Raw genomic sequence first — 144,179 nt, 5'->3', positions numbered from 1 at the left:
GGGTGCAGTCATTCTGTGTCTGTCCCACTCTTTCTGACTCATTTCGCTTAGCACAGCACAATACTCTCCATGTTGAACCACTTATATGCAAATTTCATGGTTGCATCTTTTCTAACAGCTGCATAGTATTCCATTGTGTAGATATACCAAAATTTCTTTAACCAGTCATCTACTCTCAGGCACTCGGGTTGTTTCCAGATTCTGGCTATTGTAAATAGTGTTGCAATAAACATACAAGTGCAGATGTCATTTCTACTGTACTTTTTTGCATCTCTGAATTATATTGCCAGTAGTGGTATTGCTAGGTCAAATAGGAGCTCAATTTCTACTTTTTTGAGAAATGTCCATATTTTTTTCCAAAAAGGCTGGACCAGTTGGCATTCCCACCAGCAGTGAAGGAGAGTCCCTTTCTCCCCACATTCATGCCAAAATTGGTTGCTTTTTTTCTTTTGGATATATGCTACTCTCTGTGGTATGAGATGATATCTCATTGTTGTTTTTATCTGCAACTCTCTGATGATTAATGATGAAGAGCATTTTTTCATGTGCCTTTTGGTCATTTGGATTTCTTCTTTAATAAAGTTTCTGTTCATTTTATTGCCCATTTTCTGATGGAATTGGATGTTTTCTTCTTGTAGAATTCAAATGGAAATACATCCCCTGTTCATGGATTTGGAGAATTAACATTGTCAAAATGGCAATACTGCTCAAAGCATTATACAGATTCAATGTGACCCCTATGGGGGTACCCATGACATTCTTCAAAGAAATTGATCAATAACTCCTGAAATTCATATGGAACAACAAGCCTGAAGAACAGAACAGCCAAAGCAATTCTTGGGGGAAATAAAGATTGGGTGCATCACCTTCCCCAACTTCAAATTGTACTACAAAGTGGTGGTAATTAAAACATCATGGTATTGGAACAAAAGCAGATCCACAGATCAGTGGAGTAGGGTTGAATATCTTAACACACACCCTCAAATATATGATCATACAATCTGTGATAAGGGATCTAGAAATGTGAAATGGAGCAAGCAAAACTCTTTAACAAATGGTGCTGGCAAACCTGGACAGCTACATGCAAAATATGGGCTCAGACCTCTACCCAACACCATGCACAAAAGTCAGATCAAAGTGGACTAAATACTTCAACATCAGATCAGAATCCATAAAGCACATCGAAGAAAAAGTCGACAAAGCCCTCTATGACATTGAAGCTAAAGGCCTCTTCAATGACAAAACGCCATGGACCAAGCAAGTGGAAACAGAGATAAAAAAAAGGTACTATCTTAAACTAAGAAGCTTTTGCACCTCAGAAGAAACAGTGAACAATATACAAAGACAGTCTACAGAATGGGAAAGTATATTCACCCAATACCCCTCCAATGTGGAGTTAATATCAAGGATATACAAGGCACTGGTTGAACTCATAGACTTTCTTAAAGAAGACTTTTTTTGAACTTTTTTCATGTTCTTAGACCTAGTTTTAAATAGCATCTGGATAGTTATCAAAACCAGTAGGCAATTCTGACATAAACAGAGTATCTAAGAATTCAACCCAATTTTGTCACTATCTACCTGCAATAAGAATCAGATTTCCTAGGTTAGAGCTCAGTCTCCCAAGCCCATGATTCACTTTATGATTTTTATGAAATTTATGTATGACCAGGCTGTAGAACATTTTTTATGAGTGAATCACTGTGAGGTACAGTTACAGGCTTACAAACTTTCGTGCTTGCATTTCAATCATGCAGTGATCGAGTGATCGAGTACCCATCTCTCCACCAGTGCCCATTTCCCAGCACCATTGGTCCCAGCATCCCTCCCACGACCCCCACCCTGTCCCCTCCACCCTACCCTGCCTCTGTGGCAGGGCATTCCCTCTTGCTCTCTCTCTTCCTGGGTGTTGTGGTTTGCAATAGAGGTATTAAGTAAACATTATGGACACTTAATACCATGATTCATTTTAGATGTCAGCCACCAGCTAAGACTGTTCCATGTGCCTCTGGCTAGCCATCTATATAAATATTTGGTTCCCCTTTGTATGATATTGGTCATATGTGTTATAGAAAGAAATTTGCACTTCACTGTAGCACTGTCCTCCCATTGTTCATCTATTTTGCTCAAGCAGGCACCAGTAAGGTCTCCATTGTGAAACTTGTTTTTACTGTTTTTGGCATATCAAATACATCACGGGTAGCTTGCCAGGCTTTTCGATGTGGGCGCGATGCTCTCGGTAGCTTGCCAGGCTCTCCAAGAGGGATGAGGAATTGAATCCGGGTCAGCCATGTTCAAAGCAAATGCCCTACCCGCTGTGCTATTGCTCGAGCCCAGAAAGAAACTAAACAGACAAAATTAAACTTTTAAGAACAAATAGTGTTTGTCAGAAGAAGAGGGTCAGAGGAATCAACTTTGTATGAAGCATATAATTGAATTTACAGTGGTGAACTTAGTATAGTATATACAGATACTTATTTTGCAAGACTCAGGGTCCTCCTCAGCCATACTTCCGGGCCTAGGAATCACTTGAAGTGATTCTTGGCCCAGCTATGTAAACTTAATAGTTTCATGCTGAACAAAGGCCACTTCTGGCACTCATATAGCTATGTGGTACTGGGGATCAAACTCTTCATGATTATGTGTTCAAGCCCTTTGAGCCATCCCTCTGGCCCCTACAGATGTTGATTTATTTAAAGTCAAAATTGACTTGTACAACTAAAACATATATAGTATAATGCAGTGCTACTTAAATTTTGAGGGTGGAACCCCATCTGACTATGCTTAAGGCTTACTCCTGTATCTGTGCTCAGTGATCACTCCTGGAAGTATTCTAGGGACTGGAAATCCTTGCTGGGGATTTAACTCGAGCTGGTCCAGTGCAGGGCAAATGCCTTGCCTGCTTTACTATCTCTCTGGCCGATGTTACTTCAATTTTAAACATCACTGATTTCTAGTGGGGAAAAGTGGAATAGCCATACAATGGAATAATATTTGACAAAAAGGAAGGCCCACATAGGATATCACTGTACCACTGTCCTCCCATTTTTCATCCATTTGCTCGAGCGGGCACCAGTAACGTCTCCACTGCAAGACTTGTTGTTACTGTTTTTGGCATACCAAATATGCCATGGGGAGCTTGCCAGGCTCTGCCATGCAGGCGGGATACTCTCGGTAGCTTGCCATGCTTTCTGAGAGGGACGGAGGAATCAAACCCTTGTCGGCAGCATGCAAGGCAAACACCCTACCTGCTGTGCTATCACTATAACTATAAGTCATTCTTTATTATACTAATAGAGACTAATAATTATTATACTTTGTAACAAGCACAAGAGTGCTTACTTGCAGCATGTATTAACCACAATAAAGAATTTCTCTAACGAAAGATCAGAACTTTGACTTGACAAGCTGTACTGATGACTCAATAGTTCACAGTCCAGAGATTTTAAAAAATACAATCTTTACAAAAGATAAACCTATGGCACAGCGGGTAGGGCGTTCACCTTACAAGCGGCCAACATGGCCGACCCGAGTTCGATTCCTCCGCCCCTCTCGGAGAGCCCGGAAAGCTACCGAGAGTATTCGATATGCCAGACACAGTAACAACAAAGTCTCCAATGGAGACGTTACTGGGCCCACTCGAGCAAATGGCTCCTAATACCATGAAATAGCTGGGGGACTTTATATAAACAAAAGAACCTCTCTTTTAATTGCAAAATAGGTTCAACCTGTTCTAAGGAAAGAGGAGTAGAGATAGTAAAGTTTGGCAACAATTATGTATCTAGCAGGTAAAAGCCTGATATACACATTACTGTAAGTTTCCTCTTTCAGTTTAGGAAAACGTGATTAGATGTATACATCACTTTTCGGGCATTTGACCTCACATGGTAGTTAAACTGATGTTAATATAATTTTTAAAACTCATTAAATTGTTGCACTGAACTGTAGCACTGTACTCCCGTTGTTCATCGATTTGCTCGAGCGGGTATCAGTAACAAATTGTGAGAATTATTGTTACTGTTTTTGGCATATCAAATATGTCACGGGTAGCTTGCCAGGCTTTGCCGTGCGGGCAAGATACTCTCAGTAGCTTGCTGGGCTGTCCAAGATGAGCAGAAGAATCTAACCCAGGTTGGCCATGTGCAAGGCAAATGCCCTATCTGCTGGGCTATTGCTCCAGCCCTATTAAATTGAATGTATTTATATATAAGCTATGTTCCCAAAAAACATCTGTGGTCCGTAACGTTTTATTAAAATTAAATGAAGCCATATATATACTCAATTCAGAGAAAAAAAGTCATAATGTTAACAAATTAAATTTCCTCAATTTTAAGATTGTCCACAATAACGTTTCCTCAAGTCTTTGTTGCCTACTACTAGTCTGCTAGGAGAAAAAAGGTTTGAAAACTATGAAATATGATTAAGTGAAACTAAAAAATCATTTGATCAGTTCAATACAATACAGTGTACAGAACTATGTTTATAGTTTGCTCTTAGACTTAAGTGCACTTTTTTATAGTAAATTTGTTCATATTATAGCATTCAATGTAAACATTTTAATGTACACAAAGGAGCACTGTGTTTTCAACACATTGTCCCTAAATATGTTTTAGAAATACTACACCAATGTCTTGCTCTGAAACTGTCTTGGGGGTCCCTGCCAAAGTAATGCTTTTAGATATATCATTAAGTATAGGACTCTAAGATAAATATTATTAAATTCTATTCTAAAATAAAAATAAAAACTATGGCAAGATTCCTGTATAGATATGATCAATGCTTCCATTTTCTTCAATAATTAGCATATGGTTTAAGTATATTGGTATTAAGGATTATTTATACATGTCAACTTTATTACAATTTGGGAAAATTCTGCAATATACTTTCAGGCAGGTAGCATTAAAATAATGAAAACCCAGCTCTTAGCACAAACAGCCCTGAGAACAATGCACTCAAATTACATCTCAACTAGAAATAACCTAATTGAGAAAATTTGAAATACAAAAACAAATTCTGGAAAAGTTGTAAATAAAAATGTTACCAACATTTGAGGCATTACCAGACTACAGTACTTTTAAGAGTTGGAAGGACTTTTTAAAAAGAACACAGGATAATAAAGATATAAGTGAAAGAAGCCAGTCACAAACACCACATTTTTAAATTACATTTACATGAAATGTCTAGAATAGCTAAATTCATAGAGTAAGAAAGCCATTTTTTGGTTTCTAAGAGAGGAGGCTTCTAAGCTATTTGATGATGAAAACTGAGAGGAAAAATGTCCTTTTAGGAAAACAAAAATGCTCCAAAATTAATTGTAGTGATGGATGCATACTTTATAAACTGTAAGTTGTTGAGTGTTCAAGTTAAACTGAATGTATCACATAGTATGTACATTTTATCTCAACAAGTCTTCATTTTAAAAATTGATAAAGCTATATCTAGAACCAGACTTGTTTCCTGATGAGCTCTTCCAAATATATACAGATTAAATCTTAGTTAACCAACATAAATAGTACCCGACACCAGAAATGGAGGGAACACTTTCAAACTACTGTCATGAAGTCAAAACTTGATAAAATCTGTCAAAGCATAAAAAGAAAAATAAAGGAAAATCACAAGCATGTCTCTTTTCTGACCACACACAAAATTTTGAAATAAAATTAATTCATTAATTCAAGAAGTGTGATGCAAACATACATATCAAATATAAAATGTTCATATATAAAAATTATGTTTTGATGCATAGATCTCTATAATACTCAAACATTGAAGCAACCTCTCATTATAGGGGAAAATAATATGGTTGTAATACATTATGTTATAACTCCATATATGTACCTATATTTTCTTTATATATACTTTAATTTTTAAAACTCAATTTAATTTTCTTATTAACAGTCGATGAAAACGTTGTATGTCTAACGGATGCAGAAAAAATAGGTTATGCAATTGTATGCTTATTTATAGTAATAAATCTCCTAGCCAAATAAAACTAATAGGAAACTTCCTCAAAATGAAAAGTCGAATCTAAGATAATGGAAATGATAAAATTTTAAATTAAAATTAGTTGTACAAAATGGAGAACTTTTTCCTTCATTGAAGATGTATTGTACCATTTCTGGGAATATATCCCGAGGATACAAAAAAGCACAGTAGAAATGACATCTGTACCTATATGTTCATTGCACCACTGTTCACAATAGCCAAAATCTGGAAGCAACCCAAGTGCCCTTGAACAGAAGACTGGTTAAAGAAACTTTGGTATATCTACACAGTGGATTACTATGCAGCTGTCAGGAAAGATGAAGTCATGAACTTTGCTTATAAATGGATAAGCAAATGGATAACAACATAACATGAGGCTGACTCCTAAGGACAATAGATACACGGGACAGATAGAATGTTCCATAGCTGGAAGCCTGCCTCATGAGTAAAGGGGAGAAGGCAGCTGGAGTAGAGAAGGGATCTCTAAGAAAATGATGGCTGGAGGAATCAGTCAGGATAGGAGATGTGTGCAGAAGGTAGATAAAGGACCAAACATGATAACCTCTCAGTGTCTGTATTGAAAATCATAATGCCCAGAAGTAGAGAGAGATTATGGGGAATCATGTCTTCAATGGAGGTAGAGGGAAGGTGGGAAAGGGCAGTTATACAGGGGGTATTGGTGGTGGTGAGGAATGTACACTGGTGGAGGGATGGGTGTTTGATCATTGTGTGATTGTAACCCAAACATGAAAGCTTGTAACTATCTCACAGTGATTCAACAAAATTAAAAACAAAAACAAACAAAAAAATTAAACTTAAAGAAAAACTGAAATATAAATCGAAAAAAAAACAAGAAAATGTATTGCAAGTTTTCCTTCTGAAATAAAGGAAAAAACAAAAAATCAAAACATTAAAATGAATTTATTAATAAATACACATAAAGCTACACTTGTCATATAATATTTTCTAATGTAAAATCAACATTCCCTTGCTTTCGATAAAGCAACTTTTATAATTTTGTAGGCTAATATTTCCCCATAACGTGTTCCTATAATTCTTCACTCTTACTAAATTTTACATTAAAGAAATATGTAGATTTTTTTAAAAAATCCTTAATTTATCAACTTAACTTTGATTTAAAGTTTTGTTGAATTTCAGGAGATAGCTTATTCATCTATATGTATGAAAGTGTTACCACCCCATTAAAAAAGAATTGTTTACTATAGGACTTTAGTTTTGAAGTGTCTCTCTGGCACCAATATTTGGTATCTTTAAATAACAATGCTTACTTGTAAACATTTACCTATGACTATGATTATTTCTCTAAAACAAATTGCAAGCAGTAGGCATCGTTGCTACTAACTGTCAGGCATCTAGGGTGACCTGCTAATTGTCTGGGATCTATGGTGAGGTTTATAAAAAGCAGTAATGAGATTATGATTCTATAGGAATCCCATACTGATAATTAATTTTAGAGGAATTTCCCTGAGATTCTGACTTAATGTGTTTGTAAGAGTGCATGTATATAAAGAAATGCATGTCAGAATTTCATAATTTTAAATAAGTACCCATACGATTATAAAGAGCTGCTTTTTTGGAGGGAATTATAATGCTAGATTTTTTTAGACATAAATTGAGTAATAATCCCTTTTTAGTTGCCTTTTAAGAAATAAGTCATAGTTTTAGAGAGGTTTGATTACTAATAATGTTGCACAATCAGAAGTAAAATTATGTCAAGAATTGTAATTAAATAAACATTTGCTAAGTATCCATTATATGTAAGTCATGGTACTAATAAACAGCAGTTAAATTAAGCTAAATTAAGTTAAATTAAAGCCTAGACTTTACTTTGAGACAAAAGTTGAGTCATCAACTAATGCTTAAGTGAATAAAATCACACACACACACACACACACATATATGGACAGAGATATGATGTAGGAAGTAAGGCACTTGCCTTTCATACATCTGACCCTGGTTCAAATCTCAAGTACCACATATAATCCCCTGAATATTGTGATATTGTGTGTATACATAACTGGTGCATTACATGCTATATAAGACATATAAACATATTCTATGTTTCCTATTCTATATAATGTTGTATATATTAACCTCACAAGGCGTTTTTATATACATTTCATTATGGGAAGGGATAGGGGAATGGAGGGAAGATAATAACCTGTTAGATCTATTTCCCCAGGCCATGTTGTGCAATTCCAACACATGGCCAAAAGTCTCCTGAACCAATAATGCAGGTGTACCTGCAGTCCTCTCCACCCCTCTCAAAGAGCCTGGCAAGTTACCGAGAGTATTCCACCCTCTCAGCAAAGCCTAGCAAGCTACCCGTGATGTATTTGATATGCCAAACACAGTAACAAGTCTCACAATGGAGATGTTACTGGGCCCGCTTGAGCAAATCGATGAACAATGGGAGGACAGTGCTACAGTGCTACCCACAGTCCTCAAGGAGAGATCATTTCTTAAGTGGGAAGAAAGGGGCCAGAGTCATAGCAGAGAGGGTAAGGTGTTTGCCTTGCTTGCACTGAACAGAGTTCAATACCTGGCACCCAATATGGTACCCCATATGGTACTCTTTACCACATGGCTTTAGTTTTTGGACTTTCTCTCTGGTCCCAATATTCAGTATCTTTAAATAACAATGTACCCTTATGGTACCTTGAGAACCACCGGGAGTAATCACAAAGCCAGGAGTAAGCCCTGAGCCCCACCGGGTGTGCCCCCTCCCCCAAAAAAAGACAGAGAAGGAAGAAGAGAAACTATTTCTTCAGAGCAGCAATTCTTACTGCAACTTGTTTTTCACTCAAACTTGTATCTTGATCCAACATCCAAAATAAACTCATCTTGTCCAACTCCTACCGAGTGAATGTGTGTGTAAGTTTGCAGCGGGGGTTAGGGGTTAGCACCTGTGGTTGAACACAGGCTGTTTTGTTGATATCTCTTTATGACATTATGGCCCAAGCAACCCTGAAGCAGACTTACCTATATTAAGTGTGACTAAACAGAACAAAAAAGTTTGAGAAGGTGGGAATTCAACCGAGGAGACTCAAGGAAACTGGTTTTTGGCACTCAGGGACTACAATGCACCTGGGACTGTGAGATAGGGGTTGGGGTGGGGATTAGCCTGTAGGACAGGACCCAGCAGAACAGGTAGCAATGCCCAACAGGCATAAAGAAACTCAGAAGACAAAGGAATGGGGCCCACCAGATGACTGGCTCATGGAAGTCCCCACTTCCCTCCCTCTGTGCTGATTCCTGTTGAATCATGCCAGACTTCTCAAATAATTGCTCTTCAATAGTTTAGAGTTCGGTTTGCATGGATGGGAACAGATCTCATCAAGCACATCTCAGAATCAGTTCTTCCCCTAAATAAGCCCTGAAACAGTATTTTCACCCAAAAAAAGGATCAAGCTGAAGCAAGTGTATCAGTAATAACTGCCAGTTTTATTCCTCTGCCTAAGAGGTCTAGAGGTATTTCAAAGCTTACATTTCTTTTCAGTATTTCTGTTATTAAGAGCATCTTTTTTATTGTTTCACTGATCTTCAAAGGTGAGAGATTGACAAGTTCCTTTACTGTGTCTGTTTTTTTTCTTATTATGTAATACAAGCAATACACATACACAAATACATATTCTATATTTTTTGGAAAATGAGATGCAGAGACAAAAAGTGAAACAAAGATCATGCAGAGAGATTCACTGATAAACTTTTGGTGTATAATAATTCAGACATTTTCCCTTGTATTTGTCATACATTATATGTATATATAAAATAGAATGAATATCTTCCCATAAAAATGAATGAACCTCCCTGTTAAATAATGAAACTGAGTCTAAATATGAGATGCTTGGTAGTAAGTCAAATTTGAATCAAAAGAACTTTGAGAGATTGGAGTAAAAGGATAGCAAATATTTGGCAAGAACACACAAACAAAAGAAATCAGAGATGGAAGTATTAATAACAGAAATAGTCAAATTGAGAGAAGAAATGCATTTAAATGGGATAAGGGCGGTCCCGAGAATGCCTGTGGTTAGAATGTAGAGCCCTAAATTTTTTTCTTAGGCCTCTTATCTCTTCTAAACATCTTTCCATCTCATCTCCCTCTCTTGTCATTTCTTCATCCTTTAAATGCCTATAGTCTATGTCCTCTTTAAATTCTTCGAGAGACTGGAGCAGCCTTTGCCTAAAATTCCCTTCTGTTTGCAGGCGTTCAAATTCTCCATAGGGGCGCTCTTCCTCTCTCTTTGGCACGCTGCTCTTGGGCTTTCCTTCATTTTCTTTGCAGGGTTTTTGCATGATGCTGTTATTTCCAGCATAAGAACAGGGAGAAAACAAAGAGTGAGATTGATTCCTACCTCTTAAATCACTATTTTTAGTTTCTCTTTGAGAAATTAGGTATTCACCTAATCTCCCATTCTGGTTTTACAGATCCAGCCCTCAGAAGTCCAAGAACCTGACCCTTCCTCCCTACCCCTCCTTTAGAACTCCTTTCCTTGCTTCTTCTGAAACCCACTATTTCTCCAACAGACAGATTTGCCAATGGGTGAGAGAAAGATAATAGTTCTGGAGCAGGACTGTGAAGTTGCCAATTTTACCTAAACTCTAACTCTTTCTAACAGCCACACTCTCAGAGACCCTGGCTTACATGCATGCTTCCTACTTACCTGTGAGGATTTTAGACTGTTTCCTCCTCTTTTTCTTTGTCTGAAATGTCTATCTACAGACCTTAGGACCTGCAGAAAGAAAGGAAGGGGGAAGGGAAGAGGCAATTATCTGTGAATTTATCAACTCCAGAGACAAAACATGGGCTGGGCTACTCTGTTATTATCTTAAATCAGGAATCCTCATTACTTCATGTCATTCCAAATTAGCTATCCCTTTGTTCCCCTCCCAGCCTTATCTCTTCCTCCAGAATCTCTGACCTCAGCTTCCACCCCTTACTCTCAGGCCTAGTTCTTACAAGACTATTATCCCTTCCCTCCCAGCTCCCCACACTCCTTGCAGGCAGGCATTGGATGAGAGAAGATATTTTCAAATTATATGTAAAATCTCTGTCTGATTCCCAGGATTTTAGCTGTTCTCCTCTCAGCAGCCCACATATTCCCTCCAAAGGAACTGGAGAAAGAGAAAGAAAGGGATAAAGAGAAAGTTTACAGAAAGCTCATTCTTTTTAAACTCACTAAATCTCTGGATTTTTCTCTTGAGTTTTTTCTTTACTCTGGCCCCATCCCATTTCATACATACAATTATTTTAATAATGCACATTAAAACCACATAAAATAGATTTAAAATGCAGTCATCTTGCAGAAATTTTGAGATAGCTACTCGGCCTATTCAGGTCTCTACAACCACAAGAAAACCAGGGGACCCCTCATACCAACCTGCTGGGATTTAAGGAATTTACCTCCTTCTTTTAGCCACAATCACAAACGCCTGCAGGGCAGTAAGGAGCTGGTACCCTGAGGAGAAAGAAACCCGGGAATATAAGGACTTCAAGTCAGCTCCTGGTCACGTGAGGATTATGTCATCTTCCAAGTCTGGTCCCTGCTTTCTCCTCCCACCAGCTGTGCTGCAGAAGTGGAAAGGCTCACTAACCTCCCACCCCCCACTGCACCAGGCCCTGTCACTCATTTCCGTCATTGCTAGTTCCAAAGGTCAAGAGTGGCCCCTTCTTGCTGTGGTTGGAATTTGCCTTTCTCTATTTACCCGAGAAGGGCTGCTTTTCCCTAAAGTCCCTTTAACAACCATTGTTATTTTCTTAGCAATTGTGTTCAAAGAGATGACTTATTCCTTCAAAATAGAAGCACAGAAAGGTAGCAGTCTTTTTTCCTCTTCCCATCTTTCCTAGTCACTAATTGCTATTGTTTCCATTGCTGATCAATTATTGAAACTAAATTGGAGAAGCGGTGGTAAATTAAGCAAATAGGTAATAACTCAGATTTTAATTTTTGTTCCCATAACTTCTCACTCTTCTTTCTTGTCTAAACATTAAATACTTTAAACAATCAGAAATATAACAATATGTATGTTTGGAAAAAGATTCATGTTAGGAGAATAAAAAGATTCAGCCACCTGTTTTTGCTGTTTAGTCATAAGATAATTTTAGATCTTCCAAGCAGACTCATTTTTGGAAGTTTCAAATGTGCAGGGCAGCTGGTGGCTACCATTCTGAGGCCCTCCTGGGCATGTGAGGACCTTTTATTAGCTGAGCTACAGGGACCATAATCCCATGGCACTGCTCTTAGATCTTCAGATCTCAAAAAGACAGTTCAAATTTTACTAGTTCCATCACAGTATCATGTCCTCTCCCTCCCAATTTTTATCATGCCCTTATGTTTTCTTCACTACATACCTAAAAGATCTCTCTGTTCACAACACTTTTATTTACAATTGAATATTTTTTTATTTCTCCCAGACAGCTCTATTCTATTTATATTTCCTAGACCTTATTCAGTCATTCAGGAGAATTAGAAGCTACTTGTAGCACAAATAAGCTCATCACATCTAGTTGCATATCATTCTGGAATCTTGGTTGCTAAGGATTTTAACAAAAAGCAAAGTGGGTTGTTTATTTCTTACATTAATGCAACAAAAAAGGGATGCATTCTAAAGAAACATTTTTAGTCTTGCTCTTCAAGCACGTGCTCACCTTTGAACAGTTGTCTTCCTTGCTTTTCTCTGTTTTTTGCTTGCTTATTTACACTGTAGAAAATCCTGTGCTCTCTATCAAACATGTAATTCTCACTCTCTCCTCACATCTCTCTAAATGAGTTTTAATAAATCCTACCTCCTATCACCAAATAAAAGAAAGAAACATTTTCAGTACGACAGTTGCTCTTAGTAAATTTCATGTTGCCGCTAACCAGTTTGAGGTAAATAATTCTAGAAAATGCTTAAGTGAAGAAATATAAAGGCCCTCCCGTTGATCGTCGATTTGCTCGAGTGGGCCCAGTAACGTCTCCATTGGAGACTTTGTTGTTACTGTGTTTGGCATATCAAATACTCTCAGTAGCTTGCCGGGCTCTCCGAGAGGGGCGGAGGAATCGAACTTGGGTTGGCCATGTTGGCCGCTTGTAAGGTGAACGCCCTACCGCTGTGCTATCGCTCCTATAAGTGGTCTTTAAAATAACTGAACAGAGGTCACGATTTGCCCCCCATGAGTGGCTCTCCAGCATGGCCATGGTTCCAGAGGCAAAAGGCTTAATCTGCTTGAGGCAGAAAAGTGAATGGACCATACTTTAAACTACGCCATGCCTCCCCAGGAGGGAAAGGGTGTTGCTCCCTTCTGCCTTCCCACCCACCCCCAGCAGCAAGGTGGCCGCTGCCTCAGAGCTTATTGGAAAGCCAGGTATGAGCCAGCTGTGACAGGGCAACTGCTGTCTCATGGGAAGGGAGGGCGGTACCGGCTCATCCTTCACACCCAACTGAGGTCACAAGTTGCCCCCCACGAGCGGCTCTCCAGCACAGCCATAACACCAGACGCACAGAAACCAATCTCATAATTATCTGACTCTTTGAAGAAATCCCTCCAGACCTAATTAGTAAAATACCAGGAATCCAAAATCAACATCATATAATTTCATAACCAGCTATAGAGAACAAAGTATTTTACAATGCCTTTTCAGTAGTTCTGATTGTTGGGGGGGAAATTCTAAACAATAATGGTGCATATTTTGTTGAAATAATGAATGTAATCAAAGTAGAGAGAGTTAAGTAGAAATCATCTGCCTCACAGGCATTGGGAGGGGTGGGAGGGGGTATATTGGGCTTATTGGTGGTGAAAAATGAGTACTGGTGAAGGGAAACGTGTTTGATCATTGTATGACCAAGACTTAAACCTGAAAGCTTTGTAAGTTTTCCCACAATGATTCAATAAATAAATATAAGAAAATATAAAATAAACTGAACATTGCTGTCATATTTATAAAGGAATGTTTTGTTATAATAGAAGCAGATAATTTGTTAGCAAAAATCCTGAAATTTCTGTGAAGAGCTTTTCACCCAGATGGTTACACTCAAAAATTTCCAAATGACTGGAAGGATGCAGTTTCTGAAGATTTTGGCATTGAGACAGGAAGCATGGATGTGAACATGGACTTGAATTAACTGCATTTACTTGCCTTACTAAAACTTGGATATTAAAATTTTCCTGTGTCAGGAATGTAGCTCAGTGGTAGAAAGCATGTAGAAGATCTGATTTTAAAAAGTTTTTTAATTGAATCACCACAAGAGTATTACAAAAATTTTCATGATTGGGCTTCAGTCATATATTGTTCGAACATCCTTACCTCCACCAGTGTACATGTCCCAGCACCAATGTTCCCCAGTATCCATTCCACCATCCCAGACTCTCCCACCTACAAGCTGCCACCTCACCTCTAAAAATACCTGTGCCTCTCCTATAAAATAGTTCTTAGGTTTTCCAATAGTGGGCAGGATAAAATGAAATGGTTTAGGTAAAGCATTGGTGCATAAGTGACAAATAATCTGTGTTTCAAAAAAATGACAATCTTCAATGATTATTTTCTAATGATATTGGGAATCCTTCCAGTTCCCCTTCTGGTTCCACTGAAACTTCTTTAATTCAGACATCCACAAACTCCTGAATCACTATAACATTTACTTAATCTATCACTTTCTAATGAAAGTGATAAAAAACAGAAGATAACAAACAGTTGATATGACCATATAACTGCTCTGCATTGTATAATTTCACCCTCCAACAATTCTCCTAGTGACATCATTAGTTGATCTCCCAAAATACACCTTAATTTAGAGGCAAGAGTTGCTGTACACATGGAAGCGAAGTGAGATCAGATCAGATTCCCCATCTTCCAGTAGCTAGACAGGTGCACCCACCAACTGCCCCCGGTACCGTGTAATCTCATCAATGGCCAAGATCCAGAGACTATAAAACAAAGCTACTGAAAGCGCAATGCTGCATTCACGGCTGGGCGACCTCTTATTGTCTAGTTCTCGCTCTCGGAAAACCCGGCAGGCTACTGAGAGTATCCTGCACGCACGGCAGAGTCTGGCAAGATCTCCGTGCCGTATTTGATATGCTAAAACCCAGTAACAATGATCTGTCTCATTCCCCTGACCCTGAAAGAGCCTTCAATGTGGCACCTACTAAAATCTCAGGGCTAGGACGAATGGAGACATTACTGGTGCCTGCTCAAGGAAATCGATGAACGGTATGACAGTGATACAGTGATACAGTGGTTTGATTCATTTCCCAAGTATTGGCAAATGGGAGGCATGGATAGGTCCAAAAAGATATTTTTTACAAGAAAATAAAGTCCATGGGGTTGGAGCAATAGCACAGCGGGTATGGCATTTGCCTTGCATGCGGCCAACTCAGGTTCGATTCCCAGCATCCCATATGTTCCCCTGAGCACTGCCAGGGGTAATTCCTGAGTGCAGAGCCAGGAGTAACCCTTGTGCATCGCCAGGTGTTACCCAAAAAGCCAAAAAGAAAAAAGAAAGAAAAGACAATACAGCAGTTGTGACCAGATACATTCATAAGAGTTTACTGAAAAGGAGCACACATGTCAGCTCAATTATCCACAACACACATCCCAGCCTTGGCTCCTCCAAATCAGTGGAAAGAGACAGATAAGAGGTGAAGAATTATTTTTTTAAATTGTATTTTATTTTGTCTCTATGAAATTACAAAGTTATTCATGACTGGGTTTCAGGCAGGAATCACACTTTATACTCACTTTATACTCAAAGGTACAAATAAATTAAAAGTGAAATGATGGAAGGACTGGGAGATGGTACAGTTGTTAAGGAAAATGCCTGGCATTGTACTGGACAAGGTTCAATTCTTGCACCCCACCTACCACCTCCAGCATTGCCTAGTGCAGCCCCAAGGCCCCTGAGAATTGCTGGATATAGCCCTGGAAGTCCCCAGCACTGCTGGATTAACTGAGGTATCCTGGGCACTGCAGTATCTTAGTAGCATCACAACTCTGGGCTCAGGTTCTGAACCAGTGGCCTGGTTGGCTAGAATCACTGGTCTGAGCCTCTTTCTTCTCTCTTCTGCCTGTGACCTCCTGAACAAAGCTCCTCCTCAAACATCAACAGAATAGAAAATGATAAATGATGCAAACCATTTCTGCAAAAATAGTTTCATATCTATATTTATCTTAGAGAAAAAATCTTCAAAGCAATACATTTCCAAAGACAAAGACATTTTATAATGATAGAAGGATTAACCCCCCAGATATATACACTAATTTTATTACACATATACAGTTTATTAGAGACCACCCAAATATTTTAATTAAAAGCTGACAAAATAGGCGTGTTGGGGAGAGGGACAATTGTCAGTAATTTTAACATACCATTTTAATAACAATGTGAAAAATAAGGAGAAAGAACCAACCCCCTAGGCCTAACTATATATATTCTGTGTGATAAGTAAAAAAATACCCCAATAACTCAAAAAAAGATTGACAGTGTACAATGTATTTTTTTTAACAATTGAGTAAAATTTAAAATTAATGATAGAATTTTCAGCAGTTGAAAATGTGTAAAATTTAAATAACAGTTTGAAATAGTTAACATAAAAGATCAGAAGGAAATTAGAGATACTTTTACAGAAATAAAAATACACAACTTAAAAGTATCACACATACCACAATTTATAAGAGTTTTCAACATCAGTTGTTAAAATGAAACTTATATTAGTAGCCAGAGATTCACTCAGTGGTAGGGCACTTGCTTAACATGTGTGGGGCCTTGGGTTTGATTCCTGGCATCATGCGCACAGAAAAAAATTACATCGATGGACATATAAGTTTAAAAGAAATATCTAAAAACAAAATGTTTACTTTTTAAAATGAGGGGGGGAAAAGCATACTAAACCCAAACAACCAAAAGGAGGGAGCTAATAAACATAGAGCAGAAATAAATGAAATAGACAAGAGAAATATGTGGAGGAATATAACAAAACCAAAAATTACTTTGAAAAGATCTAGAAAATTGGAATACTTATTTAGATTTATTAAGAAGAAAAGAAAAATGATTACTAAAATAAAGAATAAAAGAGTAGTTAGTAATATTACCCTTATAGAAAGTGTTAAGGATTGTAAAGAATAATATGAATTACTGTATGCCAACTAAGTAAATTGATGAAATAATAAAATTTATGGAAAAACATGAACTATCAAAACAAATCCAAGAAGAAATAGAGAAACCTAAATACATCAATAACAAGTACGGTCACGGTCCTCCCGTTGTTCATCGATTTGCTCGAGCGGGCCCAGTAACGTCTCCATCATGAGACTTGTTGTTACTGTGTATGGCATATCGAGTACATCATGGGTAGCTTGCCAGGCTCTGCCAGGCAGGTTAGATACTCTCGGTAGCTTGCTGGGCTCTCCGAGAGGGGCGTAAGAATCGAACTCAGGTTGGCTGTGTTGGCAGCATGCTGGGCGAACACCCTACACAGTGTTCTGTCTCTCCAGTCCTTGAAAATAAATAATACAAATAATTGTTTTAAACCTCAGGAGTAGCAATAGAGGGAAGTCAGTTAACTCCCATGTTACAAAAGCAAAGCATTTACTGTCTTCCTGTGTCTATACAAAATGTACATTGCTCTAAAATAAACTATGCAAAAACATAAAGGAAAGAGAAAAGCAATATTTCACTTGCATATATAAAACCCAGAGCCATTAGAAGGTTTGACTTTACAAGTATCATAACTCATTTGTAGATATTTGTTACTAACAAGGGAAGAAAAGAACAAAGGAAAGGTTAAAGATAAACACAGAGGATTGGGAGTGCACTGATGGAACTTGGTGTGCCTTGGGAGCACTGTGGTAGGTTTAATTCAATTAACCTAAGCTCCCTGCAGGAGGATAAAGGATAGCCCAATGTTAAATCTAAAATGTTTGGAACTGTAGCCGAACAAATGAGATTAAAATGTTAATTAATATTGTTAAAAAGTAATATTTGGAGCATTTCCAGAGTTTTAAAAAATTATAAACTCACAAAGCCAAGAAGTATAATGAACCTCCAAGAAGGTAAATAAAAAGAATGTCAAGAATATTTAGAACAAAAAAAAAAAGAAAACTCATAGATACAGAAAATCAACTGGTGGTCACCAGTGGTGGAAGATGGGTGGAATGAAAGTGGTGATAAGTATAAATTTCAGTTATACTAAATAAATCATAGGGATATAATGTGCAATATGGTGACTATATCAATAGTACTGTGATGTATATTGAAAGTTTCTAATAGAATTAATCTTAAAAGTTAACACTAGAAAAAATGTCAGAATTGTGTGGTGATAGAGGTAAACTAGACTGGGAACATGTTATAATATAAACAAATATTAAGTATACATTGGACTACTGGGACTAATATAATTCAATGTCAGTTTTATCTTAGTTTTTTAAAAAAATGCTACAACAATGTGAATCTTAATCAAGTTCCTCAAAAGCCATTATTAAGAGAAAATCTGAAGAGCAGTCATAGATAGGGGTCTGTGTATGAAAAGGTGCACACACAGCATCAAAATTTGTAACAGAAGATATGAAAATGTCACTTTAAAAGGCTAAAATTTAAAAATGCTAACTGAAAATTCTGATTAAAATACCTCCGAAAATCAAGATAGATCAAGATTTCCCCCCATTAAGACATATATACGAGTGGCAAAAGAGATATTACAGGGTTTAAAATGCATACCTTGTGTGGTAGACCCCAGTTTTATCCTAGGCACCACATAGTCCCTAGGTGCAGCCCTGAAGGCCTTTCAAGCACTACCATGGTAGCTCAGAGAATCCCAGGCACATCAAGCATGCCATTGTATAAACCTTGCTTGAATTGGTATATTATTATCTGACAATGGACAGTAATTAACGTATACTGTAAACTCCAGATTTAAAACTCAAAATAAGGACAATGGTTGTAGCAAATAAGCCGACATAAGCAATAAAAGAGTAAAATGTCATCCATAAAAGAGTAAAATGTCGTCCACCCTTTTTTAAACATATAAAGGTTTAAAAAACGAATAATGAAATGATGGAATATAACAGCAAAAAGAGACAGCTCAAATCCAGTAAGACTGATAATTTTATCAAATATAAATTGTCTAAGTGTTTCAAGTAATAATGAGAGATTGGCAAATTTAATAAATTTGCTAACAACTTATGTCATTTCTCTAAGAAACACATTCTAAATATAAAGAAATCAGGGGCAGTAATTGGAAAAAATGGGAAAATCAATAGTATGGAATCACTATTACTATATGGTGAGCACACGTAAGATAGCTGAGGTGACTAGGTTAATATTAATATAATAGATTTCAGAACACTAAATATACACCCACCAATGAAAGAATGATAAAAATTTAGCATATACATAAAATGAAATACTCCGCCTCTCTCGGAGAGCCCGGCAAGCTACCGAGAGTATTCGATATGCCAGACACAGTAACAACAAAGTCTCCAATGGAGACGTTACTGGGCCCGCTCGAGCAAATCGACGATCAATGGGAGGGCCTTTACCTTTACCTTTACCTTTACCTTTACCTTTACCTAAAAAGAAATGAAATTTTGAAAAATGATACAAAATAGAAGAAATTCAAAGACACTATGCTAAGTTAAACAAGCCAAGCAAAATAAAAAACACAACAAATGTTGTGAATCTATGCATAGTAAATAAAGCAGGCAAATTCATATAGAAAGGAAAGTAGACTAGTGATTTCTAGAGATTGGGAAAAGGAAGAATGATGTTATTGTTTAATGGATAGAGAGTTTCAGTTTGGAACAGTATAAGTTCTGGAGATGACTACTAATCAATGGGGTTATATCTAATGCTATTGAATTGTACACTTAAAAAAAAGAAAACAGTAAATTTTAGTGATTTATACAAATATATTTTTAAAATAACTGGGAAACCACTGAATTAAGAAATTTAAGAGACATATTAATTACATCTAATACAAGTAAAATACAAACAGCATTTATGGGGCAAATGAAAACTTGAATAAATATTAAAGAAATGTTTTTAGTTATACTAGTGATATTCAGATCAACTTTTTACAGTTCTTTGAGATAACTGCTGAGATGTCAGAGTTATTTTTCTATTTTAAGCGATTTATAAGTACTGTAAAACATTATAGAATTTCAGAGATCTATCTGAAGACCTCACAGCACCTGCTGGTGCTACCACTTGTATCACTTGTCATCCCGTTGATCATTGATTTGCTCGAGTAGGCGCCAGTAACATCTCCATTTGTCCCTGTCACATGCTAGTGTAGCCCAATGGCATCTTCTCGCTCCAGGAACATGAAGAGCCTTAAACCGATTGTTCACGGTTTTGATGAAGAAGTCTGACCATCTCCTAGGTGAGCGGCCACACGTTCTTTTGACGTCCTGTGGAATCCAGTTGGTAACAGCTCTAGTCCAGTGGTGGTCTCTAAATCGCATTATGTGTCCAGCCCATCTGATTTTTGACGCCTTGGCAAACGAGACAGCTCCCCTGATTCTGGATCGATCATTGATGTAGGTTGAAACTCCGGATTCCTTCTCTCACTTGAGTGAAGTGTGATACTCCAACCATAGCTCTTTCGATTCCTCTTTGGGAGACCTGAATAGCATTCTCATCCTGTTTTCGTAGGGCCCAGGTCTCTGAGGCGTATGTTAGTGCAGAAAGAATGGTGAAGTCGAAAAGATGTGCCCAGAGCTGAAGGTTCTTCATCCTCTTAACCACTTCTTCGACACTCTTGAAGGCGTTCAAGGCCGCTCTCTTCATCCTGTGCAGTTCAGGTGCCAGGTCACTTGTCATGTTGAGTTCTCTACCTAGGTATGCATAACTGCTCCATTCAGAGATATTCGTTCCATTGAGAACAAATGGAACGTCGGGAACAAGTTCATTTCTCATGAACATTGTCTTCATGAGATTCAGCTGAAGTCCGACCTTTCCAAACTCACGGTTGAAGTCGGCCAGCATTTGTGCTGCTTTGCTGATATTTGGTGTTATTAGAATAATGTTTACAGCTGGTGCCATACCACTCCCAAAAGACCCCTCTAACTATTTTTTCCATAGCCTTTTCCCTCCAGTGGGCTGGAGTGATAGCACAGTGGGTAGAGCATTTGCCTTGCACGCGGCTGACCGGGCCGACCCAAGTTTGATTCCTCCACCTTCTATTCCTCCACCCCTCTCGGAGATCCCGACAAACTACCAAGAGTATCTCACCTGCACGGCAAAGCCTGGCAAGCTACCCATGACGTATTCGATATGCCAAAAACAGTAGCAGCAAGTCTTACAATGGAGACGTTACTGGTACCCGCTTGAGTAAGTCGAACAAGGGGTGGACAGTGCTACAAAGGGAGGACAGTGTTACAGTATTTCCCCTCCCCCTCTTGCTGCACAAAACCATATGATAAAAAGACCTTCTCTGAAAGACTTGGCTACTTTGTAATAAATTAGATATCTATGTAAGTGTGGGTATATTCCTTGACTCTGTATTCTATTCTGTTGCTCTGTGTGCCTATTTTTGTTCAATATGACACTGTTTTAATTACTATTGCTTTGTAATATAATTTGATGTAAGAGTGTGTGATGTTTACAATTTTCTTTTATCTAAGTTGCTTTACCTCTCTTTTGAGATTCCATGCAAATTTTAGAATAGCTTGGTCTTTTGAGATTTTGAGATTGTCTTTTGAGATTCCATGCAAATTTTAAAATAGCTTGTTCTCTTTCCTTGAAAAATGCCACTGGTATGACATATATTGTATTAAGTCTATAAATTGATTTATGTGGGATAGGTATTTTGATCATGCTAGTTCTTTCATTCTGTGATCATAGAATATATTTTTCATTATCCGTTTTTTGTGTCTTCTTATATTATTTTTGGAAAGGTTTTTTAATTTTCAGTGATTAGTTATCTGATCTTTGTTCGGTTTATGCTCAGGTATTTTAACTTTTTTGATGAAGTTGTAAATGGTATTGTTTTCTAAATTTTAATTTCATATGAATCATTGTTTTCATATGGAAATGCAACAAGTTTATATGTATTGACTTTGCCCATGCTATTCTACTTAGCACATTATTTCTAGTAGTTTTCCTTTTTGTGTGTAGCGTCTCTAGGAATTCTGTATGCATATAATTAGGTCATTCACAAATTGTGATAGCGTTACTTTCCAATTTGGATTTTCTCTCTCTCATATCTCCCTTCCTTCCTTCCTTCCTTCCTTCCTTCCTTCCTTCCTTCCTTCCTTCCCTCCTTCCTTCCTTTTCCTAACTGCTCTGTCCAGGACTTCAAATGCTCTCTAAGAAAGCAGAAGTAAAGTTGACATCCTTATCTTGTTGTCAGATATTAGGTGGAATGTTTTTGTTTTTCAGCACTGGGTCTAATGTTAACTGTAGGAATTGTTATATGTGTTATTGTTATTCTGAGTTATGACACTCCTATTCCAGTTTTATTGAAAGTATTTGTTATAAAAAGATGTTGAATTTGATTACTTTTCAGCATTCATTGCTATGTCTATATGTTTTTATCTTTTTATTGACGTGTATTATATCAATTGGGCTGGAGTGATAGCACAGTGGGTAGGTCGTTTCCCTTGCAAGCGGCCAACATGGCTGACCCGAGTTCGATTCCTCCACTCTCTCGGAGAGCCTGGGAAGCTACCAAGAGTATCTCGCCCATACAGCAAAGCCTGGCAAACTATCCGTGACATATTTGATATGCCAAACACAGTAACAATTGTCACAATGGAGACATTACTGGGCCTGCCAGAGAAAATCGATGAACAACGGGAGGACAGTGACAGTGACAGTGATTATATTAATAGATTTGTATATGATGAACCATACTTGTATACCTGGGATAAATCCTACTGAGTGGCAATGAATGATTATTTTTCTCTGTTGTTAAATTTTATTCTTCAATATTTTTATTAATCATAAATATCAATCTCTGCTTTTCTTTCTTGTGTTGTCCTCTAGTTGGAGTATTAGAGTGACATTGGCTTCACAGACAAATTTTAAATTGTCATTCTGTTTACAATTATCAGAATATTTTGATCAGGATGAGTATTGCTTCTCTGAAAATTTTGTAGAATTCAATGGTTGTTTAAGCCATCTTGTACTGGGCTTTTGTTCTCAGTGAGATTTTTGATTACTGCTTCAATTTTTGTATTTATTATATCTTATTCCAGCAAATATTTTTCTGAGTTGATTCTGAAGAATTTATAATTCTAAAAATTTGTCCATTTCTTCTTGGTTGCCCAATTTGTTTACATACAAATGTTCACAATAGCCTCTTTTGATCATGTGTACTTCTATATTATCTATACATTACAACTCTTTAACTTCTGATTTTTATAAGCATTCTTTTTTCCTTTATCATATGGATATGTCCCATACTATAAGTTACTCTAATGTTTGACAGATGATCATGACTTTGATGTCTTACTCTTTTTGGCCAAGGCTACCAATTGTCCCCAGTGACAACTTTCCTATATTCCTCTATGTAGTAGTATTTCCCACCTAATGTTTTAGCAGACCTTTCAGCAGACCGCTATCCCTCAACGTCTCATAATAATATGCTCAAGTTCTTTGTCATGGAATGTGAGCAGGTGTGAAGCATGAAATTTCTGCATCAGTTTTTTAAAGGGTTATTGTTTGCTTTATTCAGTCTCTTCCATTTTTACTGTGCCTTAGAACTCAGACCAAGTGCAACACAGAGTGGAAAAAAACCACAAAGCACCTTATACCAAACAGAAGACAAATTCACGTACCTTAAATTTTCTATCTCTTGGTTATTTTGTATGAGAAAATACACCTCACTCTTCTTTGAGGTATTGTATTTGTAAAGACTCTCTACCATAGTGTCTTATCCTCTGCCTTAAATATACTGATGAAGGAAGTAATAGATTTTTCCGTCACTTTTTTTTCTGATTTGGATCACTAAGATTAAAATGAAGTCAATGTATGCTGTGCATGTTTCCTAGTTTATTTAATATTTTTTAAATTTCTTGTCACCTTTCTAAACTAGACTTTCTTTTTACTAAACCCTAGACTTAGTGAAAACTATGACAGTTACCAAAGGGAAAGTGCAGGTGAAAGTAATGTGTACAGGTGCGTTTTTGGTGGTTGAGTGGCACTGGAGCATTGGTGGTAGGTGCAATGAATACTATATAAATATATGTGTGTCAAGATAAAACCCTGAAATTATATAGTATTGTAAACCAATGACATAAAATGAGAGAAACTATTTTAATAGTGATTATATTAGTATATTAACAAGTAAGGATTGATAATGTTAATCTATTACAGACTGTGTTTATATGAATATTTACAGAGAGAAATATATTAGTATCTCATTGAGCATATGGTTTATTTTTGGAGGGATGTTGGAGTCCACATCAGGTGCATGCAAAGGTTAATCTCTATCCATCCTCTGGGCTCAACCCAAAAGTTCTCTGGGGACCATGTGGTGCCAGGGGTAGAACACAGGACTCTTGATGCAAAGCATGTGCTCAGCACTTAGAACCATCTCCCTGATCCAAGTGTACTGAAAAGACAGGCCCCAGGTTTTGGACAATCTTGTGGGTAAAGTAAGTTTAGTAATGACTATGTAAAATGCAAATATCCATCAGAGTTGCAGATGTGCAGCCAAACAGGAAACGTCCTGCATGGGGTATTTCAGGCTTAGACAGGCTTACAAGACTTACAGACTTACACAGACAGCCTGGCAGGGATAGTCCTGCCAAGAAAAGCAGAGCACTACCATAGTTTCAAGGTTGTTGCTTATCCCGTCTATGTCCCCATGCCCACAGAACATTTTATCCATTGTTCTATGTATTAACTCATATCTAATGGTATACATGGCAGGAAGGAGGGGGAAATGGAGGCTGTATTTAATAAAAGGCAATGCTGCCCTTTATTCAGTCTAAAATTTCTCATTACTTATAATGCATATCATCAAAGATTTTGTTTACCTTCCACAACATTTTTTATTGTGTACAGAAACAAGTTATGTGGATTGAAATAATTTCTTTACTCTATATTTATATATTTTGGGTTTTTCTTCTTCAGTAGATGCTCAGGGGTCACTCCTGGCTCTGCCCTCAGGAATCACTTCTGGTGGTACTCAGAGGACCATATGGGATGCCAGGGATTGAACCTGGGTAGGTCACATGCAAGGCTAATGCTTTACCCACTATACTATCAATCCAGTCCCCGTTTTGTTTTTTCTCATTGTTTCGCCTGTTTCTTTAATCTCAATGAGTAGTATCTTTATGCATAAATCTTTGCACAAAGTTGTGATGTTTTCTGTAAGTTAGGATATAACATATCATACAATTATATATGATAGTATGAATATTTTTAGAAATTTCAGTAATTGGTTTCAAATAGCCTTTAGAAAAATTGAAATAGCATGCCTACAAATAGCATATTTCTTTTTGGAGGGAGTCACATTTAGCTTTGCTCAGAGCTTACTCCTGGCTCTGCACTCAGGAATCACTCCCGGCTAGGTTCAGGGAACCATATGGGATACTGGAGATTAAATCTGGGTCAGCCATGTGCCAGGCAAGCACCTTACCTGCTGTACTACTTCTCCAACCCCCTATTTTTAACTTAAAGATTTATTACTATAAAATGATGTCAGCTTTTCTGCATTAAGTTTTAAATATTTTACTTTTTCTTTTAAAATTGTTATTGATTGATATTTTGTGGTTTACAATACAATAATTGTTTCTGACATAATTCCAACACTATACCTGTCACCAGTGTACCCACTTCCCTTCCCCATGAACCCCACATTTCTCCCTTTTAACCAACCACAACACTGAGTTGTATGGTTCAGTTCTTCCACTGTGTTGTTTTTGACCCATTGTTGCTCTCTTACTATGTCTTTCAATCTCATATATGAGAGTGATAATTTTGAATCTCTTTCCAACTGGCTTCACTCGGAATGATATCCTCTAGTTATATCCATGTTACTGCAGATTTCATGACTTTGTTCTTTCTTAGAGTTTCATAGTACTTCATTAGGTATATATGACATAACTTCTTCAGCAGAACTATCTAGAACTATCTTCAACAAGATGACCACAATGGCATAGACAACAAAACCAAAAATATACTAATGAGACTTCATCAGGGCCTCTCTACCAGTTCTGGAGCGCCTCCAAAGTTATACACACTTGTGTATTCAAAAAACAAACACGAAATCCACAGAGGCTCTGGCCCTCTCTCACTGCCTGTGTTTTGTGGTCTCATACTGCTTCCCCCACCCTGGGGCAGTTAATGGCAATGGGCGGACAAAGGAGGAAATGAGGGCCAGACCTGATGGTGTAAGTTACAAAACTGTTCCAATCTCGTCTTCATTCCTCTTCCTGATTCCCCCTGCCCACTCTCATAGTTTTAATTATATCCCAAATCATGAGTGGTTCGGGTAACAATTAAATTTAGGTGTGGTCATACAATCAACAGAGGTCAAATCCTTCCCTCAGGGGAAGCTCCTTCTAAGACAAATTCTCATTCACAAGATGACCTGCCTTATGACTTGTAGGATGAATTTCCTGGGGCATCTCACTATAGATCTCAGACTACAGTGCTCAGGACAGATTATTCTTTCCTAACCCTAGCAGGGTCCTTATCTAGTTGTTACTTTTTGGATATTGACAGAATTTGTCCATGATCATTCTCTTAACTTATAGTTAAGTAACATGGCACTTTGGCTTGGCCCATTTCAATGCCAGGGTAGCTCCCAGTTTGCCCTGGGTCCATCCAGTCCCTCGTCGGGATGCTGCTTTTGGGGTTATAGAAAGAAAGGGCAGCTGAGGTTTAAATCTAGAAAACAGAGGCCCAGGAGTGAATATTATTCAGAGTCAATGAATTCCCAAGTTACAAAAGTATAGCATTAATTGTCTTCCTGTGTCTTTACAAAAAGAATATTGCTCTGAAGTGAAAAGGACATAAGGAGAAGAGAAAGACAATATTTCACTTATGAATACAAGTCCAGTGTTCTTAGAAGAATCTGACCTTACAAGTTAACAGAGTCTGATTAGGGGATACAGGTGATTGACTGGTTGGTTCACAGAGCACAAAGAAAATGGTTACAGATAAATAAAGGAATGGGAGTGTCTCTGGAGCACGGTGATGGGTGTAACCCAATACACCTAAGTTCCCTGCGGCAAGGGATAAAGGACAACCAATGTTAAGCCTAAAATGTTTAGAACTATATTCCAACACCCACTGATGCCCACGAAGACATTTGGTGGTGGGGAACCAATATGAGTTGGGTGCTCATATGCCCTAACACCTGTACATCCCAGCCCCTATGGAACTTTGAAAGGTATAAAGTATACATGTGTACATGCTCAAATTATGTTTATAACTCAAAAAGTTTTACGATCTAAAACCATTTAACAAACACTCAAAACAAAGTAGAACCCAGACATAATAGAGTTTCTAACAAGACTATAGAAACTCTATTATGGTTGTTATACAAGGCTTCTATTATGTAGACCACTAATATTATAGTTTTGTCTACATTTAAACTTATATAAATAATGTAAATCGCTTTTCCCAATTCTGATCCCTTTTTTCATAGGGGGCATTTCCAGTAATTCTCAGAAGCCACCAGGTTCAAGCCCAGTGGTGCTAGAAGAGGATGTGTGGTGCTGGGGATGAAACCCAGGTTCTCACACTTGTTAGGTATATACTCTACTACTTGAAATATCACCAAGGTCCTGACACTATGTTTTCTTTATCTCCACATTAATATTTGTGAGATGCATCCATATTATGTGTAGTTTAATTTCCACTTTTTATTGCTGTGTATTATCGCAGAGTAAAAATATAAATTTTTCTAATACATTTTCCTAATGAATATAATATTCTAGTCATTAATATTTTCTAAATGCTGGCAATTTAAAAGCTAGCATAAACATATGTATAAATGCGATTTGGTAAATTAATACACATTTTTATTACAGTTTTATCTAAAGCGAGATTTTTCGGTTGTAGAGAACACATATGTTTGCCTTTATATATTCTGGCAAATTGTTTACACAAAATGGTAGTAACAGTATTAGTTGTGCCGTATCCTCAGAAAACACATTGTTTTCTGACTATTTTAGGCATTCTTGTGGAGTGAGTGGTTGCTGGTATTACATTTTAATTCTAATTTGCATTTCTTTGCAGAATAATGAAGTTAAGTGTATTCTCATAACTTTATTAGATTGTGTACGCCATCTTTTAAAATACTATTTTAAATGTTTCCCAGTTTTATATTGTATTTCCTTTTTACTCATTGGCAAGAGTTCTTTATGCAGTATAGATATGAATAATTTGGTGGATGTATATACTGCAAGCATCATCCTTATTTTTAATGGCGTTTTTAATAAAAAGAGGTTTCTATTATTAATAAAGTGAAAAATGTGTAATCCTTTTATCCTTAAGTCCCTTTAAAAACACTGTCAGTTGAAAAACCCAAGTATGCAGGTTTTGTGACTTAAATCTTCAGGGTTTCACAGAGTCAGGACTGGAAGACCTCCCCTCATCCCGCTCTTCTGGTAGCCTGGCAGTCACACCCATGAACTGCCTCTGGCTCCATATAAACTCATTAACCAGCCATGATCCAGAGATTCATAAATAATCTCAAAGAGATCAACAAGTCTTGGTGTGTTAGTATTTTCTTAATCGGGATTGGTTGCCTTCTGCTTTACATCCTATCCATTGTAGTGTGCTACTCTTGGTATATCAGTGGTGCAAAGTTTAAGATGTTGCTCCAGGAATTCTAAAATTTTGAATGGGGTGATACTACTGTACTATTTCTCCAGCACCCCCACATATATAATTTCATGTTCATCTGTATTATTTTTATTGTTGGATTTTTTTATTACTTAGTATACTGATATATAAAAAACATCATAATTTATCACTCGGTGAACATTTTGATTATATCCACTTTGTGTCTATCATACACAAGAATTCCTTAGAAATGGCTATGTGTAAATCCTGAGGAAATACATTTTGAATTCTATTTTATTTGATTGTAGGACATTTATAAGCATTACATTTCCGTACAAATGGCTAGTATAATCTTTTTAAAAAGCTGTTAAAATTGTTCCATATAAATTTCAGGAGTGTTTGCTCAATTTCTTTGAAGAATATCATGGGTATCCTTATAGGGATCACATTGAATTTGTACAGTGCTTTGGGAAGTATTGCCATTTTGACAATGTTAATTCTCCCGATCCATGAACAGGGGATATTTTTCCATTTCCTCATGTTCTCCTTTATTTCCTAAAGCAGTGTTTTGTAGTTTTCTTTGTACAGGTCCTTTACTTCCTTAGTTAAACTAATTCCTAGGTAGTTGATTTTCTGGGGTACAATTGTGAACGGGATTGTTTTATTCATGTCATTTTCTTCTCTCTCACTATTTGCGAATAGGAAAGCCATGGACTTTTGGGTATTGATTTTATAGCCTGCAACTTTACTATACAAGTCTACCGTTTCTAGGCATTTCTTGTAGAGGTTTTAGGATTCTCTAAGTATAGTATCATATCATCTGCGAATAGTGAGAGCTTGATTTCTTCCTTTCCTATTTGGATGCCCTTAATATCTTTTTCTTGCCTAATCACTATTGCAAGTACTTCCAGTACTATATTGAACAGCAGTGGAGAGAGTGGGCATCCTTGTCTCGTCCCTGATCTTAGGGGGAAGGCTCTCAGTTTTTCCCAATTGAGGATGATGCTTGCTGTAGGCTTGTGATAGATGGCTTTAACTATATTGAGGAAATCCCCCTCTGTCCCCAATTTGGCAAGGGTTTTCATCATAAACGGGTGCTGGATCTTGTCAAATGCTTTCTCTGCATCTATTGATATGATCATATGATTTTTATCTTTTCTTCTGTTGATATGATGAATTATGTTGATTGATTTTCGAATGTTAAACCACCTTTGCATCCCCAGGATGAATCCCACTTGGTAATGGTGTATGATCTTTTTGATGAGTTGTTGAATTCTATTTGCTAGTATTTTGTTGAGAATCTTTGCATCCGTGTTCATCAGGGATATCGGCCTGCAGTTTTCTTTTTTGTGGTGTCTTTGTTTCTTTTTGGTATTAGAGAAATATGGGCTTCATAGAAACTATTTGGGAGAGTTTCTGTTTTTTTAATTTCCTGGAAAAACTTGAGAAGAACTGGCAATACGTCCTCTTTAAATGTTTGGAAAAATTCGCCAGTGAATCCATCTGGACCTGGGCTTTTGTTTTTGGGAAGACTTTTGATTACAGTTTCCATTTCCTTGATGTGATTGGGTCTATTCAGGTACTCTATATCTTCTTGACTCAGCTTTGGGAGATTATAGTAATCCAGGAATTTATCCATTTCTTTTAGGTTCTCTTGTTTCGTAGCATATAGACTTTCAAAGTAGTCTCTGATGATCTTTTGAATTTCTTTGGTTTCTGTTGTGTTATATCCATTCTTATTTCTGATTCGGTTTATTAGGGTTCTCTGGTTTTTTGTGAGTCTTGCTAGTGGTTTATCTATCTTGTTTATTTTCTTGAAAACCAGCTCTTGGTTTCATTGATCTTTCGGATTGTTTCTTTGGTTTCCATGCCATTGATTTCTGCTCTAAGTTTTATGATCTCTTTTCTTCTGCCCGATTTGGGCTTCTTCTGTTGATCCTTTTCTAAGATCTTGAGCTGTAAAGTCAAGTTGTTTATGTGCATCCTTTCTTCCATCCTGAGGTATGCTTGCAGGGCTATAAATTTTCCTCTTAATACAGCTTTCGCTGCATCCCATAAGTTCTGGTAGCTTGTGTCTTCATTCTCATTTGTTTTCAGGTACCTTTTGATTTCGTCCTTGACTTCCTTCCTGATCCACTCGTTTTTCAGCAGTGAGTTCTTTAGTTCCCAGGTGTTTGATTTGGTTCTCCGTGTCTGTGTGTGATTCACTTCTATTCTCAGTGCATCATGGTCTGAAAAGATTGTTGATACTATTTCTATCTTCCTGATTCTATTGAGGTATGTTTTGTGGCCTACCTAAAGCAATTCTTGGGAAAAAGAAAATGGGAGGAATTAACCTCCTGAACCTCAAACTCTACTACAAAGCAGTAATAATTAAAACAGCATGGTAGTGGAACAAATGCAGAGCTGCAGACCTATGGAACAGGGTTGAATATACTGACATCTCCCCTCAAACATATGATCATCTAATCTTTGATAAAGGAGCAAGAAATGTGAAGTGGAGTAAGGAACGCCTTTTTAACAAATGGTGCTGGCAAAGCTGGACGGCTACATGCAAAAACTGGGCTCAGATCTCTGTCTAACACCGTGTACAAAAGTAAGATCAAAATGGATCAAAGACCTCAACATCAGACTGGAATCCATAAGGTACATTGAGGAAAAAGTTGGCAAAACCCTCCATGACATAGAAGCTAATGGTATCTTCAAAGATGTCACGCCATTGGCCAAGCAAGTGAAAACAGAGATAGACAAATGGACTATCGTAAACTAAGAAGCTTCTGCACATCCAAAGAAACAGTGACCAAAATACAAAGACAGTCTACAGAATGTGAAAGGATATTCGTTGAATACACATCCGACAAGGGGTTGATATCAAGGATATACAAAGTACTCGTTGAACTTCACAAGAAGAAAACATCCAACCCCATCAAAAAGTGGGGCAACGAAATGAATAGAAACTTTCTCAAAGAGGAAATCCAAATGGCTAAAAGACACATGAGAAAATGCTCTACACCATTAATCACCAGGGAGATTCAGATCAAAACAACAATGAGATATCATTTCACACCACAGAGACTGGCCCACATCCAAAAGAAGAAAAGCAACTGGTGTTGGCGTGGATGTGGCAAGAAAGGGACCCTCCTTCACTGCTGGTAGGAATGCTGACTGGTTCAAACCTTTTGGAAAACAGTATGGACAATTCAAAAAATTAGAAATTGAGCTCCCATTTGACCCAGCAATACCACTCCTGGGAATATATCCCGAAGAAGCAAAAAAGTATAGTCGAAGAGACATCTGCACTTGTTTGTTCATTGCAGCACTGTTTACAATAGCTAGAATATGTAAAAAACCTGAGTGCCCGAGAACAGATGACTGCTTAAAGAAATTTTGGTACATCTACAGAATGGAGTACTATGTAGCTGTTAGAAAAAAAATGAAGTCATGAAATTTACATACAAGTGGTACTACATGGAAAATATCATGCTAAGCGAAATGAGCCAGAAAGAGAGGGATAGACATTTGGGTAACATAAAGTAACAAAATAAGAGACTAACATCCAAGAACAGCTGTTATTAATACCAGGATGTTCACTCCATGGCTTTAAGGCCAGCCACACACTCTAGGGGTAAAGAGAGCTTAGATGGAGAAGGGAGCACCAAATATAGGGTGCTGGGAAGATCTGCCCAGGACTGGAGATGCATGCTGAAAGTAGACTCTAAACCAAACATGATTGCCATCCAATGCCTCTTCTGCAAACCACAGCACCCAAAAGGAGAGAACAAAAGGGAGTGCCCTGCCACAGAGGCAGGGTAGAATGGGGGACGGGGGGGGGGGGGGTGGGAGGGATACTGGGACTGGTAGGGGTGGAGAATGGGCACTGGTGGTAGGATGGGTACTTGATCACTGTATAACTGAAACCCAAGCACAGAAACTTTTAAGTCTACAACTGTATCTCATGGTGTTTCATTAAAAAAAAAGTTGTTAAAATTTTTCAAAGTGATTAAAACTCTCACTAGCAATGAGAGAAGAGCTCTAGTTGTTGCATATTGTCAAAAATACTTAGGATGGTCACATTCCTTTGATGAGGTTGTAGTGGTATTCCATTTTGATTTTATTGACATTTCCCAAATGAATAATGAGTTTGAGAATCTTCCCATAACCTATTTATCAATTTATACATGCATTTTGGGGGAATGCTTACTTAAATTTCCGTTTTTAAAAAATGCAGTTTTATTTCTCATTTTGAATTTTAGGAGTTCTTATATATTATACAAATACAAACCCTTTGTCAGTTACTTATATTGCAAACATATTCTTTCAGCTTCCCAATTACTTTTCTTATCCATGTGTTTTAAAGAGGAGAACTTTTGAATTGGATAAGTCTGATTTTTCATTTATTCTTTTGTTATCATTTTTGTGCATACCCTAAGAGATCTTTATCTTTCCCAATTCTGCAAAGCTTATCTCTTCATTCTAGAAGTTTCATAACTAGATTTCTTTATTTAAAATAAACTGTTTATAGTTTAAGGTAAAAGACAAGGTTCTTCCCCCGCACCTCCATGGTGATTTTCAGTTTCTCAGTACTATTTGTTAAATGTACTATGCAGATATACTGAATTACTACTTTGACAACTTTATTAAAAATTAATAAACAGTATAAGTATGGATATGCTTAAGTCTTTACTCTGTTCTATTTATCTCCATATCTATGTATATAATTAGACCTTATGTATTGAAATCAATTCATGAAATTCTCCAGATGGGGAAGAGTTCAAAATTATTTTATCTATTCTATACCTTTGTGTTTACACCAAAATTTACTTATAAGACTGTAAGACTGTCACATGATATGAACATGTTACATGCCATCAATTCCAATGCTGGAAATTTTATTTTGGCTGGATTAAAATGATACGTCAATTGAGAGAGAACTGATATCTTAACAGCCTAAAATTTATAGATCCATTTCCATATTTTATCTTTTCATTTATTTTCACCTTTAGTTTTTTTCAGCAATACTTTGTAGCTTTCTACATGTTTTATTAAACTTACTCCTAAGTATTTTTGGATGTTTTAATAATTATACCCACAACACAATTTCAGTTTCCAATTGTTCATTACTAGTACTTAGGGATAGCAAAAATATTTTTGTGTATAGTAACACAGTTGGATTTTTATCTATAAAAATTTAGCCTTCTAAATTAAGGTCTTAGTACCATAGTAAATATACTGTATATACCTTAAAATTATCTAAATATGTGATTGTGTAATTTGCAATACAAGAAATTGTAATCGCCTTTTGAAACAGAAAAGTGTGAAGGAGCTTTTGCTGTTGTTGCAGTTTTGAAAATTCAACACAGTCCTGATGCATTAAATACTCACTGGCTCACCTCACAGAAGGGGTTCATGTATCGAGGGGCCCCTCACAAGAGAGGCCATCAGCTGCTCCATCCTGTTCCAAGTTCTAAAAATGCAGCTGCCTGTAGTCTATATTTATATAATGATTTGGCTGAAGAGGCAGGTGGTTGAATATTCCCCACCAACTTTAACCCTGTTTAACAAATAAAAATAACTTCATTTTTTTCTTTAAAAAACAGTATGCTGGTTTTTGCTGTTGTTGTTGTTTCTTAATATAAAAGAGACAAAACAGAAAGCAGTAATTAAAAAACAAATCCAGTTTAGGATTTAGCCTAGCAGTAGAGCACTGCACTTGCTTTGTACGTTTAAGGCCCATGATTTCAATCTTTCTACATAGAAAAACTATTTCTAACCCACTCTCCCAGCCTCTTTCCTCAATTTATTTTGTCTGTACAGATAGTGGAGATAAATGGAGAGCACAGAGCACTTTAGCAGAAAGGACTTCAGGGGCAATGAAGCACATCCTAAGAGCGGAATGGGGAAAAAGCAGGTCCCTGGAGAAACTGGAATAAGCAACAGCCAGCCTCCCACGCTTAAGAAAATGGCATTTCTTCCCAGGTAGGCAAAGAAACTTAACCGTTAAGTACACAAAGAATGGACTATCTATCCTGGCCTAGGTGGGTGTTGTTCAAAGGATCTCAGCTAGACAAGCTGGGGGCGGGGGGCGGGTCGGTGGGCGGGCTTGTCTGACTCCGCCCCGGAGGCGGGGCCTCGAGATGGAGGCGGAGCCACTCGTGAGGACGTAGCGTCACGTGACTGGCCGACGCTAACTCTCGCGCACCTTCCTCTAGCGTCAGACGTTGCTATACCTCGCTCGCGGGCAGGTGTCCCTTACCCGGGGCCCTGAAGTCGCGGGGGCCGGGGCGGCTCCGAGAAAGCAGCAGGCGCAGGGGCCGAAGGTGAGGGAGCGGGAAGCGCGGCGGGCGCGGGTTCGTGCGCGGTTGCGGACGTGGCGCGAGGCTCCAACCCGGGGTCGAGGGCTGGTGGCTCCCGAGCCGTTTGGCACCCGCAGCCCCTCTGAGCCCGCGGCGACTCCGCGCCGGGTGGCCGCCAGGGGTAAGCCTGCGCTGAGGAGGGATGCGCGGCCCCGGGCCAGGGAGGATCCCGGGCGGACGCCTGCCCGTCTGAGCCCGGCGCCGGCGATCCCGACACCCTGCCCCGCCCCCGTCCTCCGTGGTGCAGAAAATGGTGGTCAGCGCGGCCGCGGGGGGCGGCGGGGGCGGGAGGCCTGGGGTGGGCGGGTCGAGCTGAGCGCCGCAGCTGTCTCTGCTCCCACCCGCAGGTCTGAGGGTCCAAGTGTCTCCGAGGAGCACTTGCAGCGACAATCGGACGAAGGCGGAGACAGCAAGGATAGGCCCAGGTTGGTGCGGGCCACGGGGCGGGGGCGCCAATCCAGCGCCCACTTGAAAACCCCTGCGATCCACCCTTCCCCGCCTTCCCCCCAAACCCCCTCTTCCCTGAACCCCAGTTCCCTGTCCTCCATCTTGGTGCCCACAGAGGCCTGGGAATGGATCTGCAGGGGAAATGGTGGGTCGGGGGAGGGAGGGGAGAGAAGCGACTGAGAAGAGAGGGAAGGCCAGACTGGGGGCCCCCTAGAGGGCGTAGGATGCCTCTTAGGTGGGAAAAATGAAGTTTTTAAAAGCTTTTGAAATCCAGGAGTCAGAATTTTGAAAGGTGCTTAGTAGGGCCTCTGTCCTCGGTGCTGATCAGTCCACTGGAGAAGATAGCTCTTTATCTGGTCTTTTGTCTCCTAGGAGCAATGGCATCCAAAGAGAAACAAGAGCTGAACAACCTGACCATGGAAAATGCCAATCCGGAAAAGGAAAAGAAGGATGTAAAGGAGCAAGATGCTAATAAAGGAGAGTCTCAGTCCCCCTCTTTGGAAACTGCTGAATATTGTGTGCCCAGAGGAAATCGTAGGCGGTTCCGTGTTAGGCAGCCCATCCTGCAGTATAGATGGGACATGATTCAGAGGCTTGGAGAGCCACAGGCTAAGATGAGAGAAGAGAATGTGGGAAATATTGGGGCGGAGATGAGGGAGCTGAGGGAAAAGCTGAAGGAAAAGCAGTCCAGTCATACACTGCGGGCAGTTAGTACTGACCCCCCTCACCATGACCATCATGATGAATTTTGCCTTATGCCTTGAATACTCTTTTCCCTGAAGTTAATAGGGGGACACGCCTGCTTCCTAAACTTACATGTTCGTGATGTACTTTTGTTGTAAACATTTTGCTGTTGTTTATTGTGGGTCTCCTATTACCAGCTTCTAATTGAATGTTGTGTTTTTGACCCAGTCTGTAAGTTTCTGTTAGCAGGGGAGTTTTACCTATTGCATGGAAAGATGCCCATATATTGTGAAGTTAATAAACTGTTTTAAAAAGCATTCTTTTATTTCACATCTATATTTTATAAATGAATCCAAGGCATGAAAAGTAAAAGTGCTCATCTCCTTGAGTGGGGAGGCCCCCAAGTAATTTTCTAGAAGACCCTTCTGGTGATACTAGCTGATTCCCGGTAAGGTCAATAAGAGTTAAGGAGAAGGGAGGTGCTGCTGAGGTCGTGCTCCTTCACTCCAGAAGTGTTCAGGGGCTTCAAGGCTGTGTGCTTGGAGGTAATCCGGACCATGTGGGGATGATCCAGTGGAGGTAGGCAGTTTGTCATGTCCATAATTCCAGTACTATCTGGCCCCGAAGTGGGCATCTCAATAGAATTACGTATACTTAGAATTCTCTGATAAGAGAGAGAGAGAGAGAGAGCGATAGCACAGCGTAGGTAGGGCGTTCGCCTTACAAGCGGCCAACATGGCCAACCCGAGTTCCATTCCTCCGCCCCTCTCGGAGAGCCCGGCAAGCTACCGAGAGTATTCGATATGCCAAACACAGTAACAACAAAGTCTCCAATGGAGACCTTACTGGGCCCGCTTGAGCAAATCAACGATCAACGGGAGGGAAAAAAAAAAGAATTCTCTGATTGGTCCTAGAATTAAACATTTAGTGAAAGATCTTGACCACCTGATAGAAAGCAGTGTGAGTACTTACAAAATACTGACAGAACCTTACATTTTGGGTTTTATTTAAAAGTATAAATCTAATAAAAGTTGCGTGTCTTATGAAAAATCAGTAAGATGAAACTAACACCCAGGTATGTGTTTCCGATGTGGCAATAAGTTTGTGAGTGTTCTCCAAACTCGGTTTGCCACTGGCAAACGCAAGACCAAACCTTTAGATATTCTTTCCACATATTTGGGCCCATTTCCAAAGTCAGATCTCTATACTCACAAGCAAGTTAAATGAGCTACCAGTAAAAAAAAAAGTCCCATTGATTTTTCTGGAATTCATAATAAATTGAAATTTTAAAATTTAAAAATGTCATTTTGTACATGGATAAATTTCTTGAACCTGTTAAGCTTAATGCTTAACCTTTTATGCTTCATTCTCTTTTTCCTTAAATGTAATTGTTTATGTTCAGTGAGCTACCAGGTAATTGTCCCATTGATTTTTCTGGAATTCCCAATTTAAATTTAAAACATTTAAAAATGTCATTTTGAATGTGGATCAATTTCTAAACCCATTAAGCTTAATGCTTAAACTTGCATGCTTAGTTCTCTTACTCCTTAAATATGTTTTTCCCTCATGAAACCATCAGAAGGCTGAGGGAACACTGCTCATTTTCAGTATGACACAACTCACACCCATATTCCTTAAACCTATGAATGCAAAGAATTACCCTATATGGAAGTGGATGCCAGGGAGTGTGTCAGCGAATTTAGTGGAGACCCAAATGAGATATGCAAGTGTGATACCAGGGATGAAACCTAGGAGACCAGAATTTTAAGTCACACACTTTAGTGCCTGGGAAGCAAAATTGAATTGGAGTATACTAAATAAATGAAACACAAATTATGAAGACAGATTTGTGGACATAATAAGGATTTTACAATTGAAGTTGGCAAAGCGTACCCAAATACTCCAATTTAGTTAGTTCACTGTTTACTTGGGCCAATGAATCTAAGGATAAATTTTACCTTTTTATTTCTTGAGAAGAATCAAGGTTCTGTGATATGTATAAATGACATGAAATTTAGGGCCAGAGCAATAGCACAGCGAATAGGGTGTTTGCCTTGCACGCGGCTGACCCGGGTTCGATCCCCGACATCCCATATGGTCCCCCAAGCACCGCCAGGAGGAGTTCCTGAGTGCAAAGCCAGGAGTAATCCCTGAGCATTGCTGGGTGTGACCCAAAAAAGAAAAAAAAATAAAATAAATTGGCTTCTAAAAAAATGACAAAGTTAAATACTGGTGTTCATAAAGTTTTACTGGAATATAGCTCTAATTAATAATTTACATGCTGTGTGTCTCATCTGTGTTACAGTGGAGTAGGTATAACTTGCACAGAAGAAAAGACTTCATAGTAACTCTCTGACTGTAACAAAAAAAATCTTCAAACCCTGACTTAGAATATAACCTCAAAGTAGTACATAAGAAACCAAAGGAAAAATTAGTTAGCTGGCTGAAAACATCATAAGTGGCAAACCCCATATATCATGAATCAAAAGCTAAAGCAATTACAGAGCTCTTCTTTGGGTGCTTAGAACATGGTATCTTAATGCAAGATAACAATTTATAAAGAGAAAGTCTAGACTACAAAGGGAAGGTAAAAAAACTAAAACTCTTCTTAAATGATTAAAGATATTTTCCTCATGATTACCAATGTTAGTATCAAATTTTATGGAAAAGAGATGCCTTTGGAGCTAAAGAGCTAGTACAATGGGTAAGGCACTAGGCTTGTAAGCAGTCAGCCAGGTTTCAAACCCCAGCATCCCATATGCTTCCATGAGCAACTCTCCAGGAGTAACTCCTGAGTCTGGAGCCAGAATAATCCCTGAGCAAAGAACAGGCACTGAGAGAGGAAGTATACTTGATTCTAAAAAAGTGAACATTCAAGAAAGAAGTTGAAACAGACATGGATTGGACCATTGGAATTTTCTGTGCTAGTTGTAGGTATTTACTACAATAATTTATTGACCTTAAATAAATTAAGGTATTTTATTTTTAAATTTTTAAGTTATTTTTAATTATTTATATATTTATAGTATTTCTATTTTATTTATTTATATTTATTTGTTATTAATATAATATAAATTACAATATAACTTACTTGTAGGTATTTGCTATATTAACTGAATGAGATAAATACATGTAGTAGTAGTTATAAAATTTGGTGATACAAATGTAAATTTGGGGTTCCTTACATATTAATACAATTTGAGATAAAATGCAGATTATCTGACTTTTGAATAAAAAGTTTCAGTTTCCTTAGAAATTCAGTTCTAGGGTCAGTGGGTATAGCTCAATAAATGGCAGAGCAATTGTCTTTCTCTGGGTTGGTCCTGTGTGAAGTTCTGGGTTCCAAGCCCAGAACTGAATGAAAAATCAAGTTTCTTGATGGAAATTCAAAAAATAAAACTATGGGCCACCTTGTGACCAAAGATAGCAGTACAGTATGAGCTTACTAGGCAGAGCATGCACAGACACTGAAGTTTTTCAGGAAGTCCAGGTAGTATAGGAAATATACTTTGATTAGAAGTGAAATAAAACCTTTAAAACTAAATGTCACCAAAATTAAAGTAGTGTGTTTGCTTCAATTAAAAATGAAGTAAAAGTGAGTGGTTTTTCTTTCTAACTGAAATAACTAAAACCAGAACCAAACAAACAATAGTTTTTTATTATTATTATTTAAGGTCATATATTTATTAGAAGGAAAATTTCCCCAGGATGGGGGAAAATAACATGAGCCTTATGACTTCCTTCAGTGTATTATGTAATCTTTAGCGCTGGGCTGTGTAAATACCTTTTAGCTCGATGACCCTGTGAGTGCTCACACATTAACAGATGTTCACGGGCTCTCTGGGTGGCTCTCTTTCACCACCCGAGTTTGGTGTTCTCGAACCACTACCACACCCAGAACGGCCATTGCCTCAGGCCTCCCAAGGAGAACCGAGGGCCAAGCTGGTTGGTGATCAGTTGCCGTTTATTTTATCTATTGTCTCTCCCAAACTCTCTCCACAACTCTCACAACTCTCTCCTACTACTCTTTCTATATTACCCTCTGCAGCTCTCTCCAACTCTATGCCCACAGCTCTCCTTCTAACTCTCACTTTCTTCTCAATTCTGCCACCAACTCGCAACTCTGGCTGCCACACCCACCTCAGCCACCTCTTCTCTCCTCTCTCACCAGGTCTCCCCAAGCCACGCCTCCCCTGGAAGTGCAATCAACATGTTTTTCAAGCCTTACTGACAACCTGCAGCCCACACTGGCAAAAGAGCACTTAAAGTGTGTTCTCCTCTCCTTAGGCCAGTAACTTAATAAGCATCGTAATTCTACTTCCTAATATTTGCCATTCTGTATGGACACAGTAATAGACACATTTAGGCTTGTAGGGAACATTTCACCACAGACTCAGACTACAGTGCTCAGGCTGGATTAATTATTCCTAACCCTAGCAGGGATCGAATCTAGTTATTACTTTTTGGATTATGACAGAATTTGTCCATGGCCATGATCTTAACATATAGTTAAGTATGATGGCACTTTGGCCTGTTCCATTTCGATGCCAGGGTAGCCCACAGATTGCCCTGGGTCCATCCAGCCCCTTGTCGGGACCGTGCTTTGGGGATCTAGGAAGTAAGAGAGAGCAGATGTTCAGGAGGTAATATTATCTGGAGTCAATTATCTCCCAAGTAACAGGCTTGTCGTTTTAACTGTCTTCCTGTGTCCATACAAAAAGTAATTGCTCTGAAGTAACTAACCATGCAAAGAATATTAAGTAGAAGAGAAAAACAATATTTACAAGTCAGCAGAGTCTAATCAGGAGGCAAAGGTAATTGACAGGTAGGGGGAGCAATCAACAAACCCAAGCTCCCTGCGGCCTGGGAGAAAGGGCAAACCAATGTTATCCTACAATTTATAACATGTATGAAAGTAAAATGTCAACAATAGCACAAATGCTTGAAGAGAGGGAATAGAAGTAAACAACTTTCAAGTTCTCAATATATTACTAACTTGAGCTTAGATTCTGAAATGGGAGAAATTTTTCTGATGAACCTTAAAACAACCACAAAAACTAAAACTAATAATCTAACACCTAAGTTCACGATCACGGTCATGGTCCTCCCGTTGTTCATCGATTTGCTCGAGCGGCCCAGTAACATCTCCATCATGAGACTTGTTGTTACTGTGTTTGGCATATCGAGTAGTCAGGGGTACCTTGCCAGGCTCTCCAAGAGGGGCGGAGGAATCGAACTCGAGTCGGCCATGTTGGCTGTGTGCAAGGCAAATGCCCTACCGCTGTGCTATTGCTCCAGCCCAACATCTAAGTTAGAGTGAAATATTAAAAATAATGAGAATAATGTGTTAGAGAAGGAAAAGAGAACGAAGAAATATGGAAAAATTAGAAACAAATAGAATAGCTGGTTTAATTCCAACCATATCAATATTGTCCACTGTAGCACTGTCCTCTCATTGTTCATCGATTTGCTCAAGCAGGCACCAGTATAACATCTCCATTGTGAGACTTGTTACTATTTTTGGCATATTGAACATGTCACAGGGAGCTTGTCAGGCTCTGCCTGGCTGATGGGATACTCTTGGTAGCTTTCCAGGCTCTCTGAGAAGGACAGAGGAATCGAACCCAGGTCAGCTGCGTGCAAGGCAAACACCCTACTCGCTGTGCTGTAACTCCAGCCCAATATTAATCAATATTAATAATATTAATTAATGTAAATCATAAAAGCTTCAATTATAAATCAGCGATGATCAGAATGTAGGACAAATATATAAGAACCCTATTTTAAATTTAAATGTGCTCATTTATTATAGTTAGTGAAAAAAATGTGAGCAATCTTAACACTAAAGGTCAGACAAAATGGCTATAACAAATTTTAGAGTATCTAGTAGTACTAAGGATAGAAACTATTACATAATTTCAGGAGCGATAGCACAGCGGTAGGGTGTTTACCTTGTGCGCAGCCAGTCTGGCTGAGCTGGGTTCGATTCCTCCGCCCCTCTCAGAGAGCCCAGCAAGCTACCGAGAGTATCTCGCATGCACGGCAAAGCCTGGCAAGCTTCCTGTGACATATTTAATATGCCAAACACAGTAACAACAAGTCTCATGATGGAGACATTACTGGGCCCGCTCGAGCAAATCGATGAATAACGAGAGGATCGTGACCGTGATCGTGAGTTTGTGAAGGGGATATAACAAACATACTCATGTTAGAGTACTTCAGTATATAAATCAGCAAAAATAAAAATGTGTAAGGAGGAAGTCCAATTCACAATTACAGGCACATAAATACCTTTAAAAATTAGTGGAATAAGTAGACAGAAAATAAGCAAGTCTTATATATATGATGACAACAATATAAACTGATTTGGGCTAATTGACAAGTGCAAACTTGCCATAGAATACCATTAAATGTGTACTGGAGCCTGGAGATGGAACATTTTCCAAGACAGTTCATATTTGGAGCTATATAATAAACTCCAATAATTTTTTCTGAATTGGAGATTTTATTTAAAATAATAGTAAGTAGGGGGAAAGGACAGGAAACCTCCCATAGTATAAGAGGGGTTCGCCTAAGAAGATTCCCAGATCCTAATATTTTAGCATAATTCAAGTAATAAAGTAAATGTTGTTTTATTACAGTGAAATTAAATGAAAAACTAATAATCTGAATATACACTGGTGAAGAGATCGGTGTTGGAATATTGTTTGACTGAGAAACCCCATCATGTACTACTTTGTAATTGTGTATGTCAGTTATTCAATAATAAAAAATAAATAATACGAATGGCTTTTATTATTATTATTTTTAGCTTTGGGGGCCACACTTGGCGGTGCTCAGGGTTTACTCCTGGCTCTGAGCTTAGGTATCACTAGAGGCAGTGCTCAGGGGACCATATGGGGTGCTGGCTATTGAACCCAGGTCTGTCATGTGGAAGGCAAACATTCTACTTGCTCTACGATTACTCTGATCCTGGGCTTTATTATTTTATTAAAAAAATTTCTTCCAGTGTGGAACTGAAACCCTAAAGCACATACAGCTTTGAGGCTGGACAGGCAGCTCAAAGGGCTAAAGTATATGCTTTACATGCGGGAACACCAGGTTCCATCCCAAGCACAACATGATCCCTTGGAGCACCACCAAGTGGGGCCTATCAAAATTGTGGCACGTGGGGGTGGGGTGGCAGAGAGAAGGACGGAGCATAGGAGCACTGGTATAGGGAAGTTGAAACTGGTGGTGGGGTTGGTGTTGGAATATTATATGCCTTAGACTCAACTATCAATAACTTTATATATAACATCATTAAATTAAATTTTTAAAAATTGGGTTAATGTTTTTCAAGACTACATATTTGAAAATAATTTGTAATTCACCAAATTAAAAAAGATAATTAAAAGATTATTTCACTAGAGAATGAATTAACATTTGCTAAATTTTAAAAAATCTGTTCCTTGGGAAGAGAGATATTATGGTGGATACTGCTTTTCCCTTACATTTTGCTAACATGCCAAAAAAATCTATTGCTGACTAAGATACTCAGTAGTTGGTAAAGAGAACTTCATAAGTTTCTCAAGATGTTAAAAATAGCTACCTCATTATTGAGTTATTTATATTGTACCTAAATATTTTTCAGAAAGTACATATTTAAATATGACAAACATTATTTTATTTACTTTCAGTTTTTTTCTATATGAATGAAGTATTGATTCATTACCATGAATGTATAAAATCTCTTAGCAAGCTAGGAGTAAACAAACATTTCTTGATCTAGTAGAGAGAAATCATAAACACTATGAGTGAATGCCATAATCAGTGCCAATGGTGAGAAGATTGTCTTGAAATTTAAAGAAACTTCGGGGGTATGGTGCCACCAGCAGGTCAATCTGTACCTGTGAGGCGAGTGCATCAGCAGCCTGATGGCACCGTCAGACTTTCAGATGCCCCAAAATTGCTGCTGTGCCTTTGGCCAGACCCCAAAAACGTGGGGCAAAGTTTACCAAGAAAGTAAACCGCCAAAAGTTAGGTATGTGGGAGACACACCCACAAACCACCTCCGGCTCAGCTATATAATTGGAGGCATGGCCTTTGTAGTTCCTGATCGAACTTCTTAATGGCCATGATCCCAGAGACTCAGAAACGAATGTCGGAACCCAAAGGCTTTTGGCAGAAATGCGTCCTATTCCTACAGTAGGTTACTGGGGCTGGGCCACTCCAGGTGAGAATAGGTTTCATGCCTTGGCCTGTTCCCCCTGGTGGCCCGGTGACCGCCATCCTCCAGAGGCCACTGGACAGTCAGGTTTGGGCCTGCAGTGATGAGACACGTGGGGACTCACCCAATGGGGGTGGAACCGGCCCTTTCCTCCCCATCCCAGCAAGACTCTGAGTCGCCGACTACAAACGGCCTCTCTGGCTCCTGATTAAGCTAATTAAGGGCCATGAACCCAGAGACTCAGAAACAAATCTCAAAACCCAGTGTCTTTTGGCCGAAATGGATCTGGACCGCAGACAAGGAGGCCGCCGCCTCAGAGCTTATTGGAAAGCCAGGTATGAGCCAGCGGTGACAGGGCAACTGCAATCTCACGGGGCAGTACCGGCTCGTCCTTCACGCCCTACCGAGGACACGAGTTGCCTCCCACAAGTGGACCTCTGGCACGGCCATGGCTCCAGAGGCAAATGACCTAATCCAGAGCCTGGCAGCTTGCAGCAGAAAAGTGAATGGACCATGTATTAAATTACAGCGCCATGCCTCCCCAGGAGGGAAAGGGTGTTGCTCCCTTCTGCCTTTCTACCCCTCCAGCAGCAAGGTGGCCGCCGCCTCAGAGCTCATTGAAAAACCAGGTATGAGCCGGCGGTGACACTACCTCCACTACCCAGCCACCGCCACACTCCAGGACGCTTTCCGGACCTGCGCGGCCCCTCTGGCCGAGACTCACGCATGACTGAAACCCCACAGAACTAGATAAGCGGAACTCTGATACCTTGGACTCCAGGCTCAACAGACCCAGGGACAGAGATTCTCTGCTTGCTCCCACCAACCACAGGTGACGAAGGGACTAAAATCAGGAGCCTCACCCTACCCTGCCCTGTCTGCTTCCACCAACCACCAGAAACCCAGGGATTGGATTGCGCACAGAAGATCCATCCTACCCCTACTGGGACCAGATAAATACCTCACTGGCAGACCTCCACTACCTCCACTACATCCACTACCCAGCCTCCGCCACACTCCAGGACGCTTTCCGGACCCGCGCGGCCGTGATAAAACATTAAATACCCATCTTCCGGAATTGCCGTACTATATTTGATAGGGTTCAAATATGATAACAACTACAAGGGCGGTTAGAGGTCGCCCCAAAAGCCTCTATCACTCTCGGAAAGCCTGGCAAGCTACCGAGAGTATTCTGCCCACACTGCAGAGCCTCACAAGCTATCCGTTGTGTATTCGATATGCCAAAACCAGTAACTACAATGGGTCTCATTCCCCTGACCCTGAATGATTCACCAATATGGCAGCATTGAGAAGGATGAGAAAGGAGAGGCTGATAAAATCTCAAGGCCGAACTAGGCTGACACAATGAAGGAATACAAAAATGATCATCTGTACTTTCAATGCACATATGCTAGCATCAGATGCATCCATCGAGGGCCTGATGGTACAAGCGCGAAAGATCAAGTATGACATCATTGGTCTGACCAAGACAAGAAGGCACGAATCTCATCATGCCGTTCTTGACACTGGAGAAGAATTTTTTCTCAGAACATGCGATAAAAAGGTGTCGGAGGTGTCGGTGTCCTTATCAAAACGAACTTGGCCATGAGCATTGATTCATTCAAATGCCTAACAACCCGAATTGGACGTTTACATTTGACTAGATGTGGCTCACTGCCGGCAGTTTCTATCTTCGTTGTCTACGCACCAACATCTAATTATGATGAAGGAGAAATTGAGAAGTTCTACATGGAGCTGGAGAAGTTCTATAAAGAAGACCACACCTTCTACAAGATCATTGTCAGTGATTTTAATGCCAAGATAGGACCGAGAAAATCAGCCGAAGAAATCGGGACCCCTGGCCCATAATGGAACGAACAGGGTGAGAGACTGTCCGAGTTCATCATGTCGACCAAGACCATTCATGGTAACTCACAGTTCCAGAAGGCCGAATTTAAACGTTGGACATGGGATTCTCCCAGTGGACGATTCCACAATGAAATAGACCACATCATATTCAATCCACGGTTTTGCCTGACCGATGCCGCTGTTGTGTCAAAATTCCAAACAGGATCAGACCACCATCTCCTTCATGCAAAATTCTACTTCACAAAGCGGGGAGAAAGGGCTGCAAAGTTTAAAAAGAGAACTCCCAGAACGACCACCAACTGGGAACTCTTTGGCACTATTGCGGCAAAATGGCAAGATGCCATTGTTGACAACATTGACGAGGAATACAATCGACTGGTTCAGCACCTCCATGATTGTGTGAGGAACGCCAAGAGAGAGATAGCCACAAAAAATGCCTGTCATCGAAGAAAACTCTTGAGCTAATTCGCCAGCGTAGTTTGGCGCATGCCTCAGGCAACAGCAAGCTAACATCCGAGCTCGCAAAGCAGTGCAGAGATGCGATCAAGGAAGACCTCAAAGAGAAAAGAGCAGAAGTGCCGGTAGATGCGGCAGAAGCCAGGAAAAGTATTCGTAACACCCGCCTATCCTTCGCCAACTACAAGACCAAGAGGACTGCCCTCCGACGTGCTGATGGATCTATCACATCTTCCAGAAGGGCAATGGAGAAGATTATCCATGACTTCTACTCAGATCTCTTCAATAGCCATGTCCACCTGCCCACATACCAAATTCCACAGGATGGATATGTCATTCCCAGTGTTCTCCCTTCTGAAATCTGACATGCCATTTCATCAATAAAGAAACGAACAGCACCCGACCCAGACAAAGTCAGACCGGAACACCTGAAAAATCTTCCATCAGTACTCATCAATACTCTGGCTCAGCTCTTCACATGCTACCTGTCTGAATGCAAGGTTCCGTCCCAATGGAAAATCAGCAGGACTGTACTACTGTACAAGAAGGGAGACATCCATGACATTGGCAACTATCGCCCGATCTGCCTATTGTCTGTCATCTACAAGTTGTTCACTCAAGTCATCCTAAATAGGATTGGCAGAACACTAGATGAAGGACAACCATGCGAGCAAGCCGGGTTCTGCAAAGGATTCAGCACCATCGACCATATCCACACGATAACCAAGCTCATTGAGGTTTCTCGGGAGTTCAAGATGCCGCTCTGTCTAACATTCATTGATTTAAAGAAGGCCTTTGATTCTGTTGAGACGGAAGTGGTCATTGAAGCCCTAGCCAGTCAGGGCATTCAAGCTCAATACATTAAGATCCTCCGTGAGCTGTATTACGGATTCACTACCAGGATCTCACCATTCTACAAAGAAGTGATCGTTGATGTCAAGAGAGGGGTTCGTCAGGGTGATTCCATTTCACTGAAACTCTTCAGTGCCACCCTCAAGAACATCATGCGACGACTGGAATGGGAAGGAATGGGAGTGAAGATAGATGGTCAGCAACTACACCACCTCCGCTTTGCTGATGACATTGTTTTAATAACACCAAACATTAGCTAAGCGGCACAAATGCTGGCCGACTTCGACCGTGAGTGTGGAAAGGCCGGACTACAGCTGAATCTTACGAAGACAATGTTTATGAGAAACAGCCTCGTTCCTGAAGCTCCATTTGCTCTCAATGGAACGACCATCTCCGAATGCAACAGCTACGTGTTCCTAGGTCAAGAAGTCAACATGACAAATGACCTGGCACCCGAGCTGAGCAGGAGGAAGAGAGCAGCTTGGAACGCCTTCAAGAGCGTCAAAGAAATAGCTACGAGGACGAAGAACCTCTGGCTCCGGGCACATCTCTTTGATTCCACTGTTCTTCCTGCATTAACATACGCCTCAGAGACCTGGGCCCTACACAAGCAGGATGATAACGCTATTCGGGTCTCCCAAAGAGGAATTGAAAGAGCTATGCTTGGAATATCACGTCTCACTCAAATGAGAGAAAGAATCCGGATTTCCGACCTCTGTCAACGATCAAGAATCAGGGACACTGTCTCGTTTGCCAAGGTGTCAAAAATCAGATGGGCTGGTCACGTAATTAGATTTAAAGACGACCGCTGGACTAGAGCTGTTACCGACTGGATTCCACGGGATGTCAAAAGACTCTGTGGCTGCCCACCTACAAGATAGTCAGACTTCTTCAAGATCATGAATGATTGGTTTGAGGCTCTTCGTGTTCCTAGAGTGAACAGACGCCATTGGGCTACACTAGCATGCGACAGGGACAAATGTAGACATTACTGGCGCCCACTCGAGCAAATCAACGATTAACGGGAAGTCAAGTGATCAAGTGATCAAGTGAGCCGGCGATGACAGGGTAACTGCAGTCTTATGGGAAGGCAGATGGCACCAGCTGGTCCTTCACGCCTTACCGAGTTGGCCCTCATGAGCAGCTCTCCAGCACGGCCACGGCTCCAGAGTCAAAAGACTTAATCCAGAGCCCGGCAGCTTGCAGCAGAAAAGTGAATGGATTATGCGTTAAACTACAGAGCCATGCCTCCCCAGGAGGGAAAGGCTATTGCTACCTTCCGCCATTTTCCCCCCTGGCAGCAAGGTGGCCGCCGCCTCTGAGCTTATAGGAAAGCCAGGTATGAGCCAGTGGTGACGGGGCAACTGCAGTCTCATGGGAAGGGGGACAGTACTGGCTCGTCCTTCACTTCCTACCGAGGTCACGAGTTGCCCCCCACGAGCGGCTCTCCGGCACATAACACCAGATGTACAGAATACAATCTTGTAATTATCTGGCTCTTTGCAGAAATCCAAAATCATTATATGATTCTCATAACCAGCTATAGAAAACAAAGTATTTCACAATGTCTTTTCAGCAATTCTGATTGTTGGGGGGGGGGGAATTCTATACAATAATCGTGCATCTTTTGTCGAAATAATGAATGTAGTCCATGTAGAGAAGAGTTAAGTGTAAATCATCTGCCTCACAGGCATTGGGAGGGTTGGGAGGGGGGTATATTGGGGTTCTTGGTGGTGAAAAATGAATACTGGTGAAGGGAGAGGTGTTTGATCATTGTATGACCGAGACTTAAACCTGAAAGCTCAGTAAGTTTTCCCACAGTGATTCAATAAATAAATATAAGAAGAAAAATAAGTTAATTACACTATTAAAAAAATAAGGTGGAGTTCATGCCCAAATCAATCAGCTAATCAGTGACTGAATGAATAGAAGTACTCCTACATAAAAAAAGAAATTTAAAGAAACTTCTTTAATGGTTCTTGCAAGATTGGGTTCAAGGCTGTGAATTCCCTAAGCTGTTGCTTGTTCCTAAAGCTCTGCTTCATTCCTCTAAATAAGAATGATAATAGAGCTGGATATAGTATTTTTGGTGAGTTGTTAATTTCATTAAATTTTTGTACTATATCCGCCCATATTCTTTCGGCTCAGAGTATCAGTTGATAGATCCACTATAAAACTTAGGAACTTTCCTTTTTATGTAAGTTCATTTTTTGATCTTGAAGTTTTCAATATTCAGTCTCTACCTTTGGATTTTGTCGATTTGAATATATTGTGTCTTGGAGTTTTCATATTTTTGGTGGGATCCCTTTGGCACCTTGTATTTTGGTGCTTGTGTCCCTCTACTGTAGGAAATTCTTTTTTTCCTTTTTTTCTTTTTGGGCCACATCTGGCAATGCACAGGGGTTATTCCTGGCTCTGCACTCAGGAATTGCTCCTGGCGGTGTTCAGGGTACCATATGGGATGCTGTGAATCGAACCCGCGTCGGCTGCGTGCAAGGCAAATGCCCTACCTGCTATGCTATCGCTCCAGCCTCTCAACTGTAGGAAATTCTTACCTATGATAAGTATTAATTCTTCATTCAATTCTTTCTCCAGGGCTCTTATTATTCTTATATTGTTACTCTTAAATTCACCCCATTGTTCTCTGGTATGCTGTTCATTTCTTTTCAGACTTTTCCCCATCTTCCATTGATTCCTAGAGGTTTCCTCAATTTCCTCTTGGAGACAATTATGTTAGTCCTCAGATGCTGTTACTCTGCTGCTCAGAGCTTCTACTTAGTTTTTTATAACACCTAGCATACTTTCATTTCTGTTATTTCTGCCTGTAGGCTTCTAACTTTGGATCTCATAATTTCTTGTGCTTTACTGACTACCTGTGCCATCATTTCTGTGAGCTCATTTAAATATCCACACAATAGTGTCATGAAAGTCTCTGAGGATTTACTGAGCTATCTGGTGATGGTTGAGCTATCTGTGTTATTGATTTCACTCACTGAACTTGCTGGGCTTCTGTGCATCTTCGCTATTGGATTAGCTGTGCTAAATGTGAATTTTTGTAGTTAGTTCTCCCTGGGACTCTGAGGAATCAGGTTAGGAACTGTTATTTTTCTTCCCTGCCATTTTTCACCCAGTGATAGGAAGTATAATACTGAGCAATTTGAAATTTGTTATCTAGCTGTGCTATATAGGAGATATGGAATTGCGGTGGAGGTCTGATTTGGAGGCTGCAAGGGGTCTACACATAAGAGTGCGGCATCTGCCTCTGTTTCTGAAAAAGCCTCAGAGTTGTGACCTGGGAGATTAATCACACCTGGAAGGGTGGTATAGCGAAGGGTTTTAGGAGATGTGAATTTTGGTTCATTGAAATGGCAGTGGTCCACTGTGGAGACTGTCAGGGCCTCTCCAGTCGAATGGGCCATCCACTTCCAGTTCCGAAGGGGGGGGGAATATTTTAAAAGAATACAGAGATGAAGAGCACCTGTCATAGAGTCAGGCAGAGGGCGGGGGGTGGGGGGTGATGGGAGAGAACCTGAGGACACTAGTGCTAGGAAATGTACACTGATGGAGAGATGGGTGTTAGAATACTGTATGACTGAAATCCAATCATGAACAGCTTTGTAAGGGTCTATCTCACAGTGATTCAGTAATAAAGTTTAAAAAATAATATGTGTACACCTGAATTTTTTCAGCCATGACAGAGCCTGGCAAGCTCCCAGTGGCATATTCAAAATGCCAAAAAAGAGCAACAATAATGCGTCTCATTCCCCTGACCCTGAAAGAGCCTCCAATAAGCACCATTGGGAAGGATGAGTAAAGAGAGGTTGCTAAAATCTCAGGACTGGTATGAATGGAGACGTTACTGGTGCCCGCTCGAGCAAATCTTTGAACAATGGGATGACAGTGATACAGTGATACAGTGAAATTTATTCAGCACTATTTACAAGTCAAGATATAGGAACAACTGAAGTGCTCAGTGACTGATAAAAGGATAAAGATGTGGTACACATATATATATAAATAATACATTCTAAAATATAACTGTAACATAATATATATTAGACTACTACTCAGCTATAGGGAGTAATGGAACGCTGCCATTTGTGATGACATGGGTAAGTTAGAAAGTGTACTGGTAAGCAAAATAAATAGAGAGACAATCAGATATTTTCACTTGTACATAGTCTACGGTGAAACAAAGAAAGGGAACAGAAAAAACCAATTGTTGGATTCAGACTGCAGAATTGACTTCAGAACTGAGGTTGCCAGAACAGGAGAGCAAATGGGCGCAAGGGTGAGAGAGGTCAAATTAACTATAGTGGAGGGATTTTAAAACTTTGGAGGTACATGTAATGTGATAACTTAACTTTGAAGAGTTGCATAAAAGCACTTGTGCAACATACAGTGATAAAAAACAATTTTAACTAAAACAATTTTTATTTTTTTTCAAAATAAAAATTCTGAACACAGTGCCATGAGCAAGCCTAAACACAACCAAGTGTGGCACAAAAAAATTCCGTCCCCCCAAATGAATTAAGAAAGAGACCATCTTTAATATAAGCAGGCACCTTTATTAAAAATTTACAAAATGTGACTGGAAAATGGCTCAAAGTGCTAGGGCAACTGCTTTGAATGCAGGAGACCTGGGTTCAATCCGTGGCACTGCATGTTACCCAAAGGGAACCAAGACTAGAAACGAAGATTTGACAAGTGTAGCCCCCAAATCAAAATAGACATAATGAGTTGGATCTAAAGACTCAATGTTTTCCCAGTAAAATGAGATAATAATCAAAAGTTATTTTTTCTCAAATTAGATTTGATACTTTATTACAGGTTTTACCCAATTCAGTAAAATAATAAAAAGAAAAGCTATATTAGTTACAAAGAACTATATGACAATTGCTATTTGTAGAAATCACATTCATCTATGTAGAAACTAACATATAAAAACTACTATTTTCAATAAGTGAATTTTAAGAGGCTTCAGCAGAAAATATCAACATACAACTTTGATTTTTACTTCAATATAACTACCAATATGTTAATTTCAGGAAGCTGTAGTAACAAATGATCATACATTTGTCATTAAACAATAGAAATCTCTTCCTTAGTAGTTCTATATTCCAGAACTTCCTTGTCTTATGTAAGCATAATATCATTATATTTTAATATATAGGAAGCATATCCAGTGGTACAGAGCTGATGATGCTTGAGGGAAGGTGGTTCTCAGAGGCCAGCAGGGCCACACCTATTGCCAGTGAGCAGCATGCTTTTTTGTCCTCAGAACATAATAAACTATATCCTTGGAGATAGCAGTTCAGTGTTTTTTTTAATTTTAATTAGTGAGACATCATGAGGTACAGTTGTAGACTTACAAATTTTTGTGCTTGGGTTATACAATTATACAATGATCAAATACCCATCCCTCTACCAGCGCCCATTTCCCACCACCACGGATCCCAGTATCCCTCCCACATGGAAAGTATCATGTTAAGCGAAATGACTCAGAAAGAAAGGGATAGACATAGAAAGATTGCATTCATCTGGGAACATAAAGTAACAAAATAGGAGATTAACACCCAAGAATGGCCGAGATTAGTACCAGGAATTTTACTCCATGGCTTGGAGGCCAACCACATATGCTAGGGGAAAAAGGAGCTCAGATAGAGAAGGGAACACCAAATAAAGTACTTCAGTGTTTTATCCAAATGGAGTCTCTGGGATGAGGAAACCAACATTTTCTGCCTACACACACATCAAAAACACATCCAGATCATATCAAGTTGTTTAAATAATGCCAGAATTCTAACCTGTGTCCTTAGACCTTAATAAGTACCAGAGCACGTCAACCTGTGAAAACACTGCTTTGCTGTATATTTCTCAGTTTAAACCATAATCCTTGATAAATGGACTAGGAAGCCATGTAAAGAGAGGAGTTGACTTCAAGGTAGTTCAGTAGGCCCCTCCTACTGTAATTCTTGGAAAGACATACTATTAGTTAATAGTTGCAAAAATAAAAATAATGGCTTTTGATGACTGAAAGTCTAAAATTAAAGGAGCAAAGAATAAAAAGAAAAGAAGGCTAAGGATATAGTTCAAAATGCCAGGGTGTATGCCTTATGTGCTGGAGACATGGTTTAATCCTTGGCACCTCATAGTTCATCAGCAAATGCTAGGAGTGACCCCTGAGCACCATGTCAGGTGCTAGTAGCTCCTATGTACTGCTATATTGGTCTAACTGTGACCACCCCCACCTTCCACACACACAAAGGAAAGAAATAAATACAGGAGAAGGAACATGTATATATATATATATATATATATATATATATATATATATATATTTAGGACATTGAATGTTTAAGTTTCCTCAAATTTATGTTGAAACCTAATTTCCAATGATGGGATCATTAAGTCCATGACAAAGCTTCATGTTCAACAGCAACAATATACAATAAAAATGGCAAAATACATAAATAGAACTCTATCTAAAGAACACAAGGTGCTGGGAGATAGTAATGGGGTTATTTTATGGCTTGCATGTGCCAGATCTAAGTTTTATCTCAGGCTCTTGTATATTCATCTGAACACTGTAAAATGTGACTTCTGAGTGCAGAGCCAGGAGTATCCCCTGAGCACCACCGGGTGTGGCACAAAAATAAAATCAGAAAACCAAAGTAAACATACAGATGGCTCACAGACAGATTTAAAAAATACTCAGCATCACTTGTTATTAAGGAAATCCAAATCAAAACTATGATGAGATATCACCTCAACCCTATAAGATTAGCTTATATAAAATACTGGAACCAACAAGTGTTGACAAAGATGTAGAGAATTCAAAAAGAACTCTTGTAAATTGTTGAATAAAATCTAAATTTGTGCAGCCTCTATGGGAAATCATGTGGAGAATCCTTAGATGACTAAAAATAGAAATATGATCCAGTGATACTATTTCCAGGCATTAATTCAAAGGATTTAAAAGCACTACAATAAAATGATATTTTAGCCCCATGTTTCTAATAACAGTATTCAAAAATAGTAAAAATATGGAAACAACCTAAATCCTCATTGACCCAGCAGCGGGTATATGTGCATATATATGGTGTTTTATATATATATATACATATATATAGTGTTATATGTGTATATATAACACCCTCATCCCAATACTACTCTGCCATTAAAGATGATGAAACCTTGCATTTTGCTACAACATGAATAAAATATTATCATGAATACTGAAAAATGCAAATCACAACCATTTCTTAAACACAAAAATCTCATCTTACTAATATCAAAATGGAAACTATTATTAAGAGAATGTTGAGATATTTGAAACCTAGCATAATTATGGTATAAATGAAAAAAATGTTACAGCTGCTGTTAAACAGAGTTTGGCAGGTCTTCAGAATGTTAAAATATTATCATATGATCCATCAATTCCATTCCTAGGTATATACTCAAGATAAATAAAAGAAAACATACACACAAAAACGTACACACAGATGTTTAAGGCAGCCCTATTAGCTAGAGTCAAAAATTGGAAATAATATAAATACCCATCAATATTTAAAATGAATAAGCTAAACTTTATGACTATAGGCATACGATAAAATATTATTTGTCATTAAAAGGAATGGCATATTATACTGGTAAAAGCTATAACTTGAAAACATACCAAGTGAAATAAATAAGACACAAAATGTCACATGTTATATTATTGCATTTATATGAAATATGAATAGAGATAATTCCACAGAGACAGAAAACAAATTGGGTATTGCTAGGGACTGGGGAAAGGGAAAAATGCAATGCTTAATGGATGTAGGGTCTCCTCTGCAGTTACTGCAGATGTTATGGAACTAGATAAAGATGATAGATGGCTTCACAACACTGTACTATATGCAATTTAAGTTGTGTACTGGTTAATTGGTTAATTGTTAAATGGTTAATTTTATGTTATATCAATTTTCCTAAAGATATAGTCCTATGTGAAAAAAAAGTCTATAAAGATATATTCTCTTTGCTAGTTGGCCTTTATATTTTATTAGATACACTTTTGAGTATTTAAAGAGAGTAATAAGAGCCTAGTTCCTATACTGTGCAAATGTACACACCCAACAAAAAGTCTATATCATATCACACCCTAGCCACATGTATATATGCATATATTTTTTAACATAGTTAGTTCCAAGGGATACCTATGCTTCTCTATTTAAGAAAGCCAAGAAACAGGTGTTCTTCCTTTACCATTGCTCAGCTGCTATTTGTTTTTGCCCTTTTCCAATTTGCTCATCTTTAGGGTTTCTCAGGTTCCTGGTATATGTATCTTCTTTCTATGAGTATATATATCCCATTTCCTCCCAAATATCTGCAATCCTGCATATCATTTCAGGTGGCCCTCTATTGAGAATAACTGGTAAAGGTGAATCTGTATTGTCAGAGTGTCAGTGTTTCTTAGACACTTGCCTCATTCTACTCAAGAGGGCACTAGGGTAGATGTGAACTGTCAGACTGTAACCTTAAGACATGACAAGTTTCCTCTAAGACACCACAGAGGGGAGAATATTGGAGTTGAGAGATTCAACAAACTGTATCTCCTAAATCAGGCGATAGGCAGCAGGCAGAATTTAAAGAAACTTCCACTGGGACACAGTAAGTAAAGGCAGAGAACATTGTGTGTAAAGTTTCTTCCTCAGCAATAATTTATCCAGGCTTTGTGGAAGTCCTCTGCTCAAGGGACTAGAATGGATCTGATGTGGTTTTCAATGGTCCTATTGCCAATTCCTTATTTCCCCCCAGGAATTAAGGGTGAATTGAGTTATTTTTGTGGGTATTTGAGAGAAGGAAGGAAGGAGAAGCATTTACATTTACTTAGGAAAGCACTTTAGTCACCTCTCCAAGTACATTTTTTGAGTGACCAACAACCTGAATGTAAAGGTTGAAAGATACTGTATATGCTGGAAGATGTGAAGGAGGCAGCACAGGAGACGACATACCTTCTACTTCGTGATAGGGCAGAGAAAATCAGTCCATGTATCCACCCTCACCTTTTCATCTACTTTATTTATAGTTAAACTTTTGAAGAAAATAACTGTTTTCAAGGCCAATATTGTTTTAAATTTTCAAGACTGATATTGTTTTAGCCATAAAATTCTGAAAAGGTTACTTATCTCTCAGTAATGGAGAGCTCTAGATACATGTAAAAAACATGAGAGCATTAGATACATGTATTTCTGGGGATGGGCAATAAAATATAACAGAACCAGCTACTTATAAAAATGTATAAGCCAATCAAATTTGTTTTTATATAGTAAAAAATTAATAGTCAGATCTTAATCTGGAAGTAAAGATCTTTGAAGTTTTTTTTTTCTTTTTGGGTCACACTCGGTGTTGCACAGGGGTTTCTCCTGGCGCATGCACTCAGGAATTACTCCTGGCGGTGCTGGGGGGACCAAATGGGACCAAATGCTGGGAATCGAACTCGGTAAGGTAAATGCCTGATCCGCTGTGCTATCACTCCAGCCCCAGGTCTTTGAAGTTTTTAATGTTACTGTTTTTCTCCTTTATCTCAAGCATTTCTTTCCCCAAATTTAATTAACCTTACATTTTTGCTCATAAAAGTAACACGTGGTAAAGGAAACAATAAAACTGAAAAAAACTGAAGGAGAAAATTAATCCTTATTTCAACTACCTGTCTACATACTTAAAAATCCACCCAGAACTTATTATGTGAAGGTCCAGCGGACAGGAGGAATGAACATCAACGACTGAGTAATTAGAGTTAGATTAAGTTAGATTAACAGAAGAACTGATTAGATACATGAAGAAAAGGAAAAAGAAAAACAATTTCCCAGAGTTGCACTCATGGTAGCCTGAAGTCCTAGGAGAAGTTGCATTCTTTCCATCACTCTATCCCTCGCCGCTCCCTCGCGTAATAAAAAAGGTATAGTACAGCGGGAAGTAAAGGTATTTGACTGCTGGTTTAAGAACCTCTGATAAAGGGGCCTTAGAGATAGTATAGCAGGTAGGGTGCTTGCCCTGCACACGGTCGACCCTCGACCCGGGTTTGATCTCTGGCAACCCATTTGGTCCCTAGAGGCAGCCAGGAGTGATTCCTTAGTGCAGAGCCAGGAATAGTCCCTGAGCATCACGGAGTGTGGCCCCCAAAACGAAACAAACAAACAAAAAAACCAATCCTCTCTGGTAAAGACGTAAATGAGTGACAGGGTCTCAAATGCCGGGAAGGGTGAGGGAGGGAGGCAGAGGCCAGGCTGGGGAGGGGCCGGTAGTGTTTATTAAGGAGAGGAAGGTGTGGTCTGGCTCCGGAATCACTTTCTGCCGGCTGGAGGGAAGTAGGGATCCCGAGCCCACCAGTGACGTGTCCCTCACGTGATCAGGAGCTGACGTGTGCAGCCATCCCTGTCCTGCAGGTTTCAGCTCCTTGTGTCCGTGAAGGAAGACAGATTTTAGTCGAAGGGACAGAGGAGCAACTACCCTATAACCCTGCAGGTATGTATAAACCGTGGTGGGGCTGGGGGAATCCTTGGATTAGAAAGTGGGGTAGGGGTTACAGAAGAGCCGGTTTGCTATTCATTTTCCACCCTTTTCTACCCCCATTTATTTTGGCGCAGAAAATTGTGTGCTGAGGAAACGGTCTTTTATTCCTTGGATAAATGTGGATTTATGGGAAAAGGATGTTGTTGATGGCTACAAATTCACTGCAGTCTGCAGGCTCTGGAGTGGGCTGTCAAATGGCAAAGACCAGGGCGGGTTTAGGGCTGAATTCTCTCAGTCACTCGCGGATGCCCATTCCTTCAGCACTAGAAATGGAGGGGAGTGATTGAGAACCAATAGGGATTGAGAATGAATCGGAATCTCCCAGAAGGTGGGCGATCCTGCGATGTCCGGAAGTGAAGAACCCGAGTAGAGAAGTGCGATTGGTCCCTCTGGCGCTGTGGAAGGAGGGTACAGCCTGTGAGTGATGGGGGAGTGCAGAGCTAGCAAAGGGACAAGGCCTGCTTTCTGCGTTATCTTTTCACCTTACGTCCATTTTGGAGCAGGAAATGGTGGTCTGTAAGGGCGGGGGCAGAGGAGGTGCTGCAGAGCCCTGGGGTACAGACTGATCTGGAGATGAGCTTCCTGTAGCTAGAGAGTGATTTCTGAATTAGGGAGGATTGAGAGCAGATAACAAGGACCAGAAATTTTACTGAGCTTGGGAATAATCTGTATCTTGCATTGCAGGAAAATGTGATCTTTCTGGGCCTGTGCAGAGTGAAGAGTACACAGGTGTGCGTGCTCTGGGCATTTTTGCCTTGCACCTAACTCTACCATCATCATTTTCAAAGAAGTGATGGACTTTATGCCATTTGGGTACCATGAGGTGTGTGGGTGAGGATGGCAGAGACTTAAACGCAGCAGGATCTGCTAAGTATCACTGTCCAGGACCTTGATCATTTTGCAGGAAAAAATAGAAATAAATTTGGGATGAGAGTTTAGTAACACAGAGACATTGTGGAAATAATATTTCTTTTCCATTACCTAGTCACAGACAAGCCAGAGGCTGTTAGGGAATGGCTGCAGTTAATTTGTGGCATCAGATAAATACTGGGGAATTTACCTGGGAATTTCCACTGAAAGTGGAAGATGTTGGGAAATTTTTGACATTTTATGTCTTAAAAGAGCCAGTTTTCACTTCCTATTCACTTTTCAATCTGTTACCCATTCACCTATCTCCTATCTCTCTGCAGGTCTTCGGGTCTGTGGTTGTAAACACCAACCCAGACAAGAAAAGGAAAGACCTGCAGGATCAGTAAAGGTCAGTTGGAGAAGGCAACTACCCTAGAACCTGCAGGAGTGACTTAAATCTGAGCAGAAGATGTACAGGTCACTATCACACCATCTCCAAGCCTCCCATATTACAATCGCAGAATAATAGCCTCTGTCAAAACCTAAGAGAACTTAATGTTTTAAGGCTAATGAAGATACATGGGAGAATAAAATAGCAAGAGAGAGAGGTGTGGCCTCTGCAAAGCCCCCTGAGATAGAGTAGCGCTGAAATCAGAACTAGTTATTAATGTGTTGTATCTGCAGTTATGTATGTCCGTAATTGCAGAGAAGGGGAAACAGAAGAAATGAGCAGGATTCCTTCAGGTCAGTGTAAGTTGGCACCAGTCAGTTAAAATGAGCATAACCATGCCAGTGCAAAATTTATAGAAGCAAATCTTTTATACATCTCTCTGCACACTTCCACTTAAATGTAGAGAGAAATGTCTGTAGGCTTTTCTACACTAATGGTTTCTGTAAACATGTATGGATTAGAAAGAAAAGGGAGGGGCAGGTATGGGTGGGAGTATACCTGGAAGTTGGGATAGGGCCAAGAAAACTCATAGGCAAGTACTAGCATTTGTATTCTATTATCTCTATCGTCATTCTCCTTTGTCTCTTCTTTGTCTCCTAAGACAGGAAAAGGAGGGAAAGTCTCAACATGGAAAAGATCTACAAAGAAAATGAAGGAAAGCCAGAAAATGAAGGAAACCTAGAAAATGAGGGAAAGCCAGAAATTGAAGTAGAGCCTGAAGATGAAGGAAAGTCAGTGGATGATGAAATGCCGCACATAAAGTGGAATCCAGGACACAGAAAGCGTCAGGTTGAGGGACAGGCAGTTGGTGAGGGACAGTCAGATGAGGGCAAGCAAGGAAAGCAGGGCAAGTTCAAGGAAGAGGGAAAAAGACACAGTGAGGGTGAGCCAGACTTCCAGGGAAAGCCAGGGAGCGAGCCATGGGCAGCAGAAAAACACCCAGCTGAAGATCGTGTGTCCCGGAAAGCGAAAAGAAAATCGGACCGGGGGATGGAGGATTTCTCCAGAGACTTTCAGGAGAACTTACAGGAGAGGCATTTGGACAGTGAGGAGATGCAAGAGTGTGGAGAATTGTCAAGGGCTCAGGAAGACCTAAGGAAAAAGCAGAAAGTGGGTGGTTTTCATTGGATGCAAAGAGATATGCAGGATTCATTTGCCTCAAGGGGCCAACCGAGTGTCAGGGGAGTGAGGGGCGGAGGTAAGGGTCAGACTTAGAAGATCTTCCATATGCTTAATGCCTTTGGCCTTGAATTCTGATCTCTCTGATGAGAATATTGTAGACCCTGCTTACCCTGGCAAGCATTTGCCAGACTATGTGCTTTACCTTATGCTGATACTTTGCTTTAGGTGTCACTCTTGTTACCAGCAGTCTTTTGATCCAGCTAGAATGCATGGAAGAGATGTTTGTGATACTTTGTAAAATATTAATTTAAAAAAACAGTTCTTAGAACTGCATATGCAGCATTGGCCCGGTTTTGGGACAAAACTAAATTTAGTTGCACAACACATCCATGCATATGGAAAATTATGGAACTGGGTAGACCAAAAGAAATAATGGTCTTCTTTGAATGGTTGAAGTGAAAGAAATTGCTCTTTCTCCAATTTGTACTTTTTTCTTTAAAAAATTATTGGGCAGAGAGATTGCTCAAAGAGCTGGACCCATTGCTTTGCATATTGGAACCCCAGGCTAAAATCTAGCACCTTTTGGTCCTATGAGCACCAAAGCTTGTGGCCTGCAAACTAAAACTAAACATACAAATAAATAATAAAACATCAAAACGGTAAAATGCATAGCATAAGTCAATCAAATAACTGTTCAATGAATTAATGAAGGCAGTGGAATCACTTAGAATTCATTTGTCAGGTCTTGAAATGTTAAGTAAAACACATTTTCTTTAGGACTCAAAGTTGGAGGAATCAACCCGGAAGTTATCACAGATCCATTGCAATAAGGGACAATCTGTTCTGTGAGATAAGCATGAAACTTGCCTTCTATGATGTAAAGAAGATCAGGTGAGGTATTGAGTGTTTGAGTTGGGTTGGGCTGGCTCCTGTCCTCTCTCCTGTACCACCAGGACCAGTGCCTTGTCAGATGTTTGGAGGAGAGCTGAGGGAGGTCTCACCCGTGCTCAGGAATAAGTCCAGAGAGCTGAGAGGTAGGTGCCACTCTCCCCTGGGTAATGTCATATCTGATGGGCTCTGTTCCATTTCTCATTGATCCTTTACTTTCCTTAGCCTTTCCACTCTTCCCCACCCCCCATCCCCTGCTTTTGCTGATGGACTAGAGTCCTCAAAAGTAAGAAAGATCTTTTATTTTTCTGGTAAATTAAATTCTACTATGTTCCTATGGAATTATGGAGAAGATTACTTTTCTCATCTTATAATTTTGTCACTATGGACATGAAATGTGGAAACTTGCTTTGCAAAATCTTAATGTATTTTTTAAGGAATAATAATTATCCCATTAGATCTGCCTATTTCAAAGCAAACAATTTACCTTACTTGTTTTGATAGCCATGACACATAGTAGAAACTTAAATGAGTACGTTAATTATTAAGTCTGAAGGCCTCAATTCTTGTTATAGTTCTTTCCCTGATTAAACACATAACCTTGAACATGTACTTTCATATTTTAGCGAGTGAAGCTTGTCTCTCCAAAGGGGATATGGCAGGAGAGGAGTTAAACTACAATCTATTGCCAAATATTTTGACATTGGATATACTAGTGTTTCTCAAAGTTTGCCAGTCATTAGCAGACCACCTGGATCAAAATCACCTAACTATTCTGTTTAAAGTACAGAATCCTTACTCCCAGTTCAAATGTAATGTATCAGAATCTCTTTTGATTTGTTTTCACGATGTGTATGTGTTTGCACAAACATGCCTGCATGTCCTTTGCTTTTAGTTATTTTTGTCAAATGATAATATACAAACTTTAAAATCCAATAGTGCAGAAGATTTTATTAAAACTTCAGTCAGCCTTGCATTCCATACTCTTATTCTTTTGGGACAACTATCATAAATGTTTTTTTTCTTCTGATATTAACCTTCATATTTCTGAATAATATGTTTACATTGTTGTTTCTTTTAACACTTATTGAAATGTAATTTAATATTGTAGAAAGTTCACAATTTAAAGTGTACCGTTTATAGGTTTTAGTAACATTGAGTTTTGAAATTATCACTATCTCATTTCAAGACATTTTCATAACCCTAAAAAAAAGTTCACATTCACTAGCACACAGGATTTCCTGTTCTCTCTCCCAGCACCTGAAAAATACTAATCTTTCAATCTCTTTGGATTTGCCTATTTTGGACATTTCATATAAATGCAGTCTTATAATATATGGTCTCTTGTGTCTTCTTTCATTTAGCACAGTATTTCAATGTTCACTCATAGTGTAGTATGTATCAGTACTGAATATTTATGTGCATATTTTTGCATGTAATTTTTTCAGGTTTCTTGGGTATGTACTTAAAACCGAAACTGTTGTATTCCATGGTAAATCTGTGTTTGCGTTTTTGAGAAAGTGCCAAACTTTTTCAAAGTAGCTGTGATTGAAGATCCCATCAGCAGTGATCAAAAGTTGCAATTTTTTCATATCCTTGTTAACAATTGTCATTGCCTATATATTTATTATAACCATCTTTCTAGGTATGAAGTGGAATCCCAGAGGAATTTAATTTATTTTTCTTGAATGGATGGTGATGTTAAACATCTTTTCTTGTGTTTATTGTCCATTTGTGATATATTTGGGAAAATGCGTGCAGCAGTGCCCCATTATTTGTGAGAGATACTAACCAAGACCCCCAAAGGATGTCTTGAAGTCTTGGATAGTACCAAAATCTATTATTCTGTTTCACTTATACATTTATATCTGTGATTAAGTTTAATTTATAAATTAAGAACATTAGGAGGTGAACAACAATGATAATAAAATAGAGCATTTATAGCAATGTGGTGGCTGTCAAAATACCTTATTGTACATGGTTTTCTACAGGGAACTGAAATTGTGAATAGAGGAACAGTAGATAAGAAGGTACTACTGTATTCAAATCACTTATTCATTTTTAAAATGTAGCTGGTTGTCTTTATTGTTGATTTGTAATGACTTCTTGTTTATTCCAGATCAAGTCAGTTAGATATGGGACTTGCAACTGACATTTTTGACTCCTTAACTTTAATCATTATTTATTGACCTTGTGATATAATAATTGAGCACCCCAATAAACTGTCAAGTTTGGTAATGTTAGTATAACCACGAATGATCTTAATCTTAAGGAGTGTCACTAAGTATTGCCCTATAGAAATAGTAATTGTGTACTTCTCTCTATTATTCCTATTATTACCTTTCCTCAATATAGTTTTATCACATGTGGTGCATATTTTTACAAGCTTATCAAATATTCTGTTGCTTAAGTTTGAGGATCATTTTTGTATTTGTCAGGATAGGTTAAGTTTATGTTTGTGTAGCTAAAAACTCTAAAATATCAGCAACGTACCACTATAAAGGTTTACATTTGAAACTTTATGAGACATGGGGATAGAGAGGCTATGCCACAAGCTTCTCAGAAATTTGGATTAGTCATCACATTGCTGCATCAAAAATAAAAGAATATTTGGAGAGCTCATGTTCTTTTATTTTTTTAGGTTTTGAGTCAATACAATGGTTCTTAGGGTTTACTCCTGGCTTTGTGGAGAGGGATCACTCTTGGGTGATTAAGAGTCATCAAAGTGGTACTTGGGAGGCCATATCTGGTGCTGGGGATTGAAATAAAGTTGGCTTCATGCAAGACAGGCACCTTAAACTCTGTACACTCTCTCACATCATATTACTTTTTTATACTGGTCTAGAGGTGATAGAAAGCATCATTTTTTCATATGTTTAATTTCTTTAATTCTGATACACAATTCTGAGGGAAGGATTATGCCCTCTAGATAGGTGACTAAATTAAGACTAAAAGAATTTATACAAGATTACATACTGGTAAGAGAAAAATTTTACCTCTAAGGTAATAAGTTTTACTGAGAGTAGTTAAGGCTTATTATAAACCCAAAGATTTTAATTGTTATTTCACTTTATTGCATAATCAGTTCTTTAGAATGTCCTAATAGTGGTATTGTTTCTACAGATGGCGCACATAAAGAGCAAAGCTCACAATGGCATCTTCTTCTACCATCAATACCTGAAGCAGACATTTCAAATGCTAGGGAGATAGCACAGAGCTCAGAGGTGCATGCTTTGCACGTGTGAGCCAGAGAGATTGTACAGTGGGTAGGGTGCTTGCTTTACATGTGAGCAACTCAGGTTTGATCCCTGGCACTCTATGTGGTCTCATGAATCCACCAAAAATGATCCTTAAGCACAGAACCAAGAGTAAGCACTGATCACAGCACTGATCTCAAAACAAAAACAAACAAAGCAAAAGCAGATCAACTCAGAGATTCCTATTTATGTGACCAATATATACAGTATGGGAACAGTTGAAATGACAAATTATGATAACAAATTATCTAATCTGAGTAGCCATTCAGATCAGTTGTTGAATACTTGAAATGTATCCATGCCCAATTTCCAAATACTGGGAATATGTATTAACAGGAAAGATGTTAGAAGAGTTTGCTATTTGGAATAGATACAATCTTAGTGGAAAGTAATACAGGTTCTTTATGCATTATTCATATTAAAACATGAGTGATTTCTGTTCAGTGGAACAAAGTGGTGCACTGTGTTGGAAAAGCTCACACTCTGAAGGGTCAAATAAGATGGTCCCACTTGAGTCCATGCTATACAGACAAACCTTTGACTCTGGGTCAGATTTTGCCAAGTTGGGAGGTATAGGTTCAACACATAAAGCATGTGAGAGAAATAATGGAAAAGAGTAGTCATCTCAAGCTTTTCTATAGAATGAGCTTTGCTACAACAATGAAGAATATGCTGGAGAAATTGCTGAATGTAGACTCTTGAAATAAAAATAATACAAAAGTAACTTGTAAAGGTAAAATAGAAAAAATATTTAGATAGAAAGTCATGTATAAAAGCTTCAGTGGTAAAATGCTACCTACCTTCCTCTTCCACTTCTCCCTATCCCCTCAGACACATAGAAAAGGAGAGAAGTACAAGGTAACCTTTGCAAAATGCAACAAGTAGGGATACTAATTATAAAAATGACAGAGGAGAGAGAAAACACTTTCAACTTGAGGGGTTTCAGAGGAGAAGTGATGAAGACTGGACTTGTAAGAGAACCTAGGAATAAGAGGAAGACAATCAGGAGAAAGAAAATTACATGCAAAGATAAAGGGAAAGTAACACTTGGGGTGTATTGTATGAAAGTTTCTTTTGGATGGGGCAGAGAAGTGAATGAATCTATATGTATGCGCTGTGAGACTCACTTTTGATGAAACTTCTCAGGATGAGAAGAGTAGGACTTACTTTGAGGATGGTAGAATTGTCATCCAGGGCTTTCAACAAAATGAGTGACAAGTTTAAAACATTGTAGACTCACATGTAATTTATTGGTAATGTTGGTATATTGAAGAAAAAGGCACTGAAGTCTGCTCTAGGTCAGAGAAGGGTTTACTCTAACACAGAGAAGGATTTACTCTTAACAGTTCAAGAAGCAAAAACCCCCTAAATCTATAAACATGTTTGTATCACCCTTTTAATAATTATTCAAACAGGGAACAAGCCAGATGCCAGTTAAAGGGCATGCAGATAAATAAACTGAAACATTCATATAATAGAATACTATTCAGCAAAAAAGAACAGAATAAAATATTGATATTTGAAACAACTTAAACAAATTTCCAGGGCATTATGCTCAGAAGTCTGTCTCTAAATATGACATATAATAGATTTTATTTCTATAATATTCTGTAAAAGGTCAAACTATAGTAATTAGGAATAGACGAGTGGTTGCCAGAGTTTAGAGAAGGGAAAAAAAAACTATAAAGGAGTAGCATAAATTTGGGTACAGTGGTTAATATATATATAATATATGTTTGTGTATATTTTTCTTAATTAATTTTGTGATAATATTGGTTTATGAGGTTGTATATTTTTAGGTATAGTTTCAAGTTTTCAAATGTTTTGTTGCCACATCGTAACAGTAACAAAGTACTAATATTCATCTTCCGCATTTCATTGAACTCCCTGTACCCCTTCAACCTAAGTCTATACATTTTTAAACTTCATAATGAAGATCTGTACATCAAAAGGGTCTAGTTTTCCATATCCTGAATTTAAAAATTATCACAGTTGTCCCCACTATGAAAAGGAAATACAATAGTTAATAATTACACTAATCTGGCGAATATATTTATATTAAACTTTTTCGAGTCCTTCCTATAGTGGTCTCTATTGTTGACTGACACATTCCCCTTTCTGATTATTCTGATTTTCCAGCTTGCTCCACTGCCCAGATTGTTATTTGAGGCACTATTAGTATGCCTCAGTGTTTTAGGTTTCAGGTATATCAGTTTCATTTAAGATACTACTTTTACAGGAAATTTATATTTTTACAAAAATTCTCTCTGATCATTAACAGTTATCCATATTTGGTTGTTCACTTTTTTAATGAAATAAAGTGAATGATACTAGTGTATCTTAAAAATACTATGAGTGAACGAAAATTCTTCCTGCTAAAAAGCCTTTCCTGATGGTAATTACAGGGAACTCTCATTTATGCGTGTTTCATCAGTGTATGAAAATTATTTCCTAACATGTTTCTTTGAGTTCCAATCTGAAGTTTACTCAGAGACAACAGGCTTTTTGTTTTGCTGGACTCATCTGATTAACAAGGCAGGAATCCTGCAGAAGAAAGGTGAGATCGATCTAAAGCTTTCATTGAAAACGAAGTGAAAGGTATCAAAAAATAGTGGATTGTTTACATACAATTACTAGCAAGAGAAAACTGGGTCTCTTTTCATAGATTAATTTGAGAATCAACTTTTAAATGCGCTGTTTTAGAAAGATTAAAGAATAGTTGCTACATCCTTTGTTGTGAAAACTGTCGTTTCCTGTGTAGCCATTTGAAAACTTTTCCAAAATAGATGTAACTTGGTCTCCATTTGTGTCAAACATTGCTTACATGGCATATCGGGTTTAGTATCATTTTTAGAATAGATTGTCTGAAATACTGAACACAAAAGAGGGAGAAAAGACCCACCTCTTCATTCCTGGATTCTTTTCTAACCCCTCCCTCCACCCTCACCCACCCACCTCTTTTGCCCGCCAGTTTGAATGCTTGCAAGCTAGGAATCCTGGGGAAATAGTGCGTTTGTTGGGTTTCTGGGGAGGAAGCGGGGAAGGACAACTTAGAGTAAGATTTCGCAAAAGAAGAAATCATAGATTAACTGACCCTTTTCTTGGTAATCTAGGAAAAACAAATAAAAACTGCACAGAAACGATAATCACTTTTATTGTTTCTGATTGGCAAATAAGAAAGAAGATCGATAGTATCAAGTGGAGGGAATGTAGGTAGCGGGCTGCAGTGTTAAATGGGAGGGGTATTTGAGGACGCGAGCTCATTGATGACGCTACCCTCACGTGACCAGGAGTCGACGTGTGCAGAAGTCCTTAGAGTCCAGGGCCTGTTTCCCTGAAGCAGCTCCCTATTGCCGGAGGGAAAAAGTGTCTCGGATCCTTTCAGGTCAGTATAAAAGTTAGCTCTGCCTTAGGGCTCTGAGAATAAGGAGTCAGAGAACAGAAATCTAGCAAGGTGACTGCTGCTTTCTAAATACTATCCTATCGCCAAACTCTTATTTTTGTGCAGGAAATTTTAGGATGTTTGTGTGTAAGGGGGTTGGAAGAGAGGTGGAGAGGGAGAGAATGCTAGCCAATCGCCCGTCCCGGGAGAGTGAAATAATTCAGAAATAACTTGCATGGTTTCCCACTCTGGTTTCAGGGAACCGGTGAGTACAGGGGAGGGAAGGCGGGATTAGTTTAAAAGCAGGATGAGGATGAAGAAGTGGACAAACTCTCTCCAAACAAGGCTTTGACTCCTGAAGGGGACTTGTGATTCAGGTACTATCTTGCTCACCCAAGCACTCCTGTTGGTCGGTCTGCAGGACTTTTGGTTCTTTGGGAGCGACACAAATCGAGTAAGGGAAGAGGGAGGAAAATCCTCCGGATCCTTTCAGGTCAGTGTAAGGGTGTAACTGCATCAGTTCCCTTGGGGTGGGGGCGGGAGTGTGGAAAACACCAAAGCACTCTCTCTCCCTGGTCACTGCAGCTTCTCCCTATCCGGAGAGCCAGAGCCAGAGCGCTCAGAGACCTGTGCAGAGACAGAAGCGGAAATGGGTGGGGGTGGGAGTTTGGGGAGACTTGGGAGGGAGATGGGGACGCCAGAGACTGGACCAGTTGGTCTCAGGTGAGAGGCTGTAGTTTGTGAAAACTTGGGAAAGTCGAAAAGGGCGGGAGTGTTGGAGACAAGAGGCGAGGGAAGAGTTAATTGTTCCACACTGCTCCCTTTTCTGGGCTACGAGAGGCTGGTAGCAGGGCCTGATGGGAAATGGTGGGCTGGAGCTAGAAAAGATGGAGCTGGAAAGAGGGGGCAGGGAATGGAGGTGGGGGGAGGGAAGGGAGGTGGAGGAAGGGGTGGAGTCAGGAGAGTTAGCAGCCGGAGAATCCAGCTTTCTTTACTTGGAAAACTTGGACAAGGAACGAGAAAAGTCCAGTCTCTATGGGAACTTCTGCTGGGTTTTTGCCTGGCATCAAGTCTTATTGTTTCCTTGGTTTTTCTTAGGATTAATTCATTCAAAAAGGAAATAAGAACAACACTCAGAATGCAAACGTCTTGTGAAGAAAATGAAGGAAAATCACAGAACATGCAAAACGCTGAAGAAGACCATCCTTCAGTTGATGTACCACAGGTGGTGGAAGAAAATCCTCAACCTTCCCAAGAAGGTGTAAGCCAGGATGCAGAAAGAAGCCTTAGAGGAGGGCTGACCCAACCAGACCAGGAATTTAAAGATAACACCCCAGTTAGGCATTTGGACCCTGAAGAAATAATAAGAGGGGTAGATGAGTTGGAAAGGCTTAGGGAAGAGATAAGAAGAGTGAGGAACAAGTTTGTGATGATGCATTGGAAGCAAAGACACTCACGCAACCGTCCTTATCCTGTGTGCTTTAGGCCTTGAATCCTTTTTTTGTATGATACTAAAATTTGGCCCCTGATTTCTTTCTATTAGCATTTTCTGCTGTACTTTTCACCTACCTTTTACTTTTAATCATCTTGTAGAATTTTGTTTAAGGCAGTTTTCTTATTACCAACATCTCATTGAAGTTTGTGTTTTAAATCATTGTTTGTGTCTAGTTTTCAGTTAGGAAGTTTCACACAGATGCATGAAAATATGTTCATTTCATGTCATAAAATAGAATAGCAGGTTATAAAGCAGCATATTTAGCATCAGCTTACATATAGTATAAAATTCCTAATTGCGTGTGTATGTGTGCACATGTGTGGATGTGTATACATGCATATGTATATAAAAAAAGCTTAACTTTTTTTCTGAGTGGTGTATTTTTTCTCTTTGCCTATTTGTATTTTTAATGATCACGTCACACCACTATGACTTAAGGACTTTTTAATAAATTAGAATCAAGTAATGTGCAACCAGCTTATAAGGGCAACGGGGCCACCTAAACTCTTGGTTAAAAAACAGTTCAAATATAAACTTCATATTACCTCTTGATTGCTTAATTAGGGGAATATAACTGGCAATTATTACTGATACATCTGTTTTAAGACTTGATTATTCATGGGGGAAATACTGTCTCAAGGCCACTGAAAATTATGAGCTGTGCTTTACGAGTTCTTGTTTCCATCTGTGCAAACAGTACATTCAATATCTACAGAGCAATTTTTTGATGGAGGGTCCTGGCATGATTGAACCTTCACTGAGGTAATAAGTAGTCAGGGAGGAAGATGGGGCTTTCCATATGCCAGTCCTCTGTTGGGCTCCATCCCTCTCTCGCCTGGGGAACATAATGCCTGCTAAGCACTGCTGCCTCTTCTGCTGGATCTTTGGCTCCAGGCTGACCCCCACTGCCATAAGAGCACTGTAGTCCCTGAGTGCCAAATGCCAGTTTCCTGGGGTCCAGTGGGTTGCATTCTTCTTTCTGCTTTCTAGTGAATCAACACAGGTAGAACATAGGATAGTTTGGGTAACATTGGTTTGCATGATTCAGAAATAGAGCCTTATAATAGCATTTATTTTTTATATATTTTTAAGATTCCATTTTATTTTATTAGCTTTTTGGGTCACACCCGGCAATGCATAGGGGTTACTCCTGGCTCTGCACTCAGGAATTACCCCTGGTGGTGCTCAGGGGACCATATGGGATGCTGGCAATTGAACCAGGGTCAGCCTTGTGCAAGGCAAATGTCCTATCTGCTGTGCCATTGATCCAACCCCTATCAATTATTTTTTAAGTGAACTTTTAAAGGAAAAATACAGTTTTGACAAGATATAAAAGATGACATAGAAAAGATAAAAAGTCAAGGGAGAGAATGTAAAATAAAATGCAGTTTTTTTCTTCACCACATACGTACTATAAATTGCATTTTTTCCTGAACATGTTTGGCTATACATTCACTTTTTCCAATATGAGTAAAATACATTTAACTTCTCTATTTTTTGATCAGCTGAAAATTTGTCTCACACCTGTGGCCTTCAACTTTGTTTTAATTTTTCACTGAATAATAATATTTGGGAAATCCTCATGTTTTCTGGCCATTCTGCAAGGTTATATTCCAGCATGAAGCTGGGCAGATTCCAGCAGGAATGAGATGTGGGTGCCAGTTTCATGAGGCAGATTAATCCATTCTCCTGTTGTTCTGAGAGATAGCTCTCAGCATGTAGAAAGCCTTTTTCCAGCCCCACTCCTCTCCACTGTGGTCTTAATTTTTTTTGGCCCCAGAATGCAGCAAGCATCTGGAGACATCTCTAGAAGATGATAGTTACCCACATTTCAGGTCACAGCTTTGTCCTTTCCCTTACTCTCTTGGGGTGGGAATATTTTATAAGGCAGGAGATAAAGTCCAAAGCTTGGTTGGGAGAGTCTGATCAAGAAGATAACTGACTTGGGCCTGACTGGGGGATCTTGTAGCTGGAGCAGAAGGGATGGTTCTTCTCTCAAAGTTCAATGAAGTGTTCTTTTCACTCCCAACTGGGGTTAAACTGGAGACATGATCTCACCCATAGTTCTCCTACCCACCTTGTACAGACTCCCACATGGGTCCAGCAAGTCTCCTTCCCATGGCCTGTTTTGATAGTTTTCTGGCAATTTTAGATTTTTACGTCTAGTGAAGTGCTTCTGATCTCTGTGTCAGCCTAGGACAACAGACACAAAAGATTCCAGATGGAGAAGCTTTCATAGGCACATGGTCCTACATTTCAGAATAAAATAGGTTTTGCTTCTTATTTGAATAACTCCACGCACTGCAGCCCCAGCCTATGATTTGAAGTCCAGTGCAATTTAGGTGTGAAGATAATTTTGAATACATTAGTGTTAGAGGAATCAGTGCCTTTGCAACACTGCACTGTTTAGGCCTGTCATTAAGAATAATTGCCACTTTTTTGACATCCTAAAGGATTAGTTGGATAATTAGGATAAGATGAAATAAAATCATTGAGTTTGGGAGAGCAAAATGGTTAAGGGGATGGACTTCCATGGCCAGATAAGTCCAATAAGTCCAGATAAACTTGAGTTCCAACCTTAATTATTTTTATAGTATATGTGTCTGTGCAGAAACCACTTATCTTCTTTCTTGGAGGACACCTGTCATCTTAATGACCAGACATCCATGGTCACCAATCAAAACTCTTAAGATCAAAGAGAATTTTTTTCTACCACTGCCATTGTATTCATCATCATCATCATCATCATTATTATCATCATAGGGAGTATTGAGAGAATGCTTAATAGATTTTGGTTGGGTACAGATCACATACTGTGAACGTTTGTAACAATCAGTGAGAAAAATTCATATTACTAATTTGATAATTCTAGGTCTGAAGGTCTGAAAACCCATTACTAAAAATATTAGACAGTATAAGGGAAATCTTGGCCAGAATTTAATTTCTGTCTTATAAGTATATAAGGCCAAATTGTTTCATTCATCTGAAAAATAAAACTATATAATCTTTAAAACTTGTGCAAAGTAAGTGGTTCTTTCCAATAACTGTGGATCTCATGGTGATTCAATAAAAAGAAGAAAATTGACAAAAGTTCACAAGGCCTAAAATGGTTTATGATAAAAGTACATACCACAGAGTTTTATGCCATTATGCACATAAATATTTGTGAGGAAAAATCATGTTCTGTATTTCACTTAAGTTCTTATGAAAAAATTTAGAATTTTTCAATTACCCATTCCTCCACCAGTGCCCATTTTCCATCATTGTATAACTGAAACTCAAGCACAAAAATTTGTAAGTCTGCAACTGTACCTCATGGTGTTTCACTAATAAAAATTAAAAAAAAAAAAAGAAAAAGAAAAATTCTAAAAAAGTGAAAAAAAATTTAGAATTTTCCCCCAAAAGGAATATAATCTGAAAAACAACATTCAATGTTATCTTTAGCACACACTGCTCTTTGTGAATGGTGTGAATAAAATGTGATTGGAGACTTATGTTAAAATTCTTATAAATTTACAAATCTAGTAAATACATGGGCTGGAACGATAGTAAATACATTAGTTAGATTAACAGTCAAAAATTGTACAAAGTAAATGATGAAAGCTATATGAAATTCATGGCACACCACAGATATTCAGAGAATGGTAGATCTTTGAACATCCTTATCACTGGTGTTATTACAATCATTATTGGAATCATCACCATCATGTAATGTTGTGATGATACCCAAATGGGTGCTAAAAATATCTGTGTTTCCTTGGCCCAACATCACCTTTCTAAAGCAAAACTTTGTTCCTTTTATAAATTTCTTCATATAAAATAGGTAAATTGTATATAATAAAGCATTGCCATTCATTTGAAATTATTTAAAGAAGTTGAATTCTATATATTTACCTCATTTAATACTTAGCTGTTGTTTCAGTATTGTAGTATGAGAAAAATAATTTCCTCCTCATTTCCATTTTTTATTAGTGAGACCATGAGGTACAGTTGTAGACTTACAAATTTTGTGCTTGTGTTTCAATTATACAATGATCAAATACTCATTTCCATTTTTTAACCTACCAAAATATTTGAAATCATAAAACTATCTTACTGTCATAAATTTCAAATTTTGTTGTAGAAATATAAGGAAAGCTGCTCCTGACATACTACTTTATGAAAAAAAAGCAACAAACATTTGAGGTGACTATTTCTACATGGTATTAGAGAAAATGTTTACTTTCTTTGTCCTAACATGCATTTCTAGTTTAGACTTTTCAATGAGAAATTGAAAGGCTTAATTATAAATCATTAAAAAGGTGAAAATAGTATAATTCTGTTCCTATTTTGTCTTTAGCAAAGATAGGGGCTATTGGCTCTTCCTTGTTTGCATTATGTTTCATCTTACTTCTGAGAAGAACCTAATCTAAGTGTTAAAATTCTGTGGGTCCTGGAGGAGACACCCTTTCTCTTTAGCCACTTCAAATTTATGTTGTATTTCTGCCTTTGGTCACAAGGTGGCATTTCATAACTGCTTTCTAAATAGTATCTCACAAATTGATTAATTTTTCAAAAATAAAATATGAATAAACATAGCTTTCAAAGAATATTGTAAGTGGATCTCCCAATTCTTCTTAAAAGTAAATAGTTACATAAAAGTACTGAAAGGGTATGGCTTAAGATGCATTTACTAGAGATTTTCCAATTTGCATTTAATTTATTTACTCATTCAACAGATTATTTGTAAATGTTGACTCAATGTCAGACTGTGCTCACCAAAATCAACTATCCATAGGATATTATTCTCCTGAGATTCTATATTCAACTGCTTATATTGATCACTTGAACTAAGAGAAGTGTTATCCAACTAAATGGTCATAACTTTGCATGAACACTTAATCACATTAAGCTGATCTATCCCTTAATCCTCCACCATCCTTAAACTGAAATTGGTATGAAAAAATAGAAAAATCAGAAAGTTTAGAGTCAGAGGAAGTTTTGTTGGGTCATCTTATTTCAGACCTCTTGGAATTGATTGGGTGGGTTTTGTTTTTTTGTTTATTTGTTTTTTGCAACCTAGGAATTGACTTAAAAATATCAGGCTTCAAATACAAACCATTCCTAGGGTATCTAGGGCTGAGAATCAAAATCTCTGTTATATATTTGATGACCAATGATAAAAATTATTTCCAACGTCTACTATTTTTTATGACCACATCTGTTCTTTCTGAGCTCCTGCTTAATGCTCTGGCCTTGGGTAGGTTCTGGACAGCTTTGAAGAAAAGAAAGCTCCTATTTTCCTAGTGCTTCTACTCTAATTTACACGTTTAAAATACTGACACTGAAACTAACACACAGTGAAATGTGTTGCTTTTAAGTGTGTACAATAAAATGAGTATAAATTAAATTACTTCCATCCTCCAAAAAGGTTCCTGTCCTCTTCCTAACCACTGTCTTTGCATTCATTCCCAAGTTTATTTCTATCAATTAATATTACTTTTATTTGTAATAGCATTTCAGATAAATGTAATCATACAGAATGTATTTTTGTGTCTGACATATTTTACTAATTTTACTCAATATACTGTTTTTAAGATTAATTGTTGTAGTTTTATATATTGGTGGCTTATTTGTTTTAAATTATTGCTGTGTAGTGTCACATAATGCAAACAAATGGAAATTTATATACTAAAATGTTTTTGATATATTTTGTTTCCATTTTTTAAACTAGAGTAAGCAGAGCTGCTATGAAGTAATTAGTTGCATTTTTGCACATATGTTCTTATTTCTCCTTGGTGAATGTTTAGGCGTAAAAAGCATCAGTTTAATTTATTTAAAAAATTTTGAGAACAGCCTGTCCAGAAAGATAGTTCAGGGATTAAAGGCACATGCTTTGCTTTTGTTGGACCTCAGTTCCATCCCTGGCAGTGCATGGACCCCTGAGCATTTCTGGGTGTAGACTTGGAGTCCCTACAGGATCTCCTGTTGTATCACTAGAGGCCCCAGAGAGCCGTCAATGTGGTCTTGGCAGTCTCTGGCACCTCAAGGCTTGGAACACCATTGCGAGTCTGGGGTTATGTACTGAACTATTTGGCCCGGTTGCTCAATAATCAGAAAGGATGCGCCCCCTCTCCCCATCTCGTCTGCTGAGTTCTGCTTGGGACATCCTCCACCCAAGATCGAAAACACATTTGTGGGGTTTTTTTTGGTTGTTGTTGTTGTTGTTGTTAATTAAAATAATACTGGAGTATTGGATTATTTTGCCCAACACTTCCACTTGTTGATGAAAGTTAACTTTTTTTAAGCAGGTGCTCAAAAATGGGCTTTGATTCTATTGCATCACAGCAATATAAAATGTTTTCTTTACTGAGGTTAGTGGTCAAAAATAGTGATACCTGGGGCTGGAGCGATAGCACAGCAGGTAGGGCGTTTGCCTTGCAAGTGGCCAACCGGGGTTCCATTCCCAGCATCCCATCTGTTCCCTTGAGCACCTCCAGGAGTGATTCCTGAGTGCATGAGCCAGGAGTGATCCCTATGCATCGGCCAGGTGTGACCCCCACCCAAAAAAAACAAACAAAACATAGTGATACCTAACACTGATGTTCCCTTGGAGGCTCATCCCAGGCATTAGTTCCCTGGAGGCTGTAGACCAGCACGATTGCAGTACAAAGGCGCAGGTATCGAGTTTCCTAGAACCGCTACGAGCCACTCAAGAAGGTTCTGTGGTGGCTCCGCCAAGCAGGTCACCTGCAGCGGCGTCCTGACGGCGTGCCAGCGTATCTTGGAGCTGGTAGCTAGGTGGCTCTGGTGATGCCTCGAGAACCGCGACCTCCCAGGGTTTTGGCTTCCGAGGCAGCTTGGACGCTGTGGGTTTGCTCCTGGCTCTTCTCCAGGTCCCAGGAGCTCCGGCTTCTGCTGGACCAGCTACAGGAACTGCGCCAGCGTCTCTGAGGCAGGAGCTGACTCTCTGGGCACGTCCGTTCCATGCTGCAGAGGTCGCGGTTGGAAATCTTTGAAGTACATGATTAGCATTAAATTTTTTTTCCTTCTGGGCTTTTCATGTTTTCTTACGTTTGGGGTTTGGGGTTTATCTATTTTGTTACCTTTGTATATGGAGTAATTCCATTTATTTTCCCAATTTTTACATATATTAAAGCAATTGTTTTCTATGGATTTTACACATAGCTAACATGCTGAATTATTTTAAATTTATAATAGCTTCTTTTATAATGATACATATTACTTCATTGTTTAACTCAAAGTTATCTTTAAAACTGAGCACAGAGAAAGAAAGTCTAGAAACAAATTGGCTGGTTGTTCACAGAAATAAAAACATCCTGTGGTATGTGCTACTAGAACTACTCTTAAGGTAAAAGTAAAAGTAAAGTAAAGGCCCTCCCGTTGATCGTCGATTTGCTTGAGCGGGCCCAGTAACGGCTCCATTGGAGACTTTGTTGTTACTGTGTCTGGCATATCAAGTACTCTTGGTAGCTTGCCGGGCTCTCGGAGAGGGGCGGAGGAATCAAACTCGGGTCGGCCATGTTGGCCGCGTGCAAGGGAGACGCCCTACCCGCTGTGCTATCGCTCCAGCCACTCTTAAGGTAATTACTAATAATTGGTATCACGAAATTATTTCATGGGACAACTGCTTAATTTCTTTAGTTTGCGAACAATTTTCCAGATTGCTTGGGCCTTTCTATTCTCACACCAGCAGTATAAAAACTTTTGGTTGATCTAGATCATCACCAAAATGTCAGCGTCGTGAAATCACGGTCACAGTCCTCCTGTTGTTCATCGATTTGCTCGAGCGGGCCCAGTAACTTCTCCATCATGAGACTTGTTGTTATTGTGTTTGGCATATCGAATGGGTAGCTTGCCAGGCTCTGCCGTGCGGGCGAGATAGTGTCATGAAATAAGGCTGGAAAACTGTTTTAAATTATATGATATTTAAAGACCTTTCAACTAAATTAAATATCTGGGAAAGAACTGTAGATTGTATCAGAGTATTCTAATATTGTTTAATTTACTAAATGTTATCATTGTATTATGGTTACTTAGCAGACTGTTATGAATGTTAGGAAATAAAATTTTAAGAGTTAGAAAACTTACAATCGAATTTTAAATAGTTCATCAATGGAAAAAGAAAAAAAAATAACAGTAAAGAGAAAGCACTGTCCTCCCATTGTTTATTGATTTGCTCTAGAGGGCCCAGTAATGTCTCCATTGTGAGACTTGTTGTTACTGTGTTTGGCATATCGAATACGTCAAGAGAAAGCAATTGGCAAAATTAACTGGTGAATCTAATATAAACAAAGGGATCAGGCATATATGGGTATTAACCTTATAATCCTTAAAAATTTTTAATTGTTTTTCAACATTGAATATTGAGATGGGAGATAGGGGGAGATATTTGATCAGAATGTCAGAAAAAAAGGTGTCTAAATTAAAAGGTAGAATTTATTGCAGAAGTAATAAGAAACAAATATTTTTTTTAAAAAAGTGGCTATTGGGGGAGAGCGATAGTACAGTGGGTAATGTGCTTGCCTGCACATAGCAAACCCAGGCTTGATCCCTGGCATCCCATACTGCCCCACGATTGCCAGGAGTGATTTCTGAGTGCAGAGCAAGGATTAAACCCTGTGTATCGCTGGGTGTGTTCCTGAAAACAACAACAACAACAGCAACAACAACAACAACAACAAGAGAATAAATCTTTTTTTAAAAGGAAACCTTCAGAGGACTGGAGTGCATAATTTGCATGCAGGAACTTTGGTCCTATCGCAGGTACTACACAGACCACCTTTCCAAGCATCACAGGGAGTGATCCCCAACCACTGGCATTACCAATTTGGATACAAAACAAAACAAAACAAAAAAAACTAAAAGGCTTATAAAAGAACCATAATGGTTCTAATATTTCAAAGTGCTACAATATAGTTTATTGGTGATGACCAGTATTGACAGTTCCAAATAAATCTGGATTCAAATTCAGTTACAAACTTACCTTTGACACAAATGATTTTGGGAAATTAATATCAGCTGTATGCCTTATGTTCTCTATCCCTAAAATTGGAATGATAGCAGAACTTACTTCAAAGTAGTTTTCATGACAATTAAAAGAAAATAATTAGTTTACTTGGTACATAACACGTATTTAATGAATGATAGGTTAGGAGATCCATGTGTGTAAGCATCATTTATGGTTTTTATTGTATATATTTTTAATGTGAAAATGAGCCAATAGTGCTGTTTTTTTTTAATTTCTGGGCCACACATGGCTGAGCTCAGGGGTCAATTTTGGTGTCACTCTGGGGACCATATAGTGGCAGGAATCAAACCCAAGTTGGCTGTGGGCAAGACAAAGAGCTTATCTGCTGTACTATCTCTCAAGTTATATATGAGCACCTGTATTGGGTTGTCCAGCTCAGTTCAGCAATATACAACAATATACCAAGATTTGGTGCCAAAGCTAACTCTGTTTAAACAATGCATGATATTAATTTAATGTCTACAATAATTTAATGCAATATACCATATCAACAAAAGGAAAGATGAAATTGCATAATAAGATTTTGAAGAAGTATTTGACAAGATTGAGCACATATTTATAATAAAACTCTTAATAAAACTGGGAATAAAATAAATACAGCTCAATATGTTAAAATTTATGTATAACAACTATAAACATAGTCAGTGGTGAGGAACTGAAAACATTAATTCTAAGATAAGTAACAAAATCAGGATATTCTTTCTCTCCACTACTGTTTAGTAATTTTTGGAAATAATAGCGATAGCAATTATATGTAAAAGAAAAACATAAAATGAATTCAAATTGAAAGATGTGAGAAAAAAGTCATTGTTTGTAGATATATAAAAACAAAAATCCTAAATACTCAATCCACTAAAGATTAAAAGAAATAATAAATTTATAATAAAATGGCAGGATACAAAGTCCACATAAAACTATTGTTTCGATATGCAATCAATTAATTTGAAGAAAGAGAAATGAAGAAAATTATCTCACTTAGCAGTAAATATCAAAGGAGCAAAAACCTATACCCTAAATACTAAAATTTATTAAATTAAACAGAAGCAAACAGAAGCACAAAAATGGAAAAACCTTTTTTATGATTTATAATAGTTTACCTTGGCAAAATTGTCATCTTACTTAGAGCAATCTCAGATTTAATGCAATTCCTATCAAAATCCCAATGGAATTCATCAAGGAAATAGAACAAATGATGCTAAAACTTTAAAAAAAATTTTTATTATTGAAGCACCATGAGGTACACTTGTAGACACACAAATTTTTGTGCTTGGGTTTCAATTATACAATGATCAAATACCCATCCCTCCACCGGTGCCCATTTTCCACCACCATGGATCCCAATATCCCTCCCACACCCATCCCCCCCATCCCACCCTGCCTCTGTGGCAGGGCATTCCCTTTTGTTCTCTCTCTCCTTTTGGGTGCTGCGGTTTGCAAAAGAGACTTTGAGTGGCAATCATGTTCAGTCTATAGTCTACTTTCCAAATGCATCTCCCATCCTAGGAGGATCCTCCCAACACCCTTTGTTTGGTGCTCCCTTCTCTATCTGAGCTGCACTTTCCCCTAGCGTGTGATGCTAAAACTTTTATGGACCCTGAAAAGACAAAAAAGCCTGGGAAAAAAGAAGGAAAACAGGGACATTACACTTTACCCAAATTTACTCTACAATGACAATAATCAACACATTGTAGTGCTGGAATAAAAACAGACACAAATTAATGGTGCAGAATTAGAAGCCCAGAAATAAAGTTAATGTATATTAAGAGTTAATTTATGACAGAGGAGCAAAGAGATTGCAATTACCAAAGAAAATATTGTCAAGATATGATGCTGGAAAAAATTTACAGTGACAAGCAACAAACAAATCACTAATCACTAATGCTATATAAAAATTAATTCAAAATTTATTAAAGACTTTCATGTAAAGGTTGAAACCCTAAGATACATGGGAGAGAAGAATATATAAGAGATAATGTCCTTTGGGGCTGGAGCGATAGCACAGCAAGTAAGGCGTTTGCCTTGCACGCAGCCAACATGGCTGACACAGGTCCGATTCCCACCATCCCATATGGTTCCCCGGACACCACCAGGAGCAATTCCTGAGTGCATGAGCCAGGAGTAACCCCTGAGCATCGCCGGGTGTGACCCAAAAAGCAAAAGGAAAAAGAGATAATGTCCTTTTTATAGAGTTGTCATTGAGGACACAACTCTTACTGCAAAGAGAATAAGCAAAAATGAACAATGGAATTACATCAAATTAAAAAGCTTTTTTATAGCAAAAGAAACCATACAAAAATGAAAATACAACCTATTGATTGGGTGAAGTTGTTTACACATCATTGTCCAGAAATGAGTTAATATCTAAAAATATTTTTAGAAACTCATAAAATTCAACAGCAACAAAATTTAAAAATCAAATTTAAATGAGCAGAAGAGGGGGCACTAAAAGGGGAAAAGAAGTGGATTTGTGGGCAAGTGATATTGGCACATTTGTGGAGATTATGGTGTGACAATATATTTCAAAAAGGTATGAAATATGCATCCCTAAAACATGTGCGATCATGTAAACTAATGTTACCTCAATAAATTAGGAAATAAAATATTTTGGATTAAAAGGGAAAATAAGATCGCTGTTGAAAATGAGCACATGGTTTTAATAGACACTTATCTAAAGTAGACATATACATGGACCACCAATATGATCTTTTGGCATCGCTTTTAAAAAAAGCATACTCTAGGGAATACACGTCAAAATCACAATGACAGCTGGGGCTATAGTACAGCACGCAAGGTATTTGCCTTGCATGCAGCTGACCCAGGTTTGATTCCTGGCATCCCATTTGGTTGATCCCCTGTGCAGAGCCAGAAGTAGTAAGTGCTGAGTATTGTCAGGTGTGACCAAAAAAATTACAATGAAATATCACCTCACACCTGTGAGAATGGCAGGAATCCAAAAGAATGGAAACAACAGATAGGGAGACAGTATAGCAGTTTGATTTCTGACATCACAAGGTTCCATGATCATCACTGGGCACAGCTCTGGGTGTCCTAGAGCATCACCAGGATGGCCCAGTTAGTCCCTGGAGGCAATGCAAGGCTCATGCAGCACTGTATCCATAGGTCCTTGCATTGAACTGCTAGCCCATTTGGTCAGTAATTACCAGTAGGCCCCAGGGCCTCCTGAGTACCATTTGGGAGTCTCCCCTACTCAAAAGAGAATGGAAGAAGTGTTAATGAGGTGGTGAGGATGTGGAGGAAAGTATCTCTTGTTACATTGTGGGTGGGAATGTAAGTTGGTCTAACCTCTGTGGAAATCAATATGAAGATATCTTTAAAAATTCAAAACTGAAATGCCATATGAACCAGTAGTTCAACAATTCCATTTCTTGGCATTTCATTTTTCATTTCATCATCCTGTTAATCGTCGATTGCCTCGAGCAGGCCCCAGTAACGTCTCTTTCATCCTAGCCCTGAGATTATATTCACGGCTCTTTAGGAGAATGAGACCCATCATTGTTACTGGTATTTGGCATATTTGGTACGCCACCGGGAGTTTGCCAGACTCTGCCCTGTGGGCAGGCTACATTCGATAGCCTGCAAGTTTGTCCAAAGTAGGAATGAGATAATAAGATGTCATAATAAAAAATTCTGATAAGATGTCGTGTGGCCGCAAATGTGGCCGCGCGGTTCCAGGATCTGGATTTTATAGTCTCTGAGTCTTGGCCGCTGATGGGATTACACGGCGCCAGGGGGCCAGGTGGTGGGTGTGACCCCCGCCTGCTGGAATTTGGAGGATCTGGATGGAAGATGCTCAACTCCAATCCGAGTAGGCTTGGAGGTCTCCGCCCCGGAACCCGCGTGGCTTTGTCCCTCTGCCAGTACCTTCATGTGTGCGGAGAGTGGTCTCAGCATGGTGGTGGCTGGTCCTGGAGGTCTTCAGCTGCCGGAGCCCCGGTTGGGGCGGGGAGGAAAGCTCAACCCGCTCTCCTCCAAGGGGTCCTGGCGAGGGACACCCAGGCGCGGGGGCAAAAGACTGCACTGTTCTCATCCGGGATCTGGATCTTGGCATTTACCTACAGAATATAAAAACACTAATCCAAAAGATATATTTGCTCAGTGTCTGTTGCCCCAAGTAGCCAAAGTAGCCAAATTTGGAATAACCTAAATGTTCATCAACAGATTACTGGCTAAAGAAGTTGTGGTATTATATACTGAACGAAATACTACCTAGCAATTAAAAGATGAAATCTTGCCTCTTTTGTGACATTGCGAATGGAACTTAAGTCTATTATCTGAAGCAAAATAAATGAGAAAGTGAATGACATACAGCTGATGCTTTCACTCATATGTGGAATATAAGGAAACAAATGGACTAGTAAAACAATAAAAACAATTCATAGACTCTGAGAACAATAGGCAGGTTATCAGAAAAAAAGGGAAATGGGGAGGAGAAATGAGTAGAGTATACATTTTATACCAGTAAAATATACTAGAATTTTGATGTTGGGTGTGATGCAGTATATATGTATGTGTATATATGGTCACGATCCTCCCCTTGTTCATTGATTTGCTCGAGCGGGCCCAGTAATGTCTCCTTCGTGAGGCTTGTTGTTACTGTGTTTGGCATATTGAATACATCACGGGTAGCTTGCCAAGCTCTGCCGTGCAGGCGAGATACTCTTGGTAGCTTGTCAGGCTCTCCGAGAGGGGTGGAGGAATCGAACTCGGGTTGGTCATGTTGGCTGCGTGCAAGGCAAACGCCCTACCCACTGTGCTATCGCTCCAGCCCTATGTGTATATATATATACATATATAAATGTATATATACATATATGTGTGTGAGTATGCTTATACATATGTATGTACTATATATATACACATGTATCATATATTTTCAAGGTGTGAAGCTATACTACTGAAGCTTATGTGGTATTGTAAAGCTATGCTAAATCATTAAAAATTAAATATAGCTATTTTGGAAAAATGTATCCATCTGGACTGCTTTGTGTTTGTGTGTGTTTTGCAAGTGTACTTCTGGATTAAACAGGTAAAGAATGCATCTTGAATGGGTATTAGATGGTAGCATAGTTTTCTACTTTATTATTTTTCTGTTTTGTTTTGGGGCAACATCCAGCTATGCTTAGGGATTACTCCTGGCTTTGTACTCAGCAATCACTCCAGGCAGGACACAAGGGAACATATAGGGTTCTGGGAATCAAACCCGGGTTTGCTGCATGCAAGGCAAACAATCTAACCACTGTATCATCTCTATGGCCCCTCTTTTGCTACTTTAATAGTTACTTATTGACTATGATAATATTGTCATATTCTATGTTAAGATATCTCCGTCTCATTCTTCTTATGATGTAAGAGAAAGTAAATGGTAGTTACATTGCTAATTATAATTTACATTTTTGAGTTTTTGTTTTTGTTATTTTGGCGGGAGCCACATACGGTGGTTATCAGGGTTTATTCATGGCTTTGCACATGGGGACAGTAGTGGCTGTACCCTTGGCTGTACCTGGGTGTGGCAGACCATATGGGTGTGGTGCATTGAATTCAGGTTCGCTACATGCAAGGCAAGTATTTGACACTATATCTACGGCTCCATAAGTTACATCATTGTAGGAAAATAAACTTTTATTTTTCTCAAATCCCTTCTTTCTATCTTGTACAAAATAAGATTTAAAATAACAAATGGCCAACAAGTAGGGAAAAGGCAAAGTGAAATTTGAATCTTGAACTAGTGAAATGTCAAAAATTTTAAAATATACATTTCTCAGCTCAAGTAAAGATATTTTAATATATTTATGATTTTTAAAAAGCTATATAAAAAGAAAAGAGAAAAGGAAAGAAACTGAGAGAGCCCAAGATTGTAGGTTAGTGTTTAAGAGTGTGCTCTGTGTGTATGAAGGCCTGGGTTGGATCCCAGCACCAGAAACAAACAGGAAGAACCTATACAGAAAATATTGAGAACTAGTATAGTCACTAATAAATCTCCAGTCAATTTCCACTACAAAAGCAATGTGTTTGGTGGACGCTGGTGGCTGGGTATATTAGTAGGAGCAAGAGAAGTGGCAGAAGATGCAGTTAACCAGGAGACAGATAATAGAAAAACAAAGGTTCAAATTTGGGGAGAGCAGGATTGGACAGCAGATGGAGTCCTTCTGTGATAACCAGTTAAATACAAACCTAAGGTTGTGATGTCAGTTGTAGTCACTCTGATTGGCTAGGTCTAGAATGAGTGACAATGCAGTGTTAGGTAGGGAAGAGATAAATCTAAATGAACTGGGAGCGTAGATGAACTTCTGGTGGCACTGTTTGGCAAATGAGAGGTGGGTGGGAGATGAGGGTGATTTGGGAAGTGCCCAACATTGCCAGTGAAGCAAGGTCCTTTACATGATGAGGGCAAAGATATGCATAAAAGCCTCTTGTCCAGCTTATTTTTCTCCTGCAACACTCCTTTTTATTGTGTTCCAGAGAGGCAGCAACGCACTTCTCCAGAACAAAGCAACTATATGTGGACATTTAGACAAGGAACACTGCATTGATTATGGTAATGTAAGGGAGTGTGCTAGACAGGAGAGGAGAACAAAGTTTTATATTTTCTTGATACCTCATCAACATTTTGGAACAAAAGTTTAGAGAATTGGCATGGAATGATTGGGACACATTCCTACATCCCAACTTAAGGGATGGAGGCCTGAAAATAGCTTGGAAAAAGCTCTTTTTCAACCACATAACGGATAAAGGTGGGTAAGTGCAAAAATGAGCTGTTATGTGAAGAGGAAGGAGGTGAAATAAATGATGTTGTGCTGGATGAACATATGTGCAAATTGATAAACCACTGAATTACCCTATTCCAGTATGTATGGTAGTTATTTCATGGCCAGGAATGAGGCTGAGATAGAGCAGGAATTTTTTTTGAGAATTGAAAAGACTTGGAAGAGACTCTGGTCTGGTATACTAGTCTGTTTACCAAATTCTGTTACATCACACGCACAAACACACAAACATACACATTCATCGATCTTCATGTCCTTGGTGTGTCTCAATGTAGAAAGATAAAAAAGAATGGTACATATTTTAAAGGGCTGGAGTGATAGCACAGCGGGTAGGGCATCTGCCTTGCACGCAGCCAACATGGCCGACCCGAGTTCGATTCCTCTGCCCCTCTCGGAGAGCCCGGCAAGCTACCGAGAGTATTCGATATGCCAGACACAGTAACAACAAAGTCTCCAATGGAGACATTACTGGGCCCGCTCGAGCAAATCGATGATCAACGGGAGGGCCTTTACTTTACTTACATATTTTAAAACCTTTCCACATATGTTCAAACACATATATATAAGACTTACACAGTGTTATTTATTTCATTACTATCTTATAGCCAAAAGCTCAGAAATGTAATCATTTATTCATTAGGAAACACATAAGTAGCTTAGATTGAATTGAATGGGTACATATGACAACTAAAACAAATGTATTAAAATGTGTATGTGTTCATAAGTGTTACATTGAAAAATATTTACATTTTAAAGTTGTAACTTAAAAAGGACAAAAATAAAGAGAAAAATTACGAGAAAACTGATTAGGATCTGAACAGGTTGGTATGACATGGTGTTCTTTACTGTAATTCGTGGGAGTATGGTGTTAAGATCTGACTAACTCAGTTTAGAACAAAAGTAGGCGGTCACACTGCTTCTAGTTGCCCTAATTTCAGTCATGAGGACAAGAGAAGGGTATATAGATATAACCAAAGTGGAAATTAGAGGAAAAAGACCTTTGCTTTTTTGATTCGAGAAAGCAAATGTATAACTTTCAGTATTTTCTTCTTAGGAATGATGTCTTCAAATAAGTGGGAAAAGGGGGATAAAAACCTTCAACATGAAAAATATCCCACCAGTCAAATGAAGAAATGATTCATATCGTAGAATTTCTTTTGAAAGAAGGTTAAAACTGAAAAACTAGAGGATAATATACAGGAAACTATTAATAAATAACATCAAAAAGGAAAATAAAGGAGCAACAAATGTGAGTTGGAGTAAGGAAAGCCTTTTAAACAAATGGTGCTGGCAAAACTGGACGGCTACATGCAAAAAACTGGGCTCAGATCTCAGCCTAACACCATGTACAAAAGTAAGATCAAAATGGATTAAAGACCTCAACATCAGACTGGAATCCATAAGGTACACTGAAGACAAAGTTGGCAAAACCCTCCATGACACTGAAGCTAATGGTATCTTCAAAGATGTCACACCACTGGCTAAGCAACTGAAAACAGAGATAGACAAATGGGACTATCTTAAACTAAGAAGCTTCTGCACCTCCAAAGAAACAGTGACCAAAATACAAAGACAGTCTACAGAATGGGAAAGGATATTCACCAAATACACATTCAACAAGGGGTTGATATCAAGGATATACAAAGTACTGGTTGAACTCCACAAGAAGAAAACATCCAACCCCATCAAAAATGGGGCGATGAAATGAACAGAAACTTTGTCAAAGAAGAAATCCGTGTGGCAAAAAGGCACATGAGAAAATACTCTACATCATTAATCATCAGGGAGATGCAGATCAAAAGCACAATGAGATATCATTTCACGTCACAGAGACTGACTCACATACAAAAGAACAAAAGCAATGAGTGTTGGTGCGGATGGGGCAAGAAAGGGACCCTCCTTCACTGCTGGTGGGAATGCCGACTAGTTCAGCCCTTTTGGAAAACAGTATGGACGATTCTCAAAAAACTAGAAATTGAGCTCTCATTTGACCCAGCAATACCACTCCTGGGAATATACCCCGGAGAGGCAAAAAAGTATAGTCAAAACGACATCTGCACTTGTTTGTTCATTGTAGCACTTTTTACAATAGCTAGAATATGGAAAAAACCTGAGTGCTCGAGAACAGATGGCTGGTTAAAGAAACTTTGGTACATCTACACAATGGAGTACTATGTAGCGGTTAGAAAAAATGAAGTCATGAAACTTACATACAAATGGTACTACATGGAAAGTATCATGCTAAGCGAAATGAGCTAGAAAGACAGGGACAGACATAGAAAGATTGCATTCATCTGGGGAACATAAAGTAACAAAATAGGAGACTAACACCCAAGAATAGCTGTGATAAGTACCAGGAGGTTTACTCCATGGCTTGGAGGCCAGCCATACTCTCTAGAGGAAAAGGCATCTCAGAAAGAGAAGGGAGCACCAAATAAAGGGTGCTGGGAAGATCTGCCCAGGATGGGAGATGCATGCTGAAAGTAGACTATAGACCGAACATGATTGCCACTCAATGTCTCTTTTGCAAACCACAGCACTCAAAAGGAGAGAGAGAACAAAATGGAGTGCCCTGCCACAGAGGCAGGGTGGGATGGGGGGTTGGGGGGGTGGGAGGAATACTGGGATTGGTGTGGGTGGAGAATGGGCCCTGGTGGAGGGATGGGTACTTGATCATTGTATAACTGAAACCCAAGCACAAAAATTTGTAAGTCTACGACTGCACCTCATGGTGTTTCACTAATAAAAATTTAAAAAAGGAAAATAAACGTGGATTCATATTAAGTTTGGATAAAAGCCAAAAGAACTTTGGAAACTGTTAAGTATGGGAATCCAGGCATGTTCAGGCTCTGGCGTTTTTGCTTATACACAGACCTGTTCACATATTTGAAACCATTATGATAAATCAAAGATATCAGAAATATGACCAATTGAAATATGATCAATTGCCACTTCATAAACTTTCCACCAGTCACAACTTCACTGACTGAAATCTTCATTTGCATGATACAGATATGAATGTAGACTTTCCTCAACTGTGTGTTGCTGTAAGCATACTCTCAGACACTTACCTAAGTATTCAGTACAAGTATTTCTTGAGTCTGTATTAAGTCATTAATGATTTTCTACTAGAAACTAGATGAGTAACATGGTTGTTTTACATGATAATGAAGAATAGCAGCACTGTAGCACTGTTCTCCCATTGTTCATCTATTTGCTCAAGCAGGCACCAGTAGCGTCTCCATTGTGAGACTTGTTACTGTTTTTGGCATATCAAATATGCCACAGGGAGCTTGCCAGGCTCTGCCGAGCTGGGCTGGATACTTTTGTTAGCTTGCCGGGCTCTCTGAGAGGGACGGAAGAATCGAACCCTGATCGGCCGTGTGCAAGGCCCTATCCGAGAAAAAACATAGAAAGGTGTCTGTACAGAAAAATATTAAGAAATATATTTAGAATGATATATTGGAAGTAACAATAGTACAGGAGGTATCATTTTCCATTTTATAGCTTTTACCTCAAATTGATTTTTAAAATTTTTGTATTTATTTTAGTCTCTGTGGTTTACAACAATGTTAATGGTAGGGTTTTGTGCATAAATAATCCCAGCACCACACCCTCCACCAGAATATCCACTTCTCTCTACCACAGTCCCAGTGTTACCCCCATCCTAGTCTCCTCCATTTCCTTCCTCTTGGTAATCTTTCTACCAGTTCTCAAATTAAGTTGGCTTTAGGCATTTGTTATTCTCCTACTATGTTTCTTTATATCATTCATGTGAAAGAGATCATTCTGTGTCTGTCAGTCTCTTTTTTACTAACTTCACTTTGCATAATGCTCTCCAGATCTATCCATAGAGTAGCAAATTTCATGGTTTCATCTTTGCTTATAACCAAGCAGTGTTCCACTGTGTATATGTAACACGATTTTTGTTGTTTTTACTAGTCATCTGTTCTTGGATGCTTGTTATTTCTTACTAGTTGCCTGGTGTTTTCGGTGAGAGTTCCTTGTGACTTTCTTCGTCTTTGGTTTTGGGCCACACCTGGTGATGCTCAGGGGTTACTTCTGGTTCTGCACTCAGGAATTTCTTTAAAGGGTACTGGAGGACCAAACGGGATGCCTGGTTTTGAACCCAGTTGGCCACATGCAAGGCAAGGGCCTTATCCACTGTACTAACTCTCCAGCCTCTAACTTTCAGGCAACTTTCAATGTTATTGAATGTAACTTTCAATGTAACTGTTCCACATTAGGGTCCTATAATTTTTTATTTCATGGCTACTTTTGTGTGTTTTGTGGAATAGATGATTGGAACCAGGCTTAACTTATTAGTAGTATAATTTGATTACAGGCAGCTAAGCCACCCCAGAGTCTGTGAGCTCACTGCAAGAGATCCAAATTTGTTGCCAGTGGGGCATGAAGGAAGGAATAATGCACAACCTTGATGATAACTGCGTGTTTCTAGGGAAGTGATTTCACATGTAGGTTTACAGCTGTGTCAGACTGAGTCCAAGGAGAAGGGCTCCAATTTATTTTTTAAAACATTACTGGAACCCTATTTTAAATTTCTGATGGTATGCTCTGGTTACAATTTCACTCATAGTATTTTAACCTTCAATTTTTAAGAAAATGTGGGTAGGGGGTATGGTGCTGCCAGCAGGTCAATTTGTACCAGTGAGGCAAGTGCATCAGCAGCCTGATGGCACAGCCAGGCTTTCAGATACACCAAAATTGCTGCTGTGCCTTTTGCCAGACCCCAAAAACTTGGGGCAAAATTTACCAAGAAAGTAAACAGCCAAAAGTTAGGTATGTTATGCCTCCCCGGGAAGGAAAGGGTATTGCTCCCTTCCGCCTTCCCCCCCCCCCCCAGCAACAAGGTGGCTGCGGCCTCAGAGCTTATTGGAAAGCCAGGTATGAGCCGGGATGATGGGGCAACTGCAGTCTCATGGGAAGGGGGGCGGTACTGGCTCATCCTTCATGCCCTACCAAGTTCACGAGTTGCCCCCCACAAGCAGCTCTCCAGCACGGCCATGGCTCCAGAGGCAAAAGGACTTAATCCAGAGCCTGGCAGCTTCCGGCAGAAAAGTGAATGGACCATGCATTAAACTATGGCGCCATGCTTCCCCTGGAGGGAAAGGGTGTTGCTCCTTTCTGCCTCCCCCCTCCCCAGCAGCAAGGTGGCCACCACCTCAGAGCTTATAAGAAAGCCAGGTATGAGCTGGCATTGTTGGGGCAACTGCAGTCTTATGGGAAGGAGGGCAGTACCAGCTTGTCCTTCACACCCTACTGAGGTCACGAGTTGCCTCCCATGAGCGGCTCTCTGGCACAGTCATAACCCCAGATGCACAGAAACCAAGCTCGTAATTATCTGGCTCTTTGCAGAAATCCAAAATCGTGAGGCTGCTATTGAGGCCACATGAGATTATATGATTCTCATAACCAGCTATAGAAAACAAAGTATTTCACAATGCCTTTTCAGTAATTCTGATTGTTGGGGGAGAAATTCTAAACAATAATGGTGTATCTTTTGTTGAAATAATGAATGTAATCAATGTAGAGAATAGTTAAGTGAAAATCATCTGTGTCACAGGCATTGGTAGGGGTGGGAGGGGGGTATATTGGGGTTCTTGGTGGTGAAAAATCATTACTGGTGAAGGGAGAGGTGTTTGATCATTGTGTGACTGAGACTTAAACCTGAAAGCTTAGTAACTTTTCCCACAGTGATTCAATAAATATAAGTAGAAAAAATAATAAATAAATTATGTAAAAAAAGTAAGATGGAGTTCATGCCCAATTAAATCAGCTAATCAGTGGCTGAATAAATAGCAGTACTCCTACATAAAAAATAGTCCATAGTAGTTTTTACAATGTAAATAATGTAAATTACAATATAAATAATTATAAAATAATTATAATGTAAATGTAGCAGAAGAAAAAGGAAATGTGGAGACACATCCAGTAGTGTTCAGGGTTACTTGCTCAGAGAGGATCCTGGTGGGCTCCAGGAACCATATATAGTGCTGGTGAACTCTATATTGTCTATAACGTGCAAGACAAGGGCCACACTCTGTTATCTCTCTATTCTCTGTTTTTAACATTCTTATGTACTGATTTTAGATGTTTCTGTTATTGCCCATATCTAATTGAATTTGTTCTTTTTATTTTATATGCAAGTGTGTATTTACATGGGGATATATTTCCCAATTCAGAAAGAAAAATATCATTATACTGAGTTTTGAGTAAAGCAATTAAAAATTAGTACATATAAATATATTTATATATTTTTATCTATCCATCTATCTACATTATATCCCAATTTTAAATTGATGTCTCTAGAAACTGAAAACAACCAAGGCTGACAGGGTCAGATAACTGAATAAAATGTAATTCTTCTAAAAACAACTTGAATGAATCTGTAAGTAATGCCTCCCTAAAACCCCATTTCACACCACAGAGACTGGCCCACATCCAAAAGAACAAAAGCAAAGGGTGTTGGCGCGGATGTGTCAAGAAAGGGACTCTGCTTCACTGCTGGTGAGAATGCCAACTGGTTCAGCCTTTTTAGAAAAGAGTATGGACGATCCTCAAAAAAACTAGAAATTGAGTTCCCATTTGACCCAGCAATACCACTCCTGGGAATATATCCCAAAGAGGCAAAAAAGTATAGTCGTAGTGACATCTGCACTTGTTTGTTCATTGCAGCACTCTTTACAATATCTAGAATCTGGAAAAAAAAACCTGAGTTCCCGAGAACAGATGGCTGGTTAAAGAAACTATGGTACATCTACACAATGGAGTACTATGCAGCTGTTAGAAAAGATGAAGTCATGAAATTCATATACAACTGGTACTACATGGAAAGTATCATGCTAAGCGAAATGAGTCAGAAAGAAAGGGACAGACATAGAAAGATTGCATTCATCTGGGGGAACATAAAGTAACAAAATAGGAGACTAACACCCAAGAATAGCTGAGATAAGTACCACGAGGATTACTCCATGGCTTTGAGGACAGTGCACAAGCTAGGGGAAAACGGAGCTCAGATAGAGAAGGGAGCACCAAATAAAGAGTGTTGCGGGGTTCCTCTCAAGATGGGAAATGCATGATGAGAGTAGACTATAGACCGAACAAGATTGCCACTCATTGTCTCTTTTGCAAATCACAGCACTCAAAAGGAGTAAGATAACAAAAGGGAATGCCCTGCCACAGAGGTAGGGTGGGATGAGGGGATGGGAGGTGGGAGGGATATTGGGACTGGTGGTGATGGAGAATGGGCACTGGTGGAGGGATGGGTATTTGATCATTGTATAACTGAAACCCAAGCACAAAAATTTGTAAGTCTACAACTGTACCTCATGGTGTTTCACTAATAAAAATTTAAGGGAAAAAACCCTAATACAGTTAATTGACAGCTTGACTTTAGCTTTTAAAAAATATTTATTTTTAATTTTTTACTTATTTATTTTTTCATTTTTTAAATTAAAGAACTGTATTTTACAAAGTTATTGACATTTGAGTTTTAGGAATGTAATATTTCTACACCAGTCCCACCACAAGTGTCAATTTCCCTCCACCATAGTTCCCATAGTCTCAGTCCAACCCAATTCCCACCCTATCCCTACCTGTCAACTTGACAGGCATTTTACAAGGTTTTAGAGGTTGCAGCTTAGATCTCATGTTTTCATTTTTATTGAGTCTGTGTTTTGGATATATTGCTATACCACTCACCCACATCGCCAGTATAATTGTAACCCGTTCAACCAGTACTTCTCATTCTCTTCTCCCCTCACCCCCTCTGATTTCTTTCCTTCTCTGTCTTTCTCCTCTATAAACATTGGGGTCAAGAGGGATATAGGTATCCCCCTTTTGCTACAGTACATTTCCTCATCCAGTACTCTATATACCACAGATAAGTGAGATCATCTTATGTTTTCTTTCTTCTGGCTTACTTAAAACAACATAATATCCTCCAGTTCCAAACATGTTGCAGCAAATTGCATGATTTCACAGATCCTTGCAGCTACATAGTATTTCATTGTAAATATATAACACATATTCATGATCCATTCATCTGTATTTGGACACATAGTTTGATTCCATATTTTACCTATTGTATTGAGTTCAGCAACAAATAATGGTGTGTACATATCCTTTTGAATGAATGATTTTATGTCCTGGTGGTAGATGCCCCAAAGTGGAATTGCTGGGTCATATGCCAGTTCAATTCTAAGTTTACTCATTCACATCAGCAATGAATGAAAGGTCCTTTATCACTGCATCTTCACCAACACAGATTGCTCCTATCATTTAGGTATGTGTCATTCTCACTGGTGTGAGTTGCTATCTCATAGTTTTCTTGATTTGGATTTCTCTGATGTTAAGTGATGGTGACCATTTTTTCATGAGCTATCTCCCCATCATCTTCTGAGAAGTATCTATTCACTTTCTCTCCCCATTTTTGAGTCTTTTTGAATTTGTATATTGGTCTTTGTGAGTACGTTATATATCCTGAATATCAAACCTTTATTTAATGTGTGAGTGCAAATACTTTTCCCATTCAGTAAGCTATAGTTTTAATTTAACCTGTGATACTTTCCCCATGCAGAATGCTCTTTAATTTCATGTAGTCCCATTTGTTTATGTTTGACTGTGTTGCATTTGCCAATGGTACCAGATCATTGAAGGCACTTTAGAAGTCCAAATCTTGAAGTGTTCTGCTTATGTTTTCCTCAATGTATTTTATAGTTTCTGGCCAGATCTCAAGGTCTTTAATCAGCTTTGAGTTGACTTTTGTGTAAGGTGTAAGATATAGATACAGTTTTAATTATATATATGTAATTATCAAGTGTTTTTTCCAGCACCATTTTTGAAGAGACACCCTTTACTCCATTTCATGTTCTCAGCTCCCTTTTTGAAAATTAACTGCCAGTGTATATGGGGTTTTGTCTTAGGATTTTAAATTCTTATCCATTGATGAGAGGATCTATCTTTATTCCAATACCATGCAGTTTAATCACTATAGCTTTATAATACAGTTCCAAATTAGGTAATGAAATACTTCCTATTTTTTTACTATGGCTTTGGCTATTCATGGTCTTTTTTGATTCCATATAAATTTTATTATTGATTTTTCTAGATTCTGGAAGAATATCATCTGAATTTGGTTGGGGATTGCATTAAATCTATATGAAAGCTTAGGTAGGATAGTCATTTCAATATTATCATTTCTTCCAATCCATGGGTATTATTTAATTTAAGTTATTTAAGTAATTATTTGAGTTCTTTTTCCCATTTTATTAGGTCTTTTTCTATATCTTTTAAAAAATTTTTATTGAATCACCGTGAGATAGTTACAAGCTTTCATGTTTGGGTTACAATCACACAATGATCAAACACCCGTCCCTCCACCAGTGCACATTCCCCACCACCAATTTCCCCGGTATACTCTCCTACCCTCCCTTTTCCCACCCTCCCACTGCCCCCATGGCAGGCAATATTCCCCATACTCTCTCTCTACTTTTGGGCATTATGGTTTGCAATACAGACACTGAAAGAGGAACCAGTGAGATGGGAGATGTTGCTGAAAGTAGATAAAGGACCTATATTTTTCTTAAGTGACATATGATTACCATGGTATAGATCTCCCACATATTCTGAAAAGCTGGTTCATAAATATTTGATGGTTTTTGATACTATTCAAAATGGGATAGAGTACTTGATCACTTTTTCCTTGGATTCATTCTTTTTATATATGAATGCAACCTCTTTGTGTATTAACTTTGCAGCTGGCCACTTTGCTGTATTTGTGTTATTGTTTCTGAAGCTTTTTAAGTTGACTCTTTAGGGGTATATATATATATATATATATATATATATATATATAGTCATCTGCAAAGAGTGATTATTTGAGTTATTTTTCCAATTTGAATCCCTTTGATTAGTTTTTCTTGCCTTATTGCTTTAGCCAGGACTTCTAATACTATGTTGAATGAAAGTGGAGACAGTGGATGTTCTTTTCTTGTACCTGATCTCAGAAGTAATTCTCTCAATTTTTCATCATTAAGGAAAATACTGGCTGTGGGATTGTTTAAGATGGTTATTATTATCTTGAGGAAGATTACTTCCAACCCTATTTTGTTGAGGGTTTTTTTTTATCATTAATGAATGTTATATCTTGTTAAAAGTCTTCTCTGAACATATGATATTAATTTTTCCTTTTATTAATGTGGTGTGTTATGTTAATTGATATGTTTATTTTGAACTATCCTCTCATCCCTGATATGAATCCCACTTTATCAGGGGGATATGATTTTTTATATGGTATTGGATTTAGTCAGCTAAGATTTTGTTAAGAATTTTTGCATCAATATTCATCAGGGAGATTAATCTGAAAATTTCTTTTCTGGAATTGTCTCTTTCTTGCTTTGGGTATTAGTGTAATGTTAGCTTCCCAGAAGGTATTAGGACGGATTTGATATTTTGGAAGAGCTTAAGGAGTATGGGTAGTAAATTTTCTTTGAAGGTTTGATAGAATTCACCAGTGAGCCCCTTTAGCCAAGACTTTTGTTCTTGGGGAGATTCTTGAGGAAGGTTTAAATTCCTTTACTTATAATTTCCCTTTTTAAGCTTTCTACTTCCTCCTTGTTCAGCCTTCAGAGATCATATGACTCTAAGACTCTATAGGTTTCTTCTAGGTTCTCCAGCTTAAGAGCACAAAGTTGGTCATAGTAACCTCTTGTACTTATAACTTCTGAAGGATACATTGTAATTTATTCCCTTTCATCTCTTATCTGATTTATTTAAACTTTCTCTTTTTTGCCTCATGAGTCTACCTAGGTTCATCTAGTTTATTTTTAAAAATCCCAGTTCCTGATTTTATTGATTCTTTGAATTGCTTTCTTTTTATCAATGTTGTTTACTTCTGTTCCAGTTTTTTTTTATTTCTCTCCATCTATTACTTTTTGGAATTGTTCCTTCTTCAGATTTTTGAAATGTGTGTTTAGGCTGTTGATGTAGGCTTCTTATTCTTTCTTAATGTATACTGCATCGCGATGAATTCCCCTTAGTACACCTTTTGCTGTATCCCATAGTTTCTGGTAGCTTGTGTCTTCATTCTCATACATTTCATGGAATATTTTTATACATTATTTGGGTCTTGAAATTTCAGTGTTGCTGACATTGTGGTTTGGATATTTAGTTCTATTATTCCTTTACACCAACCGTGTATCTGAGTCCCCTGACCCCTACCTCTGTTACTTCGCATCTATCTCTTCTCCCTTTTCCCTTAACTCCTTAGCCTTTATTTCCTTCTCTTCACTAAACTCTGAGCTGAGGAATATCTAGCAATCCCCATTTTACACCACTGCACTTTCTCATATAGTTACTCTAAATACCACATGTAAGTAATATAATCCTGTGTTTGTCCTTCTATTGGCTTACTTCATTTAACCTGATATTTTCCAGTTCCTTCCATGTTGCAGCTAATTGCATGATTTCTTCACTCCCTACAGCTGCATAATAATCCATTGTATTATATACCACATCTTCAAGTGATCTGTTGGCCACCTAAATTGAATCTAAATCTTAGCTTTTATACTGAGTGCTGCAGACAACAGTGGTTTCATATGTCCTTTTGAATTAATAATATTTTGTTCTGGGTGTTGAGACCCAGGAGTGGGATTGCTGTATCATAGGGTAGCTCAATTTTTAAATTGAATCACCATGAGATACACATTAAAACGCTGTTCATGATAGGGTTTCAGCCATACAATTTTCCAACACCCATTCCTTCACCAGTACACATGACTCACCAATGTCCACAATTTCCCTGCAGTCACCCCACCCCTGGTGCCTACTTCTCTAGTAGACACTTTTCTTCCTCTCTATTTTTCTTTTGGGGGGGGCATTATGGTTTGCAATACAGGTACTAAAACATTATCATGTATATCCCTATACCTCCATTCCTCCATTAAGAACCCAGTTCTTGTCCAGAGTGATCGTTTCCAACTATCATCATCATAGTGGTCCCTTCTCTATCATAACTACCCTCTACCCCCTCAAACACACACAACTGTGGCAAGTTTCCAACCATAGGGTAGTCATCCTGGCTCTCATCTCTACCGTCCTTGGGTATTAGTCTCATGTTGTTTTCTATATCCCACAAATAATTCTGTCTGTCCCTCTCCTTCTGATTCATTTCACTCATCATGAAACACTCTATGTCCACACATTTTTTTCTTTTTGGGGGATAATACCTGGCGATGCACAGAGGGTACTTCTGACTCTGCACTCAGGAATTACTCAGGCAATTCTCAGGGGACCACGTGGGATGCTGGGAATCGAATCTGGGTCAGCTGCATTCAAGACAAACGCCCTACCCACTGTGCTATTGCTCCAGCCCCTCCATGTCCACACATCTACAAGCAAATTTCATGACTTAATTTTTCCTAGCAGATACATAGTATTCCATTGTGTAGTTGTACCATAATTTTTTATAGACATCTTTTCTTGGGAACTCGGGTTGTTTCTAGATTCTGGCTATTGAGAATAATGCTTCAATGAACATAGAAGTGCAGTTGGCTTTTCTAAGTGTGCTTCTGGGTCCTTAGGGTATATTACCAGAAGTGATATGGGTGGGTCATATAGAAGCTCAATTTCTAGTTATTTGAGGAATGCAAATATTGTTTTGCAAAAAGGCTAGACCAGTCAGTGAATGCTTTAGTTCCATAGCATTTGTATGGAGAATTGATTTGAGTTCCTTATTGATGAGGCTTGAGGATTTATTTGAGCTCAGTGATTTGCCAGGACTTCACTCTCTGTCTGCTAGAGCAGGTGAAATCTTTTGTTTCACCATTGTTCCTAAAGATTTTGAGGTGATAGAATTTGAGTTTAATATGCCAGATATATGAGACTTATTGTTACTGTGTTTGGCATATCGAATATGTCACGGGTAGCTTGCCAGGCTCTCCCGTGCAGGCGAGATACTCTCGGTAGCTTGCCGGACTCTCCAAGAGGGGCGGAGGAATCAAACTAGGGTCGGCCACATTGGCTGCGTGCATCTCTTAGTTGGTGGAGATATATGAGGTCTGATCTAATTTGCTACTTTTCAGCAAATAATACTCTTTTTAAATACATTAGTCTAACAACGTCTGTGCCCTTAGAATGTTACATCACTGGTCATGCAGCTCAGTGTCAAATATATCCGTTTGTATAGAAGGGATAAAATAGATATATTTGAGGGAAAATATAAGTCCCAAGAATCCTTGGAAGTTTTGGGGTATGAAGGAGTGGTGTTGTCATTTGGAAGTGTTAGCGTCCTCATGGTTTTGGGTTTGAGAGGGGTTTGGGAGGGGTTAGCTTGGCCTGGGGGACCCAATGGATTGCAGATGGTGCAGAAGTAACAGAGAAGGTTGGGGTCTGATGCCATTGATGTGACTGAATCTGGGCCTGATGGTTCAATGCTGGGGCCCAGCAATGCTTGGGGACCACTAGGCTCTTTTTTGTATGTTTTCTCCTGCTACAAGAAATTACCATAAAATTGGATCCCTAAACAATCAAAATAAATTATGTTACAATTACCTACCTAGGTCAGAGCCTGACATAAGTCTCACACATTGAACATTAACTTATCAACAGAGTTGTATTCCTTTCTGGAGGTTCTCGAAGGATATTTGTTTCCTTGCTTATTCATAGCAGAATTCAGTTCCTTGTGATTATTAGGGCTGAAATTGCCTGTCAGCTATGGAGCATTCCAGCTGGCTGAGTCACCCACATTTTTTGGTTCATGAACTTTTTCTTTCATCTTCAAAACCAGCCAAGGCTGGTAAATCCCTATCATATTTTGAATCTCTCCTCCAACTCATCTCTTTGATCTAGCCAGTAAATGTTCTCTGGGATTATATTGGTCCCACCTGGATAATACAGGACAATCTCATCATTTCATAATAGTCATACTCATAATTAAATGAGAAAAGCTTCTTTTGCTGCATAGGATAACATTTTCATGTTTCAGAGACGAGGATGTGGAGGATTATTATCCTTAACCCTCATTCTATTTTCTGGGAAAAATATATATAATCAATTCTATTTATTTTTCAAATGTTTGGTTACATTTACCAATAAAACCACATATGAAGCCAGCATATTGGTGCTTGGTTGTTTAAAAGTCTGAATCCAACTGATTTAAGAGCAACAGGACTATTAAAATAACCTCTTTATCTAGAATTTTATTCAAATTGGGCAATTGCTCTAACTTCAAGTTAACTTCATTTCCCTCTATCATCTACATTTTCTATTGCACCTATAAAGTGTGTTTTAAAATTTAGTTACTGAATTTTTTCAGCTCTAAAATTTCTATTAACTTAGTTTATGTCTTCTATTATTTTGCTGATCATTTCCATTTTAATTAGTTTTCCAAAAGGAATGGCTCTTTGGAGCATTTTATTGTAGCTACTTTAAAGTCCATTAGATATTCATAGCACCTGTTATCTCATAATTGGTGTCTGTTAATTACCTTTTACTATCCTTTTTGAAGTATTAATGGTTTCAGGACTAACACAGTAGAACAGATAAGGTGCTTTCCTTCCACACAACTGGAGCATTTCATCTGGCTGAGCCACCCACATTGTTTGGTTCATGAACTTTTTCTTTCATCTTCAAAACCAGGGTTTGATCCTGGCACCCCATATGGCCTACCGAGCTCACCAGGAGTGTTTCCGTAGTAAGAGCCAAGAGTAAGCTTTGAGCACAGCTGAGTGTAGCCCCCAAACAATAAATAAATAAATAAATGATTTATTATATTTTTAGTGATTTAGCTTGCATACTGGACACTTGAATATTGTTATGAAACTTCAGGTCTTATTTAAGTCTACCGGTTTGATGATATTTTGAATTCTTGATATTCTCCCCTATATACGTGTTATTTAATATTTACTTTACATGGACATCAAATAGGAGCAGCATGCATTATGTTCCATTTTTTTCAAGTGATTAGACTTTTATTCTTTATTTTTTTATATTATTTTAATTTTTTTATTAGTGAAACACCATGAGGTACAGTCGTAGACTTACAAATTTTTGTGCTTAGGTTTCAGTTATACAATGATCAAGTACCCATCTCTCCACCAGTGCCCATCCTCCACCACCATGGGTCCCAGCATCCCTCCCACTCCCCATCCCCCCATCCCACCCTGCCTCTGTGGCAGGGCATTCCCCCTTGTTCTCTCTCTCTTCTTTTGGGTCCTGTGTTTTGCAAGAGAGGCATTGAGTGGCATTCATGTTTGGTCTATAGTCTACTTTCAGCCTGCTTCTCCCACATGTGTATTTTTTTTTAAATTTTATTAGTGAAACACCATGAGGTACAGATGTAGACCTACAAGTTTGTGTGCTTGGGTTGCAGTTATACAATGATTAAGTACCCATCCCTCCACCAGTACCCATTCTCCACTTCCAATGCTCACAGTATCCTCCCACTCACAATCCCCCTGTCCCACCCCACCTCTGTGTCAGGGCATTCCCTTTTGTTCTCTCTCTCCTTTTGAGTGCTGTGGTTTGCAAAAGAGGCATTGAGTGGCAATCATGTTTGGTCTATAGTCAACATTCAGCATGCATCTCGCATCCTGGGAGGATCCTCCCAACACCCTTTACTTGGTGCTCCCTTCTTTATCTGAGCTGCCTTTCCCCTAGCATGTGCGGCTGGCCTCCAAGCCATGGAGTGAACCTCCTGGTACTTATCTCAGCTATTCTTGGATGGTAGTCTCCCATTTTGTTACTTTATATTCCCCAGATGAATACAATCTTCCTATGTCTGTCCCTCTCTTTCTGATTCATTTCACTTAGCATGATAATTTCCATGTAGTAACACTTGTATGTAAATTTCATGACTTCATCTTTGATAACAGCTGCATAGTACTCCATTGTGTAAGTAAAGTAAAGTAAGTAAAGGCCCTCCCGTTGATCGTCGATTTGCTCGAGCGGGCCCAGTAACGTCTCCATTGGAGACTTTGTTGTTACTGTGTTTGGCATATCGAATACTCTCGGTAGCTTGCCGGGCTCTCTGAGAGGGGCGGAGGAATCGAACTCGGGTCGGCCATGTTGGCCGCTTGTAAGGCGAACGCCCTACCGCTGTGCCAATTTTTCTTTAACCAGTCATCTGTCTCGGGCACTCGTGTTTTTTCCCCAGATTTTGGCTATTGTGAACAGTGCAGCAATGAACATAAAAGTGCAGATGTCATTTCGGCTGTACTTTCCTGCCTCTCGGGATATATTCCCAGCAGTGGTATTGCTGGGTCAAATGGGAGATCGATTTCTAATTTTTTTAAGAATCCTCCATACTGTTTTCCAAAAGGGCTGAACCAGTCGACATTCCCACCAGCAGTGAAGGACAGTCCCTTTCTCACCAAATCCACGCCAACACCGGTTGCTTTTGTAATTTTGGATGTGGGTCAGTCTCTGAGGTGTGAGATGATATCTCATTGTTGTTTTGATCTGCATCACCCTGATGATTACTGATGCAGAACATTTTCTCATGTGCCTTTTAGCCATTCGCATTTCTTCTTTAGGAAAGTTTCTGTTCATTTCATGACCCCATTATTGATGGGGTTAAATGTTTTCTTCTTGTAGAGTTCAACAGTGCTTTGTATATCCTTGATATCAACCCCTTATCAGATGGGTATTGGGTTAACATCCTTTCCCATTCTGTAGACTGTCTTTGCATTCTGGTCACTGTATCTTTTGAGGTGCAGAAGCTTCTTAATTTAAGATAGTCCCATTTGTTTATCTCTGATTCTACTTCGTTGGTCAGTGGAGTGTTTTTTTTTATTAGTGAAACACCATGAGGTACAGTTGTAGATTTACAAATTTTTGTGCTTGGGTTTCGTTTATACGATGATCAAATACCCATCCCTCCACCAGTGCCCATTTTCCACCACCATGGATAATATCCCTCCACCCCATCCCCCCATCCCACCCTGCCACTGTGGCAGGGCATTCCCCCTGTTATCTCTCTCCTTTTGGGTGTTGTGGTCAGCAAAAGAGGCATTGAGTGGCAAACATGTTCAGTCCATAGTCTACTTTCAACATGCATCTCCCCTCCTGGGAGGATCCTCCAAACACCCTTTATTTGGTGCTCCCTTCTCTATCTGAACGGCGCTTTCCCCTAGAATAGTCCCCACTCTCCCCATTTTGGTGAGGGTTTTCATCATAAACGGGTGCTGGATCCTGTCAAAAGCTTTCTTTGCATCTATTGATATGACTATATGGTTTTTATCTTTTCTTTGTTGATATGATGGATTATGTTGATTGATTTCCGAATGTTAAACCTTCCTTGCATCCACGGGATGAATCCCACTTTGTCGTGGTGTATGATCCTTTTGATGAGTTGTTGGATTCTATTTGCTAATATTTTGTTGAGGATCTTCACATCTGTGTTCATCAGGGATATTGGCCTATAGTTTTCTTTGCTGTTAGTGTCTTTGTTTGCTTTTGGTATTAGGGAGATATGTGCCTCATAGAAGCTGTTTAGGAGAGTTCCTGTTTTTTCAATTTCCTGGAAAAGCATGAGGAGAACTGGCAAAAGATAATCTTTACATGTTTGGAAGAACTCATTAGTGAATCTATCTGGGCCTGGGCTTCTGTTTTTGGGAAGACTTTTGATTACAGTTTCAATTTCCTTGATATGAATGGGTCTATTTAGGTATCTCACATCTTTCTGGTTCAATCTTGGAAGATTATAGGAATCCAGGAATTTATACATTTCTTCTAGGTTCTCTTGTTTCATGGCATACATACACTCAAAGTAGTCTCTGATGATATTTTGAATTTCATTGGTTTCTGTTGTGATGTCCTCTATTTCATTTCTGATTCTATTTATTAGGGTTCTCTCTCTCTTTGTGAGTCTTGTTAGTGGTTTATCAATCTTATTTATTTCCTCAAAGAACCAGCTCTTGGTTTCATTGACCTTTCAGATTGTTTTTTGGGTATCCATGTCGTTAATTTCTGCTCTAAGTTTTATTATTTCTTTCCTTCCGCAGGGCTTGGGTTCCTTTTGTTGGTCTTTTTCTAAGATCTTGAGCTGTGTGGTTAGGTTATCTCTGTGGGCCCTTTCTTCTTTCCTTAGGAATGCTTGCAATGCTATAAATTTATAAACCCATGGGCTTTAGTTGCATCCCATAAGTTCTGGTAGCTCCTGTCTTCATTCTTATTTGTTTCCAGGTATCTTTTGATTTTGTCTTTGACTTCCTTCCTGACCCAATCATTGTTCAACATTGAGTTGTTTATTTTCCACGTGTTTGATTTGTTTCTCAATGTCTTTTTGTGATTTGCTTCTATCTTCAGTGCACCGTGGTGTGAAAAAATTGTTGATACTACTTCTATCTTCCTGATTTTATTGAGGTATGTTTTGTGCCTAGCACACGGTCTATTTTGGAAAATGTTCCATGTGCACTGGAAAAGAATGTATATTATTTCTTTTGGGGGTGTAAAGCCCTGTATAGGTCTATTGGTCCTCTCTCTTCTATTTCTTCCTTCAAAGTCAATGTTTCCTTGTTGAGTTTCGTTCTTGTCGATCTATACAAAGGTGATAAGGCGATGTTGAAGTCTCCAACTACTATTGTATTGCTAGAATGTCCTTCTTAAAATCTGTTAGCAGTTGTTTTAAGTATTTATTTGGTCCCTCATTAGGTGCATATACTTTTTTTTATTTATCATATTTTATTTGACAATAATAAAATCCCTTTTCAAGAATACATTTCTTTTTTTATTATAATGGTTTTATTTTATTTTTATTTTTTTAATTAATTAATTAATTTATTTTTTAATAGTGAGGTACCATGAGGTACAGTTGTAGACTTACACATTTTTGTGCTTGGGTTTCGATTATACAATGATCAAACACCCATCCCTCCACCAGTGCGCATTTCCCACCACCTCGGATCCCAGCATCCCCTCCCACCCCCAGCCCCTATCCCACCCTGCCTCTGTGGCAGGGCATTTCCCTCTCTCTCCTTTTGAGTGCCATGGTCAGCAAAAGAGGCATTGAGTGGCAATCATGCTTGGTCGACTGTCTACCCTCAGCATGCTCTCCCATCATGGGCGGATCCTCCCAACACCCTTTATTTGGTGTTCCCTTCTCTTTCTGAGCTCCCCCTTCCCCTAACATGTGTGGTTGTCCTCCGGGTCATTGAGTAAAATTCCTGGTACTAATCTCTGCCATACTTGGGTGTTAGTTTCCTATTTTGTTACTTTATGTTTCCCAGATGAATGCAATCTTTCTATGTCTATCCCTTTCTTTCTGAGTCATTTCTCTTAACATGATACTTTCCATGTAGTACCACTTGTATGTAAACTTCATGACTTCGTCTTTCCTAACAGCTACATAGTACTCCATTGTGTAAATGTGCCAAAGTTTCTTCAACCAGTCATCTGTTCTCAGGCACTCAGGTTTTTTCCAGATTCTTTCTATTGTAAAGAGTGCTGCAATAAACAGACAATTGCAGATGTCACTTCGGCTATACTTTTTTGCCTCTCTTGGATATATTCCCAGGAGTGGTATTGCTGGGTCAAATGGGAGCTCAATTTCTAGTTTTTTGAGAATTATCCATACTGCTTTCCAGAAGGGCTGAACCAGTCGGCATTCCCACCAACAGTGAGGGAGTGTCCCTTTCTCACCACATCCGTGCCAGCACCGGTTGCTTTTGTTCTTGTGGATATGGGCCAGTCTCTGTGGTGTGAGGTGATACCTCATTGTGGTTTTGATCTGCATCTCCCTGATGATTAATGATGTGGAACATTTTCTCATGTGTCTTTTAGCCATTCGGATTTCTTCTTTGTCAAAGTTTCTATTCATTTCATCTCCCCATTTTTTGATGGGGTTGAATGTTTTTTTTTTGTGGAGTTGAACCAGTATTTTGTATATCCTTGAAATTAACCCCTTATCAGATGTGTAGTTGGCGAATATCCTTTCCCATTCAGTTGACTGTCTTTGTATTTTGGTCACTGTTTCTCTTGAGGTGCAGAAGCTTCTTAGTTTAAGATAGTCCCATTTATCTATCTCTGTTTTCACTTGCTTGGCCAGCGGTGTGACATCTTTGAAGACACTATTAGCTTCTATGTCATGAAAGGTTTTGCCAACATTTTCCTCAATGTATCTTATAGATTCCGGTCTGATGTTGAGGTCTTTAATCCACTTAGATCTTACTTTTGTACATGGAGTTAGGCAGAGATCTGAGCCCATTTTTTTGCATATAGCCGTCCAGTTTTGCCAGCATAATTTGTTAAAGAGGCTTTCCCTGCTCCACTTCACTTTTCTTGCCCCCTTATCGAAGATTAGATGCTCATATACTTGGGGGGGGGGGTACGTCAGTATATTCAACCCTGTTCCATTGGTCTACAGCTCTGCCTTTGTTCCAGTACCAAGGTGCATATACTTTTAAGAGTGTGATTTCTTCCTGTTGTATGTATCCCTCGATAAATAGAAAATGGACTTCGCTGTCCCTTCTAATCTTTTTCAACCTGAAATTTATGTTGTCGGATACTATTATGGCCACCACAGCTTTTTAGAAGGAGCTCTTTGCTTTCAGGATTGTTTTCCATCCTTTAACTTTGAGTCTGTGTTTGCTCTGATTGTTCAGATGAGTTTCTTGTAAGACAGCAGAATGTTGGTTTCAGTTTCTGGATCCATTTTTGCCACTCTGTGTCTCTTGATTGGTGCATTTAGACCATTGACATTGAGAGAGATTATTGTCATGGGGTTTTGTGCCATCTTCTGTAGGGGTTGCTTGTGTTTATAAGTGTTTATCTTCTTATCTTACAGGAGCCCCTTTAATCCTTCTTTTAGATTTGATTTTGAGTCTATGAAGTTCCTGAGCTCTTGTTTATCTACAAAATGGTGTATAGTTTCATCTAGATTGAGTGAGAGTTTAGCTAGATAAAGTATTCTTGGTGAGGCGTTCAGTTCATTGTGTGTTTGTGTGTTTTTTTCCCACTATATCCCACCATTGTCTTTGGGCTTGGAAGGTTTCGTCTGCTAGGTCTGCTGTAAATCTAAGGGGTGCTCCTTTGTATGTGATGTCCTTCTTTGACTGTGCTGCTTTCAGTATTGTGTCTCTGTCCACATAATCCATAAATATCACTATGATATGCCTTGGAGTGTTTTTATTAGGGTCTCTTTTAGCTGGCACCCTTCTGGATCCTTGGATCTGGATGACATTCTTTAACTCTGGGAACTTTTCAGCAATGATTTCTTTGACTGTGGCTTTTTCATTGGGGTTGCCTCCTTGTCCTTCTGGTACTCTGATGATTCTAGTGCTGTTCCTCTTGGCGTCATCCCAGAGGTCTCTGATTCTCCTTAGAGATAATTTGAGGTCTTTTCCCACTGTTGTTCCCTATGCGATCTCTGTTGCTCATCTTCATGCTCCCTGATCCTGTCTTCAGCTGTATTCATCCTACTGCTAGGGCACCTACTGAGTTTTTAATTTCGTCTACTGAATCCTTTATTTGTGACACTTCTTTTTGTAGCTTTTTTAAACTTCTGCTCTTATTTCTACCTGTATTTTCTCAACTATCCGTTCTGTTTCATTTCTTCCTTTGGTTTTTGGGATATCTCCTCCATTGATTCTTTGAGTAGTTCCTTGAACATGCTCTGCATTTCTTCTCGAAATTCTTTATAGAAGAGAGAGAGCATGTTTGTGGATAATCCCAGTTGAGGATTCGGGACTCTTTTCTTTGTCCTCTCCTTGTAGTGGAGATTTGCGCTGTTTCTTGATGTTGTTTTGGTTGTCCAGTGTAAAACCCTGAAATTCACTAGCACTGTTACCTCTTATCGTGGGAAAGGATTCTGGATAAGGTTGGTCGATGGTGGTCACCCTTCTTTCTTTCTAGAGTCTGACCTTCATCTCAGGCAGTATTCTTTGGCTTATGATGGGCATCTAGTAAGTTTTGGAGGAGGTGCTCCAAAACTGGACTTGTACAGCTTCTTGCATACTGGCCTTTTGTTAGAATTGGAGTAGGCCAGTGGATTATTGTTGTATTCTAGTTGAGGTGGCCAGGATTTTTCCCACAGAATTAGGTGATAAAGAATTAGGTGATAAAGGCTGGGATGAAAGTCGAGAGTGGTGGGAGTGGAAAATGTAACTGGGGCCAGGAGAGCGGCTGCCCACATAGGAGAAGGCCACGTCTACTTTTGAGGAAGCCACACCCCCTACAGTGGTGGCCACGAGCCCTCAGCCAGTCCAGCTGCTAGTCCACAGATCTGTTGGGGCGGCGACTAGTTGGGCTGGTGCTCACTGTGGAAGTGGAGGCAGGTGCCCCAGGCCATGGTCCCCGCGGCAGCTGGCTTTCAGGGTCACGAGTTTAAGTGGGGAGGGGCCAAGTGGGTACAGACCTGTTGGGGGTGGTCAGCGACTAGTTGGGCTGGCACTCTCTGTGGAATTGGAGGCAGGTGCCCCAGGCCAGGGTCCTGGCTGTGTGTAGCTTTCAGGGTCACAAGTTTAGGTGGGAGGGGGTGCCAAGCAGGTTCAGACCTGTTGGGGGGGCGGTGACTTATGTTTTATTTTTATCTCTACTTTTAGTGCTAGAGTAAATTGGAACCTGTTCATTCTAACTTTGAACTAGAACTGTGTTAGCCTGTGTTTATAGCAATTTTTTCCCAAAATTCTCTCATGCTTAAAACAATGCAGACAATATTGAGAAACAAGCTGGTAGATTAAGTTGTCCCAATCTAATCACATAGACCCTTTTAAAGGGAGAAAAGTATACCTGTCTGTTAGAAAAGGGGGAAGTCAGAAACAGAGCACAAGACATAAACTCATCACAATTACTGGCTTTGAAAAATCTAGGGTCTAAAGTCAGACTGGTGAAAAACTTGAAGAAGAGCCATTAGTCAAAGGTAGCAAGGAAATGGGAACATCAGTAAGGACTTATGTTCAGCTTTCAACCTGAATGAGCTTGGGAAGGGATTCTTTTTTTTTCTGATCCTTTAGACAAGGGAGCACGATATCATACACCTTGAAATAAGTATCATAAGACCCTAAGAAGAGAATTAGGATACCCTCCCAGACTACTGGCCTCCAAAACTGTGAGCCAATTAACTGCTGCTTTGAACTGCTAAATTTTGGTACTGTGTAATGTAGTAGTAGAAAACAAATATGCTCCCCCAACATTTAATAAAAATTTCCCATAGATATTTTCCCACATAACCACAATATTATTATCAAAATAAAAATTAGAAAATTAACATTGATTTACTACTATCGTAGTTACTGGTTTTGGGATATCGAATACACAACCAGTAACTACAACTGGTCTCATTCACCTGACCCTGAAGGCTTCACCGACATGGCAGCACTGAGAAGGATGAGAAAGGAGAGGCTGACAAAATCTCAAGGCCGACCTAGGCTGCCACAACGAAGGAAGACAAAAATGATCATCTGTACTTTCAATGCACATACGCTAGCATCAGTTGCATCCATCGAGGACCTGATGGTACAAGCGCGAATGATCAAGTACAATATCATTGGTCTGACCGAGACAAGAAGGCACGAATCTCACCATGCCATTTTCGACACTGAAGAAGAATTGATCCTTGGAACATGCGATAAAAGAGGTGTCGGAGGCGTCGGTGTCCTTGTCAACATAAACTTGGCCAAGAGCATTGATTCATTCGAATGCCTAACAACCCGAATCGAACGTTTACATTTGAATAGATGTGGCTCACTGCCTGCAGTTTCTATCTTCGTTGTCTATGCACCAACATCTCATTATGATGAAAGAGAAATCGAGAAGTTCTACATGGAGCTAGAGAAGTTCTATAAAGAAGACCACACCTTCTACAAGATCATTGTGGGTGATTTTAATGCCAAGATAGGACCGAGAAGATCAGCTGAAGAACTTCACATCGGGACCCATGGCCTAGAATGGAACGAAAAGGGTGAGAGACTGTCTGAGTTCATCATGTCGACCAAGACCATTCATGGTAACTCACAGTTCCAGAAGGCAGAATCTAAACGATGGACATGGGAGTCTCCCGGTGGACGATTCCACAATGAAATAGACCACATCATATTCAATCGACGGTTTTGCCTGACCGATGTCGCTGTTGTCCCAAAATTTCGAACAGGATCAGACCACCGTCTCCTTCGTGCAAAATTCTACTTCACAGAGCGGGGAGAAAGGGCTGCAAAGTTCAAAAAGAGAACTCCCAGAATGACCACCAACTGGGAACTCTTTGGTACTATTGCGGCAACCTGGGAAGATGCCATTGTTGACAACATTGATGAGGAATACGATCGACTGGTTCAGCACCTCCATGAATGTGCAAGGAACGCCAAGAGAGAGATAGCCACAAAAAATCGCCTATCTTCGAAAACTCTTGACCTAATTTGCCAGCGTAGATTGGCGCATGACTCAGGCAACCGCAAGCTAACATCCGAGCTCGCAAAGCACAGAGATGCGATCAAGGAAGACCTCAAAGAGAGAAGAGCAGAAGTACTGGTAGATGCGGCAGAAGCCGGGAAAAGTATTCGTAATGCCCGCCTGTCCTTCGCCAACTACAAGACCAAGATGACTGCCCTCCGATGTCCTGATGGATCCATCACATCCTCCAGAACGGCAATGGAGAAGATTATCCATGACTTCTACTCAAATCTCTTCAATAGCCATGTCCACTTGCCGACATACCAAATTCCACAGGATGGATATGTCATTCCCAACGTTCTCCCTTCCGAAATCCGACACGCCATTTCGTCGGTAAAGAAACAAACAGCACCCGGGCCAGACAAGGTCAGACCTGAACACCTGAAGAGCCTGCCGTCAGTACTCATCAATACACTGGCTCAGCTCTTCACTCGCTACCTGTCTGAATGCAAGGTTCCATCCCAATGGAAAACCAGCAGGACCGTACTACTGTTCAAGAAGGGAGACATCCATGACATTGGCAACTATCGCCCGATCTGCCTATTGTCTGTCATCTACAAGTTGTTCACTCGAGTCATCCTAAATAGGATTGGCAGAACACTAGATGAAGGACAACCATGCGAGCAAGCCGGGTTTCGCAAAGGATTCAGCACCATCGATCATATTCACACGATAACCAAGCTCATTGAGGTTTCTTGGGAGTTCAAGATGCCGCTCTGTTTAACGTTCATTGATTTAAAGAAGGCCTTTGATTCTGTTGAGACGGAAGCGGTCATTGAAGCCCTAGCCAATCAGGGCATTCAAGCCCAATACATCAGGATCCTCCGTGAGCTGTATTGCGGATTCACTACCAGGATCTCACCATTCTACAAAGAAGTGATCGTTGATGTCAAGAGAGGGGTTCGTCAGGGTGATACCATTTCACCGAAACTCTTCAGTGCCACCCTCGGGAACATCATGCGACGACTGGAACGGGAAGGAATGGGAGTGAAGATAGATAGTCGGCAACTACACCACCTCCGCTTTGCTGATGACATTGTTTTAATAACACCAAACATCAGCCAAGCGGCACAAATGCTGGCCAACTTTGACCGTGAGTGTGGAACGGTAGGACTACAGCTGAATCTTACGAAGACAATGTTTATGAGAAACAGCCTCGTTCCTGACGCCCCATTCGCTCTCAACGGAACAACCAACTCCGAATGCAACAGCTATGTGTACCTAGGTTGAGAGGTCAACATGACAAATGACCTGGCATCCGAGCTGCGCAGGAGGAAGAGAGCGGCTTGGAACGCCTTCAAGAACGTTGAAGAAATAGCTAAGAGGACGAAGAACCTCCGACTCCGGGCACATCTCTTTGATTCCACTGTTCTTCCTGCATTAACATATGCCTCAGAGACCTGGGCCCTACGCAAACAAGATGAGAACGCTATTCAGGTCTCCCAAAGAAGAATAGAAAGAGCTATGCTTGGAATATCACGTTTCACTCAAATGAGAGAAAGAATCCGGAGTTCTGACATCCGTCGACGATCAAGAATCAGGGACGCTGTCTCATTTGCCAAGGTGTCGAAAATCAGATGGGCTGGTCACGTAATGAGATTTAAAGACGACCGCTGGACTAGAGCTGTTACCGATTGGATTCCACGGGATGTCAAAAGACCGCGTGGGTGCCCACCTACCAGATGGTCAGACTTCTTCGTCAAGATCATGAACGATCGGTTTGAGGCCCTTCATGTTCCCGGAGCGAACAGATGCCATTGGGCTACACTAGCACGCGACAGGGACAAATGGAGACGTTACTGGCGCCCGCTCGAGCAAATCGACGACTAACGGGAAGTTAAGTGATTAAGTGATTACTACTATTGAAATAGGTGATCCCTGCAAGTGGCTTATGTGAGGCAGACAGGAAAGAGATAGTCACTTTTTCCTGATCAACCTCTGCCACCCAGGACTGTCTGGGAATCCTATGAAGGATAAAGTCTGCGATGAGCCCCTGCATGACATGGGCCAGAGCCCCACCAGCCCCATGTGGTGGCCATCAAGCCACACCTGATGTCCGCTTGGTTTTCTCAGCACAGGAGTTGATCCCTGCCACCCGATTTCTCAGGGAGTCATGGACTCAGGTTGGAGCAAGGAATTGCTCTTTTCAGGAAAGGAAAGTCAGTCATAGGCCTTACCCACGGTTTCAGGGTTTCTGTCTCACCTCTCAAAAAATATTCAAGAGTAGAAGAGCAGTAGAAGAAATTGTGTGAAGGACCAAGAACAAAAGCATTGTTTTATCATTATGTTTGCAAATTTTAATGTGTTACAATAGTGGCGATCTTAAAGTATATTATATTAAGGTGAAAACGATGTAATTTTAGCTACCCTTGTCAGACATGCTTTTCATGCAGTGCTGTTTTATTTGTTATTCCCTAAGAAAAATAAAACTTTGTTCTCAGATATCGGTTTGAATCATTCCCATACCTACCTTAGATGTTTCCTTATAGGCTGTTTCTTGTTTTTTCCTACAAAAGTGCAAGGAAGACTTGTCCACATTTGGAAACTTTCCACAAGTGGTGGTGGTGGGATGTGTGCAACTAGGATAGAGAAGGGACTACAATGACAATAACAGTTGGAAATGATCACTCTGGACAAGAACTAAGTGCTGCAAGTAGTAAAGGGACAAACATGATAATCTTTCAGTACATTTATTACAAAGTTTCCCAAATTCTAATAATTTTATCATAATCCAAATAATAAAGTGTATGTTGTTTTATTACAATGAAAGTAAATGATAAAATAATAATCTGAAAATGCCCAAATATTTAAATTAACATCAAAGAGTACAAATCAAATAATCCAATGAACCAATAAAAAAGGGAATTACAAGGATCCTTAAAGTGAGTGAAAATGCAAACAGCATGGAAGCTTGTTGGATATAGCAATATAGACGTATTCAAGATATTTTATAGCAATATATACATGTACTCAAATATAAAAAAAACTTTTAATTATTAAAGTAAATGGGGTTTCAAGGACAGTAGAAACAAGGGCCAGGAGAACTGCACAGTTGGAGGCTTGCCACAAGTGTGTGTGGTGGGGGGGGGGGAGGAGGGAATTTAGGACAGAGAAGGGACCACTATGACAGTGACAGTTGGAAATGATCTCTCTGCACAAGAACTGAGTGCTGAAAGCAGGTAAAGGGACAAACATGATGTCTTTTCAGTACCTTATTGCAAAGTATAATTCCCAAAAGGAAAGAGGAAGAGAGGGAGAGAAAAAGAAGAAAAGTGCCTGTCATACTGACAGACTAGAAGATGGGGTGATGGCAGGGAAATTGGGAACATTGGTGGTGGAAAATGTACACTGGTGAATGAATGGGTATTGGAACATTGTATGACTCAAACCCAATCACAAACAGTTTTGTTACTGTATCTCATGGTTATTTAATTTAAAAAAATAATAAAAAGAATGAAGTTCCATGAACATAGATTTTCTCTTGTATTATTTTCAGTGTTATTATCTTAAGAATGTAAGTTTCATAAAGATAGATTCTTTTTATTTTTTTTTCAGTGTTATATTATACAATACCTCAAACAGAACCAAGTACATAGGCATTCAATAGCTATTGTATAACTGAAACCCAAGCACAAAAATTTGTAAGTCTACAACTGTACCTCATGGTGTTTCACTAATAAAAATTTAAGAAAAAAAAAAGTAAAGATATGGAAAATAAAAAATTGATAAATTAGCTGAATAATCAATAATGTGCACAGCAGAGATCATAAACTCAATGTGTTATCATATGAAGCTTGATTCTATGTGTCTTCTCAGCTATCTGAAATATTATGAGGCCTAATGGATTACAGTCAACTTAGTTGGTTTACCAGAGATTGCTAATGTAATGATATAAACAATTTAAAGAGATGTGGAAAAGGGAATGTTGGAGCGTGCTTATCATGTATTGCATTCTTAATTACTTCTTAACTTTGGATAGAGTGGAAGAGATGTTATATTTATATTTTGAAGGACAGTCAAAGAATTGAAAGTGACTGTCTTTTCAACCTGTAAGTTGAACACAGGCAATGGCAGACTTCTCATCACTCTCTCCTTGGAATGTATATTCTCAGAAACTGCTCTAATAATACAGTCTAAGGAAATTTATAATGTTTTTAAATTTTATATGCATACACTGTAACTGGAATTGTCATCATGAAGCGGTTGAGTAGACGGGAGGAGGCCCAGGGATAATGGTGGAAGGAAGTAGACACTGGGTTGGAATGGGTATACTTTCAGTACAACCATCAACAGATTTGTAAGTGCTAAATATCTATCTATCTATCTATCTATCTATCTATCTATCTATCTATCTATCCCATCCATCCATATCTGAGACAGTTGGATAGCAGCTCTGCAGCTCTCTGAGATGTAAATACTTTTCCCTTCACCATGTGGAACCCTTGATCTCTGTCTTGGTGTTATCTCAGGACTCAGAATAACTGCTGAATCCCCTGCCATTATGTATGCAGGCAAAGACAAGAAGAAAGAGAAAAAATTTTAAAAATACACGTCTTTGAAGGGAACACCAAATAAAGGTGTTGGGAGGATCCTCCCAGGATGGGAGAAGCATGCTTAGAGTAGACTATAGACCAAACATGATTGTCACCCATTTCCTCTTTTGCAAGCCACAACACCCAATAAAAGAGAGAGAACAAAAGGGAATGCCCTGCCACAGAGGCAGGGTGGGATGGGGGGATGGGGGGTGGGAGGGATACTGGGATCCGTGGTGGTGGGAAATGGGCACTGGTGGAGGGATGGGTATTTGATCATTGTATGGTTGAGATCCAATCGCAAAAATTTGTAAGTCTGTAAATGTACCTCATGATGTCTCACTAATAAAAAATAAATAAAAATCTGAATCCAAAAAAAATACATGTCTTTGAAATAAAATTAGCCAGATTTATTTTATTTTATTTACTTGGGGGTTTGTTTATTTATTTGATTTTGTTTATTTATTTTATTTACTTGGGCCACATATAGGGGTGCTCAGGGCTGACTCCTAGCTCTGTGCTCAAGGATCACTGCTGGTGAGTTTGCAAGACTATCTGTGGGTTAGTTGCAAGCAAGGCAAGCACCTTATTCACTGTATTGTAATATCCTCCTGATGGTAGTTAGCTAACTTTTTAAAGAATCTTTCCAGAAACTGTGCTCATCATCTTCTAAATATGTTTCATGGGGGACTATTATCCACAAGGAAGGAGAGGACATAGGAGTTCCTGTTGGGTTCATACCATCTCTGATTACATACATATCAATTACTGATGAGAAAAGAGGAGAATGCAAGAGTAGGCAGTGAGCAGGCTCTGTATCACATAGGTTAAAGGAAAGTCTCTACCTTAAAAATAACACACACACATCATATGGGTCAGAGAGATAGTACAGCAGGTAGAACATTTGCTTTGCATGCAGTGGACCCAGATTAAATCCCTGGCACTCCTTATGGTTCCCTGAGCCCTGCCAGGAGTGATTCCTGAGCACAGATCTAGGAGTAAGTCCTGAGCATATTCAAGTGCAGATCAAAAACAAACAGAATCCAACAACAACAACAACAACAACAGTATATATATATATATGTATATATATATATATATACTATATGGTTTTGGAATACGTATGACTAGTGATTCTAAAAGTGCCAAGGGCAAGCTTGAGACTATCAATCCTGGTATCATGACAGCCTGATACTGGACCTCATATGTGGATCTGACACAGTGACATAAATATGATATGTCTCATCCGATAGGCAGTGCCAGAGCTTGCCCCGAACACCGTAATGGAGTCAAGTTTTGTCTGATGTTCTGATCATCCACTGGTACTGAGAATCTAGATTGTTGCAAATTGTCCTTGTTTTCAAACCAACACCCACATTTTGGGAGGAATAAAATTCTGTGTCTATAACAAAAATTTTCTGATCGAGATACTATGGCTTAAATATTATTACTGATGGTTTCCCTGTGTCCATATTTCCATGTTCAATTCTGTAAAATGTGTAACTAATTGACAGTGTGCAAATATCTGATCAAGAAGAGTCTGACTTCCTAGGACTTCCTAGGAGGAACAAGTTTAAAAAGTGCTGGGCCAGGGCTGGAGCAATAGCACAGCGGGTAAGGCATTTACCTTGCACGTGACCAAACCGGGCTCAATTCCCAGCATCCCATGTGGTCCCCTGAGCATTGCCAGGGGTAATTTCTGAGTGCAGAGCCAGGAGTAACCCCTGTGCATCGCCGGGTGTGACCCAAAAAGAAAAAAAAAGTGCTGGGCCAAACAGTATCTGAGATCAGATGTGGAGGAAGAGCTGACTGTGAAGGCAACATAGGTCAGTGGTCAAGACAAACACTTAAAATCTGTGAGCAACCAACCCACTGGCCACTGGGTCTTCGTGTCCCTATGTCATTCCAAGGATGCTGAGTGGAAGCAGGAGAACAGCATCTTATAGGTACAACTCTGCATAATTGTACCTATGTGGGGAGCTGTCTGCTTATGCAGGGTCCTTAAGTGGACCTAGCTCTGGGAGCTGCCTCAGTCAGAGGGGCAAGTATACTTGGCATAGCTCTTTGCCCCACCACCTCTAATACGTGGAGTAGTCGTTATATCACTAACTCAAGCCTACAGAGAAGTTAATACTTCATCATCCTCAGTTTGCAAGAGAAGTAAATAAGAAATTGATGTATTGTGATTTTGTAGCATATGCAGGAAATTACACCTTTTGTAAGGTAAAGGTAAAGGTAAAGGCCCTCCCGTTGATCGTTGATTTGCTCGAGCGGGCCCAGTAACGTCTCCATTGGAGACTTTGTTGTTACTGTGTTTGGCATATCGAATACTCTCGGTAGCTTGCTGGGCTCTCCAAGAGGGGCGGAGGAATCGAACTTGGGTCGGCCATGTTGGCCGCTTGTAAGGCGAACGCCCTGCCACTGTGCTATCGCTCCAACACCTTTGGTAAATCATGAAAAATACACAGGAAGGGTCAGCGTGTTCTTCAGTATATTTTGTTATTATTTTCACTTTATCTTATTTCCAGTTACTGATCTAAGTAACATTGTTTTCATTATCTTATGCTTCTTATGCTTGTTATGATCTAAGACATATATAATCTTGGGGATAAGTTTTTTGCAATTACAAGGGATGATTTTACCTGCCAAGTTCCTGATAGAGATGTATAAAAGGCTGCCTGAAATAAAGATCAATGCTGCTGTTCCATGAGAACTCAGCCCTCTAAACCATTTGTATATAGTTTCTTTGATCCTCACCTTCTCTCTTGACCTGTTCGATTGTCGGCTGAACCGGCATACATACAGCATCTTCTGGGCTGGAGCAATAGCATAGTGGGTAGGGTGTTTGCCTTGCTTGTGGCCGACCCGGGTTCAGTTCCTCCTTCCCTCTTGGAGAGCCCGGTAAGCTACCGAGAGTATTCTGCCCCCACAGAAGAGCCTGGCAAGGTCCCCCTGCTATATTTGATATGCCAAAAACAGTAACATGTCTCACAATGGAGACGGTACTGGTGCCCAATCGAGCACATAGATGTACAACGGGAGGTAAGGGCTACAGTGCCCACTGCCCTCATCATGGTCTATCAATTGGGGTTTTTGATTTCTTGAACTGTTGCTCTTCACCTCTCCATCACAGCCATAGAATCAAAGAATACCATCTCCAAGGCCACAGCGCCGCCTGTAGGAAAACATGAAGACAACCCAGGCGATTAGGCAGAAAAATTCTGCAGACAACCCTTGCTAAAATAAGTTGCAATTCCTCAAAAATAAATAGCAAAAAAAATAGCAAAAAAAAAATAAACTTAAGGACACAGAATTGGAGAAGGGCACAAATAATGGAGAAAAGCTGTTATAAAAAAAAACCTAACAATGTTAGAGAATCACAGTTAAACACAGATAAGCAAATATAAAATATCAAAGGCAGCTCAGATAGAGAAAGGAGCACCAAATAAAGGGTGCTGGGAAGATCCGCCCAGTATGGGAGATGCATGCTGAAAGTAGTCTATAGACAGAACATGATTGCTACCCAATGTCTCTTCTGCAGACCACAGCACCCGAAAGGAAAGATAGAACAAAAGGGAGTGCCGTGCCACAGAGGCAGGGTGGGATGGGGGATGAGGGGGGGTGGGAGGGATACTGGGATTGGTGGGGGTGGAGAATGGGCACTGGTGGTGGGATGGGTACTCTATCATTGTATAACTGAAACCCAAGCACAACAACTTGTAAGTCTACAACTGTACCTCGTGGTGTTTCACTAATAAAACAAAAAATGAACTATATTAGCATAATAAATGAGTGTTTCGCCAAAGAGACTGAAGATATTAAAAAATTCAGTTAGGCATGATTGATATGGAAATAACAGAAATGTGATTAAATATAACAGAAATATAACATTAAGTATAACATATTAAGCAGACCCAATTTCGTACAACGATGATTCAAATGTAAGAGGTGAGAAACAAGATTTAGGAAAAATGAAGAAAAATTATAAGAAATATAAAATTCCAATATAAAAGGTAAACATCAGTTATGGGAGTTGCAGAAGTTATATAAAGTGAAGGGTGAGCAGAGAAACAATAGATGGGAAATTTTCAATACTCAGGAAAGATTTTCAGGAAGCTGAGAGAATACATGAATGTTGGGGTCCTCCTAAATTTTTAATCCATAAACTCCCTACATTAAATTATAAAAGGTAGACAACAGTGAAAATCATTGATAAATTATAGGAAAAAGAAAAAAGTAACATAAAATGGCACCTTTATTTTTTTCTCTCACCAACAAAAGCCTAGGGTAAAACAGAAGGAAATTACATATTCACATTACTAAAAAACAGAGTCATCCAAGAGTACTCTATAAAAGTGCTGATTGAGAAACAAAAACAAATTCAGGGAGGCCAAAACAAATAGTTTACCAGCAACAGACCTGCTCTAAAAGAAATAGTGAAGGAAGTTCTTCTACGTAAAAAGCAAAAAATCTGAATACTGCAAAATCTTGACAGAGATAAATAACAACATAGTAACATGACTATAAACAACAGTGATATGAGACAATGCAATTAAAAAGAAAAGGAAGAAAAGGATAAAAGGATATGGTGTGTATAGTCAAATGCTGATGAGCTAATGTAAGCACACAAAAAAGACACTTTTAGATGTTAGTAAATATGATACACTTTTCTTGATATTTACAAAACAAAACTCTGAATCAGGGTTGGAGAGATAGTACAGAAGGTAAGGTGAGATTGCCTTGCATGAGGTCGACCTGAGTTCTGTCCCCTGTCCCCTGATCACCTGAGTCCTGCCGAGAATTATCCCTGAGCACAGAGCCAGGAGTTAACTTTGAGAACAGCCAGGGTGACCTTCTCCCAAAACCCAAAACCAAAAAATCAGAAAGAAAATGGAATGAAAAAATACAGGAATGTAACCAAGCACCATTTATCAATAATAATCTTGAAAGATCATATGACTCAGTGGGATAAAAAGCATGCCTTTCATGCAGGAAAACTGGATTCATTCCCCAGAACTGCGAAAGAAAAAAGACTAGCTTAAATATAAATGACTCCAGGCTTCATAGGGTGTAATTCTGGTCACCGACAGCACTATTGACCCTAAACAGCACAATATCAGTACATTACCAGCTCAGCATACAAGTATCAGGCTCAAACATTTGCTTAGGCTGGGCCAAATATTACTGGGAGAGGCCCTGGCCTGCTAAGCATCACTGGGAAGACTTCCCTTCAAATATGCAAATACATCTTTCATTTTGGAGCTTGGTAATTCTAGATAACTGTAGAGCCTTGCTCAGAGAGCAAATGTGTTTACATAATGTGCTGTTTTGCACGTGTTCAAAAGCAGTTGCAACACAAGATTTTTAAATGCAGGTACTCTGAAATGTATTATAATTTGACTTGAATAGGGATATGAAACAGGTGACTCATTACACATATTTTGCTTCCAATCAGACCAAATAAATTTAAAGGATCTTCACTTTTCTTATTTTCACCTTTCACTGTTTTTTTGCCATCAGCATAAAATATATTTTAAGTGACTCTGAACAAATGACAGAACAACAGTTTTCATATATAACATTGTTTCATCACTGTCACTGTCACTGTCCTGTTGTTCATCAATTGTTTCATAAACAGTAATAAAAAGAAGGTGCATAAAACACCTCATATTTTTGTAAATGCTTCATAATTTTGAACCACATATTTCTTCTTTTTATTACATTTATCTGACATGAAATAGAACACCTTAATATGGCTTAAGGTAAGCTAAACTTTAACGTTGGAGAGGGGTTTATGTAGCTGATGATTCAAAGTTTGTATCATCATCTGTTCTACATTTTTGAGCACTTACTGTGCTCCAGACTCTGCCTAAGTGTTACAGACATATAGTTGAAACAGATATATTTTTTGAATTCATAAATATTAATAGGGAAAATAGATGAGGAAATTAAGATCTAGTGCTATTTCCTCAAGGAAATAAAATAGGGACAAGAAACAGATTCTGGTCTAGAATTTAGCTTTTTCTATAAGATAGGGAGAATCAGGTAAAAATATAGCTGTGTTGAAAGAATTACTTCTTTTTAAAATTTTTATTAGTGAAACGCAATGAGGTACAGTTGTAGACCTGCAAATTTTTGTGCTTGGGTTTCAGTTATAAAAATATGGAACCCTTCACGAATTTGTGTATCATCCTTGCACAAGGGCCATGCTAATCTTCTCTGTATCATTCCAATTTTAGTATATGTGCTGCTGAAGTGAGCACGAAAGAATTACTTCTTAATCCTCACTTGCAGTCTTTAAATCTCAGTATCTTTCTATAATTAAAATATGAATCTTATTTAATTTTCATATCTATAATGAAATCTCTAGAGTTATGATTTTCTTAGTTTTTAAACTTAGAAACTCTGACATCACACTATGTGCTGTTGGAAATGTTCCATGTTTGAGACCAGAGACTTAGTACAGCAGGTAAGATGCTTGCCTTGCATGCGGCTGTCTCAGGTTCGATTCCCAACATCCCTTATGGTCAGCCATGCCCACTAGAAGTGGTAGTGTAGGGACAGGAGTAACCCTGACTATAACAGGGTGTGGCTCCAAAAATAAAAAGAGATGTTCCACTTTGTGGTAGTGCTAGTTAGTCAATATGGGCAGTTTAGAAAGTTTATAGTTGCATCTAAAAAAAGACATTAGCTTGCAGATATTCATGTGGTTTTCTTAAGGGTTGTTGTAGGTATCAAAATAGATACATATTTAACTTAAAACAGCCTATTCAGTTAGACATTCAACTGTATAAACCTAATCCATGTAGGTCCTTTAGTCTTCATAAGTACTTAAGTATAATTGTCTTACAACTTTCCTCAATATGCATTGAGCACTACATCAGATGTTCTCATAATTTTTAACTACATAATATGAAAAAGTAAACCCCAAAGGTGAGTTTCCTTCTATTATACCCCAATGTTTCTCCATTTTTAATGTTCTAAATCCTCTATTTGGGAATAATTGAATATTATTATTTGTGGTAATTTTGATAACAAGGATCCTGTCAGAAAAATGTACCAGATTTATTTCTTCTGGCTTTTCTAGCTGTTTACATACATCAGGCCCAGAAAAAAACATAAATTTAAAGCTTTTTTTCTAAAATGTCAGAAGCCACCAGTATAATAATGACCTTGGATATTCTCATTATTTTTACCTTGAAGAGTTGTTTGCACCTCTGAGGAAGTGTATATGCTGAAGAAGACCAGAATGAGGATAAATAATCTGTGTGCAGGATCATAAGTTTAACTCTAAATAGTCAATTGGAAACATTTAATGGGACAGGAAATACTTTGCTATGGTCTGTTCCCACTGAGAATATTTCTGTGCTTTTTTATTTATTTGATTTAATATAAGAAAATAAAATAAATAACTTGCTTATAAAAATACTCTATTCTGAATGCCCTGCCACAAAGGCAGGGTGGGATGGGGGGATGGGGGGTGGGAGGGATGCTGGGACCCGTGGTGGTAGAGGATGGGCGCTGGTGGAGGGATGGGTACTTGATCATTGTATAACTGAAACTCAAGCACAAAAATTTGTAAGTCTGTAACTGTACCTCATGGTGTTTCACTAATAAAAAAATACCCTATTCCATTTCCATTAAACTCAGTAAAGGAATATTTCTGAAAATTTCCTCAGTCTCAGATTTCCTCAAATTATATATTGTATTTGTATTTTCAAGGGTTTTTTATTTTTTATTTTTATTAGTGAGAGACCATGAGGTACAGTTGGAGACTTACAAATTTTTGTGCTTGGGTTTCAACTATACAATGATCAAATACCCATCCCTCCACCAGTGCCCATTTCCCACCACCACGGATCCCAGTATCCTTCCCGCCCCCCATCTCCCCTTCCCACCCTGCCTCTGTGGCAGGGCACTCCCTTTTGTTCTCTCTCTCCTATTGGGTGTTGTGGTTTGCAAAAGAGGCAATGGGTGGCAATCATGTTTGGTCTATAGTCTACTTTCAGCACGCTTCTCACATCCTGGGAGGATCCTCCCAACACCCTTTATTTGGTGCTCCCTTCTCTATCTGAGCTCCCTTTTCCCCTAGCATGTGTTCAAGGGTTTTTTGACCCCAACGTATCTGATGACTTGTGCCTGCATCTTTGTCAGTCAGTCTGGATGCTACTTTCTATAGCAGATAATCCTGATTTCAGTGAGATAAGATATTTTAATAAGACTGCTTTGTTGAAACTGTAGTTTTTGTTTGAGGTCCATACCCAGGGGTGCTCAAGGCTTACTCTTGGCCCTATGCACAGACCTGTCTCCTGGTGGAGCTCAGGAGAAAATATCAGGTGCCAGGGATTGAAGCTTGATCGGCAATCACCCTACCCGTTGTACTATCTCTTCAGTCCTGCTGTAACTATTTCTCACAGAACTTCTGTTAAGCACATACATAACAATACTAAATAACTATTTTGGATTATCATGTTCTTTCTGTGAGCGCTTACCTTATCCTGAACTTTCTTTCCAGAAAACAGATCATAAATTTTCTTGGTACCACTGACAAAGTTTACATTTACCAAGTCAGTATTGAATTTGAAACTACTTGTCTCACAAATACTCTTATCAGATCCACAGTCATAAGAATTATATTTGACTACTATGTATAGCCAATGGCAGAATTACTTTTCTTATTTTTTCCCCTAGGGGACAGTGTCCTGTTGACTTGATTCTTCTTTTGATATTATGTCCTGAATTCTGTTTCTAACTTTCATATATAAAGATGTACATTCCTGATATTTGCAAAGTTCTCCTTGTTTCTTAACTCTGTGCGAGCCAGAACTTACAACATGAACTTGGATAAATGAGCCTCTTTACCATATATAGGTTCATTCATAAAAGATAATGACAACTTCTCAAATATTTATATGTTCGAGGTAAAGATGAAATGATATATAGAAAAAGGTATCTGTGATTTTATATTTGCTGCATCATTGCTTTCACTTATTTTAATTTTATTATTATTTTTTATTTGAGACATACCACATGATCCTCAGGAGTTCCTTTGGGCTCTGCACTCAGGAATTACTCCGGGTGGTGCTTAGGATGCTGAAGATTGAACCTGGATCAGCCAGGTGCAAGATAAGCATCCTATCCATTGTACTATCTCTTTGGTCCTGGTTTTTACTGTTTTTTAATTATAACATGGTTATAGTAATATTAATGTTTACAGTTTTGGTGTACAAAAATCACTGTACTTTTACCACCACCAAAGTGCCCAAGACTTGGGGACACTGGCGCTGGGAAATGTACACTGGTGGAGGAATGGGTGTTAGAATACTGTATGACTGAAACTTAATCAAATCATGAACAGTGTTGTAAGGGTCTGTCTCACAGTGATTCAATAAAAAAGTGCCCAAGACCTTCATCACTATCCTTATAGTTACTTCTTGTTCTTCCTTTCCTGATGTCCCTACCTCAACCACTTAGTGATTTCTGTTCTACAATCAAAGGTCAAGGACTTGTTATCATTGGATACTGTCAATTATCTTGTTTTCTCTATATACAACAGCTGAGTGAGATCATCTGGTATTTGTTCTTCTTCATCTGACTTATTGCACTTAACACGATGCTCTCTAGTTCCATTCACATTGCAGCAAACTGCAATATTTTATCTTTTCTTGTAGCTTTGTGTATATATACCCCCAGGATTTTAAACAAACTGAAATTTATGGTTTCAGCTCTAACAAAAATGTAAGGGGTTCACAGAAATTGTCACTTGCATCCTTTATAATAAGAAAAGTTTGGACAAACTGAAAACCTAAGACTGTTACTTGATTCATCATAGAACTGAGGTTATACAACATACTGTGACCCTCATGACTCAGTGACTTAAAGCATTTGCCTGGCAAGCCCAGGGACAAGAGATCAAAACCTGGTGCTGCCCTCACACACACTGAGGTGGTCTTCTCAGTTCTGCCTTCTGGAAATTCACGTTGGTAAGCTCCTGGAAAATGGTTCAGTGACTTAAAATGAGACTAGGGCAAGGTGAGCTTCTAAACTTAATCCCCAGATTTAAGGCACTCTTGACAAACCTATATTAGGGGTGGGGTGGGGATAAAGAGAGAGATGACCATTTACCGGCAGCAGGATTATAACGAAAGTGAGGAACTCATAGGGATCATACTCTGGGCAGCCCTATAATTTCATGGTGAATACTTATCAGTCCCAGGAGGTTCTTATGGTAAAAGAATCGCTCTGGCAAGGGAGAAGTAATACTTGTAAAACATAAGTTAAGTCCTCCCTATAACATAGGCCAGCTGCTAGAGCAAAACTCCGAATCTTTATCTCAGCTCTCGTCGATTGCCTCGAGCAGGCCCCAGTAATGTCTCCTTCATCCTAGCCCTGAGATTATATTCAAGGCTCTTTAGGAGAATGAGACCCATCATTGTTACTGGTATTTGGCATATTGGGTACACCACGGGGAGTTTGCCAGATTCTGCCCTGTAAGAAAATTAATTTTCCCTAATTATAAAAAGAGGACATGGCTCCAAGAAGATAGGATTTCTGCAGTTATAAAAGGAGTGGGCACAGGAAGAGAAACAAGTTATATCATTACAAAAGAGTTAAGGTTGTTTGGAAAGAACACAGTCCCAGGAAAATAATCAGAATTAACTGAACTGAAATATTACAGAATGTTCCACAATTTATCTCCACGTGAACAAGGCCCCAGGACTATAATGGTAGATGGCAGCCAAAAGAGCAACAAATCACAGGCTTTATCTGAGGAACAGTACAAAGAGCAGTCAATAGTCAAGATATTCAAAACAAAAACAAGGATACAGGAGGAATTTGAAGGCCCCTGAAACATATATCTGTAGCAACTCTTAAAAACTGTAAAACTCAAAGTCTGATTATTATAAATATTCACACTAAAGCTCTCTTTACCTCAGTTCTTATGACCTGATGCCTGTATGGCTTTTAAACAAAAATCATAAGGCATCCCAAAAGAAGAGTCATTTGGAAAAGACAAATAGACTCAACTATGACATATATATGGACTCTTAAAGACTAAATCACATGTTAAAAGGTAATAATGAAAAACGTGGAAGTGAGAGCAACAGATAAGGGATGGTTGTGTTAATTTTTTTAATTAACAGGACAATTTGTTTGTGAACTATATAGAAGTACAGCTGTTTCAAAATTTTGATCATACAAGAATATACCAGACATGTAATAGAAAGATTAAAATACAATAGAATGAATTTTAAGAGGAACTTAGACATCAAGTGCATTATAAAATATATAAATAATGTCTTTAATGATTCTTTAGTAAACTGCAGGACCAAAGAAACAATAATTGCACTTGAGGATGTGTTGATACAAACCTCTTAAACTGAAATTCATAATGAAAAAAAGCACAAAACCCTGGGGTTATATTAAAACCAAGAAATGTGGGGTACTTTAAAAGTTATAACATATATAACTGGAAAATCAGAATATTAGAGACTGACATATAAAAATATTTTGAGTAGTATGGGCCAAATGTGATCCAAATTGATGACAGACATAAAACAACAGAATCATATAAAAGGTTCATAACCAGGATATACCCCCCAAATCGTATAAAAATGGGGAAATGAAATGAAATGGGGAGACATATCTTAGAGGACTACAGATTGATGGCCAGTAATCACATGAAAAAGTGCTCAGCATCATTTATAACTAAGGAAATCCAAATCAAGACAACAATGAGATATCATCTCATACCAGTGAGAACGGCACATACAAAAAATAGTGGGAACAATCTGTGTTGGAGGGAATGTGGTGAAAAAAGGAAATTTCATGCACCATTGTTGGGACCATTATGTGGTTCAGTCCATGAGGAAAACATACTGAAGACAAAACAAAACAAAACAAAATAGGGAGAAAGCACAGTGGATTAAAAAAAAAGGTAAGTATATTTTAAAGTTTATTTACATTTAAAAGATAGTACAGCAGGTGGGGTGCTTACCTTGAATATGGTTTATCAGGGTTCAATCCTCAACACTCTATATGGTTCCCCAAGCACCACCAAGAGTAATGGTTTTATAACAAAGCTGTTAAAATAGGATGGGAAATTAATTATACCAATGACACCTTTTTTTTCCACTATGAGGATCCCTTTTTGTTTCCCTTGTTTAGATTAGACAAGTATCTTGGCATTTGACATGTTTGCACCACTACAGCGCTCGAATTTCACAATTAAAGTGCAAAGGCAGAGCAAAGAATAATAAAGATACTACATATACATAAAATAGTAAACTTAGAATTGAGCTGGCATATGACCCGGCAATTTCACTTTTGGGCATCTATCCCCAAGATAAAAAGTATTAATTAAAAAAGGTATATTAACACCATTATTCATGCAGCAGTTAGTACAATAGCTATGATATGGAATCAACCTAGCTGTCCAACAATAGATGAATGGATTAAAAAGATGTGGTATCTATACACAATGGAATACTATGCAGCTTCAAGGAATGATGAAATCATAAATTTTGCTGGAAACTCGTTGGAATTGGAAGATATCATATTAATGAAGTAAACCAGAAAGATAAACACAGATGATCTCACTTAACTGTGGTATATAGAATAATCGGACAAGGAAATTTATGTAATAAATGGAGTTGCCTCAATTATCCTTCACCACTGCAGAATATAGGGAGGAGAATTACAAAGAATGAAAAAAATCGAGGGAGAAGGAAGAAGATGAGAAAGGGAAGGTGGAATCAGGGGACAGTGGTATACCTGTAATATGGGAGAGTGGTGTAGCTGTATATTCAAAGCATAGACACAACAACACTGAAAACATCAGATCTAAGTTACAACCACTAAACTTTGAAATGTGTCTGTCAATGTGAAAGGTGGGGGCATGGGAGTGTGGGCTGGAGAGAACATAGGAACACTAGTGGAGGGAAGTTGACACTGGTGGTGGAATTGGTGTAGCAATATTGTATGCCTAAGACTCATCTATCAATAACTTTGTAAATCACCGCCCTTTAGTTAAAATAAATACATAAAACTATAGAGTTAAAAAGCTCAGAGAATTCCAGGGTAAGCAAATAACACATACCAGACCCCATCCAGAAGAAATCCCAAGACAAAGAGAATCTCAAAAGAAGCCCAAGAGTAATACATTTTGTTTATAAATGCCAAGATTTAGAGTGAACTTCTCTTTCAACCACAAACACTACAATCAAGAGTAGTATAGACTAACAGATAGAAGTCTTAAAAATAAAGACCCCAATAGCCTAAATTTCTATATCCAGATAAATTATCCTGCAAAAGTGTCTTCCTGTTGTTCATTTATTTGCTCCAGCGGGCCCAGTAACATCTCCATTTTGAGACTTGTTGTTATTTTGTTTGGCGTATTGAATACATCACGGGTAGCTTGCCAGGCTTTGCCGTAAGGGCTAGATACTCTCGGTAGCTTTCCGGGCTCTCCAAGAGTGGCAGAGGAATCGAACTTGGCTCGGCCAGGGTGGTTGTACACAAGGCAAACGCCCTACAGCTGTTCTATTGCTCCAAGGTTTTCTCAGACTCAGAGAGAGAGACAGAGACAGAGACAGAGACAGAGACAGAGACAGAGACAGAGACAGAGAGGAGAGCTCATTAGCAGCTTGCCCTTCAATAAATGCAGTTCTTCAGAAGAAATGTAAAAGGATATAGGTTAGAAACTTGAATATGCACAAGAAAGGAAAGAGGGACTTACTGGTGTAGTTTAGTAGAAGAATACATCCTTAACATGTTTGAAGACTTGAGTTTGATTTTCACCAATCCCCCAAAAAGAAGAAAGGAAGAAAAGAAGAATTGAGGGGAGAAAAATCAAAGAAATAACTAAATGGACATAAAAATCTATTTTCATTCTTTTTTTTATTAAGTCACTGTAGCTGAGAAAGTTGCTCATAGCAGTTTCAGGCAAACAATGTTCCAACACCAATCCTACCACTAATGTATACTTCCCTCCACCAATGATTCCAGGTTCCCTCTAATCCCAGTAGATTAATTCTTGATTATCTAATAATTGTTTCTTTAAACAATATAAATGCCAATATATAGCACGAGGCTATATGAATGACAAATGACAAGGATGGAGAATCTTTAGGGTATATGATTATGTCTCTATACAGTTACTTTATTGCAAATGAGATAAGTACCAATAGACAACCTCTACTCTTATTTCCTCTGCCAAGAAATCCAAGATTTGTCTCATAGCTTTATTATGCACTGTGCAGTTCTACATGACTGTGATTGTACTTGGAGTAAAGAGAGGTTTTTTTAATGGGAAATTTATTAAACCAAATGACACCTTTTTGAATACCAAGGTTCCTTTTGTTTTCCTTGTGTACAGTGAAATAGCTATCTTGGGATTTGACATATCTGTACCACCACAGCACTGTAGTTTCACGATTAAAGTTTGCATAAAGGTAGAGCCAAGAATGAAAATGAAGATTTTTTCATACCTTTAGGTTTACAGAGGACTTATTTTCCAATTTGTAGCCATAAAAGGAGTTTTTTCTCTATTTTTTCCCTCCATGCACATTCAGAATTCAGGAACATTTGTTTCAAAGCTGGGAGATGAAGTAGGAAAGAAATTAATGCACTTACTTCTGCTGCTCAAGTTTTTATTTCCTTACCTAATCTGTCTGCTTCTGTTTACTTTCCACAGTTCTAATGCTGTTCCTTTTTATTATTCTTAGATATTTAGTTGTAGTCAATAGGAGAGTGAGGTTAAGTAGACTTACTCCATCTCAGTAAGCGTCAGAACACCACTTTGATATATATTTTTAAAAAAATAAACAATGTCTTTGTATTAATGTCAAAAATGTTGCCCGGATAAGTTACCTTCTAAAATAATATATTTTATCATCTTGGAACTTTTTAAAAACATTTTTATTAGTGAGACACCATGAGGTACAGTTGTAAACTTACAAATTTTTGTGCTTGAGTTTCAATTATACAATGATCAAATACCCATCCCTCCACCAGTGCCCATTTCCCACCACCACGGATGTGTCATATTTTTCACTGATATTTTTAAATTTTTTGCAAGAGACTTAATTGAAGGAAAACTTTTTGTTCTAAACACCACAAAAGCATAAAATAAAAGATAAAGTGCTTAGTAACAATCCATTTAACTCGAATTTCTTTGGAACAGAAACAGTTTTATTTAGTTATTGATTTGGGGGCCATATCTATCTGTGCTAAGGGCTTACTTCTGGCTCTGAAGTTAGGTAACAGTCCTGGTGGGTCTCAAAGAACCGTTTGAAATCCCAAGTTGGTTACGTGCAAGGCAAGCGCCTTACCCACTGTATTATCTCTCCTCCCTGAAGTAGTTCTAACATCATTATTTGTTTTTAGAAACAAAGAGCGTTGAAATAGTTATTTCTCATGGAAGTACTAAAAGTTACCTTTCATGTTCATCTTTCAATTTTTAAACAGATTTAAAAGTATGAAATGTCTATATCTAGGATCTGGAGAGACAATTAAAAGGAGTGTAGCCTGTGATTTGCATGCAGGAGTCCTAGGGTTGATCCTTAGCATCACATGTTGCCCAGGAACCACCAAGTGTGACTGCTGAACATAGAACTAGGAGTAGCCCCATGCATTGCTTAGTGTATCCTAAAAGTGAAAACAAAAAATAAGAGAAAAAAAGGAAAAGAAAAAAAACCCACATCTGCATTCACAGAAAATCACAAAAAAATTTAAATTAAGTTGAATAATAAATCAAATGTTATTTGTGACAAAGCATAAAACATTACAGTTAGATAAGTATTCTATTAACAAAACTTTGAAAGACATAAATTGCAATCTTATACTGTTCTTTTAAAGAAAAGAATTTTAAAAATGCAGGGTCACATCCAGAAGTGCTCAGAAGTCCTTCGAGGAATCATGTGGTTTAGAGGATGGAACCCAGGCCCTTCCTCTGCATGAGAAGCATCCATTTAATCCTGTTGTACTATCTTTCTGATCCTTAAGAAGAATAAGCCTTTTTAAATTATCTGCTGCCAGTTCAGGAATGTAAATTAGTGGTAGAGAGCACTTGTCTTAGATGTGTGAAACCCTGGGTTTCATCCCAGGCACTGAAAAAAATGTGTGCTTCCATGACATTGTAGAGAATTAAAAACATATGAGTGACATCCCAAAACATGACTGAGTTAGAAACTCAAAGTTCCTATGCCAAAACCAATCAGAATTCATTCTTTGCAGAACTCCAGAATTTAATATGTTTAAGAATAACAAACCAGAAGGAAACTTGCTAAAGAAGAGTGTTTTGGTATTTTAAGTCGCAAGCCTACCATCCTAAATTGGCTGATGAAGGTTTTTTAAGTACCGAAGGAAGTATTACATACCTTGTTCTCAAAGAACTGCTGCCATATGTTTTGATTCAATCTGACAATTTGCTCAAGGACTAACACAATGTTTCCTTTTTTTGACTGACTCAGATATTTTTCAGGAGTGGAGTGACTTTTGCCAAATGCCTTGAATATTAACCAAAGCAGCTTGGGGAAAAGGATAATTTTAGGACAAACAATAAATATAAAGGAAATATGTGAGGAAATAAAACTTTTCTGCCCCCTCCCCGAGGAAATATGACTTTTTAAATGTTCCCCAATCTACAGAATAATTGAGAAGTCCACTCATTCAAGCCACCCTGATGTATTCGATATGCCAGACACAGTAACAACAAAGTCTCCAATGGAGACGTAACTGGGCCCGCTCGAGCAAATCAACGAACAACGGGAGGGCCTTTACCTTTACCTTACTCATTGAAGCAGAATGGCATGCATGTGCTTTTACCTCTCCTTTAGAGAGACCCGCGTCCTTTCTTAAAGGCACTACTCTCTCCTTTTCCCCTCCAATCTCTAAATAAAAATTTTACTTCACTATTCATCTCCTCCTGAAATTCTTTTCTGTGATGGAAGGAGACGGAAAGGTTTGGGTAAGATTTGGACTGGATTTACTTTCTTGAAGAGCAATTCCTCTCTCCAGCCTGTGTTCCACCACTCCATGAGCAATGGCAGGGATCATTTCCCAAGCTGAGCAGAACATGTGTGGTTTGATGACCGCCTCATGGGGCTAGTGAGACTTAAGGTCTATGCCATGCTGATAAAAGACTTTCATCAATTCAAACTTCTCCAAGAACTTCTCCGAGTGACTGTGGTAGAGAGGAAAGTGGTAGACTCCCCCTTTGAGGCTGTAATTTCTTGTCTTCCCACTTCACATAAATTCAACACCTGCAACAGTGGTCTTAGAAAAAGCTTCATTGACAAGTGGGTTGAGTGAATGGCAGATGCATGTGCTCAAAGTAACTATCTTGTCTGCACAGTCACAAGAAATCCGTATAAATATATATACATATATATATATCAAAGATAACAGAGAAGCATAGTTTTTGAAAACATGGATTGCAGACCAGTGATGGGTAGAATGATCAATCAATCGCCCTGCAGGCTGGTTCCCTGTAGCACACTCAATCTTTTCTGCAAAGCTAAACAAAGGAAGGACCATATAACAACTGAGCCTACCCAGAAGAGTTTGCCAATTTTTCAAATTTTGAATGTAGCTTGTAATTTTTTGGTCACTTTCACCCCAGCGCATTGTTAGATAATATTGGTTTGTCCTTGCTCCTCCCACAGGGGTTTAGGTTTATTGAGTTACTCCCACAACAGTGCCCCTGAGGCACACCCAATTCCCTCAAGCACTAATAATCCTATATTGATTTTCTCTTTCCTTTATGGCCCTTGCATGGTTTAGCAATGTCCTTTTTGTACAGATACAGGAAGACAGTTAATGCTATGATTTTTAACACGGGAGTTAATTGGATCCGAATAATTTCTCCTGGGCATCCATCATATTTACCTGACTTAAGCCTCAGTTGCCCTTACTTCCTAACACCCCCAAAATGATGGCCCCAGCGAGGGACAAGGATGGGCCCAGGGAAAGCTGTAACCTACCTTGGCATCAAAAAGGGACAAGCTAAGTGCCATAAGAAATATAATAAGTTAAGAGCACAATCATGGAATGAACTCAGTCATGACCCAAAAAGAAGTAACTGAATAAGGACCCTGCTTGGGTTAGGAAAGACTAACTTGGCCTGAGGACTGTAGTCTGGTATATAGGGTTAGATGTTTCCAGGAAGAGCTAATTTTTAAGCTTAATATATTTTTATATTACTGTGTTCATACAAAATGACTAGAAATATTAGTAAGAAGTAAATTTACTATGATTGTTTAAATGGATTACTAGCTGAGGAAAGAAAAAAGCAATACACCCTTAGACAGAATCCCACCCTTGGTCAGATCTCCTAGTAATCTAGAGTGCTGGATCCTCAAATGAGATTTTGTCCTGAGTTAATCTCCTATAAGAACTTTCCCTAAAGGAGGGGCCTTACATCTGTTTGTTGTTATGATAATGTTCAACCCCATCTATATGTACCCACACACTCCATGGTTTCACATAACTATGACTTAAGTAGGGAGGGAGGGAGAGATTTAACTATGCTGGGGAAGAAAATAATGACTGTAATAGGGGAAAAGAAACAACTATGCTGAGGAAGAAACAACCATGCTGTAGAATGAAGCTGTAAAGCTGAGGATGAGAATGAAATAAACAGTCACTATCAACCAGCCTGGGTCTCTGTTCCTCTGTTCCTTGTTCCCTCGTTCACCTGTCACCTTTGGCTGACCTGGGGAGGCGGCTCTCGACCACCAAAAGTACATATTGTGGGCCCACACTCTTTGAACTAACAGCCCAAAATTATCCCTATGATTTTATTTTGGCCTCTTCCTGTTTTACTAGGTCAATAAGGGTAAAATTTGAAGTTTGAACCTATGATTCTGGGAGATGACTCAGTTGTAAAGAGTCTTGCAAGTGTGAAGGCTTGAGTTCAATCTCTGGTATTGTCTCCTTGAAATGGTTGGGATCCCAGTGATACTGCTGTCTTGGTCTCCCATGCTACAACAGAGTGTATGATATCCAGATCATCACATCAAGATGTTTGCCGGCACCACATCTAAAGATGGGTAAGCCTTTCAGCCAGGAGTGTGGACCTCATCAAGTGTGTGCATTAGAATCACAGTAATTGACATTGAGCAACACATGCAGAATGTTCACAAGCACTATAGCTAAAAGGGAGCAGTCCCTAGAAAGCAGAACAACTAGCATGGTGTCAAATTCTCCACCTCTTTGCATTACCATCAACAGCAAAAAGGTAAGGAAAGCAAGAGGAAAAAAACACAAAAAAAAATTTTAAATGTGAACCTATGCTAAAGAAAATTTATCAGGCATATATCAACCCACCAATATGTTTGGCAGACTCAATGCCTCTCTTGCAAACCACAGAACCCAAAAGGAGAGATAGAGAACAGAGGGGAATGCCCTGCTACAGAGGCTGGGTGGGATTGGGGGGATGGGGGGGTGGGAGGGATGCTGGGACCCTGGTGGTGGAGGATGGGCGCTGGTGGAGGGATGTGTACTTGATCATTGTATGACTGAAACCCAAGCACAAAAATTTGTAAGTCTATAACTGTGCCTCGTGGTGTTTCACTAATAAAAAATTTTTTTAAAAAATGTTTGGCAGACATATCAACCAATAAAAATGTATGAAACTTGATTAAATCCTGATCAAAACAAACATTTTTATAGATATGTTTTGAGAGACAAACAGACATTTTGGCTTCTCCAGAGAGCCTTCCCCAAACTTGAAAAAAGTTAAAAATTGGGAATTTGAGTGCAGAATGAATATAGTATTATAAGGGAGTTATTAATTACTAGGTGTGATCATTGGTAGAGGGTCTTGAGCACACTGTTGGTGGTGAGGGTGCAGTAACTTTGTGTATAAATAACCCATAAAAGTTAACACTTTTTATTGTCAAACTGTAAAAAATTAATTTTAGAAAATAAAAAAATTAAAACAAAAAGCAAAAAAAATTATGAGGTGTGATAATGGTATATTTGCCATACATAAATGAGTCCTTTTATTTTAATTTTTGTTTTTTGGGCCACAGACTGCAGCGCTCAGAGCTCTGCACTCAAGAGTCACTCCTGGTGTGCTCAGTGGACTTTATGGGATGCTGAAGTTCAAACCGGATCATACACTTGCAAGGCAATTGACTTACTGGATATACTGTTGCCCGGAACCTAAAAGAGTATTTTTAAACATAAAATTTAATATATTTATGTAAAATCGTATATATGGGATTTGTAAATGATCCCTCAGGGTGGAAAGTGGATTTGAATATATATGAAATAAGACCGACCGTGAGATTTAACTGTTGATGCTGGGTGAATATTCATTACATTTACTATTCACCTGTTGCCCTGCTTGAAAATTTCTATAACAAAAGTTAAAGTTAATATAAACTATAACGAGAACGTTTTACTCAAAAGAAGGTAAAAATAGAAAGAATTATTTAAAATCTAATTGACATTTCCTCTACCCTGTAGCATTGCATTTTGACTTACAGAAAGCAGTAGGTATTCTTTTCAAAAAGTTGGGCAAGATTGGGATAAAGGTCGGGTGAGGAGTCTTGCATAGCTATTGAGTTGGGCGGGGGGCAGATCCTGTTACGCTAAAGTGATCCGCAATGCAAAAACGTTACCCCATAGGGTAAGCTCTGTGGCTCTTCTACAGTCTTTCATCAATTTCACTTTTAAAAGATTGCACGCAAATTAGATTTAGCTCTGCGACTGAGGTTTTCTGCATCCCTTTAAATTTTATGCCCGAGTCTCATCCAGGGGGAGGGATGTAGCCCAGGATACTGCGGAAGATACAGCCGAGGAAAGGAGAAGAGGCTAGTCCCTCGAGAAATGAGAATGATCAATAGCACCCCTGAGAAAACGCCGTCCTCTACAGGCCTGCAGAGAAATGTAAAATTCAGTCGCTCCAAGAATGGAACGCCAGCGCCCAGGTAGGTGCTGGTGGAAGGGTCTCAGCGCGTCAGAGGTGGGGGTGGGGGGCGGGGGGCGGTCGGGTCCGTCTCCGCCCTAGAGGCGGGGTTTCGGGATGGAGGCGGAGTCGCTGGCGCTGACGAAGCCTCACGTGACCCGACGAAGAAGATTCTCGCGCACCTTCCTCCCGCGTCAGACCCTGCCATCCCTTGCTTGCGTTCAGGTGTCAGCTCCCTTCGGCTCCAGGGACGGCTCCGAAAAGCAGCAGGCGCAGGGGCCGAAGGTGAGGGAGCGGGAAGCGCGGCGGGCGCGGGCTCGTGCGCGGTTGCGGACGTGGCGCGAGGCTCCTCCCCGGGGCGCGGGCTGGTGGCTCCCGAGCCGTTCGGCACCCGCAGCCCCTCTGAGCCCGCGGCGACTCCGCGCCGGGTGGCCGCCAGGGGTAGGCCTGCGCTGGGGAGGGATTCGCGACCCGGGCCAGGGAGGATCCCGGGCTGACGCCTGCCCGTCGGAGCCCGGCGCCGGCATTCCCGACACCCTGCCCCGCCCCCGTCCTCCGTGGTGCAGAAAATGGTGGTCAGCGCGGCCGCGGGGGGCGGCGGGGGCTGGAGGCGCGGGGTGGGCGGGTCGCCCTGAGCACTTGGCCGCAGCTGTCTCTGCTCCCACCCGCAGGTCTGAGGGTCCAAGTGTCTCCGAGGAGCACTTGCAGCAAGAAGGCGAAGGCGGTGACAGCAAGGATAGGCCCAGGTTGGTGCGGGCCACGGGGTGGGGGCGCCGATGCAGCCCCCACTTGGAGACCCCCTGCGATCCACCCTTCCCCGCCTTCCCCCCGAACCCCCTCTTCCCTGAACCCCAGTTCCCTGTCCTCCATTTTGGTGTCCGCAAAGGCCTGGGAATGGATCTGCAGGGGAAATGGTGGGTCGGGGGAGGGAGGGGAGAGAAGCGACAGAGAAGGGAGGGAAGGCCAGACTGGGGGCCCCTAGAGGGCGTAGGACGCTTTTTAGGTGGGGAAAAATGAATTTTTAAACAGGTTTTGAAATCCAGGACTCGGAATCTTGAAATCTTGAAAGGTGCTTAGTAGGGCCTCTGTCCTCGGTGCTGATCAGTCTACAAAAAAAATAATCCCTTTCCTGGTCTTTTGTCTTCTAGGAACAATGACATCCAAAGAAAAAAAGATGATGAAAAACCTGAGCAAGGAAAACGAAAACGCCAATCCCGAAAAAGAAGAAGGGAAAGAATCCCCTGCCCCGAATGGAGAGGAATCGCGTCCTTTGGGAGGGGCTGAAGTACAGAAGTCTGGAGGAAAGCTGGGGCGTGTTCGGCGATTTGTTCCCAGTTTCCGTTGGGCGATTCCTAGCAGGCAGAATGATCAGAATGAAGTGGGAGATGATGTAGATAAGTTTGCAGGGAAGATGATGGAAGTTAAGAGAAAGAGTAAGGAACAGCAGCTGAAGCATTATACTCGCTTCCAAACTCCTGAACCTGATAATCATTATGACTTTTGTCTTATACCTTGAATCCTAAGATTTTTCCCGTCATTAATAATGTGGCCTCAGCTCTATAAGCTTGTAGTTTTGTGATTTACTTTTTCTGTACCCTTTGGTCTTCCCACATAACAGTTTCTAAATGAATACTGTTTTGGTCTCTGTAAAACTTTGTTTCCAGACAATTTAACTTAGTTTTAGAATATGAAATATTCTTTTCATAACATGAAATAAAGCTGTTTGAAATGCAGTCTTCCACTTCTGTGCAGATTTTGTTAATATTACTGTTTTTTTCTAGGAACGTGAAATTTCAAATACCAATAGCCATTGACCTCTTTTATTCCCAAACAATTGGAAAGTATCTTATTCATAATTCAGGAGGTTCCAAGTACAGAATACACTCCGCTACTGAGCCAAACACTTTGCCCTACGTAGTATTTTAAGAATGACTTTATTAAGTTGGAGAGATGGCTTAATTTCGGGCTTAAGCTCATCCATTGCATGTAGATACTCCAGGTTTGATTCCAATATGGCATAGTTCTCCCTGGCACTGTTGAGCCAGGTCTGTGGCTGGGATAATCATCACCTCTGGGTGTGGCTCAAAAGCCACTAAAATTAGCATAGGGGTGGGCTGGAGAGGTAGTACAGCAAATAAGGCAGTTACTGTGCACCTGACTGACTGGGATTTGATACCCAGCACCCAATGTGACATCCTCAATCCTGCCAGACATGGGCTCTGATCACAACCTTCCAAAAGCATGGGATAGGGTACAGGGGGTAAGATGCTAGCTTTGAAGGTAGGTAACTTTGATTTGATCCCTGGTACCTCAAATGGTTCCTCAAGCCCCGCCAGGAGTTATCCTTGAGTGTTGCTGGGTATGACCCCTCCCACCAAGGAAAATGGGCAGAGGAGAGTACACAGGGTCCTGGCACTGCATATGGCCCCTGGAGTACTGCCAGGAATAATCTCGTGAGCACAGCAAGGAATACTCCCTGAGAAGTGGGTTTGGTCCAAAGACAACATAAAAGCATACCCTACTTTCCTGCTTTTCAGTGAATTCCCCTCTATAAAAATTATGGGGTGACATGACCCCAGAGTACAGGGAGAAGACAGAGAAGGAAAATATGGGAGAATGGAAGGAGACGAGAATGGGAAGTAAGAGAGAAATGGGTCCGGGGCCTTGGGTATACTGGTAATGTGAGGGAGTGGTATAGTTATATATCCAAAGCACAGACTCAAGGACACAGAAAGCATGGCATTCAAGCAACAACCGTGAAACTTCACAATGTTCCTGTCAAGGGCTGAGACAATAGCACAGCAGGTAAGGCATTTGACTTGGACGCAGCCAACCGAGTTCGATTCCCAGCATCCCATATGGTCCCCTGAGCACCGCCAGGAGTAATTCCTGAGTTCAGATTCAGGAGTAACCCCTGTGCATCGCTGGGTGTGACCCAAAAAGCAAAAAAAATTGTTCCTGTCAAGGTGGCAGGCTGGGGTGAGCATGAGACGGAACATGGGAGCACTGTTGGAGGGAAGTTGAAACTGGTGGTGGGTAAATTAGTGGTAGAAAATTATATGCTTAAATCTCAACTATCAATCACAATCACAATCACAACCATCCTGTTATTTGTCTATTGCCTCGAGCAGGCCCCAGTAACGTCTCCTTCGTCCTAGCCCTGAGACTTTTAAAAAAAGTGCCATATTCAAGGCTCTTTCAGAGTTAGGAGAATGAGACCCTTCATTGTTACTGGTATTTGGCATATTGGGTACACCATGGGGAGTTTGCCAGACTCTGCTGTGTGGGCAGGTTACATTCGGTAGCCTGCCAGTTTGTCCAAAGTAGGAATTAGTGTTAGAAAATTATATGCTTAAATCTCAACTATCAATAACTTTGTCAATCATGCTTTTAAAACAAAAAAATTACTTGAATGATGTGCTGAGGGGGGAGATTTTAGAGAAGGCAGGGCCTCTGACTTGTATTCTCCAAACACAAAAAGGGAATGGAACTCCAGAATATAAATTTTACAGAGAGATTCCCAGGTAATTAATTGTAATCTATAGTCTTTATAATGTACACATTTATGCATATCATAGTAAGTATAAACAAATAGAATAATGAGATGAAAAATGGTCTCGAGTGAACAAAAAACAAAAAAGCAAACAGTACACATCCTTAAAATTGACTGTTTATGAGTGTAAGGAACAATGCCAACTGAGGGTTCTAAAATTAATAGATGTTAAAGCAAAAGGCAACAATACCCTGCTGTATATTTGGGTGGGAGGGGAAGACCTTGCTTGTGTTGTATTCTGGAAAATTTTTCCACTTAGAGATATAACTAGTGACATATTTAGGAGAACTCTCATAATGGATAACAAACTCACAAAGATCAGAATCAGCAAGGTACTTTCTGTGTTTCAAGGAAGGTACTTTGACAGCAGAAAGCAAGGTAAAAGACTAATCTGAATTCAAAATTCAGATTGCCATCCATTACAGCTGTTAAAATAAATGTTTTCTGTCACACTTGTAATCCCAGGGATAGATCAGTGGGCTGGAGCAGATGCTCTGCATGCAGGAGAGTTTGGTTTGATCCCCAGCATCATCCAGGACAACCCAGAGGCTAGAGTCCATCACATATGAATAATCTTAGCTGTTTGGAAGTCCAGGAATATAGCTCAGCTGTAGAATACTTGCCTTATATGTGTGAGGCTTTGGGTTAAAGTCCTGGCAGTGCAAGCAGAGGTATTAAGAATTTGTTTTAATGTCTACGTGTAGAAAGTAATATTCCTCATTAACCAAGTAGACCAAAAGTTTAAAATGTGAGTTTTCAGCCCATACTGCATAGATGAAGAGTAGATAAGAAAATGATTTTCTCTCTGCAAGGTTTCTCTTGTACAATTATCACAGTTTACTTGAGTACTTTGTCATCAAAGTTCCTGTATGTTCACTTGAGAAGTGTAAGAGAGCTCCATTTTCTTTATAACATTTTGAATATAGAATTATCTTGCATATGCTTTTTGGAAGGAAGTAAAGGAATCTGATCAGAACACATGAGATTGTGAATTCAAGAACTTCATGAATATGAATAAATGGCCCTTTGATCTCTCTGAAAATCAGTATTACATCTATATTAATTCTAGATTTCCCTTGGTAACCTTATTTTTTAAGTGTGAAGGATGAAACATGAATTTTACTGGTAGAAGAACTGAGAAAGCTTTCCTCAGCAATGTTTTTGGGGGAGAGATTAGAACAGATCATATTGAAGTGTCAATGATGGGGTACAGAATATTTTTATTTGGTTTTGGGACCATACCAGGAAGTGCTCAGAACTTACTCCTGGCTCTGTGGTTAGAGGTCACTCCTGGTGGGCTCTGGAGACCATATAGGGTGCTGAGGATCTAACCCAGGTCAGCCGTATGCAAGGTAAACAACTTATCCACTGTACTATCACTCTGACTCCAGAGTAATTTTTCAAATAGTGAATCACAGTCTTTTGGGCAAAGACAGGGTGGGATGGTGTCAGAATTTTTGTGAAGTGGTAAAGATCAGGGAAGAGTTAGAGTGCGGTTGAAGGAGACCCAAATTAATCCCTTTTTTTCTGAGAGTTTCTGTGATGCTGGGGAATGAGTATAGAACTTTTTAGATGCAGTAAAGGTGAAATACCATGACTAGAACTTTATTTTTGGAGGTGAATTAAAGGAAATATCCTTTCAGGTGGGTACACTCAGGATGTGTGTGAAGTTGAAATTATGTGCATGAGAAATCATCATTAACAGTGTTGTAAAACACAGAATCCCAACCAATAAAAATATAGGAAACATTTCTTGGGCTTTTCTGCAAGGGTAGAGGGTGCAATAACAGACCTTTTTGGAGCAAGTTAAAATTGGGACTAATTCTGAAGGAGAGTGAAGGAAAATTGAGTTACCACAATGAAAACATCAGTATTTTATACATTTTGTGGAAGGGTCAACTTTTTATGATTTTTCTTGGCAGTACATTCTAGTTTTGTTTTCTGAGTTTTTTGTTTTGATTCCACATCCAAATATGCTCAGGGCTTATTCCTGGCACTGTGCTCAAGGATCACTCCTGGAGGTGCTCGGGGTGAATATATAGGGTACCGGGAATCAAAACCAGCTCATCCACATGCAAAGCAAGCACCCTGTCCATTGCACTAACTCTCCAGAGCCATTGGCAAGAATTCTAAATTTTAAATTTATTATGAAAAGATGTCAGCTAGATTGTTTAATCACATTAAAAGGGGTGATGAAAGTTTTTCAGATAAAAGCAGTTAAAGAAATTTAATGCAACTAAAGTGTCACTGCAAGAAATAGAAAATAGTATTCTATAAAAGTCAAAGAAATTCCAACTAGGCTTGGAGTCAACAAGATACTTTAAAATATAAAATGGAAGAAATAAAGTAAAATTTGGGTCTCTGAAAATGTACTGGAGACCTAACTGTTTTAAATTTTAAAATGAATATAAACTTATATCTCTATAACTTCATGATAATCTCATGACAAATATACTTGGAAAAAAGATGCCTTGCCACAGAGGCAGGGTGGGATGGGGGGATGGGAGGTGGGAGAGATACTGGGACCCGTGGTGGTGGAAAATGGGCACTGGTGAAGGGATGGGTGCTTAATCATTGTATAACTGAGACCCAAGCACGAAAATTTGTAAGTCTACAACTGTACCTCATGGTGTTTCACTAATAAAAAGTTACAAGATGAACCAAAAAGGATCTAATTGCAGTGCAACAGGTAGATTACCTGGGAAGAAAATAAAGTCAAAGAAACAGAGATAGACTTCACAGACATTTAGAATCCACATAGAAAGTGGAAATACATTTTATATCCATAATCTCAAATATATTTTCCCACAACACACCAATGAAAAGACACAGAATGCTCAGGTGGATTAGGAAACAAAAGCATATCTTCTGCTGCATAAAGGAGACCCACTTGAATTTCAATGATAAGCATAGACTCAAAGTAAAAACTTGGAAGACAATCATGGCAAATGGCAACGGTCATTCTTATATCATATAAAACACACTTAAAGCTTAAAAAGAAAGCAAGAGATAGAGATCGGTATGATATTATGATTAAGAATCAATTCAGGAGGCTGGAGCGATGGCACAAGCAGGTAGGGCATTTGCCTTGCACGCGGCCAACCTGGGTTCAATTCCCAACATCCCATATGGTCCCCTGAGCACCGCCAGGAGTAATTCCTGAGAGCATGTGCTAGGAGTAACCCCTGTGCATCGCCAGGTGTCACACAAAAAGCCAAAAACAAATCAATTCATAAAGAAATAAAGATGAATTAACTCATTAATAAATACCAAATCAAGGTGTGTTCAAAGATATAAAGCAACTACTAACAGACTTGAAGAGAAACACTGAGACTAATGTAATCATTAGAGGGGACTTTAACAGCCTAATCTCACCGTAGATAAGTCACACAGAACCTGATTTAAGTAAGAAGTTGGAAAATTTGGGTCTAATTTACAGGGCTTTCCTCTTCCTAAAAGCTGAATACACATTATTCTCTAGTGAACAAGGGACATTCTCCAAGACACTCCCCATGAGAGGACACAAAACAAAAGTTCATAAAGTTATGTAAATTTAATAACTGGAAAGAGTGTAGGGGTTAAGGGGTTTGCTTTGCATGCAGTTGATACCAGTTCCACTCACAGTTGCTTGAACACTGCCAGGAGTGATACTTAAGCACAGAGCCAGGAGTAAACCCTGAGCACTGCTGGATGAGGCCCAAACTCAACCCCCACACAAATACTGAAGAATCAAGTCATATAAAGTATTATTTTATATCATAATGATACAAGGTAGTTCCTGAAATTAGTCAAGAAAAAGAGAAAAAGAATTAAATTGAAAATATGAAATTAGCATTATTTGCAAAGACATGATAATGAACATATAAAATCCTAAAGACTTCACAAAAATTGGAAGCAATAAACCAAATCATTAACATAACAGGCTACAAAATAATTTCATAAAATCTGTTACACTTTTATTTGTAAATAGAAAACAAGAAAAGAAAAATAAATCAAGAAAATCTCAGGAAATACCTGCTCCTCATTTCTTTTTTCTTTTCTTTTCCTTTTTCCTTTTTTTTGGAGGGGGATAGCACATTGGAATGTGCTCAGGGCTTACTCCTAGCTGTGCACTCAGGGATCACTCTTGGTAGTCTTATGTGACATTATGGGGTGCCGAGAATCGAACACAGATTAGCCACACAAAACCCTACCTTCTGGGAGCTAAAGAGATAGCACAGCAGGTAGAGAGTTTGCCTTGCACGCAGCCAACCCAGGTTCGATTCCCAGCATTCCATATGGTCCCCTGAGCACCACCAGGAGTAACTCCTGAGTGAAGAGCCAGGAGTAACACCTGTGCATCGCCGGGTGTGACCCAAAAAGAAAAAAAAAAACCAAGAAAAACCCTACCTGTACTATCGCTACAGCCTCTGTTCTACATTTCTTTAGGGTCAGGAATATATCAGAAACATTAACAAAAGGAATTCTCGGGGCCACCAACCTTACAGTAGAGGTGGAGATATAGTATATTTCTCTTACAAAAATAAATCAAAGAAATAAAGCAATCTAATGGCCAGAGAGATATCTCAGTGACATTGAGTTTGATCCCTGGTTCTCTGTTATTCCCTGATCTCTGAATATTGCCAGGAATGGCCCCCAAATATAAAAAACACCACCCAGTGCAAAACATTATACAAAGTCAATGCAATCCTTATCTGAATTCTACTGAAGTTTTTGTGGAAACACAATTCTCGCAGAATAGCCAATATTGTGAAAAAGAGGATTTGCATTGAAATTCCTGACTTTAGATTTTGCAATCATGTATAATTATTAATGAAGTGTTGTACTGGTATAAAAGAAGACCTTCAAGATCAATTAAATAGAATGGAGAGAAATAAACTCTGACATATATGGACAGTTAACGTATGACAAAGTAGTCAAGATTATTAAGGAAAGGAATGCCTCATCAACAAATAATGGTGGGAAAAGTAGATAACTCAACAAAACACAACAAAAGCATAACATTGATGATTCTGTGGATTTATTTCATACCATGTACAAAAGTCAGATCAAAATAGATCAAAACGTAGATGCTAAAGCAAATTCATAAGATATATAAAGGATAACAGACAAAACAATATATGACTTCAGTGGCATATTCAGTGATTCAACTACATTGGCAAGGATAATCAGAGCATAAACAAAATAGTTATATTGACTAAAATTTTACATGATTAGAGAAACTATTGCAAAATATAGTGAAATTCTATTGAATGGGAGAAAATATCTGTGCACCATAGATCTCTCAGAGGACTAATTATTAAAACTCGACAATAAAAAACAAATAGCTCTACCAAAAATAGGAGAATAGTTTA

General features: G+C 39.1%; 4 protein-coding genes, 1 non-coding gene and 2 pseudogenes across 9 annotated transcripts; 5 read left to right on the top strand and 2 right to left on the bottom strand.

The window, feature by feature from the left end:
- Window positions 1-9,717: 9,717 nt before the first annotated feature.
- Window positions 9,718-11,485, bottom strand: TCEAL7 (transcription elongation factor A like 7). 2 transcript variants are annotated; one of them, XM_056124210.1, is made up of 3 exons: window positions 11,411-11,485; window positions 10,667-10,739; window positions 9,718-10,306 (listed from the first exon to the last, which is right to left on the bottom strand). In XM_056124210.1, the coding sequence occupies exon 3, from the start codon at window positions 10,300-10,302 to the stop codon at window positions 10,000-10,002; it is 303 nt and encodes a 100-aa protein (XP_055980185.1). In that variant the 5' UTR covers window positions 10,303-10,306; window positions 10,667-10,739; window positions 11,411-11,485; the 3' UTR covers window positions 9,718-9,999. The 2 variants fall into 2 exon arrangements, with proteins under 2 accessions (XP_055980185.1, XP_055980187.1); XM_056124212.1 differs by lacking the exon at window positions 11,411-11,485 and adding an exon at window positions 11,187-11,211.
- A 23,897-nt stretch (window positions 11,486-35,382) lies between these two features.
- Window positions 35,383-36,532, top strand: BEX2 (brain expressed X-linked 2). Its single transcript, XM_056124093.1, has 2 exons — window positions 35,383-35,509; window positions 35,904-36,532. The coding sequence occupies exon 2, from the start codon at window positions 35,909-35,911 to the stop codon at window positions 36,293-36,295; it is 387 nt and encodes a 128-aa protein (XP_055980068.1). The 5' UTR covers window positions 35,383-35,509; window positions 35,904-35,908; the 3' UTR covers window positions 36,296-36,532.
- Window positions 35,460-137,013, top strand: BEX4 (brain expressed X-linked 4). 3 transcript variants are annotated; one of them, XM_056124094.1, is made up of 3 exons: window positions 135,455-135,557; window positions 135,944-136,018; window positions 136,421-137,013. In XM_056124094.1, the coding sequence occupies exon 3, from the start codon at window positions 136,426-136,428 to the stop codon at window positions 136,786-136,788; it is 363 nt and encodes a 120-aa protein (XP_055980069.1). In that variant the 5' UTR covers window positions 135,455-135,557; window positions 135,944-136,018; window positions 136,421-136,425; the 3' UTR covers window positions 136,789-137,013. The 3 variants fall into 3 exon arrangements, with proteins under 3 accessions (XP_055980070.1, XP_055980069.1, XP_055980071.1); XM_056124095.1 differs by lacking the exons at window positions 135,455-135,557; window positions 135,944-136,018 and adding an exon at window positions 35,460-35,509; XM_056124096.1 differs by lacking the exon at window positions 135,944-136,018.
- Window positions 57,967-62,565, top strand: LOC130032547 (transcription elongation factor A protein-like 5; annotated as a pseudogene).
- Window positions 67,991-69,970, top strand: TCEAL8 (transcription elongation factor A like 8). Of its 2 annotated transcripts, none has more exons than XM_056124098.1 (3): window positions 67,991-68,113; window positions 68,488-68,603; window positions 69,209-69,970. In XM_056124098.1, the coding sequence occupies exon 3, from the start codon at window positions 69,249-69,251 to the stop codon at window positions 69,600-69,602; it is 354 nt and encodes a 117-aa protein (XP_055980073.1). In that variant the 5' UTR covers window positions 67,991-68,113; window positions 68,488-68,603; window positions 69,209-69,248; the 3' UTR covers window positions 69,603-69,970. The 2 variants fall into 2 exon arrangements, with proteins under 2 accessions (XP_055980073.1, XP_055980072.1); XM_056124097.1 differs by having other exon boundaries at window positions 67,996-68,113; window positions 68,532-68,603.
- Window positions 120,512-120,618, bottom strand: LOC130032688 (U6 spliceosomal RNA). Its single transcript, XR_008793865.1, has one exon. It is a non-coding gene; the product is annotated as a U6 spliceosomal RNA (small nuclear RNA).
- A 6,212-nt stretch (window positions 137,014-143,225) lies between the features above and the next one.
- Window positions 143,226-143,347, top strand: LOC130032708 (uncharacterized; annotated as a pseudogene).
- The last annotated feature ends 832 nt before the right edge of the window (window positions 143,348-144,179 follow it).

Source organism: Sorex fumeus, unplaced genomic scaffold (genome assembly GCF_029834395.1).
Source record: "Sorex fumeus unplaced genomic scaffold, SorFum_2.1 ptg000050l, whole genome shotgun sequence".
Taxonomy (NCBI): Eukaryota; Metazoa; Chordata; class Mammalia; order Eulipotyphla; family Soricidae; genus Sorex; species Sorex fumeus.
The sequence above is the reverse complement of the archived record's forward strand: the minus strand, read 5'-3'. Positions and strand labels throughout refer to the sequence as shown.

Excerpts from the sequence above, each read along its gene's own strand:
- TCEAL7 (XM_056124210.1), bottom strand. The coding sequence starts at position 10,302 with ATGCAAAAACCCTGCAAAGAAAATGAAGGAAAGCCCAAGAGCAGCGTG.
- BEX2 (XM_056124093.1), top strand. The coding sequence starts at position 35,909 with ATGGCATCCAAAGAGAAACAAGAGCTGAACAACCTGACCATGGAAAAT.
- BEX4 (XM_056124095.1), top strand. The coding sequence starts at position 136,426 with ATGACATCCAAAGAAAAAAAGATGATGAAAAACCTGAGCAAGGAAAAC.
- TCEAL8 (XM_056124098.1), top strand. The coding sequence starts at position 69,249 with ATGCAAACGTCTTGTGAAGAAAATGAAGGAAAATCACAGAACATGCAA.